Raw genomic sequence first — 144,179 nt, 5'->3', positions numbered from 1 at the left:
ATATCGTTATTGAAGATTATGGATCAAGTGCTTACAAAATAGCGGATGTAGATGGTACGCCTCTTAAAGAACCTATCAATGCTATGCACTTGCGTAGATATTATGCTTAATTCTTCATTCCTTATCTATCTTCTTTTCAGTTCTTCAACATTGGGTAATATGTTAGTATATCTTAATTAGAGCAAAATAGAGTTAAATGATATGGTGTTTAATCTATATTGCTTCGTTCTCGACAAGCGTGTTTCTTTACTTTATAGTTTGTCTTGAATTCATTTATGTAAATTGTAAAAGATTTACATTTCCATTATGCTAGCATATTATACAATGTCTTTATGTGTTAAGTAGAATCGTATCATGTTGTGTTTAAGTTCAAAATTAAATCACATTAGTTATATGATTCTTAGACTTAATGCATATTTCTTCCCTATCATCAATGTAGTACTTGATTAAATATTTTAATTAAGTCACACATGTATCAATTTAATCATGGAGCATTGAGAAATCAATCACATGGAAATTAAATCCTGAACATACATGTACACCTACCAAATGTATTAGATTTAATCAAAGCAAAATATACATTGTTTTAAGCATTAAAGATAACACATTTGAGACAAAGAGAAGCCTGTATATATATATATGTGGATCGTATACAAATATAGGTCATTATACATCCAAAATATGACCTATCCTACATCATAAAATCATCTCCTATCCCTAGGGCTGGTGGCTGGAGAGTGATGACTAGATGCTCCCTCCTGATCTGGCCGTGAAGGTGGAACCATAGGTGTGTAGCGCGATATAGACTGTGAGTGACTCCGAGAGGAACTCCTACGATCCCTATCCATAAGGATCGCGTGATAGGAAGTAGCCTTGGCCTGAGCTGCTGCTAGATCTCGCTATGCCCGCTGAAGGTTCTCTGATAGAACTCTCTCTCTCTCTCCCTTCATATGTCTACCTGTACTCGAAATGGGGAAAACAAGTCCTCATGCTGACCCGCGTTCCCCTGAGGCCTATAAGCAATCTGTGAGGAATGGGGGATCTGTGCCATCGTGGAAATGTCTGTCACTGCTTGCTAAATCAGGGAACGCCACTCCTGCACATTAGCTGTAACAGTAGAATAGATTTTTGTATTAGTACCATTCTATATCATCAAAACATTAATCAATCAATATAAACCTACTATACCTGGATCTCCCTCACGCCAGTAGGGATCATGATATGGCAGCATCTGTGACTGGGAACTACTAGGCTCCCCACGCTCAAATAATCTATGCACAATGGGTGTAGGCTGGCCCGTACTAGAAACAGGTCTCCGTATCGCCTCATGTTCCCCCTTTTGGGGAATAAGAGGAGGATCTAGGGCTATGGTATCATCTCCTGAATGGTGGGGACCTGCATCTAACCCCTCCTCATCATCTCTATCCTCATCCTCATCCTCGTCCTCGTCCACATCCTCGCCTGCATCCTCGTTCTCCTCATCTCTATCTGTGTCATCCTCCTCTCCCTCCTCCTCCTCCTCGGCACTAGGCTGATCTCTTGTGGGTGGATCAGGATCTCCTGCCTCCTCATGACCCTCTCCCTCCCCTGGCTCCTCCGACATGGATCCCTGATCCTCATCTCGGTCTCCATGTCTCCATGGGCCTGGATGGCCTGTCGGGTGATCTGGTGGAAAGATAGGCCCTGGGTATGATCTCATAAACCATGAGACATACCTGCGCTATGCTCCAGGCTCTGCAGAGTAATCAGTGACCACATCCTGATCGGATCCCTCTATATCTGTAGTCTTGATGTCATCTATCGTTGGTCTCGCTACTGCTCTAGGTCTGGGAAGGACTCATGAGTGTCGAGTATAGATGGGTACATCGGCTGGAACGCACTGCTCTAGCCCAAACTGCCTCCGTACTCGGTCAAAGTAGAATGGGACTATGATATGTGAATATCGTCCCTGCAGTAGGCGATTCCTCTGTAAGCATGCTAACTATCTCTCCATCCCATCCCATCTGTGCATCCGCAAATAGGGTCTCCATATTGTCACCTCGGCTGTCAATCTATCAAATATCACTCTCCAATATAACAGATCCCCAAATCTCCACTCGCTGGTAAGTGGATAGGCAAACACCTTAGGTCGCTCGCTAGTCGTACTCATCGAAAAGCCGACAGGCCTGGTGCATGTGAAGTGCTCAAACATCCACACCTGTAGAAGTGTGCATGTCATCAAGCTGCAACCCTGTCCAAACACATACTCCTCAAGGTCGTGATAGAGATGTGCAAGCATACTTCGACCCCAAGCATATACTCTCTTGTGTCTCTCCATAGCTCTGATGCACCATGTGAGACCCCCATGCATGTGCATACCTCACCCATTAGGGCAGACGGCTAGTGCTATGATGGCGATCATAAGACGTCTCACAAGGGGCACCTCTCCTGTAGGATGTAAGAGCCAGCTGACCATGATGCGACCTCTCGTCTCGCTCGGCATGACTCTCCCTATGCAATATACCTGCTCCCTTTGATGGTCCTCCACAGATCGATCGGTCGCGTATGTCACAGTAGCTCCTCTGATAGGAAGACGAAGTATGTGGTACACATCCTCAAGTGTAACTGTCAGCTCTCGTACTGGAAGATGGAATGTGCATGTGTCAGGATCCCATCGCTCCATCAGTGCCATCAACATCGTAGGATGGAACTGAATGGCTGGCATGAGGATCGCATACCATAAACCCACGATCGACAATGTGTCTCTCTCTGCCTGAGTCAACCGGGGAATCTGATCTCGCAAACTACAAAGAATCTGTCCCACCGTATGCTCTCTCATGTATGGGAGACCCTGCAACACAAAAACATAACTATAATCAGTACTCAATCATCAAAATCATTCATGCAAACTGTCGAACATCGTATGCTAACCCTGACATCTCTCACCAAGTCCTGATTGGGACCATGGTGCCCTGTCAGGGACCATGGCACCCTAGGTGGGACCCAGGGTCAGATTCCAGGGCTCGCAAATGATCACAAAAAGTCAAATGCAGAAAATCAAAAGTCAACGTTCAGTCAACTCACCTCGTCCAGTGGCTCATCATCGATCACGGCCTGTCGCAAGATCTCAATCCTCGTGGGACGCTCTGGTCATCATGAAGGCATGATGATGGCTATGTCGGCTCCGCTACAATGAATAATATTCTGAAATCAACAAAGTGACAAATGCAAATGTCACTTTCAAGGTATATACTTTCATTCCTTTAACTTTACTTTCAAAACCCTAATTTTCCTCTATCACTCATTTCATCATAACTTGAGTTTGGGAGATGCGATTTTCGAACCATTTGTTGCATAGGAATTGTATTTTCATTCCCCTACTCTCGAGATGTTCCAAAAAGTGCTCCGATGAAGCCTATTCAGTGAACATCCCTCATCAATACTCTCTTACATAATTTGTCGTAAGTAAACATGCTACCCTGTTTCACCTCCCTAATAAGCAAGTCGAAATAGGGGGGCATATAGCTACTCACAAATTTCATCACTTTCCTTAGTAAGCATTAGGTGATTTTGTGATCTAACGTGTGTTTTGTAGCGTGCGGTTCCTAACTGTGTACTGCAAATACCGCTGGGGGCTTCGTCCGACAACTTATGGATATATCCTTTTTCAAATAATGTTTACTTTTCTGTACTTTAGCTTGCATATGCATGTAGTACTCATATGACCGCTAAAGTGGGGGCTAAATGTAGCGTCGTAAATTGTACGCACTTGCTAGGGTGGTAAAATTTCACACCTAGTTTAGCACCCACCTTGGTGCATTTTACATTTTGCATTGCATTTCTCCTTTAGCACTTAGTTAATCAAATTAATTAGGTCTAAGGTCCTATTTCACCATTCTCCACATTCTAAAGTTGGGCCCTTTCGTTAAAGTGTGCCCTTTTCATTTTATTCCTCCAATACATCATTCAATCAAAAACCCTAATTAAGTCTTATTTTGAACTTGGGGGCTTGGTTTCGGGGGTCAAAACATCTCGAAATCACCTGTAACTTCGAGATTCTCTCTAAAATCATCATATCCGACGGCCCTGAAATTTTGGTGAAAAGTTATCGGGACCATGGCGCCCGGAGTGCACATGGTCCCGGACATTTTTCCCGAAATTTTAGGAGCACAATCCAATCATAAAATAAAGCTTAACCCCAAGAAATTGGTGGGAGATTCAATCTCTAGGTCAGCCAAAAGATGAAATTACGACCTAGGGTTTCATACATAAGAGCTCTCTTTCTTCATTTGAAGGGATCCGATTTTTGTTTTCAGGAACCTCATATGCAGCGAAAGACCAGATATTTGAAGACTTCAACAACATTCAACATCCCTCTATCAAGCATTTATCAATTTCATTCATCCATTTAAGGCTTGGAAGACATTGAAGAACAATAGGAGATTACCGACTGAAGATTGGCTTGTACCTCTCCCTTGGGGTTGGGTATGATTTCATGTTGTTTTCATGTCTTTGCATAAGCTTCAATACATCACTTATTCATGCTTTAGATCACTTTGCATCTTGATTTAGAGCATTTACATTGTCATTTACAAGCAATTAGGGTTTACTTTCTAGGTTGCTCTAGTTTGCTTACTTGCATTTTAGGATCTTGCACACACACAAGGTCTGCACACACAATACATTTTACAATACAACTTGGCTATTCGTGGAGGTGGAAATCACTGAAGTGGGGGTTTGACTAAGGAAAAACCCTATATAGCTGCCCATACCCTTTCTAGATATAAGTGCAGGTTTCGGGACTCGGACGACGCCGCAGGTTATAGATCCGGGAAAAGCAGGTTGAGACAGCACTCCACACCAAATTGCAGAGTAAAAGATCAGGACAGGGGTGTGGGGCGCCCTGGTCCTACCAGGATAGGGGTGCTGGGTGCCCTGGTCCCTGGGACAGAGGCGCTGGGCGCCCTGGTCCTCCTGATAGATAGCATTTCCCACAGTTTTCCAGAGTGCAAGACAGCAGTTTTAGGAGCAGTTTTCGGCACAGTATCAGGACAGTGGCGCCCGCGCCCCCGTCTCAAACATTTTCACTCAAATTTTGACTCCAGGTATGCATCTGCATTCTTATTTTGTCCTTGTGTTTACAGCTGTTCATTTTTTAATCTCAATTCTGCAATCTTGTTATTAGTTCATACATGCATTTTGGGATTAGGACTTGAACTTGTATCATTTTATCTTTCAATTACAACAAAGGAATAGAAATCCTAATAGGTAGCCCATGGCTCTCTCTTTCACAAAAAGAAGTAGCCAATTGTGTGATACCTCTAGGCTCTTTCGTATTTTGTAATGTGTGTCAAAAGGTAGGATTAGGGCATGTTAACCTAGTCTCGCTTTTTCCCCTACACACATTCACATTCACATTCACATTTAGGGTTTTACTCTCATGCGTAGGGTAGCTCTAGTTTCTTTCATTTTAGGATCTTGCATACACACAAGGTTCTAGCACACACATTTTCAGTATATTATCGACTATTTGTGGAGGTGGAAATCACCAACACAGTGTTTTGACTGAGGCAAAACCCTATATAGCCACCCAAACCTTCTCTTTTTAGTTGTAGGTGCAGGAACAGGTACCCAGAGATAGTTTCAAATCAAGAAAAGGCACTAGAACCACCCAAAAGTATCAAATTTGTGGAAAACTATCAAGGACAGGGGCGTGGCTTCCTGGTCCTCCTCAAAATCAGTCATTTTTAGTAGGTTTCAGCTTCGGGACCTCCAGATTCCATCTCTTCAGTTACAACTCTTTGTTAGATTCTTAGGGACAATGATGTAGCACCCTGGTCCTAGTCAGTTTGGCTTAGTTTGCAACATCAAGTACACATCTAAAATCTCCCCCTTTCATTCTTTCAGTATCTCAGTTTTAGATCTACAAGTTTGTGCAATTCTGAGTTCATTTATGCTTCATTCTTTATCTCCTAGCCTAGTTGATCATTCAAACCCTAGTTTTTCTCATCATTTGCAACAAGAGGAATAGAAACCCTAAGAGATAGTCCTTAGCTCTCTCTTCCTCACAAGAATTAGCCAAAGTGATCTATCTCCCTATGATCTTTCATATTCCCAATGTGTTGGCAAAAGTGGGATTAGGTCCTTGTCACTCGGTCTTGCTTTTCCCGCCTCCACATTTTGGTGAACCTGATGTAAATCATATCTTCTTTAATTCTGATTTATGTTCTTAGATATGAGTTTTTTTTCTATTTCAAATTTAAATTAACATTTACAAGTTCCAATTCCTTGCAAATTTCAAAATTTAGAGGTTAATTTTGTTAAAACCCTAATTTTTCAATTCAAAATTGAACTTGTGGATAGCTTAATTTGGATCATTATTTTCATATCTAATTTAAGAACACATTTCACTCATAAATTTTATTTTTCTAAATCAGCATTTAGAGTTATTGCATTGGTTATAATTGAACATTTCCTTCTATTTTGCATATGTTATCATTTGAAAGAGGAAAATTGTTGTCATGATGCATTCATTTCATAGATGTGATAATGGGTTAGCCTCCCTTGTTTCCATTTTTCCACCTCTTAGAGAACCTCCTCCTATTTGTGACAACATTTTAGTGCCTAAAAGAGTTTTTACCAATCCCTTCAAAACTCTCCCATGCTCTAAGGATGAACATTTGAAGAGTGATCTTGACGATTCTCCTAAAATGTGCCCTTCTCATCTAGCCATCTTAGAGGAAGAGGATGATATCATAAACACCTTTCTTAATGTTACCTTACCTTCCCTACATGATTCCTCTCTAAGTGAAAAGGTATTGGTGGACATTGATTTATCTTCTCCTAAGTTTGGTCTTACCAATGGGGGCATGTTAGTACAATAAGAGGTTATGAGCACTTCTTCCAAATATCTCCTTCCTAAGCATGAATCTTTGGAGAAATATGTTCATCTCCCTCCTAAATAATACTCCCCTCATGAGGTTCATTTTGTGCAAGAAGATGGTATTGTCCCTACTTTTCCTAGTGAGGGTATTTCCTCTTTTTATTCCAACAAAATTCCCACTAGAGATGATGCATTAATGATAAATGCTTTCCCTTCTCCTAAAGTTTGTCTTATCCCTAAATATACCTTGGAGAAAGAAGATGAAACCACAATAAATTCCCTTAATACTCTCTCCCCTACAGATCCTATGGAATATATTTTTAGGAAAGAGGATGATTTAAATAGATGTATTGATGTTCTCCCTCCTAAGGATGAAGAATTAATAAATAATGTTATCCCTTCTCTTGAAATTGGCAATAACAATAAGGACATCTTTGTGCAAGATGTTGCTTTCAATGATCTCACTATTTGGGATGAACCATTACAATAAAGTGTTGATTATTCTTTACGCCATGAGAGAACTCTCTTAAAAATATCTCACCTTCCATGAATCTCAATCATTCTCCCTCTAAAAATAAAGAATATCCCTCTCCTCAACTAGGTTCTACTCATAAGGATATCCTAGTTCAAGATAAGATGGTTAACATCTGTTTAAAAGATCTCCCTCTCAAAGGTGAGAATTTAGAAAGTAATGTTGATCCTCCTCCTACGGAGTCTATTCCCCATGTAGATCCTTTGGTGATAGAGGATTATATGACCTTTCCTACTAATAATTTTCCTCCTAAAACATAAATGCCTACTTCTAGTTTCCCTCCTAAAATTGGTCTTATCTATGATAATATTTTAGTGCAAGAAGAGACTATCAACAATTGTTCCAACAATCTTGTTCATTCTTCTTCTAAGGACACCTTTGATATTCCTAAACCATCTTCAATCGATTTGATACATGTGAATGAAACACCTAATAAACCCCTCTTCATAGTTCAAGGTGCGTGTCCTTCTCAAAGTTCTCAATGTAAGCCTATATTAGTGGTTAAAGGTGGTTATGCTAATGATTCTTTTTGCACTCCTAATAAACCTATTATTACTATACAAGGATCTTATCCTACTAAGAGCCCTTATGAGTATGCTAAGAAAATTACTAGAGAGAGTTATAATATGGTTTTTCATATTTACAACACAAGAAACAATAGGCAACCAAGTCCTCCTCTGGTTATCCCAACTTCACTTCCTCCCTCTCAGCCCATTCTTCCTCAAGCACCTCATATATCAACTCTTGGTAAGGAGTATGATCTCATTGAACAACTTAAAGCTACTCCTGCTAATATTTCTATTTGGGATTTTGTTCAAACTTCACCTGCTTATCATAAGATGTTACAAGATGCTTTGAAAAACTTAGATGTCCCACTGCAGTGACACCTAATAACATGATTGCTTTGATTGACCCTACAAATAAACCCAAAGCTCAAATTGTGTTCACACAAGATGAGTTACCTTCTCGTGAAATTCAACATCAATATGATCCTCTTATGATTGTGGTTATTATCCATGATAGTGTTATAAGATGAACCCTTGTGGACAATGGGTTTGGCCTTAATGTTTGTGGTGTGGAATTATTGGATAAGATTAAAGTGGATCGTTCTCTCATTGAACCTATTTCCCTATCTATTTGAGGCTTTGATAATGTTTCTAAACAATGTCTAGGTGTCATAACCTTGCTTGATAAGGTAGGTCTTGTTATTTTACCTACACCTATTCATGTCATGCATGGTAATTTGATATATAACCTTCTATTAGGGAGACCTTGGATTCATAGCATGCAAGATGTCCCCTCAACTTTGCATAGGCAAGTCAAGTTCATTAATAACAATATGACATACACATTATTAGTTGATACCAAACCTCAAGAACCATTAAAATCTGGATCTTCTTGTTCAACTACTTCCCAGTCTTCTCCTAATCCTTATACTTCTTCAAACACATCTACTTTCTTTGATGATTTTATTCCTTCTAGTACTCCTGATTCTTCTACTCAATCAGAATAGCCTCCCAAGGGTATCTTTTCTCCCAAAGGAGTTCTCTCAAATGATGATTGGTGATCTCTAGACTTTAACCCTACCTTTGTAGGAGAGTATAGAGTATCTTGGAAAGGATCTAAGACTGAGAAGGAGAAATCTAAGGAGGAACTTAAAGAGCAACCCATTTTGTCTAAACAACTAATTAACCACTTTGTGGTTGCTTCTAATTCAAATAATTCTTCAAATCCTTCCTCTAATTCATATAGCACTGAGAACTATGAGCAATCACCATCTCTTTCTAATTTGGCATCCCTTTATTGTCCTAGTTTTCACATTTTAGCTAAGAGTGGCTATGATGGCAATTGTTGTGGCGTAAATGAACAAGGAATTAAAGTTCCTTTAGAACATAACACACATGAAGTTTCATTTGGACTTGGATATAATTCTTCTAAGCCCACCAAAGCATCTAAAAAACCATCTCTCAGTGTGAATGCTATATTTAGTAGTGATGATAACCTTACCTCAATTAAATCATCTTTTACTTCTTTCAACACTCATCCACCTCACATGGAAATCTTGGTGATGAATAAATCTCTTTATGAATCTCCTCAAGAGATTTCTAATCCCACTTATGAGGCTTTATTTTCTACTCATTCTAAAATCATATTTTCTAGGAATAAAGCTCTAATTAATTACACTTGTCCCTCTCCTGAGATTTATTGTGTGCAAGAAAAGTATGACTTAGTGGCCTATTCTTCTCCTATAAACCTCTCTCTTTCTAAAGACTTTCTAACATTCATCATCTTATACATGTCTTTAATCTCACTTATAGTAGAGCATTTAGAATGTCATATTCAAATACCTCATTCAATCTATCATGTCTTTAAATAACATTAATGGCTATTATGTTGCTCATCATTATATGACATTGGTATCTCACTTACTGGGGGATCATTATCATTCATGATGGTAAAATTTCACATCCAATCATACTTTTGGAAGCAACATAATAGCCTATTCCTATCTCATCTCTTCTCCCTATATATAGGGGGCAAGAGTGATTTCAAACATATCTCCTTCTTAATATTAAAATTTCCCCTTTGTGAAGTATTGTCTTCTATAAGGATTTCTTATTGATTGTAGAAGTGTATTCATATTTGAATTCCTTCTCTCATATTGGAACAAGCATCCCTAATGGGGATCTTAAGTACATATCCTTACTTGGGACCTCCTCCTTGGTGATTGGGAGTATTTGATTATTCATCAATTTATTTTCTTCATTGAGTAGTATATTTTATAATAAACCCTTCTATTTTGTGCACGTGTATATCCCTGGTGCGGATATTTTGTCTTCTTTTAGAAGAGTATTGTTATAAATAATCTATCTTTGATGTCATCTCAATTCTCTACTCTTTTTCAAAACTCTTGAATTCATTCATTCTAGAAGATGTTATATTTGTCTAAGACAACTCCTCTTGAAGGTAGATGTCTTTTGAACAAATATCTCTTCTCCTCCAAGGATCTCCTTTACACTTATATATAACAAGATATCTCGTTTCAACTATCTTATCCTTGCTTGAAAGGTATTCCCTCTCTTGTTTGGATTTATAACATTGTTTCATGATGGATATCTTCTTGGTATCGAAGGTAGGTATCCTTGTTCTACTTTCCTTAAGGCATCTCTTGAACAGTGGTTCATTCTCAGAACTAGAGCACTAACTCTTAGAGCGAGGTGACGTTACTTATACAGGGTGATTATTCTCGGAACCAAAGCACAGACTCTTAGAGAAAGATGTCATGCCTTTCTTGACACTTGTACTATACATCCTATATAGATTGTAGCGTACTTAGGTATAGACTCCTATGAGGTGCTTCAAACCTCACTTGCACACACGTGCACAAGGTTAAGCGGAATTAATGGTGTTCTCACTCTCCTCCCTTACATGGATCAGCCAGACAGACTTTGGGGCTAGTTTTCCATGTCCTTCTTGTTGGCAATTATGTGTTGCATTGATGTTTTGTCATTGATGTCAACACTAGTTGCTTTGGTTGTTTACTGGTATCTGGTTGGTCCTGGTAGGGTGATTGGTTTCTGGTTGGTAAGATCATGTTGATCTAGTATACTCTGGTATGCTTTGGCTTATGGAATTAGCTTAGATCTACTATTCATTCTATTCAAATATATGTTCATTCAACTAGTATTGATTTGGTGATCAAACTCAATCCTATACACTGGTAAGCTTGGTTTATTGATCCGGTGAGGGTTTCGCCGACAGAGCTTTGTTGAAGATCTTTTGCTAAATCCGATAAGTGGTGTTGGTATGACTTCTAGAAGGTTATCCAGATGATGATGATTATCATATTCATGTTCCAATTGTTTATGGTGTTTCATTTGGCTTATGGCAACCTATTATAGGTCTGGTGGTTATTCTGTTAGGTTATGGACCGGTTTATGTAACGTGTGGGTTGATGTTCCCGATGCGTTACCGGTTGGATTCATTGATTGGATTATGTTGTTTCAGTCTTAGGCCAACTTGGTTGATCATGAGATTACTGGTTTAAGTTATGAATTTATTGTATTATCTTTTAGGTGACTGACCTAATTGTTTAGGTCTCAAGTTGGTATAAATGTGATGTAAGATCTCTTTGTAGATCATGGGATTATGTATGGTATGGGTTATGGGATTATCTATATGCGAACAATTTTGTAATCATATGCAGAGGTTTTGGTCGATCATAGGTGATTGAATTGAGTTTGTGGAGGAGGATTAAGGCCTCTGGTATTGAGCTTAACCAGAACTGTACTCAGGCATGGGAGATGCTATACTTGTAGTTCAATCTTCATTCCGGATTGTTGTCTGATGTTTTCTATAGTTAGTGAGACTCCTTTTGTGATGAGCAGTGTGCTCTAGGCTGTTGACCTTCCTTCATGTGTAGGCCCCTTATTGTAATATTTATTCATCTGATCAGTGGATAGATATTGTGGGTCTCCAATCCCACCGTGGTTTTTCCTCTTTGAGGTTTTCCACGTATAAATCAATGGTGTTATGGTGTTCATCTTTGTGGTTGTGTTGTTGCTTATTGTTATATGCTTTTATGTTTATCAGTTGCTGAGTTGTTATATTAATAAGGTTAAATTTATCCATTCCGGTAGAACATTGATTCACCCCCTCCCCCCTCTCAGTGTTCTTGGATCCCAACAATTGGTATCAGAGTTGGGTGCCTCGAAGTAATCTAATAACTTGAGGAATATCCTGTATTCGGAATCTATGGAGATAAGTTAAAGGAAGGAAATTCAAGTAGTACTTGAAGACTGTGATGTTGAAAGATTGAAGAACATGAAGTTGCAAGATGAGTTGAGATCTTCAAATGAATTCATTTTTACTCTACAGGATAGGTTGTCATCTGCCCAAGCTAAAAGGAAGGAACTTTTACAAAATCAGGATGATGAAGAGAAGGATACCCTTAAGGAACAATGTTAGAAGCTGAGTCAAGAGAATATTGTCATGAAGAATGAAATGCAAGCCCTAATTATGAGGATGTCCAAGGAGATTGAAGACCGGAAGAAGAATGAAGAAAATATTGCTATATCTCTGAAAGACAGATTTGAGGAATGAATTAGGTTGGTGCATGTGAATGATGTGTTGAGAACTGAATTGGTGCAATCACAAAACAATGAGCAAGAATTGGAAAGAATGGTAACAATCCTAAGAGTAGATCTGGATGCTGCAAATGAATACAAAGATAAGTTCAAGGTTAGTTTTGCTAAGCTTGATGAATTATTGAAGGATCAAAGGGACACTGGAGACACTAGAGGTCTTGGATTTGAGCACGAAGAAAGCTTTGGTACTGCAAATCAGGATAACACATCTGGTCAGAAGGTCAACCGGAATCAGAGGTCACCGGTAAGGCAACCCAAAGCACATAAATTTAATGGTAGATGCTTTGTTTGGAATAAATTTGGTCATATGGCAAGACATTGTAGAAATAGAGCAAATCAGAATAATAATGCAGTTCCTGGTCAATGTTCAAATTGTAAGAAGTATGGTCATAGGACAAAAGATTGTAGAATGAATGTGAAATGTCATGCATGTGGAAATTTTGGACATATGGGTAATCAATTCATGTCAAGGAATGATCAAGGTTACAGTAAGGCAATTTGGAAGAACAATGTCACTTGTTATGCATGCAACAAAGTAGGACATATTGCTAAATTTTGCAGAAGCAAGAACCTACTGACAGGAAGTGATAAATCTAATGAGAAGGGAAAGCAAAAGGTTGATGACATTTATAAGGAGCATGAGAAGAATTTGGTTATGAAGTCCGAGGCTCAACCAACAGAATCAATTGTCCCAAATGTTCATTTGGTTGAAGGATACACCCCGATTACTCAACCGGCAAAGCAGAATGTTCCTACATTGATAGGAAACTCATCTAGTAACTAAGGCATTCGCCTAGGGGGGAGGCAAACTGATGAAAAATATTGCATTGCCCCTGGTAGTGGTCTGAAAGCCTATTTAAAATCTTTGGAAGTCAGTTTGAAGGTTAACTGACAAATATTTGTTGGATCTTGGATCTAGTTTAGTTTACCAGTAAGTCACTTTATGAGTTATGGTTTGGCAATACATCTATAGTTAAGTATTTCAGAATCTTTGGTAGTAAATGTTATATCAAGAGAGATGATTTCATTGGAAAATTTTATCCTAGATGTGATGAAGGAATATTTATTGGTTATTCTAATGAAAACAAAGCATATAGATGTTATAACAAGAGATTGTAGAGAATTGTGGAGATCAATAATGTCAAGGTGGATGAGCAAAATAGAAGTCAAATTAGAACTTATGAGCAAAAATCGGCAGTGGAAATGATCATAATTGAACCGGTAACACCTTTACCGGAACAGAATGTTGAACCAGTTACTCCGACAATATCAAAAAATTCAACAATAACTAAAGATCAGGGAAGAGGAATAGAAAGTCAGAAGACTCCTAGGTATGTAAGGTTGAATCATTCAGAAGATCAGATAATTGGACAAGAAGAAGGTTGGTAGCTGATGAGGTATGCTTAATTTCTTTAATTGTACCGACATCAGTTATTGAAACTTGTAAGGATGAATGTTGGATGAAAGCTATGGAAGAGGAATTGGATCAATTAGAAAAGGACAACACATGAACTTGGATGTTGTTGGAACTAGGCTTGATTGGTTTGCAATAGATATTCTCAGAAGGAAGGAATCGATTATGTTGCATCCTTGCTCCGGTAGCTAAGATTTTCAGATATTTTCAAGGATTTTCTTGTATGGTTTTTATTTTATGATGACTTTACACTTTGAGCATGTTCAGATGCGGATTGGGCTAGAGACATCAGTAATCGAATAGGCTCATTTGGTGAAGCTTTCTTTCTTGGAAAGAAACTTGTTTCATGGATCAGAACAAGTCATGTACTTCTTCATCTACTGTTGAAGCTGAGTATGTTGTTGTTGCTACATTATGTACACAGGTTCTATGGATGAAGCAAATGTTGAAGGATATTGTAATGTGGGAAAAAGGTCAATGATGGAGATCAAGAGGAAAACTACCCTTTCCCTCCAAGGAAAGATGGGAGTTTCACTACGGATTTCCCTTCAAACACTTTTTACCTAGTTACATTCAGAAGAGGAGAGGAGAATTCATTAGATTCAACCTTCAAAGATGAAGATTGAATTCTGAATGAAAAGGGAATAATAAGTTTATCCCCTCTTTCTTATTTGAAATGAAAAGGAATTGATTGAAATATGTAGTGCAAAAGTGACAAAGAACTGATTATAACTTAAGATCGGGATATGGGATGAAGCTGTGCACCTGGATATGGTAGTAATATGTTGACATAAAGTCACCCTGTGAATTTGAGGAAAATTTGCCTAGACCGTGGCGGGAATGTACACGGTCCTCTAAAAAATCTGTGAAATGAAAAGGGTTTTTTCGCCTCTGCAAATGGAACCCGAATCCAAAAGTACAACTGTGCACCTGCAACCTACACATGAAAAAGAGAGGAGAGTGGGTTGGGATTGGGGGTTTACCTTTAGGTCAAACCCCAGTCTTGGAACTAACCAAGTAATGCAAGAAAGTACTTGCAAGTAGATGTAAATGAAAGATTGAATTGTAAATCACCTCAAGGGAGTTTGTGGTAGCAATATTGATAGAAATGCTTGTGTGAAATTGAATGTTGTAATCAATCTCCTCTTTAATAGTTGAATCCTTGACTTGAATGCAACACCTAGCCTTGAAGGGAAACTTGAGAATGCTCAATGCTAGAAAAGAATGCTTGAATGCTCTTGAATGCTTGATCGCTCATGCAACTTGACAAACTCCAATCTTATCCAACTTCACCTTATACAACTTCAACCTTTTTTTTTGTAAATGAGAGGACAAAAAACCCTTAAATACATGTTAGTGGATTTTATTTTTATCATGGGCCGACATCGGGGGAGTTTCCCGCTCACAGCACAACCCACAATGCATGCTTTAGGAAGGTCCTGCCCTAAAATAGGGCAGGGACAGGGGTGCCATGCCCCTGTCTTGGGAGGACAGGGGTGCCACACCCCTTTCTTAGGGGGGATAGGGGCGCCACGCCCTTGTCCTACCCCTTTCTCTAGGGCAAAGTGCAGACATGGTGGTGCAGAGGCCAAGGAAGAAGCCAATTCCGAGGGTTGAGCAATCTTTGGTCTCCGATCAAGATAGAGGATTCGATCTCATGTGTGTGAGGACCCTAATGCAGTCAAAAATTGCTAGGGGCATAATTTTACGACACTACAGATATAATGTTGGATTGTAATGTACCAATAGTTATTCATTGTAATGACTCTGCTACTATTGACACATCAAAGAATCTGATATTTCTATCAAGTATAATTTTCTAAAGGAGTAGGTGGAAGCAAATGAAGTTAGATTGGTTTGAGGAATCATTTGAGCATTTGAGAGACAAATTGGGAGTTTTTGCCCCTCCTGTAGAGACTTGAGTGATGTTGATTGGCATCAGTCTAGTATGCATTATCAGAGCTATCATTCATTCTAGATTGATGTGCTACTACTCAGAGGGAGTAGTCAGCTGTATGGTTCAAAGGATTTATGATTTTTCTTTGATGTTTATGTCAGATTTATGGCATTGATGTCAAAGGGGGAGAGATATTCATGTGAAAAACTTAAGGATTTATATACATTAGGGGGAGAGATATTTATGTGATAAACAAAGCTTAATAGAGATATCAGTCTAAGGGGGAGATTATTGGCACAAGAAGGAGGAACTGAATTGTAGATTGGTTGTATCCCATTGGGAGAGTTTGGTTTAGGTCTATGGATGGTTAATTGGTTCAGAGATATTTGGTTTAGAACCTCATTGTCATATCATTTTGTGGGAGATTGTTGGAGGTCTTCCATTGGGGGAGACTTGTTTGGCATTTCTTGGCACTTGGATGTTTTTCACATCTAGTGTCAACTGCCATCAATGCCAAAGGGGGAGATTGTTGACAATCTGGAGGAATTGATTATGTGTTGCATTGATGTTTTCTCATTGATGTCAACACTAGTTGCTTTGGTTGTTTACCAGTATCTAGTTGGTCCCGGTAGGATGATTGGTTTCTGGTTGGTAAGATCATGTTGATCTGGTATACTCCGGTATGCTTTGGCTTATGGAATTAGCTTAGATCTACTATTCATTCTATTCAGATATATGTTCAAGTAGTTGGTATTGATTTGGTGATCAGATGCTATCTTATATGCTGGTAAGCCTAGTTTACCAATCTGGTGAGGGCTTCGCCGATAAAACTTTTTTGAAGATCTTTTGCTGAATCTGAAAGTGGTGTTGGCGCGGATTTTAGAAGGTTATCCAGATGATGATGATTATCATATTTGTGTTCCATTTGTTCATGGTGTTTCATTTGGCTTATGGCGACCTATTATAGGTCTGGTGGTTATTCTGCTAGGTTATGGACAAGTTTATGTAACGTGCGGGTTGATTCTCTCGATGCATTACCAATTGGATTATGTTGTTTCGGTCTTAGGACGACTTGGTTGATCATTAGATTGTGGGTCTAAGTTATGAATTTATTGTATTATCTTTTAGGTGGCTGACCTAATTGTTTAGGTCTCGGGTTGGTATAAATGTGATGTAAGATCTCTTTGTAGATCATGGGATTATGTATGGTATGGGTTATGGGATTATCTATATGCGAACAATATTGTAATCATATGTAGAGGTTTTGGTCGATCATAGGTGATAAAATTGAGTTTGTGGAAGAGGTTTAAGGCCTCCAGTATTGAGCTTAATCAGAACTGTACTTAGGCATGGGGGATGTTATACTTGCAGTTCAATCTTCATTCCGGATTGTTGTCTGATGTTTTCTGTAGTCAGTGAGACTCCTTTTGTCATGAGTAGTGTGCTCTAGGATGTTGGCCTTCCTTCATGTGTAGGCCCCTTATTGTAATATTTATTCATCTGATCAGTGGATAGATATTTTAGGTCTCCAATCCCACCGTGGTTTTTCCTCTTTGAGATTTTCCACATATAAATTTATGGTAATATTATGTTCATCTTTGTGGTTGCATTGTTATATGCTTTTATGTTTACCGGTTGCTGAGTATTAATAAGGTTAAATTTCTCCATTCTGGTAGAACACTGATTCAACCCCCCCCCCCCGCCCCCATCTCAGTATTTTTGGATCCCAACACTTCTCTCCATGGATCACCTAGTTTTAGGGGTGAGATGTCCATGGTTCCTTTTCTCTTCTCATGGATAACCAAAGTGTGTATTCATGCTTTCTATGTCATCTTCCTTCTCTTTGCATTTGTTTCCATTTAAATGTTTCATCTTGTGTTAGAGAGCTCTCAAATCCTCACACTCTTTGTTGTGTTGGAATTGAGGCTTAGTTCTCTTTCTTACCAAATTATTCTCCATTAGTTTTTGATCTTGTATCAAATATTCTTGTGAGCATTTGTCATCAATCTTCTTTCACAATTTGATGTGGTAAATATGATACCCTATTTCAACTCACTAAAGTTAGCAAGCCGAAACGCGGGGGGCATATAGTTACCCTCGAAATTTCATCACCTTCCTTAGTAAGCATTTAGGTGATTTTGTGATTTTATCTATCATGTGTTTTTGTAGGGTGCGGTTCCTAACTGTGTACTGCAGATGCCACTGGGGGCTTTGTCTGACAACTTGTGGATATATCCTTTTTCATGAATGTTTACTTTTCTTTACTTTAGCTTGCATATGCATGTAGTGTCATATGACTGCTAAAGTGGGGGCTAAATGTAGTGTCATAAATTGTACACGTTGTATAGGCTGGTACAATTTCACACTTAGTTTAGCACCCGCCTTAGTGTGTTTGCATCTTGCATTATTATTTCCCTTTAAGCATTTAATTAATTAATTAAATTTAATCTAAAGTCATATTTCATCACTCCCCACATTATAAAGTTGGGCCCCTTTACCCTAAGTGTGCCCCTTTTTTATTTTATTCCTCCAGTAAATCATTTAATCATAAACCCTAATTATATCTTATTTTGACCTTTAAGGCCCGATTTCGCATATCAAAACACCTTGAAATCAGATGTAACTTTAGAATTTTCTCTAATATCATTATATCTAATGACCTTCAAAATTTGGTGAAAATTTGGTCGGACTATGGCAGGAGTGCACATGGTCCTCGGCTTTTTTCCCAAAGTTTTGGGAGCACAATTCTATGATATTATAATGCTTAACCCCAAAAGATTGGCGGGGAATTCAATTCCTAGGTTGGCCTAAAGATGAAATTAAGATCTAGGGTTTCATACATAAGAGCTCTCTTTCTTCATTTGAAGGAACAAAGGATAGAAGATCTATCTAATCTAAGGGAGTTTTCAACAAAGCAAGCATAAGGAGCCTTCTATGTAGTGAAAGAGAAGCCTATGTAGAGTCTTCAACAACATTCAACAATATTCAACAATATTCAATAATATTCAACAACATTTCATCAAGCATTCATCATCAATTAGGAGCCTTGAAGACATTGAAGAGTAATAAGAGATCTACTGGCAATATCTCTCCCTTGGGGATTGGTATGATTTCATGTTATTTTCATGTCTTTGTATGAGCTTATTTACATCAATCTGCACATTTACATTCATGTTTTAGATTATTTAGAATATTGGGTTTGAAGCTAATGCTTTGCAAAATGGAAGGATTAGTTATGATAACCAAACACAAACAACAAGAAACCAATTTGTTAGTGTTAGAAATCACATGGAAAATACTATCCTAAGCAAGCATATCAAGAAAGACACTACAAAACAAATAAAAAGCTTAATGAATCTACAAAATGTAACTAAACATCTCCATATGCTCTCTACCATACTAGTACTTTCTCCTTCATTGTTCCTCTCCTCTCCAAGTTCCAAATAAGTGTAGCTCTTAGCAGCTTTTTGCACTATGGATGCCTTATGGAGGTTCAAGATGACAATGATTTACTTATGCAATGCAAGTGTAAACAAGAAGCTAATATTAGATGATATGGAATGAAAATAATTTATTTTAATCCAAAATAACAATATATTTATGATTTATGCTAAATGCTCTCTCTAAAAATGACTATAATGTAAATGCATACAAGTTTTCAGGATCTGGAGTATGAAGAAATGAGCTCTATTTATAGGAAAAATGGAGTAATGGATGGTTGAGATTGAGTAATCTCAACAAGGGTCAGGATTGAATGGTTTAAAATTCATGTGAGGACTTTCAATCCAATCCCAGGATGACAAATGTCAACATGAGATGGGTTGAGAGGAGAGGGAAGAAACATTAAATGCTTGACATGACCTGAGAGTTAACTTGGGAGGTAAGGTTAATGTTGAGTTGAGTGAATAAATTCATTATCCAAAGAATAATGCTTTTATCCAATGGATAAACTCTTGTGCAAGAGTTAGTGAGGATAGCCAAGGTCAAAGCAATAAATGCTTGAGAAGACACATGGGTCACATGAGGGTTGAGTTAGGGGTCAAAGTCCCTAACCATGGGTGCAAGTGGATTTAACCATAAATGGTCATATAAGAGCCATCAGTGGTTTAGCAGACTTTAGAGGTTAGCTTGTTGAACACATCAAGCCTTAAATGCTTTTCAAAGACTTTGAAGTCTTTGAGAAGTGACTCCAAGTTGCTTCGGAATGTGACAATAATTAGGGGATAGATTAGGCCAATTAGGAACAGGTTAGAAGAATCTAGAAGGGGATTAGGATTGCAAGTGGGTTTGGTGGGTGAGGGAAAATAGGATTTTTATTAAAATAAAATTCATTTATTACAACAAATAGGTGCAAGTTGTATTTTTAGGAGAATGCAATTGGGGGGGATTTAATAATTTAAATAAATGTTTTATTTAATTTATTTAAAAGAAGAAAGGGGATTAAATGAAATAAATAGGTTTTATTCATTTAATTGAATGTTAATTTAGTTTAATGAATTAATTAAAATTAATTAAATAAATTTATTTAATTAATAGGAGAATGCTTGAAGATGAATTAATTAAATGTTAATTTAATTAACTGATGGCTAGTGGGCTTTTTAATCAAATAAATAGCAAATATTCATTTAATTAAACTGGACAGATTTATGTGACTACAGAAGCATTGTTATTTACATTCACATTTACATTTAGGGTTTTACTCTCATGCATAGGGTAGCTCTAGTTTCTTTCATTTTAGGATCTTGCATACACACAAGGTTCTAGCACACACATTTTCAGTACATAATTGACTATTCATGGAGGTAGAAGTCACCAACACAGGGGTTTGAATAAGGAAAAACCCTATATAGCCACCCAAGCCTTCCCTTTTTAGTTGCAGGTGCAGGAACAGGTACCCAGAGACAATTTCAGATCAAGAAAAGGCACTAGAACCACCCAAAAGTCTCAAATTTGTAGAAAAATGTCAAGGACAGGGGCGTGATTCCCTTGTCCTACTCACGATAGGGGTGTGGCACCCTGGTCCTCCTCAAAATCAGTAATTTTTAGCAGGTTTTAGCTTTGGGACCTCCAGATTCCATCTCTCTAGTTACAGCTCTCTATCAGATTATTACGGATATTGGCGTGACACCCTAGTCTTGGTCAATTTGGCTCAATTTGCAACATTAGGTACACATCCAAAATCCCCCCCTTTCATGCTTTCAGTATCTCAGTTTCAGATCTACAAGTTTGTGCAATTCTGAGTTCATTTATGCTTCATTTTTATCTCCTAGCCTAGTTGATCATTCAAACCCTAGTTTTTTCTCATCATTTGCAACAAGAGGAATAGAAACCCTAAGAGATAGTCCTTTGATCTCTCTTCCTCACAAGAATTATCCAAATTGATCTATCTCCCTAGGCTCTTTCATATTCCCAGTGTGTTGGCAAAAGTGGGATTAGGTCCTAGTCACCCGGTCTCGCTTTTCTCGCCTCCAAACCCCCACTAGATCAAATTTTGAAGGTATTATTATTCCTCATGAATCTATTCACTCGATCAAGTTAGCAGGCATGGAGAAGATGTCGGTCAAACTTCTTATCAATAAAGCATCTGATGAGGTGAACTGAAGCTTTCTTCTTCAAATTCTTGAAAAGTTTGGCTTTTGTGTGGAATGTCACAATAGATCCGGTCTCTTTATTACCTTGTACTAATGGGGTAACAAGGGTCATCCAAAGAGAAACTAACATAACAAAAAACACATAACAGGGGAAACAATTACAAACAAGCAAACACACAAGAGAGGATCTACGACACAAATGAAGCTAATCAAGGAAATCGTCTGCCCCCCAATGTTGTTGAACATCATTTAGGGAAGGTGGAAAAGATGCAAGAGGAGAAAATTTGAGCATGGAAGATGGAGCTACTACAAGTTCCAAACAAGGACCTTCCTCTAATGACGAGTCACTTTGTTTGTCACTAGGAGCTAGGGTTAATTCTTTTGAAAAATTTGAAGATAAGTCATGATTAACATCAATAAGCTCATACATATCATCAAATTCATTAGAATCAACATTGTTAGTGTAAAGCAGAAAATCGCGATCGAACCCTAAGTGTTCCCCCCCACCACTTCGAGGAGAGGGGAAGGATGGTCACTAGGGTTGATGGTTTTCACTTAGGGGAGACTTTACATTCAAAAGAGGGGTTGAAACCCACAAGATCCAATCCCACACAATGCAAGATTGGATTCTAAATGAGTTTCAAGGGTTAAGACAGCAAGGCTACCCTCTTTTGTAAAGAATGTAGATAGAAGGATTAAGCTAGGAATGCATGAAAAGTGAGAAAGATTCACTTATAAACAGAGATAGGAATATAGGATGAAGCTGCGGACCTGGAATTAGCAGTAAAATGTCGAGACGACGCTGTCCTGCAAATTTGAGCGAAAGTTGACGGGACGATGGTGCCCGGCGTGCACACGGTCCTCCGAAAAATCCGCGAAACGAAGGGGGATCTGTTCGTCTCTGCACAAGGATTCCAGATCTTTCAATTACAGCCGCGTACCTGCAACCTACACACAGAAAAGCGAGGACGATTGGGGGGTTAGGGATTAGGGGTTTTCCCTTAGGTCAAACCCCAGTTTTGGAATTAACCAAGAAATGAGAATGCTGTAAATGATTGTAATGTAAACAAGTACTTGATACCTTGTTGTAAGAATGTTTGTATTCTTACATGCGAAGGTGTAAATGTTGTTGTATGTTGTATGTTGTATGTGATCTCCTCTTCAATGGTTGAATCCTTGTCTTGAATGCAACACTTAGCCTTGAATGGAGACTTAGAATGATCAATTGCTTGAAGGAATTCTTGAATGCTTGAATGTTTGAATGCTTGAATATCGTTTCCGCCTTTTTTTTTCATCTTTTCTAAAATGGGAGAGGAAATGTAGTTTATATACTTGCCAATTAGGGTTGATAGACTGATTTTTCTGACCTTAGGCCGACCTGGGAAGATTATTTTCCAATTTGCAAACATAAAGACCCGAGACCCAAAAGAGATCGGGCCCAAAAATAGGGCCAGGGACTAGGGCGCTGGGCGCCATGGTCCCACCTCCAGGGACAGCAGGGTACAAGGAGGATCAGGCCAGGGTGCTGAAAAATGCAGTTTTTGATGTCATGAACAAGTTTTGGGGTCTCCATTCAGGTTCGGTGTTGCGTCGCCATCGTGAAGACCCAAATGCGGTCGAAATTGCAAGTGTCGCAATTTTAGGACGCTACAGTTAGCATGAACAACATCATAATTCATATCATCATCTAGATTAATAAAAATAGGATCTCTAACATGAAAAGAGCATTCACCATCATTTTTCTTAAGCATCTTTAATCTTAGCGATTTAGGTTGAACTTCCTCCCTAGGGTTAGGTGAAGGCTAGACAAATGGGATCAAGTCAACATTTGGTGTCTTTGGGGAGGAAATGGTTTGAGAAGCAACTTCACGAGCTTTGGCATGATGTCTTCATCGGCATTGACTCACACAACAATTCCTTTTAGTTTTAGTTGAAACATGTGAAGGTTGAGGATCAATGGACATGGGCTTATCGTATTCCTTTAAAGGAGGGATGGGAGAAGCCCTGCTAGGTTGATACATAGGAGATGCCAAGCACTTTCATTTATAAGTTGTAGGAGGTGGGACCGAGGCATATATGGGAGGAATACAAATAGGAAGAAAATTGAGTCCATTATGCGGAGGAAGAATATCCATAGGTATAGGATCTCTAGGCTTACTCAAAGATAAGATCATCTCATTTTTTCTTTTATGATAAGATAGGAAAAGGATATCACTTCAAGGTTTAAGAGGTTTAAGTTGTTCAGGCCAAAAGTAATCAAGGGTGAAATTACCACACTTCATTTTGGGTTGGTAAAGGCTATGATCAATTGTTATGATAGTACCATTATGAGGGAATTTCAAATATTTATGGACTATAGAAGGAATAGATTTCATGGAAGAGATCCAAGGTCGATGTCCCAAGTTTACACAAAACTGATCCGATGTAGGAATGATAACAAAAGTTGCATCTAAGCACTTAGTACCAACCTTAATAGGGAGAATAATAGAACGAATAGTAGGGCAAGAGAAACCATCATACACCTTAACCATAACATAAAATTTATCATATGTAACTTGATGCAATTGTATTGTAAAGTATAAAGACATTCCTCAGCAATTAGATTCACCATACACATTGGATCAATAAGCACTCCTCATGAGAGTTTGTCTTTTATCTTTTCAGTGATATATAATGGGCCATCAGGTGCAATAATAGTCTCACTAGGATCAAAAGTAATGCATAGATATTTAGGAGCTATACGTTTATCCATAATATTCACAACATTATTAGACTCCATACCAAGGTCATTGGGAGAAAATGCAAGAGACACGGCCTCAACAACATTAGTAGAGTGAGAAGACAAATTATTTTTAAATATTTGGAGATTTTGATTAGGAGGAGCTACGGACTTGTTTCCCTTTTCATTCACACCAGCTACAAATATGGTACTGTTATCAATACATTATTAAATCTCACTCCTTAATGTATAATATTTCTCAATATCATGACTAGGTTGATGGTGATATTGACAAAAGGCTTTAGGGTCATGGTAAGATGGAAAAGATTTAGAATTATTAATCAACTTGATGGGATGAAGTTTCAACACATTAGCATTTATCAACCTCAACATTATACTATGCAAAGACTTAGAAAGAGGAATAAAGTAAATTCTTTTCTAAAGTATTTGGATAAAGGGGGCACCCTTGATGTTGTGGTTGCCACTTGAGTGTTGATGTCGTTATTTATTTTGATGTAATCCTTGTTCGGTTTTAAAATTCACAAAAGATTGTTCCACATTGTCATTCTTATCAACCAGAGCCATTGAAGGAGATGATTCAAATTGACTCACTTGAAAATGATAATTATGAAGCACTGCACACAATTGCGTAAAGGAAGTAAACTCAGAAAATAGAATTTTATCTCTAATGTCTTTTTGTAAATTATAAATAAAAATTCTTTAAACATCATAATCAGCTACTTGATAAGCAATTTGAGAATGCAAATGTTTATATCTACCAATGAAATCAGACACTTTTTCTTTAACTCCATGGTTACAATGAATCAAATCAATCAAAGTAATTTTAGGACCAATATTATTTTGAAATTGTTCAATGAAAGCATTATACAATTGTTGTAAATCTTTATTCATAAAACTTCAAGTAAACAATTTAGCCATAAGACTTTGGTCATAAGAAAAATCACTACACAAAGTTTAAAATGTCCTTTCATGAGTCAAGGGGTCACATTTTTCCATTGTACAACTCCAATAGAGGGACTTCCATATGTTTAGGGGGAACCACACATACAAAATCATCAGATAAGGGGCTTACTACATAATATGTGGGCACATTAAACTTGGATTGAGTAATGAAAGCCATTTGTTCTTGCAGAGATGTAACAATTTAGGCTAGATTATTGATGGTTGCTTCAGTGCATGTTGGATTGGGATGGAGGAGTAGCATTGTTATATGTAGGTGGAGGTTGAGAATAAAGAGGTGGAACACTATGGTATGTTGCTAATGGGGTGATTGGGGTACAAAAGGAAGACTCGTGGAAGGAGGTATGTAAGAATATTGATTAATGAGATTTCACCCACGATTAACATGTGTAGGATTAATATTTTGTGTGGAAGTAGCCATGGTAGAAGATGTAAATGTAGGAACACTAGGCAATGATGTAGGCATAGGAATGGAATGATTAGATTGACTAGTAGGTTGAGAGTAATCAAGGAATTTGGTACAACTTTTGATTGGCATGATATTAGTGTCAACAATGTGAGCAAGGCCATAAAACAAATCAACACCAATTTTATCATATTGCACCATTCTCTTTAATCCTTCAATCAAAGGGATTGCCTCACTTTCCAAGTATAGTTGACTCATCCATTGTTGAAATTTTTAAATTCATTGTCAATCTTCTCCAGTTGGTCAATAGTAACCCTAGTTAGTGATTCATCCACATCATGAGAGTTATGAGGGGAATGAGGATGTATGATACTATTAGTTGGTTTGGAGGAGGAACCAACATTCTCATGGAATAAGCGATCTAATTGAGGCTCCATACCCTTAGTGATTAAACCTTGGGCAGCCTTGATTCTACAACTTCTTCTCATGAGATTATTTTATGTAGGACTAATGGTAATAAAACTCATGCACAAAGGATGGAAATTTGAATGCACAAATTGAAAATTATGATTAAGAAATTTTGTTATATCATGTCACAATAATCATATTTAAAAATACACATGAAAAATTATGCAACCCACAAGTTAATTTTAGAATGATAAATTAGGGTTTTTGTGAATTTGACCTCTAAATTTATGAAACTCAATGTAAAATAACAATTATGAGTGCAAATTTGAATTTTAAAATGTATACAAAATCATATCTGAGACAATAAAATAGAATTAGGCATGCAAGATGTCAGATTCATAAAAATGTAGTGTGGTGAAAATTTAGAATTAGGGTTTAAGATAATAAAACCACAAAATAGCCCTATTAACACACATACATTGAAAGAGGGTTGAACCCAATAGATCTAGGCTCAATCCTTGTGGAAAAGAGACTGAGATTTTGACTCGATTCAACTGGGTTTGATTATGATTAGCCTCATTCTTAGGTTGAATTGGATTGATTATGAAATTAGGGCAAAATGATGAAATATTGAAGCAATCTAACATAAACAGTAAGCTACAGATATCCCAATGAGCCACAAACTTGGATTTGGCCAAAAGACGATGTGTCGAACATGTTCCCACAAGTTTGGTCTAATTTTTTAGGACCAGGTAGCACAAATCTACCCTGGTCCTCCAAATTTTTCATCATCAAAAGCCCACCTGTTCGTCACTGTTGACTTTGCTAGATTTCCCGAGTACAACTCCGCACCTATTTCTTCCACACAAAAAGAATGGGAAATATGTTGGGAATAGAGGTTTTCCTTGAGTCAAACCCCATTTTTGGAATTAACCATGAAATTGAATTGATAAAATGAAAGATTGAAATACAATACTTAATTTCCTTTTGAGGGAAAGACTAAATCTGATTTATGTAATGCTGAAAAACCACAATGTTTATCTTGATGAAGTTTTGTTTGTCTTCATATAAATCAATTAGGGTTTTATGTAAGACATCTTCATAAAACATTGATCATGAATAGCATCTTGAATGCTTGAACTTGACTTGACTTGACTTTTGCTCCAATGCTTGATGAATGACTTATTGCTTGCTCACTTGAATTTGCTAAAGTGTAGATCTTGTTCTTTAAATTTAAATGGGAGGGGTAGACCTCCTTTTATAATTGACTATCGAAAATCAAATTGAATTTCCACAATAGGCTGACACGAGATCCAAATTCATGCTCATCAATGATGACCATTAGGGGGGTGCAATTTGGGGCCCAATTAAGAGGTCTAGGGCGTGCCTGATTTGGGAACAAGGTGTGGTACACCCTGGTCTTGATTTGGGACTAGGGTGTGGTATGTCCTGGTACTAGAAATTAAGACTCCAAATTGGGGGTTGAACTGGGAAATTGATGGAAATGTGGAATAAGTGGTGCGAGCAAAACCAACATTACAATCAAGCCTTGGAAGATGGAACGCCAAAATGAGGCCTAGGTGAGGACAAAATTGTAGGCGAGTATAATTTAGGATGCGACAATCAGTATTAAGTAGAGTGGGATGTTTTGTAGTGTGAATTGTTTATCTTGTAAAAGCAGAACAACAAATGATGTTAGCTATATCAAATCATTATTCTTATTGTTAAAGACAAAACCATAGGTAAAGCTATCGCAAAAAGTTAACAAACTAATGAAAATTAATTTTCAAGCCTAATACAAAATACATATGTCAAACATTCATTGACAATAGTGCACATTCAGATGCTTTGATAATTTAATAACCCACTAAAGTGAAAATATGTGAGTGTTTCTCCATGTGGGTTGTGGATTTTAGTAAATTATTTTGGTAATTTTTATACAAACTTGTGATGGGAAATTTTTTCTTCATCTCTAATGACCATCACAATTGGGATGGTTGTTAATAGAGTGTCAAGATTGTTGAGACTAATGAGAAATTAATTTGTTCTAAATTAGATTAGTGGCCTCCTGAAAAGTGTCGATATGACTCATCTAATTGGATTTGTTTATCATTCTCAATCTGGTTAATATCGAACCCCCCTTTTTTTTTATCATATTGTGAGTTTAATTGACGCTCTAATTGTTAGAAGCATGAGCTTGTATGGTTGCCATTGATGTCAGACCTGGTTATTTGAATGGATATTGGTCTAGATATTCTTTGTCAGACCTTGGTTATCTGGATAGAGTTTGGTCTGGATACTCTTTTGGTGTTGGTTGTGACATCCTATATTTAGGGTGGTTCAGAAGACATTTGGTGTCCTTCAGATATGTTGCTAATTGTATTGGAATTTAGTGGATCATGTTCTTTTGGTTTGGATATGTGCCGAAAGATGTGTTGAAATGATTATTTGGGTCTCACTTTGGCTTGTGGAGCTTCACATGGAGTATTTTGCATCTAAAGTGGTTGTGTGGCCAATTGGTTGATTATATATACACATTATGCTTTGTAATGTATTTTGGGATATATGTTAGCATGTGCGGTTTTTCAGATTATTCATGGGACGATGTATTATGATACGTTTTGGTTCCCTCTTTCTCTTGGAGTGGACCGATCTAAGTATTTTTGGTTTGGGTGGCTTATTTTATCTTAGCCGACCCTTGTTTAAGATTTTAATGTTGTATCTCAATATATTTGATGTGCAGGAGGATGAATTGAGTATGGATGATAAGTGAATTGTGTGAGAAGTGTATGCAAATGATTTGCAAGAAAATTTGAGTTTATGGTGATGCAAAAGATAGTTTGAGAAGAGCTTTGAAGCTAATATATTCTGCTAGACAAAGTGTTATGATAGTGGAGATTGTCAGATATGTTTGCCATGTTGTTGGTTGCTTGATTATTGTTCAAGTACAATTCATGAGTGGGAGAATCCTTCTCAATTTCAGTTTAGCTATTTCATTTGTTGTTGATTGACAATGAGTCCTTCGACACTAGTTTGTATCTTGTCCCGAAGAAGTGTTCTTCATTTGTGCAAGTCCTTTGTATCTTGCCTAAGGTTGTGTGCCTTAGCTTTGAAAGTCCTTCAGGTGTTGGTGCTACTTGGCTATAAGCCTAAAAAGTTATAAAAATTGTTATTACATTGTGAGTTAGATTCTCACCGTAGTTTTTCCTTGTTTGGGTTTTCCACATATATTTGGTGTTCATGTGTTTTTGTTTGATGTGTTTATGTGTTGATGATTTAAGTGTTGATATTGAATAAGTTTATTAATAATTGCTTTTAAAAGTCTCTGACTGATTCAACCCCCCCTCTCAGTCCTGTTGGGTGTTCAACATTAACACCAAAAACATGCATGCTTCTTATTACTTGAGAGAAAATTCAAAATCAAAACTCCAATAGAAACAAGTATGTTTGGGCATGTTGTGTATCTATGAATAGTCTTATCCATCAATGGAATTGGCAATTTTATTAAAAAAAATTACCAAAATTTATTCTTGGTAAACAAATTGTTGTCAAACGAGATTGAATATAATGGATTCGTAAAACCATGTAGATGACATAAGTTGTTGTGCACTTATAGTTTTTGAGAGTAGAGTTGAGTATTATAATGCTATCTAATCTTAAGAATCATTTGATTTTACTTTGGATCCCAGTAATAAACTGGTCACCTTTACACATTAGCATAACTCAAATTTGTTTTCTTTATTTTAATTATTAAAACTTCTATTATACTTTTGAGCATCAAGCTACTAATGGTGAAAGTAAAATATATGTCATGAACACAACTAGTTGAACTAAGAAACATAACCACATACTAAATCAATGCCACACACTCATTAAACTTTTAAGTGCAAAATTGGACGATACCAATTCTACTTAATCTTGGAGAGATATGAAGCGTATTATTGAGTTAGATTGACTATCTTTGGTCACTTGTGAACATTAATATAATTTTATTCAATTAAAATACTTTTTAATAGTTATGCTTTGAGTCTTAGTGACCACCTTAGGTCACTTGTGAACATTAATATAACTTCATTTAAGCTAAGTGAATTTTTTAATCTTTATGCTTTGAGATTTGAGAAATTTAGATAGTGGATAAAAAGATGTAATGAATACAACTATTGAACTAAGCATCATTATTGTATATAATTTATTGTCACTCACTTGAGTAAAGAGGTAATTAGCCTTGGTGATTAAAACAAAAATAATATGATAACATGAAGGAATAAAATGGAGGTGTCATGTTAATCCTAGGGATTAAATGGAGGTATCCAAATAAAAAGTATCCTAATCATAATATAATGAAATTTTTGATAAAATAATGTATCAAATGATTTAAGATTGGTGTAACTTCAACAAGTTATGGAGTTATAGTGATGTAAATACAAATTTATAGTGAGAACCTACTCATTAGCACTTACAAGTTTGGAGAATGACAACTAGTGAAATTATTGGTTGGGAATTTTTGTTTGTGTAACTCAAGCAATTGGAAATTGGAACTTTATGATAAATGATTTGTAAATACAAGAAAGCTATGTGGTGTTATAATAGTTTGTGTTGCACTAATTTGATTTAGGGTGTGTTTAGATCTAGTTTGATTTAGGATATGTTTTGGTCATCCTTGCACTTATTTGGTCTTATAAATATATGAATTTTTTTTTATGAATACACGTGATAGTATCCATTGATTAATAAATATATTACATATCCACACAAAAATATTAGGGTACAAGAGGTCACCCCTCAAAGTCACATGGCCAGAAAGTAGAATTAGAGTCACACGGGCAGAACCTAGAAAGTAGTATAACAACTAAAAAATAACAATCATAAGGGTCAAGCCCCGAAATAAAATAACCATAAAAAACAAGTCACTTAGACAACAAGAGAAATCCAAGAGGACGATAGAGGGGGATCTTGGTCATTTGATTTACCTCATACATTAGTGAGGTTCAGGTAATGTTAGGAAGGGACCACCCCCCATCATAATTCATCTCTCCCTCTTCTTTATCTTTAGCCCTCTTTGGCAAAATGCCTAGATCTAATTGAGGGAGCCACTTAGAGGAGTTTGGCCAACCACCATCACCAATTGAAGGCCATGCACTACTACCACTAGTAGATGACCTTGTATCTCCTGTAGGTCACCTACAAGTAGATCCTCCTCACGAGGGATAATAGAGTATTTTTGAGAACCACCCCTCCCACAAAAGTGGCAATGAGGGGCCTGGGATCTTGGTGATTGTATATGCCAAACCAAGAAACTCCAATTACATCTGTGACCCTGAGGGGAACAACCACATGAAGTATAATTGTCCAAAGGAACCATGTACATAGTACATGGGGCATTACTTCAATGAGAAATCAACTCCTGAAGGTGATAACCCTCAAGGGATACCTTGTTTGCATGCACTTTAATTTGAAGCATCGCATTGTTATAAATAGTAGCTTTAGTAAAAAGCAAAACAAAAATACCAAGAGTTGTGAGTAAAGATAACGTTTCTATCTTTCCATAAAGAAAAGAGTATCTCCACCCTAAAAACATGCCAAATCTAGGTATACTTGAAGGGAATGTGAGGCTAATGCCCTAAAAGAACCATATGCCAAGAAAAAGGCTTTGGTCAAAAGGGGCAAAAAAAGTCATGAATCCAACTCCACAAGTGTTGAGCACAACGACTAAACTAGAAAAGGTGTTTGAAAGTCTCTAGTTGACTACAAAATAGACAATGTAGATTTGTGAATCTCATATGTATGAGATGAGAGCCCACAAGCAAGTCTTGGAAAAGAATACACCAAGCAAAATGGGTAAGCTTGAGCTCCATGATGATAGACTAGACGTTGTCAAAATGTTATTACCACACAAACAGAGGTGACTGAAAATGCCAAAGTAAATTGAGAGCAAGGGCCATAAGAAGGTGGGGAGAGAGCCAGTAGTAGCCTAGTTGTGGCTTGTAATTACAAAAAATAGTTTAGGGGTGCTAATTCTAATCCTTTCAACAAGGCTTGTAAAAGTGAATGCCCAATTTATATAGCATATTTAGAGGCAGAGTTGACACGACTATGTCAAATCTATGTCGATTTGGTCATATGAGATGGTACTAAACTCTTAAATCTTCCTAAGTGCGAAGATCCATAATGGCTCTAGATAACAAATCTTGGGGAGTGTGAGTGTCTTTCTTATGAAACCTCAAGGCATGAACCCATGCTAGATGAGCCAAAGGGAGGCCTTAATCATGAATGAGAGGATACCACCAAAGTTTATATGGTGATCAAAAGATTACCCATCTTAAAAGGCAGAATCAACCCACTAGAGCCAAGGATTGATGACTTCCTAGGCATGCCGAATAATTTTGGCAACAAAAGTGCCTTCAATCTGAATAGCCTAGGCATAACAAGAAGGGTTTAAAAACCAGTCCCCTTGTAGGTCAACCTATGAGCCAAATAACCAGAAGAAACTATTTGAGAAGAATCTTCTAGGCCTTGTTACCAAAGATAGCATGAGCAATCCATTTGGCACAAATGGCTAATCCTTGTCACTAAGTGGAAAGGAGGCCAAGCCCACTAGAATCCTATGGGAAATAATAAAACTCCCAATTAACCCTATGAAAACCTTTGTGACCTTCAAAAGAGGTCCACAAGAAATCACGAAGGAGCTTCTCTAGCCTCAAGTAAGAGGCATTGCAAGGGACCAACATGAAGAAAAATACACATGGGTGGCCACAAGGATTTTAGAAGAAACTTGGAATTTACTAGCCAAGGAAAGATGCTTAGTAATATATGAATTCTTTGATTTCTTCTATAATTCGATAATTATTTTAGTTGCATGTTAAATAATACATTCTCATATATGAAAAGATACATTACTTATTAATATGGTGTTGGCTATATTGTAGGATATGAAATTAAGTGACATGAAAAACCCTAATTTATACTATATCAAATATTGAGGTAAGTAAAAATTTCTATGGAACTTGTAAGGTTTAGATTGAAATCTTGGATATTATCATTTTACTAAGTTTCACACTTTGAAGCTCATTTCTCAAATACCAGTTGATAAGGAGGTAATGGGTTGGTGTGGTACCTAATTTGGTTGAAAAGGTCCTTGCTTGGTTAATGGATACTTTGTCCAATTTTCTTTTATGATGAGATCACAAGTGCTGAATAAGAGACAATGAAGTGGATCATGAGATATCAAACCAAATTTGTCTAAAACTCAATTACAACCACATTTCATGCTCTATCAAAGACGAATGAAATGATCAGTGAACAGATGACCTATAAATACAAGGCTTTATTCAAGTTTCAAGGAAACCTAGGGTTTATTAGAGTTTCAAATCAAGATAAAGTTGTTTATTGTTCGTAAGATTAAACGATTTATTTTTTAGGTCGAGTGCTCAATATGGATAGTGAATGGTGGAAAATCACATAGATGGCTTCATTTTTTAGAAGCATAGTCACATTTTTGTGCTCCAGAAGTTTGTGCCAAAAACACATTGGCTCAACCACAAATCCCAAGACTTGTGGAGAAGGATACATAGTGAAGCATGGCTTGGATTTTGTCCATCATCTATAGAAAGGAACTCCAAAAGAAACAAGTTTGGTCTACCTCTAGACCTTTTTCCCATTGTATTGAATCCAAAACACCCTAGAGTCATGTGTAATTGTATACAAACTTCCTTATACAATCTAAGCAATGGTCCATAATCTTGGAAGCATTGCCTGGATTTTCTCCATAGAAAGATACTCCAAAAGAAGCAAGATTGGTATAGCTCTAGGCCCTTTCCCATTCCATTGAAAATCAAAAAACCCTAAAGACATGTACGATTATTTACAAGCTTCCTAAAACAATCTAAAATGTTCGTAATCTCTATGCTAACTATAGTAGTAAACTATATTTGTAGATTCATCCCAAATTAAAATGGTTTATATCTAATAAGTAATTTGATTTAAAAAATAACTTATATCTAAAAATCAATTTGAAATTAACCTTAATTTGACACTTACGAATATAAACTCTAACAATTACAGTCAATAAATATGAATTAAATAGAAAACCATTGAGCCACCTAAGTCCCAAGAAAACAAGATTGTGAAGATTCTATAACAAATTTATTGCATCTAAATAGAGAAAAATAACATACCATGTAAACCCCAATTCTCTAATAAAAAACAAAAAAAATCAAAAAAATAGAGAAATACCCTAAATAGGCAAACGCCTGTGGTAGAAAACTCCAAGCATCGTATTTACGAAAGCATAAGTAATATCAAAGCTAGATCATAAACATGTTTTGTAATATCTTCATAACTAGATATTCATGTGGAAGCCATTTATTCAACTTCAATATACCTCTTGAACTATTACTTAATAAAAATATGTGATTGGAAAATTGTTCACAACTAAACTAGCTCTTGCATCAAAAGGAGGTGCAATGATTATGCCAATAGTATATTGGATGATACAAAATCAAAGAATGTAAAAACTACATATATTGGGGATAATTATTTATAATGTAAACGAAGTGAGTTTAAAAAATGGAAATCTAAATATGAATGAATGCAAATTAATTTAAAACTAGACTGCTTGAAATACCTTATACAAAAAAATATTAAATTCGCAACAATGCTACAAAGTGAGTTGCTTTTCTATTTCTTTTTATTTATATATCCCTCAAATTTTATTTGATTGAACCACTTATCTTGGAGTACATAACAATAGGTCTATTTCCTCTATCTTGGAGTACATAACAATTAGTCTTCCTCAATAAATTTACTTTTATTTTTTTGATCAATAACGGGTCGAAGCAATAACCTACATCCACAAGGCTCGACCAAGAGGGATTTGAACCTAAATCACAACATTACCGTTGCTTACAACTAACATTTGCACTACAGGATCAACCCCTATATTTATTTTAAATTTTATTCTTATTAATTTATTTATAAAATCCTTAAATTGTTATATAATTAAAAGAAAGAAATATGTCAACCCTTCAAACTAACCACTTTCATATATAAAAATAATGAAGAATTAGAATGGTCTCATTTCCCTCTACATAACCCTCTACATAAATTCTCAAAACGAGGGATAATCCCCTTTTTAAAACCTACAAGAGTGTATAAGTCATCAACCATCTTCATCAAAAATCAAAGAATTATGATAAGTTTCATATTCATCCTCAACAATAGTTCAAGGCCTTTTAGAAAAATGTTGTTTGGCATCTTTTTGAAATATATTAAGGGTATCCTTATTAGTCTCCATCAAGAAAAGAAATGGAGAAATCTTTCTCTTAAACTAATCTATAAAAATGTTTGATATATAAACTATCTTTTGAATTTCTATTAGATTTTTTGAGTTTTATCAATTTATTTAAATTATACATCTTCCAAAATTTACACTTATTGAACCTAATCCTAATTAAGTATATAATTAAAATGAACTTATTTAATAATGTTTGGATTTTTTTAGGTTAGATCATTCAACCTTAAAATAATATATGTACTTGTATGTGCATACTTCTATCTTATTTGAATATTAAAAGATGCTTCTCTACTGGCCATCTTGCTTCGGGTTGCTCTTCTCCACAACACAAAGGGGTTTCTACCTGGTGGAAGAATGCCATTGCTGACCACTTAACAATACATGCTACAGATTATGCGTCTTCTGGCTCCTCCCATGGGGATGATGTCGTGCCCCTCACGACTCCTGTTGCTCCTATTGATGTTTTTGTGGCCTCATCTTTGGAGGCCCCCACTTCTGCTTCCCTTGTCCTGCAACCCTCCCCTGCTGTTCAGCAGCCCCCTACGGCCCTCTTCCAGCCTTCTGATGCCTCCAGTGTTGTTGACCCTGTGGGGGCCCTTCCGACGGATCTTAGCATTTCCTGGTCTGTGGTTGCTCGTAAGCGCAAGGGGAAATCTTCTCCCCTGCCCCATACCCACCCTCGTGGGGGTTTGGGTGGCCCGTCCCCCCTTTGAGTGGGGTTTGTTTGCTGGTTGGTTAGGTTCCTGTGTTTGTTCCTTTCCGCCTTTGGGCTATGTTTCTCTTCCAACATCATCTCTCTAGATGTTGTTTTTTGTTAAGGGTTAGCGCCCTAGTTAACCCTGATTTTTTAATCAAAAACAATGTTAGTCCTTCACTCCTAGGCAATACACATCTCAAGAAGGATGTTTCCCATAATCTCAAGATTTTAGGAAAGTCTAAATTGATTTGTTCTTGAACAATTTGCCATATATTGTTCTTACTATTGAGACTCTAAAATAGGGCACCAACAAAATATGACATATAATTAATCTTAGAGAGGACAACTAACCTGTAGAAATTATGTTTGAACTGGAACAAGTATATAACTTTCATGTGTTACTGATATTCATGTTTAATATTTACCACTGTTAAGTGAAAAGTATGTTGGGGTTTACATTTCTTGTCAATTAGACTTAACAAATATAGGTCTTTTTGGTGGACAATACAATTAGACTTAACAAATATAGGTCTTTTTGGTGGACAATACTATTGCATCAAAATTTTGTTTTAACATTGTAGAGAGATTCAATGGAATTCATAAGGAGGTGTCTTCTTTATATACTTCTAACTCTTGATTTATAAAAGATTCTTCTAATAAGATTTGACCTTATAGTCATTACTATATAAGATGCTAACGTGTTGTCACATGATAGTGCATGAGTTGATATGAACATACCAGAGTCTTTTAGTCTAACAAATCAGCTAAAAATTAATAATAAAAATTATTAAATACTACAAAATTGTTAAGAAACCTTTGAGATTCTTCTAATAAGATTTGATCCTATAGTCATTGTAATATAAGAGGATGATAGTGCATGAGTTGATGTGTTTACTTTAAACCCACGAACAATGCCTTAATATGTCTAATGCCTTAATATGTCTATTTTACTTCCTTAGACTAAGTATTCAAAGCTCAAAGCTCAGAGGTAAGGGGAGAGGTTGAAATAGCTCTAAAAGAAACTCCAAAAGCAAAGGAACTTGAAAGATGCAACTTTGGAGATGGAGCAAGTCAAACAATTGGTACAATAAAACTAATGTTTAATGTTATCATTAAACTTAAATATGGCCAATTTGTATTATGATCTTTAAATTAAAAAAATTCTATGAACTTGCACCAAAAAAGTTCGCAGAAGCAAAAGATAGTTTTGAAGGCTCCTAATTTCAACGCTGAGGGCTAGGCCAAAATTATTAAACAAACTTTGGACTTTGGATGTGGATTTATGCAAAGACTCAGAAGTCAATGAGGAATGCTGGAATAATAAAATGTTATTGGTCCAGCTATATTTATTCTTTGCGATGTACAACTATATTTTCTAATACAGAGTTGATCTTTAGACAGTTGAAAATATCTTTTTTCAAAATGCCTCGCTATATTTCTCAAGTGCAGGTTTTGTTAATAACCAAAGAGTAAATTCCCAATTTTATCTACTCATACCATAAAATCCTTCGAAGCACTCATTTCAACCTTAATCAAGATTACGTCAACATTCACTCAAAAAACAATGCTAAAATAGGGCATTTTTTTCAAATTTCCCCTACAGTTAAAATCTACATGTTATATTCTCAAAAAAAGGTTTTGTCTATAGCCAAACAATAACTTTCGCATTTGGCCAAATCATATAATGAATTCAACTATCTTCAGAACATTCATCTCAACCAGTCAAGTAATAACCTTCCTTGCAGCAGGTCAACATTCACTAAAAAACAGGGCTAAAATGGGGCATTTTTCAAACTGCCATATTTGATTGGATGACGTCTTTTTATCTTTGGAGATTGATAATGTGTTGAAGAATGCAATGCTTCAGAAAAAGGGGTTGAGACTGAATGTTTATGTGCTGTCAACCTTGTGTGTGGTGTTGTGATATGGTTTCAAATGCCATGCTCTACAGGGTGCTGCCGAACAAGCAGTGTTGAAACAATGATCTGTGAACTTAAAGTTTGTAGAGTTAAAAAAGCCATGACAGAATGGAGAGAGATTGACGCCATTTACTATTTCTGAATTCATAAAATGATGCTTCTTGCTTACATTGAGTTTCTGAAACTCCTTGGTGGGACGTTGTTCTAATAATTAACGGTAATTATTCCCCTGTTTCGTTACAAAAATGCTTTGTCATCTTTGCAGTGCTTCACGAACTAGATATTCTGTCTTCTGCACTGTCAGATTACAGCCCTGGTTGCTGCTCATTTGACTGTTATATGCAGCCCCGGTTACTACTCAGTTTTTATTTATTGTCATCTGCTTTGCTCTGATCTTATACTGTTAATATAGCAACCTGGTTGCAATGTTTATTATTCATTATAATATGCTTTATATTCCATACAAACGAGATGTTTTGTTTCTATTTACGCGGAGAGGCGTAACCTACAATGGCATCATATAGGGGTCATCAAATTTATCGGTGTAAGAAAAAAGAAATGATCCATATTCCTGTCAGTTACAAACACATCACAATTATAAAGGGTTACAGAAATGCAACCAACTAGAAAATTAACGCATTGAAGTTCAAGAATCATTGATGTTTACATAACATTACCGTTTAAAACTCTTCACCGTTTATTCTACCCTCACCGTTTCCGCACAAACTCTTCAACTTCTCGTGTGATACAATGTTTTCCATGAAGACATATGCATTTTTTTAATTAGAAAAACAGAGTGAAGTGACCGTTAGATTTATTTCCTTATATTGCTCTTACTTTCCATAAAGTTTCCCTTAAATTTCATAGGTACTTATATGGAGGGCCTAAATTAAAATAAGGAACTTAATGCATGATAAATTTAAACGTTTAAGGAAATTTCCATATCTCCACGTATTCCACTTGAAGACTTAAATATAATTCATTTGCCTTATAACAGTTTTTAAAAGCATAACGTTTGATATAAATTTCTTTTAATTATATTTTGAGTTTTAAAGATAATTCCAACAGTGATATAAATTTCTTTTAATTATATTTTGAGTTTTAAAGATAATTCCAACAGTGATATAAATTTCTTTTAATTATATTTTGAGTTTTAAAGATAATTCCAACAGTTTTAAATGCATGACAATTAAAGCATCCAAGAGGAGAGGCATTTTTCTTTATAAGCGATTCCTCTTACATTTTTTTTGGTTCGTGAAGAGATCCTGAGCTGGTGAAAAGAATTGGTGCTGCCACAGCTTTGGAAGTTCTTGTTTTGCAGCAGCAAACCCCTGAAAACCACCGAAAGGGATTTCCCTTTGTAGCAGGACAGTAAGATTCTATCACATTTGATCGGTTTCATAGGTAAGCCCTGTAACGTTTAGTATTTATCTTTTGATCACTTTGTTGCAGTCAAAACAATTTTTGACTAGAATTTTTTTCTATTTTAGTGGTAATAACAATTTGTGACTGAAATTTGGTTGAATTTTTATTTTTTTTCAAAATTTTGTTAAAGATTTTTTTTAGATTTCAAAGTATTTTTAGTGTGATTCTCTATGCTGTAGCAGATTCAATATTTATTTAGAGATTTATTTTTATATGTATACACATGTTTCCTGCTCTAAAACCACCACCATATGATTCCTTCTAATTTTTACTGCTTGGACTTTGGATTCAGTAGTAAGTTCAAATATACATCTGTGAAATTCTAAATGTTGATAAAGAAGCATTGTGGGTTTTTTAAAAGTAGTATCAAGTGGGGATTCAACTTCGGGAGTGCTGCAAACTCTTATGCATTCAGATGCCACTACATCTGATGATGCAATTGACAATTGCTCTTCATTTATGTTAAACTCTGATTGTAGATGTTGATCTTCTGTATTTATACTAAGCTCAGACTCTGAATATTTATTTTTACTGTGATTCTCTATGCGTTAATTTTTTAAATGATGTAGCATAGCATTCTGCAAAATCTCAATAGCATATCTATGTCTACCATAAATGGCATAGGTCTTGGCATAGAGATAATAGCCGTTGTAGATTATCTCAATTACTTTTGCTCTCTTGGTCATATATAAAGCAGGATTTTCTCCATCTCGTACACAAGGAAAAATGATCCACATGTATTGGTTTTCGATAAGAAAATCAGACCAATGCACAAATAGAAAAAACATAACTTGGGTAGAAAATGATTCGTATAGATTTCTGAGAGCACAATGATTAAATTAGACATCTGAGAAGATAAAACCTATTGAGGCTAAAGAAATGGTGTTTGTAGTCATATGTAAATGTAATATGCTAATAATGTTTTTAATCATTTTTCTTTAATCAATTTATGAATAGAAAATATTTAAAGCTACAATACATTGAAATAGATATTAGCAATTATAATGAATTCAAGTTTATTTTAATCTACAATTAAAAATGCAACTTTCTATATTCTATGAGTTATTTCCTTCTAAAAACATAAACATGCATTTGAAGAACTGTTTTCATCTTGGAATGGTGTCTTACAAGAAAGTTTCTATGTTTATTGCGCCTTTTAATAATGGATATGGATAACAATTCTATATTATTTTAAGAATAGTATAGCTGAATTGATTGACACCATTGCTTTGATAAAATAAATAAATAAAGAATCTTAATTTTCAATTTAGAAAAATTAAAAAAAAATTCTATGTTTGATTTTATTTTAAACATATAATATAATGTTTCTAAATTCAAAAAAATCAAAGTTATATGCATACATGTAGATATATAATGTTTCTAAATTCAAAAAATCAAAATTACATGCATGCACAAATATTTTTAAAATAATATATATTTTTTTATTTCCAATTTAGTCAAATACAAAATTATTTATATATTTCTATTATAAATAAAATATAATGTTTCTAAATTTTAAAAAATCAAAATTTCATACACAAATATTTCAAAATAATTTAGTATTTTATATCACATTTTCTCTCTTTATAGATTATATAATTTTTCAGATCAATGTCATTTTTCTATTGATATTTTATTTATCTCTTAGTTAATTTTATACTATTTTATTATATTTTAATAAAGTTTGAAATTTATTTGTATTTGAACTCCAAAAACTAAAAAATTTTATCCTTTTTAACTTACATTTTATAATGACATTTTTTTATTCCACAAGACATTTAGCATATGGTTGTGTTAACATAGTGTTTATACAATATATATGTTCTATACATTATTAAATGAAATGGTACCCTCAAGCTAAACCAAAATGAACTTTAAAATGAACTATAAATTACAAAAATTTGAAATAGTAAACCTAATTGAATATGAATCCAAGTCAAACTAGCATACTAATGCTAAATCATAAGAAAGCCTAAAACAATTCATTACCATTTATAATCTAAAGGTCATCACTTTCATTAATTAAGCTAGAACCATGGTTTCTTTTGTAGGGTTAAATTAAAACCTCAATGATGTGCCACAAATCAAATTCCAAAAGAAATACTTTTATATTAGTAAAGTAAAAGCTAAATAGGGTTAGAGTTAATGATATGTTAAATATAATCTTGGATCAAAATAATAAGACCAAATCATTTAAACCCTAAGGCTTATTACTGGATCCAAATAAATTTAAAGCTAATTTATGATATGTTAAAAACTATAATTTTAATCTTATCATTGGACCAAAATAATAAGACCAAATCATGTAAATCATAATGATAATCCTACCCCTAACACTAAACCCTAACCCTAACAAAAAACCTAACCCTAGCCATAATATTAAATCCTAACCTTAACCATTTTCCTAACCATAAATCTAAACCCTAACCATTATCGTAACCCTACCTTTAATCCTACCCATGATGTAAACCCTCAACCTCCCAATAATACTCACTAAAATCCTTATGCTAACCCTAATCATAATCCACCCCTAATCCTAACCTTGATATAAACCCTAACCATAATTCTAACCCTAACCCTAATCCTAACCCTCACCATAATATTACACCATAGCCCTATCCATACCCCTATCCCCAACCCTAACTCGTACCATGATATAAATGCTAATCCTGCCAATAATTCTAACCATAACCCTAAACCATAAACATAATTGTTATAGTAACCCTAACCTCAATCTTGAACAAAACGTCATAATTTTTATTCTATCTCTAATTTCAATATTATCAATAACCCTAACCTTAAGCCTAAACTAATAATAACCTTAAATCTAACTACATCTAGATAACCAAAAACCTAATCTGGAACTCCATTAGCAAACCAAATAATATACATATATTGGTTTGCAATGTAATCCTAATTGAATTTTACTCCAAAGCCATAACCTGATTGAACTCTAATCATAATTTAACCCTAAACCTAATTTAATTGAATAATAACCCTAATTCTAACCTAAATTGAAATATAATACTAATCCTAACTACAATTAAACCCATATCATAATCAATACTTGACCTTGAGAATATCTAGGCAATCTATACCTAATTGAACCCTACCAATAACCTAATCTTACCATTATTGAAACCTAACTCTAAGCTTAATTATAAACATATAGTTAAGAATTCTACAACTTGAACCCTAATCTAACCATAATTAAACACTAGCGCTAATCCTAATTTAAACCCGACCTTAATGTAATTGAATCCTAGCCCAAATTGACCTCTATTCCTAACCCTAAATATAATAAAACCCTTTCCACAATCAAACCCTGAGTCTAATTAACTATAACCTTAACCCTTAACCCTAATCCTTCTAATTGAATGTTAACCTAAACTCAACTCTATTTGTAGATTTGAACCTTAATATGAGTGTAATTGAAGCCTATTCTAACCCTAACCCTATTATAAACCTAACACTAATCCTAACCCAAACCCGAACCCTAACTCTTATAGCTATCATCACTTACTATCTTTAATTGTAATCTTATCCCTAACTCTAACCCTATTGCTAATTATAATTCTAACCCTAACTCTAACCCTATTTTTTTATTATAATCATTGATTATAATCTTTAACCATAACCTTAATTGTAATCACTAAGAATAACCCCAATACTAACCCTAACCCTAACCCTAGAGCTAATCCTAATTATCATCTTAACCATAACCCTAACCCTAATTATAATTATAACCCTAACCCTAACCCTAATTTTAAACCTATCTCTTATTCTAACCCTAACCCTAACCCTAACCCTAATTCTAACTCTAACCCTAACCCTAATTATAATCCTAACCCTAACCCTAATTATAATTGTAATCCTAACCCTAACCCTAATTTTAATTATAATCACTAATTACAATCTTTAATACTAACCCTAATTATAATCACTAAGACTAGACCCAACCCTAATCCAAACCCTAATTATAATGATAACCATAACCCTAACCCTAATTATAATTATAATCCTAACCCTAACCCTAATTTTTATTACAACCTTTAACCCTAACCCCCATCCTAACCCTAACCTAACCATAACCCTAAACCCTAACCCTAACAAAAATACTTAGCCCTAACCCTAAAACCTAATTCGAACCCTAACCCTAAGCCTAAACCTATCCCTAATCCTAAGAGTAAATCCTATTCATAATCCTAATCCTAACTCTAAACCCTAACCCAAACCATAACCCTAACCGTATCCTTAATCTCAAACCCTAACCATAATCCCTACCCTAACCCTAAGCCTAAACCTATCTCTAACCATGATGTCAATAATTACCCTAACCCAAATCTAAACCCTAACCTTTACCCTCATCCTAGCTTGATGTAAACCCTAACCCTAGCCATAATCCTTACTATGACTCTAACCCTAAGCCTAACCATAATCTTAAACCTAACCTTAACACAACTATGATGTAAATGATAAACTTAAGAATAACCTTTATCATAATCCTAACCCTAACCCTTATCCTAACTCTAACCTAACTATAATCGTAAACCTTAACCCCTAACAATAATCTTTCCCTAAACTTAACCCTAACCCAAATTGAACTTTTATTCTAATCTATTTCTAACCTTAATCCATCCCAAACCTTAATCCTAATTGAACTTTAATACTAATTTAACCCTAACCTTAATGTAATTGAACCATAACCGTAATTATAACCCTCTTTGATGTAAACCCTAAACATATTAATTGTAATCCTGGCACTAAACCCTAACCATAAACTTAAGTTCCTTAACACTAAACCTTAACCCTAACCATAATCCTAATTGTAATCATAAACCCTAACCATTATCGTAATCGTAATCCTAAACCCTAACCCTAATTATAACCCTAACCATGTTATAAACCTTAACCCTGAACATAATACTAACCCTAACCCTGATCCAAAACATAACTATAAACCAAATCCTAATCCTAATGATACCCCAAGTTCTAATTCTAACCCTAACCCTAACTTTGATGTAAGCCCTAAACATAATTATAATCTTGACACTAAGCCATAAACCTGACCATAAATTTAACCCTAATATTAAACTACATAACCCTAACCCTAACCCTAACCGTAATCCTAAACCCTAACATTAACCATAATCCTAAACCAAAATAAAACCCTAACGTTGATGTTAACCCTAACCATGATATAAAACCTAACCATTATCATAACCCTCACGATAAACCCTAACCCAAACCATGCTGTAAACCTTAACCCTAATGCTAAACATAACCATAATACTCGCAATTAAATAAAGTTTTATATTAACATTAAATGAAGTTTACTATATCTTAGATTTTAGTATTTCATGTCTCTACGTAATAATATAATAATATTATAATATAATTTATTTTAATAAAAAGACTATATAAATATATATTTATTTATTTTATGTTTTCCATGTCGGGTTGTGAGACTGCCACTAGCATATATACCTTAAATTTTAATTTAATCTATATAAAATAAGCCCAAATATATCCTTCTCGAGACACCTATTTCAATTTAGGGTATAAATTGATTAAAAATAGGCACCTTGAGAAGGATAGTATTTTATATAGATTAAATTAAAATTTAAGGTATATATGCTAGTTCTATTATATTGCGGCTTTGGTTGCTGTTCATTATTTATTCATTGTAATCTGGTTTTTATCAATAAAACAAAAAGACATTTTGATTATTCTTATATACCTTCAATCCTGTAATTAACATTCTATTAACATTAGATGTTTTGATTATTCTCAAGTAAAATTATCCTGTAATATATAATAAAAATAATCTTCAAATCTGTTCATTATTTATTCATCATAATCAATGGTTTTTATCAATAAAACAAAAGACATTTTGAAACTTGTATAGATTCAATCCTATATTTAACATTCTAATAGGCATTAGATGTTTTGATTATTCTCTAGTAAAATTATACAATAAAAATAATCCTTCTGTACATCCAATACTAAAAAATGAAATCAATTGAATCAACTAAAAAATAGTATAAGTAAAATTATCCTGTAATATATAAAATAAAACAAAAGACATTTTGTTATTCTTTTATAGATTCAATCCTATATTTAACATTCTAATAGCATTAGATGTTTTAATTATTCTCTAGTAAAATTATATAATAAAAATTATCTTCAAATTAGTTTGCTGATCTCTTCTGTATACCCAATACTTAAAAAATGAAATCAATTGAATCAGCTGAAAAATAAGATCGCCTAAATTCCAATGGAATTAATTGTATTATTAAAAAAAGCTAAAGCATTACTTTTGAAGTAAATCTATGGTAGTCACATCATTACAGGCTGAATGAAAGCACCGCCACAATATATTTGACAATTAAGAACACAGACCCATGCAGGAAACTTCAAGGTCTTGGATAATGAATTTGACAAAAAGTTGCAGCATGCAGGTGACTTCTTCAAGTTCTATGATAATGGATCTGATAATAGATTTCACAAATGAGTTTCTAAATTTATAATAAAGCAGCATCGTTATCTAGGGTAATGAACTGTCGGAATACTATGCAAAATGAGTTGAATGAATAAGGCTAAATTATCACAATCGACCAGTTCAGAACAGAATCGGTATTACATTTACAGTATTCATGGTTTAGGATGCGTATCACTTCGCATACAATAATCGATCTTTGGGACAAGAACAGAATTACACTTAACCAATTCCATATCTGAAGTTTCTAACAGATCTTTATATGCTAAATCAAACCGAAAATCAAACATATAATCATAATATAATCTAAATATTATTTTATAGAATGACTTATATTGAAACATATTAGTTTAACCAGCCCTTTCGGCTTAGTTCAGCCCTACTTAATGTCTTAACACATTATACTACCAGATGAAGTTCATATTCATATCTTTGATCAATCATTTACCGCAAATGACAGGCAGCACACAGCACACAGCCTACAGCCCACCACGGAGACGAAGTACGAGGTGAAGAGTGGACTCCTTCTGAATGTTATAATCCGCCAGGGTGCGCCCATCTTCAAGTTGTTTGCCAGCGAAGATCAGCCTCTGCTGGTCCGGTGGAATACCCTCTTTGTCCTGGATCTTCGCCTTCACGTTGTCAATGGTGTCAGAGCTCTCGACTTCAAGGGTGATGGTCTTGCCCGTCAGAGTCTTCACAAAGATTTGCATACCTCCCCTAAGACGGAGCACGAGATGAAGAGTGGATTCCTTCTGTATATTGTAATCAGCCAGAGTCCGTCCATCCTCAAGCTGTTTTCCGGCAAAGATAAGCCTCTGCTGGTCTGGTGGGATACCCTCCTTATCTTGGATCTTGGCCTTGACATTGTCGATGGTGTCTGAACTCTCCACTTCCAGAGTAATCGTCTTTCCGGTGAGGGTTTTGACGAAAATCTGCATGCCTCCCCTCAAACGGAGAACCAAGTGAAGAGTAGACTCCTTTTGAATATTGTAGTCCGCCAATGTGCGTCCGTCCTCCAGCTGTTTCCCGGCAAAGATCAGCCTCTGCTGGTCTGGGGGAATACCCTCTTTGTCCTGGATCTTGGCTTTAACGTTGTCAATGGTGTCGGAGCTCTCCACTTCAAGAGTGATGGTTTTTCCAGTGAGGGTTTTGACGAAAATCTGCATGCCTCCCCTCAGACGGAGGACCAAGTGAAGGGTGGACTCCTTTTGAATGTTGTAATCTGCCAGTGTGCGGCCATCTTCAAGCTGTTTACCAGCGAAGATAAGCCTCTGCTGGTCAGGTGGGATGCCCTCCTTGTCCTGGATCTTGGCTTTAACGTTATCAATCGTGTCGGAGCTCTCCACTTCAAGTGTGATGGTCTTTCCAGTGAGGGTTTTGACAAAAATCTGCATTCCTCCCCTGAGACGGAGAACCAAGTGAAGGGTTGACTCCTTTTGAATGTTATAATCTGCCAGTGTGCGTCCATCCTCGAGTTGTTTGCCAGCGAAGATTAGCCTCTGCTGGTCAGGTGGAATGCCCTCCTTGTCCTGGATCTTGGCTTTAACATTGTCAATGGTGTCGGAGCTCTCCACTTCAAGAGTGATGGTTTTTCCAGTGAGGGTTTTGACGAAAATCTGCATGCCTCCCCTCAGACGGAGGACCAAGTGAAGGGTGGACTCCTTTTGAATGTTGTAATCTGCCAGTGTGCGTCCATCTTCAAGCTGTTTACCAGCGAAGATAAGCCTCTGCTGGTCAGGTGGGATGCCCTCCTTGTCCTGAATCTTGGCTTTAACGTTATCAATCGTGTCCGAGCTCTCCACTTCAAGTGTGATGGTCTTTCCAGTGAGCGTTTTAACAAAAATCTGCATGCCTCCCCTCAGACGGAGAACCAAGTGAAGGGTAGACTCCTTCTGAATGTTGTAGTCCGCCAGTGTACGTCCATCTTCAAGCTGTTTGCCAGCGAAGATCAGTCTCTGCTGGTCAGGAGGAATTCCTTCTTTGTCCTGGATCTTAGCCTTCACATTATCAATTGTATCGGAGCTTTCTACCTCAAGTGTGATGGTCTTTCCAGTAAGAGTCTTTACAAAGATCTGCATCTTAGGTTCTGAATGATACCGTCAATATAACCTGTAAATAATATAAAACAAGTTTGTCAGAATACTTTATTTATCTAAGGCGTTATTCATGAAAAGTCCTAAACAGGTATAGAACATCAGTACAAAGGGGCGAGACAAAAAGGTCAGATTTTCTATTGTAATACCAAGATCTAAAATTTTAAGACTCAAGGCTCTCATAAACACGATAGAAAATTCCACCAGATTTAAATTTTCAATAAAAGCAATAAAGATACCATCACCATCGTCGCAGGCCGATTCAGATCCACCAAGAGAAAAAAGGAAAACCATATTAAATAAACCATTCTTTAAATTTGCAGCACCCTAAACCGAAAGGAAAATCAAGCCCTAAAGATCCACGAGCATCTCATACAAAAGACATAATCTTGGAAAGCCATGAACTTGAACCAAAACCAGAAACCCTTAAGAAACCTTAAAAACTCATTAGCGAAAACACAAACCCTTAAAAGGCATTTAAAAAACAACGCCCTTTACAACTTCGATCTGTGTAACCACGGTAAAACAAATCAGCAAACAAAGATCTGAATTGGATAAACGCCCTTTACAACTTCGATCTGTGTATCCACGGTAAAACAAATCAGCAAACAAAGATCTGAATTAGATAACGCACCTGTTAGCTGAGCCTGGCAAGCAAACGTTCGAAGTTGCAGAGAAAAGAGCTTCGTCAAAGAAAATATGAGAGAATTGTAGAACAAAAAGTTCTATTTATAGAGAGAGAGAGACATGCGACCCTTCGCCCGGTCCAACACGGATGACAAAAGCCACGAGGGCGCTTACGCAACAAGAAAGTCCCAACAACCTTTGCCATCGCCACACGTTTTAAACAACCACTACCTAAGTAGAGACCAAATTTGATTGTCCACTCTGCACGCCAAGCAATTTTTTTCATAATCTCTTTTTATAGTGATCTTTTTTTTCAAATAATAAAAAAGTTCATAATGGTCATTAGAAGTTGTTCGTTAGGCTCTGGTCTTATGGGAGGAATGAAGCTGCTATACAATTCTTAGGATGCACCAAAGTATCAATATCTTTGTATATTATAAATACATTGTAGTGGATGTCGTGCATGAGGGTTTCATAAAATGGAAAAAAAGATGATAGAGGGTTAATAGAACTTTTCCATAATAATAGTTATCCCTACTTTTTTGGTTTCATGAAATGGGAAAAAGAAAAAAAAAGATTAAGGTTTCATGAATATGGAGGCTTTAAATTTTAAGCTCCAAAATTTACAAGATTTAAGGATATTGGTGGAATCTTAAATAGCAAAAATTTAAATTTTAGATGATAGACAAGTGCCAAAAAAAAAATTAAGTTGTGGGGACAATTTCCAGCCCAACTCCAATTTCACCTACTTAAAGTTGAAGGCCTAAAAAGTAGGAGTTGTTATTATTTAGGAAAATATTCCAATTAATCCATAGCATTTTTTTTTGCTTTATGAGACCCCTTGCTCTTTGAAAATTGATCCCAAAGTTGTCTCGTGGGACCCCAACTTAAGAGGCTACAATTGGGGTGGGGCTAGAAATTGTTCCAATAATTTAAGTTTTTTTCTCCCACTTATAAATCATATGGAGTTTTTAAATTCTCATCAATTAATATTTTTTTACTATATTTTTATTTATTTATATACTATATTGAATTGAATATGCAAAATAATAAAATTCATGAAACCACAAATATTTAGGAGCTTAGACTTTTATGCTTAAATTACATTATAAAGTTTATGGGAGCACCCACTTTAAAATAATCCTAAAACATCTCCATAACACCCATTAATTTTTTTTAGGAAGCCCCCATCAATGGGACCTCACCCTTAGTTGGATAGATTGGAAGAATTGAACCAAGAATTACTCTTCCTCCAATCATCTTAATCTAAAATAAATAAAAATTGTAACTCTCCTCGAAAAGAAGCTACCCCTTATAGTAGCATAAAAAAATGAACAATAATAGCATACCTATATTTTAAAAAAATCTATGTATAATACCCCGAGAGATATCGAATTTGAAAGTATATATTCATAAATAATAATAAAGATTTTTATTATAATGAATTTGAAGCAAAAAATTTAACAATCAAAATGAGATAATATCCTAATCTAAGAATATAGAAATTTTGTTTGTCAAACAATATACAAATAATAATCAAATTTGAAAACAATTCTTCTCATCTCTTGCAGGCATACCGCAACATTAAAGGCATCATCTTATAACTATGTCATTTGAATTTTCTACAACCCCAAAATTTGATGAAGAATTTCGCCATTAGAGTTTTATTTTGGCGAAAGCAAAGTTGGTAATGGGCTTTGAATTGTTCACCAGACAAAATCCTACAAGGCTCTTTTGCCTCCACCTAAGTGTTATTATTGATATTTTTAACCATCCCCATTAATTTATTTACGTGGTCTTACAACATTTACTGAACTTTAATTTAGGGATAAACAAGCATAAACATAAGGAAATTGTATCTTGAATAAAAAACAACCAAATCACTCTAAGAATTAAGATTAAATAAAATGTGAAAAATGGGACATATAGGATGGCGAGCTCTGTGTTGGGAGTCTAGGCTAGGGCACCTGTGCCCTAGTCGTGGGTCCATTTGCAGCATGTGTACAAAACAGTCCATTCATCAGATCGGTCAAGGTAGTTACAAAACACCTCATTCATCTTACTCATGAAAATTGAAGGTGCATTAGTTAATCCGAATGTGATAACTATGAACTCATAATGTCCATATCAAGTGTGAAATGCAGTCTGATGAATGTAAAACCCATGAATGCAAAGCTAATGGTACCTTGACTTAAGATCAATCTTCAAGAACACCTTGACTCCTTTCATCTGATCAAATAGGTCATCAATCCTTGACAATGGATATCGCTTCTTCACAGTCACCTTATTCAACTATCGGTAATCAATACACAAACAAAGGGATTTGTCCTTCTTAACAAAAAATAGCGGGTGATCCAAATGGGGAAACACTAGGACGAATAAAACCCTCAGCCAAAAACTCTTCCAACTGCAAATGGAGCTCACTCAACTCCTAAGTCGTCATGTAATAGGGTGCTCTAGAAATGAGTTTTGCTTCAGGAATGAGGTAAATGCATAAATCAATGTCATGCTTAGGCGACCCGCTTGGAATCTTACTTGAAAACACATCTGTAAACCCCTAAAGGATAGGGTGATGGACCCCTACTAACTCCACTCTCCCACCGAAGACATCCACACACTGCACTATCTTATGTCGGCAATCAATGCAAGTCTGGTGCGTATCCAACCAATCCATACCCAACACCACTCTATTAGACCCTAAGGGAAGAATACAAAGGTCAACAAAGGTGGTGAAGGTACCTAGATCCAACACACAACCCTGAACAAGAGAATCTATAACCACCTTAGAACCAATGGCCAACTCAACTTGCCACTTATCATCTTGCCTTGTTGCCACAAGCCCACATCGCTCCACAAGACAAGGGGATATGAAAGAATCAAAAGCAGAAGAATCGAACAAGATAGAAATAGGAATTCCATATAATGCACTTAATGTCTCAACCATGGTGCCCTAATGCTCGATCTGACGGTTATCAATTGTTGCAATCACCCTGTGACATCTGCTTGCATGACCAATTGTAGGCTTAGAAGTAGCCTTCCTTTGACTAGGTATAGGTGTTGCTCTATGGGGACACTAAACTGCTACATGACCATGTTTTCCTCAGGTGTAACAACCTCTTTTCCATATTCTCTACGTGTGGAGGGCACACTAGACTGAAGGAAGCTACCTATACTAGAGTTGCACCTGTTACTATGCCAATTGTGGCCCCTAATTGTCTGGGAACCACCACCATGACCATTCTAAAATCCCTTAGAATTATTCTACCTCTTTTGTTACTATCCACCTCTAGGAGGTGTAAGGTGATTCCTAGAAGATCTTGTAGGCTGAGATTGATTACCCCTAGCCACTGATCCTGATGGAGGGGCACTACCTATCTGAACACATGTTTATCTTCCAAAATCCTTTGCCAGATTCTCCTCTACCAACTGTGCTATCTATCGTAACCTCCTCGGCATTGGGTTTGAAAACTCAAACTTGACCATTAATGTGAGAATTGAGGCCCTAAATTAAGTGTTGTATCAACATAGCCTCATCATCATAAATATTGGCATACTGCTTGGGCTCAAATAAATGATGCTCATATTGCTCCACTATCTTGCCCATCTAGCTCAAATCATAAAACTCATCTGCATTGATGATGTAACAAGAAGCGAGCTCAAAATTCGCTCTTCCATGCACCACCATGTAGAAGCAAATACTCTAAGGTGCATGATGGCACATCTAACCCTAGTGTTACTACCATAAGGGTACATAACAAAACATCTATCTAAATCGATCAACTAGGTTTTGGCTTCTCTACCACTACTAGCACCATCAAAAGTGGGTGGTCTTGACTTGAAAAGGTCTCTCATGTGTCCATCTAGAATAACTTCTTCATCCACTATTATTGTGTCTTTCCTTTGAGCAGACGCATGGTCTCTCCCCTAATCAATCCTGGAGCTACTTGGGCTTCAAGTTCTCTCTCTCTTGATGCTATGAATGACAAGACTCCTCATGCCGAGATCTCTCTTGCTTAGGCCATAATCAAACAATAATATCTTGCAAGAGATGAAGCACCTAAGGACCCCCAAACTCACCATTCTGATTCTCACTACTATCCTCTTCTATATGATCATTCTCTTGATCATCTTGCTACTCCTTCTGACGAATCTCTTGATAATCCTCTTGATATGAATTTTGATGGGTGTCTTGATGATTTCCTCACTTTTGGATACTACCCCTAGGATATGTCTCCCCTAACACAAACATGTCACAACATAAGGCATGGATATAAAGACCAAGCTAAGGCAAGCAAACATAGAGAGATAGGCATCAATGGTTATGATCCAAAGACGCGCATCATTAATGACAACATAATGAGCACATATACACTAGAGTTCCTAGTGTATTGACATGGGATTTGATACAATATGTAACACCCCGCTAAGGAACCCTAGAGGACTAACAACTAACACACATCAATAACATAGCAATATTTTTTTATAAAAAACAAAACAAAATCTAATAGAACGTAATATAACAAACACTATACACAAGCGGAAGATAAAACATACATCATTAAACACTTGCCTCTATTGGTTCCCTAACGTCACTACTATGCAACGCATCTAAACATGACCTAGGATACATAAATTAATAATGAATCCTTTATAACAAATTATATTCATTTATCATCTACATCTAGGTTCATTTTATGCAAAAACCAAATATGCATATGATAACCTTTTAACATGGAAAAGAAAAGACATACAATCCCATATTGGTAGTCAATTCCAACATTGATCCACCTAAAACTATTTTATCATTACATTAGATTATAATTACATCAATCCCCATGAGTTTTCATGAATCAATATCAAATTTAATTTACAATGTTTCTCAAAAGATACAACATAATTGCATATGCTTGATTAAGGCACTTGGTTCGCGTGGGGTCGATGTCTATTGGCCCATCTATACCATGAACTACATGATGTTGTGTACATAGGTGGATGCAATTTGTCAGCAGGGGTTACCCTTCTGCATGTATGGGCTTATGAGCATATTGCAATCTTGCGACTAAAATGCATTAGGTTTTATGGAGTAGGACAACCTTATTTTTTTTTAATGTATAGCATGATCACTTCTCAGCCACAACTAGGGAAGATGGAGTACTAGCAAAGAGTGATAGATGTATTATCACCATTTTCAACTATGACACAAACATGGGATAACCCCTACAAATTTTGTCCAAATTTGTAGTCCATGTGCTCTAAGCATGAAAATTGAGGTAAATTTTCACTTCTCTTGTCCACATTTTAGTCCTTGTGAAAACATCTCGATTTGAGTCTAAGTCGTCAATTCAAAAATTGACAAAGTTCTCTTTAAAAGAGTTAGTTTTTATTTTTCAAGTGCGTTTTCGGATTTTAACTTCGATTTTGCACATGTTTATATGTCTAAGATGAATTTCAGGGTTATAAAACCGAAATACACATCTTAGTGTAAATTGGGTTTATAACCCCAAAATGCACATTTATGTGTCACGGTTGCATTAATTGTTAAGTGTTTGTATTTCAATCAAAGTCCTTTTTCTCTATTTTTCTCTTTTTGTTTTTGTTTTTTCTTCTCTCTTCTTCATTAGTGCCTCCTTGCCAAATAATAAGTTGGCCCCTATGATCTGGAGGAAGATCGAATCATTCTTTCAAACCAATCTTCAACTTGTTATTTCGAGTAAGATATTTTTCCTTATTTTCATTTTTTTTTGTTTTCATTTTTTGTGCCCTAGTTTTTACTACCTAGGTTTTCTGATTTTGTATTGAGCATGTATTATTTTAAATTTTTTGTTTGCACGATCTTCCCATAATGATGTCATTCAGGCTCATAAGTCTTAACAACATTGTTGTATTTATGTTTCATTTTCAAATGGTATCATTCAAACTTATATTCATGAACACTGTGAACTTCATACCTTTGCATATATTTCCTTTGAACCACCAAAGTGATGTCATTCAGAGTCGCAACTTTGAATGACACCATTAAAAACAAATGTTGTAGTAAGGTGTCATTTGGAGTTATGACTCCGAATGACACCACCACATTGCAAAATATTGCCAACATCATGGTGCAGTTCAAAGTCATAACTCCAAACCACACCAAAACGTTGATAAAATTTTAAGTGGTGTAGTTCAGATTTATAACTCTGAACAACACCGAGTTTTAAATCACCAAGTTTTACACATCATGTAGTTTGGGGTTATAACCTCGAACCACACTATGAAATGCATCACAACATGTAGTTCGGGTTTATAACCTCGAACTACACCATGCCCTTCCACTTATAAGGTCTAATTCAAGTTTATAACCCCAAACTACACCATGATTTGATTTTTATAGTCCTAAGTGTAAATCATGTTTATAAACCCAAATTAAACCTTTATATTTTGTAATTCCAAAAAGAACTAAGTGGAGATTGAGGTTGTAAACCCGATTTACACCACTATTTTTCTAGAGAGAAATTGGGGTTTTTGAACCCAATTTTTTCATAAATGATCTTCTTCAAGCCAACTATTTCAAGTCAAGAATGTTTCTCATGGTGCTTCTTTTCCAGATGTGATGGTGATTTTCTTTCAACTTTGGAAGGCTTGTTCTACCCAATGTTGCAGTTTCAACTTTTTAACAAATGACAGATTCATCTCCTAGTAAGACAAGTATGGAATTCAAGAAGCAAGATCCTCATCGTATTTTTCTAACTTCTTTAGTGTCATCTAACATTAACAATATCAGAGACACTGAAATAGGTCATGTAGACTTGGAGGAATTTCTTAATAAGGTCAAAGAACCACCTTAGTACTATAAAATAGAGTCAACCATTAGCAACAGTATCTACTTGGCTTTGGCCTTTCCTATGTTCGCACAAAATACAGTTTGTGCTCATACTGGCCAACCATTTTGATCCTAAGAGCATAAGTCTCAAAGGTGTAGATGGTAAAAAGATCATTAGGTTGGATAAAGATTTCTTTGACAATATCTTCAAATATCCGAACATTGATAGATATGCTAACATAGACATACAGACAACTCAAGCTTATTATGAGAAACACTCAAAGAAGTGTTGAAGAAATATGAATGATAATTGGTTGAAGACTATAAGACCCACCATTGCTAGATGGCCTAAGACCTTTCATCGCAGTGATTTTATTAAGGAGGTACATATTTGGTTACTCTCCTTAGTAGAGTAAAACATCTTCTTGTCTCCGACACACCATGAGTGGATGTATCAATAATTCCTTGTAATCAATATATGACTTCCTACTTGGTGTATGATGTAGCATAAATGAGACATTTTCTAGGTTTGTCCACAAAAGGAGACAAGAGATAGGTTCCAGTCACTATTCTTAGCTAGTTCTACAGAATTGCTTGCATCATTTAAGGAGAGTCAATGGTGCTTTTTTCTATCACTACATGTGTATGCTTGACAAAGACCTTAAAAAAAATAGAGTATCAAATGCGGCCTGGGATGTGGTCAATCAGTATGGATGAATGTTCTTACAGTTTCCTACTTTCACCTACCTCGGAGTAGGGTGTTTTGATGATCAATGTGTGATCAACCCTTCATGCTTCCAAGATATCCTTCTGATAAGATTGTTCTTATGGAGTTATCTCGACAAATGGTTGTTGTTCATGAACGACAATCGGGTTCCCACAAACTTGGCTTCTAATTCACTTTGACTATTAGAAGGTACTCTATCAATTCCATCTATAAGGCTAAGGAAATGGATAAGGAAATGAGAAGAGTTACCATGAGATTCTTCAAATCCAAAAAAGATTTTGATTATAGGGGAGTGAAGAATAAGGTGAAAAAGAGATACACTCACGTGCATCGCTTAGAGGATATATGTATATATTGCAGGACAGAAGAAAATAGATCAAGAGATTGGACTTTTGTTGTCTTACTATAGAGAAGGTTGAGAATCTTAATCTTGCAAATATTCCTGGAGGGTTGAAGGATGATGGAAATATCTTGAATGTTGTGTATGTAAATAAAAAGATTGCAGAGACACCATTTCCACTTATTCAATGGTCTCAGAAGGAAGTGACTTCCATAAGAGCCAAATTACAAAACATCCTCGCAAACACCAATGTTTGGTTGTCACAAAAAGGAATTCAATTGAAACCATTCAACACTGGGTCAAAGGATGATACTATTGGACCTATTGGTAAGAGATAAGAGCTTAGAACTAAAATAGACAAGACCCTACGGCTCCACAAAGGACTCCAAAATACAAATTTATTGTGGGAAAGAGTAAAGGCAAGGATCAAGGTGAGTCTTCTGCTCAAATTGTTCAGGAGGAGAAAGAATTAAAAGAAGGAGAATTAGAAGGTGAACATGTTGATGAAGAACAATATGAGGAAGAAGAATTACTAGATGAGGAACAAAAATAATGTGATGAGGAAGGATTGCTAGGAACTTCTGAAGCTCATCAACATGAAAATACACAAGGGTCTACTCCTCAGGTAACAAATCTCATTCCAGTTGTTGTACACCACAAGTTTCTACTTTTAAGTCTGGACCTTTTGGTTCCACCATTTCATATACTCTGGTAGCTACTAGTGTGGTTGTCCATACTATTATTTCTTCTACTACTAGTGAGTTAGCCTTAGATACTCCACAGGACAACATTGAAAATGTATTTTCCTTCCCAAACTTATCTGAAGTATTTACTACCATGCTTGATGACTTTGACAAGTTCACGTCAAAGACGACACATAATCCAAATGCTTCCACTATAGAAATTTCACCTATTGTTGTGACTTTCACTCCACGTATTGTAACCACTACCATACAGGGACAGGAAACTCCATCTCAGACAATGGTTGCAAGGACTAAAGACAATTCATTCTTCCTTAACACCTTGGTTTCTCTTAAACACTCCTAAGAGGAAGAAACAAGCCATCTCTCTAGATGACTTCAAATTCAACCAGATGATTGTAGTAAAGCCTAAGAATACAAAGAAGGCCCAAACTCTTTCTCAAGTCAAGGTGGACAAGTCCAAGAACAATTATGTTGAGATTATTGTGCCTCCTCCAGACACAAAAAATTGATAAATTTCAACCTACAAAAAATGTCATCAACAAAATTAAATTGGAAAAATTAAACTTGTGACAAGATATAATGAAGAAAAGATCAAGAAAGATAAGCTTAAGGTGCAAGTGGAACAACTCACTATGGTGTTGATTAAGATAACAAAGTCTTCAGAAATAATTGAGCCAATAACTTCATCAATTGATGAACAAGTGATAAAACAAGATGAACAAGTCACCTCATGGAGCAGGGCAGTTGGCGAATGGATGGATAGAATGCTAAGTTAGGGAACACATCTCTCGCACTCTACAATCATGTTGATTAATAATTTGGAAAGTGTAAAGTCTGAAGTGGACAAAACACTAGATCTTAGATCTTACATGACTTGGAAACAAAGGAAAAGAACTTTGATGCCTAGTAAAAGCTAGAAGACTTTGATTTATAAATCATGATTGACAATGGAGTGCTTCCCACCTGAAACATGTACATTAAGCAACGGGAGGAGCTAGAACATCAAATGAATGCCCTGCAGCTACTCATCAAAGATATGCGGAAAGCACGGAAGGACTGTGTAAATTAGAAGAAGGAAATTGTAGAAAAAATATCAGAGTTTCCATGCACATTGCTAGATGAAAACCAAAGGATTATTCATGAGGATGCAACCATCAAGCAATTTAGTTTACTAGTCAATGCAAAAGTTGATAAGGAGGATTTTTCCATATATCCTCAATTGACAAACTAGTAGATTTACAAGTCATTCTTGATAACTTAGGATCTCACTTAGAGAAACACAAGAAATGTTATATTGGTTTGGGAGATTCTATTACTCGGGTCAAGGTCATCATCAATCATACTCAAGGTCCTGATGATTCCTAGATGAAGATTGTTCTACAAAAAGTTGAAGAGTTCTAAAAACAAGATCAGAATGAACAAGAAGTGTCATAGGACACTTAGTCAATTTTTATGATTTATAGTTAGTTGTACTTTTTCCTAGTTTTTCTCAAAGACCCTCACCTATATAATTGAGGGTTCTCATTATAAATAATCATCTTTTAGCATTGCAACAAAACTCTATTGAATTGTGTAGCATCTTGAGGCTTTGTGCTTATTTTTTGAAACATTTTTCAAGTGAATAAAGGAGCAGTTGTGCCTTCAAACTTTGTGTTGAAGCATTATTTCATATGAGTGTAGTGTTCTTATGTCAATGAATTTATATGACCTTGAATTTATTTGAAGTGTAATTGCTGCGAGTTTTATAAGAAGTTTGAATTTGATATCTGCAAGTATTTGAGCTACAATATCAAGTTTGAAAATTACAAATCAGAGTCAAGGGATAGAAAATTATGATGTCTTTGAGCTACAAATTTTCTCTCATGTGTTTTAGGTGATATTATATATAAAAGTAATTGTGCTTCAATATAGTAACATTATCTTTGTTATTAGAATTTGATAAGAAGTTGTGGAAATCTTTGTGTTGCACAAGTTTCTAAATTGTATAAATTGCACTGGTACATTGTTGGGTTGTTCTTTCACTTAGCTTAAGACTTTATTATTTATTATTGATCTTACTAGCATCTTGAAAGTTCCAAGTATTCAAAGAAGTAGAATCCCTTATTCTGAAAAAAAAATTAAAAAAAAAGAAAAAAAGAGAGAATAAAGAAACATTCATTCTAAAAACGAGAATCTAATTATTGTAACACCCTTGTATAGAATAAATGGTTTATTTTAGAATAGATACTAGTTCCCTAAGTGGAAAGGCAATAAGAAGGCAACCTTCCCTTTGTGAGGAGGGATTAAATCTCACATACTATGGCTAAAACTCACATTTTTTAAACCTTTCCAATTTACAAAATTTTCAACGTACAAGATGACATTGGCAGTGTCATCTGGAGACCTTATTTAGATTGTGAGGATTGGGAGGAGGATGACACAGAGTTTCCATATTGTTTCTAGATGTGGTGTTTGATAGGTCAAACACCCTATATGAATGAGAATCACTTGATGGATAGAGTACTGAGGCAATTTGGTAGGATCCAGGGTCAGACATGAGGTTCATTTGAGTTCCCACGAACACAACGGGAGATGCCACACTAAGGACCGACATTGTCTTATGAGGTAGTCATAGCATAGTTCACATCATTGGTTCAATTAAAGTGGGATCTACACCAAGATAATGTAGATGCAGGGATGAAACTTGATTTTGAGGCATGGGTTACATTACATCCATTCCCACATTTGACCAAGCTATAAGAGGTACCACCGAGACTAGAGGATGACAAAAAGGGCGAGCTAGCTAAGGAGATATGTGCATAGGAGAGGACAAGGGAATGGAGGGAAAGGAGATAGAGGGAGAGGAGACAAAGGATATGGGGATGATGAGGGTGGTGGGGATAGAGCATAGATACCGGCTAGAGAACTGAGGGGTCAAGAAGGGAAGGATAGGGAGACAAAGCCATAGGTACATGCATACGTGTAGCCATAGGGGGAGGAACAAGTACATCAACAAGGACAAGATGATCCCTAGGTGGCAGATGACAAGGATAAGCAGATAGTTGCCTTATAGGTGCAGGTACAAGCTAGAGATGCATAGGTTGTAGCTCTATAGGGAGAGGTGGCTACCCTCAGACAATAGGTACAAACTTTGACACGAGAGAGGGATACAACTATATAGAGATATAGTTAGGCTGAAGATACCATCCAACAAGCCATGAGGGCACTACAGAGGGATGTAGTTGGGAGTATGAATTTTTGCCTCCAAGTGGGGTTGGAGATCGCCGACTAGAGACAAATATATGAGTTTATATTGCCAAAGGGATAGAGGGCAAACATTTTTTAATAAACCACAACAGTTACCCATAAGACAACATTAGACACAATGTAGCACCAACCAAAATATTCAACACCATGTGAAGCACATAAGGACATTCCCAGAACATCCAACATCATTTTGAAATGTTTTTTTCTCACTGTCACATCTATACATGTTGGCACAACATTTAAAATAAACATGAAGTACTTTATTTCCAAAATACCAAGAACACAATCCTGAACAAAACATCCATAAAACTTCTTGTTGAACATTTCAACACCTAAAACTAGAACTGAGACAACACACAAGTATTACAAGCATGTCCTCCAAGTTGTAACACACAAAACATCAATGTGGAGATCCACATTTTGCGGACCAATCAAATCCACTTCTGATAGACAACCAAACTATCAACAAACAACAATCACTAGTCATGTCAACTGCAACAATGAGAACTTTAAAGGATAGAAGTGCAATGTTTACAGAGCATAGACATTACGTCCAAATCTGTAAGAACAAATTCTTAAATGTGGAGGAATGCAAAGCATTATTCTAACCAGACTTTAAATACTTTGATTGATAAATAAATATCCCATCATCTAGTTGAACAATTTGAAGTCCAAGAAAGAAGGACAACTCACCAATAATTGACATCTCAAATTCCTTCTGCATATCTTTTGCAAATATTTTGCATGCCTTATATTTTCCTCCAAAGATTCTATCATCAACATATACAACTACTATCAATAAGATCCCATCTTCAATAATGAAATAAATATTGCTATCAATCGTACCTTTCTTAAATCCCCATAGCAATAGATACTTGTCCATTCTAGCATACCAAGCCCTAGGGGTTTTGTTTGAGACCATACAGTGCCTTGTTTAATTTGCATTCAATGTCTAAATCTTTTACCAACTAAAATCCATCACATTGATCTATGTAGACTTCTTCTTCTAGTTCACCATTCAAAAAAGATGACATGACATCCATCTGATATACTTTGAAGTTTTTGTGAGCAACAAAACCTAAGAAAATTTTGATTTCCTCCATTCTAGCCACATGAATGAAGGCCTCCTCAAAATCAATGCCTTCAACTTGAGAGTATCCCTTACATACCAATTTGCTTGTCATTTTCTCTTCTTCATTCAATTTGTTCTGGAACACCTATTTGGTTCCAATAACATTTTTATCAGAAGGTTTGGGAACAAGTTCTCATGTTTGATTCTTCTCGATCTAATCAAGTTCTTCTTTCATAGCTTTCATCCATCCTCCCTCCTTGCATGCATCAGAAAAAAAAATTAGGCTCAACTTCTGATAGAAGACAAATATTTACCCGTTCACTTGTCTTGGCAAGTCTCCTTCAAGTTTGCACACCTTCACTATTCTCACCAATGGTCTGAACTTCAAAGTGATTATTTTGAACATATCTTGTCAGTGTCTTGGGGCTTTTTTTTAATTCCTTTTCCTCTGTTTTCTTTTCTTCTTCTTCTTCTTCCTTTTTAGTGCAACAAACAACATCAGTTCCATAATCCTTAGGTACAAATGTAATTTGATCCCAATCTTCATCTACTCTAGCATTTGCACTTTCAATTATCTTCCAAAGACTTTTATTGAAAAATTTGTAGCCTTGCTTCTTGTAGAGTAACCAAGAAAGATTCCATCATTAGCTCTTGAATCAAACTTTCCAAGATCATCTTCATCTCTTCTTATAGGACACTTGCTTCCAAAGATTCTAAAATACTTGATAGTAATGGATCTCCTATACCAAAGTGCATAAGGGGTCTTTGAATGATTAACTCTAAACTTAACTTTGTTAAGAATATATATTATAGTATGCACAACTTCCTTCCAATAAACATCCAATAGATTAGCATATTTCAAAATATATAATAAATGAGAATACATTAAAACATAATTTTAGTTCATGGAACAATGTTTAATTTTATCATGAATAAATAATTGAAGTTAACTGTATTAAATACCACAAAGTTGACATTGTCAAAGCTATCTATGAATTAAATTTTGAAAATGAGTGTTGACAAACAACCATTTCTCACCAAAAAATAAAATGAACGAGATAACATACAACTATATTTTGAAATTGCAAACCTTAATAATCGAAAGTTATAAACTCTAATGAATTTGAAATTGCTCAATACACATAAATTATGGAGAATAATGGGTACTTCAAATTAAGGAAAATAAAGAACAAAAAATAAAAAGCAATTGTAAAAGATATTGTATACAAAAATAATAATAATAATAAACAAATTCCATTATATTTGTTCTAAATAGACAAAGTCGAAAATGTGAAGACAATTAAAAAAAACGCTTCATGTCTAAAACAAGACAATGTAAAACAATAAATGTTGAAGCCATAACAATAACAATATATTTAGCTACCAATCCACTCAATGTATGTATTTTTTATGCAAAACTCAATGCTCTAATATTAAAAATTATGACCATTATATATAGACCATATTTGGTGTAATGTATGTATACACATATTTTATATTTGGTGTAATTTGTGTATACACATACAAATGGCTATGAGTGATTAAATAAATATTTTATATTTATTTAATGTTTATTCTTCTATTAAATATTTAATTTGAAAAGATTAATTTATTTAATTCATTTCATGTCTTTCTATTAATTAATTTAATTGAAATATTTTATTAATCAATGCATCTATCCTATTCCTTTAATTCATTAAATATCCAATATTTAATTATTCTTCTGATCAAATAATTGAATATCTAAATATTTAATTATTTCCTTCAATCATTTGAATATCTAATATCTAATGATTATTCTTCTATCCTATAGTCTCAAATATTAAATAATTCTAATTTTTTTAATCCCTTATCCAACTCATTCTTCCATCTCCACTTCATCTTCCCTTTGCCAACTCATTAATCATATGGCTAAAGATATTAATATTTCTTAAATATTAATTCATCATTTATCTCCAACCTCCAAATTTAATGAAATATTGTGTACGTACACATATTTCCTAACCTTCTCCTATATTCCCTCCAACATCCCTACATCTTAGGAAGGACTTGAGTCCACTGGTCCTCTCATGCCTAAATCTTCTCCAACCATCCCTAGATTCCCTCAGTCAGCAACCCAGTCAAGGTGAGATGAGTGACACTTGTCTTCTCCTTCCCCCTTTCTCTCAACCTTCACCTTTGCTCACAACCATCCAAATTTGCAGATCTGATCATGACCATTGATCCAGGCCACATCATCTTATCCTCTCAAAGTCTATAAAATCAGGAGTTTGAGTTGAGAAAGAGTTAGTCTTCAAGTGAGTTTTCAAGCTAATCATTTGTGAAAACTTATGCATCCGTGAGTTTTAATCTTGAAGCATTTAGCATAATCATTTAGTATAGTCATTTAGCATTGCATATCATAGTATCGGTTAACTATCAGTTATCAGTCCATTCTTCATATGCCATCTTGGAAGCTATCAGTGCTTGTCTGAGAGCACACCATCTGCAACCAAGAACAATGGAGTTAGGACACGATGAGACATAAATCATGAAGGTAATAATAGTGTTTTTATTTTATATGTATTTCATGTAGTTTCATTGGTTGAGTTTGGATTTCCTGTAGCATTTCTTTTGTATTTTGTGAAACTAACATGTTGCAGGTAGTATTTTGATGATGAGATTCAAGTTGACACATTTTGGCACCCACCGTGGGGCTCAGAGCCTCGCATATTCTTTGTAATATCCTATCTAATTCTCGCAAAAAATAAATTTAACCCATTTGTAATATAGATTCATGCATGTGTGAGTTCTGACATCGCCTTTATTTGATAGGTTAGTGCTTTTGTCCTTCAGGTTAGTGAATTTGTCATTTAGGTTAGCGCTTTTGTCTGTAAATCAATGCATTTAATCTTCTAGAACAACGCTTTTGTCTGTAAGGTTGTCACATTTGTTAGTTTGGTTAACATTTTTGTCAGAGAATTCTCGCTTCTTAGTCCGCAAAGCAGCATTTTTGTGTTTCAGGTTAGCGCTTTTGTCCTTTAAGACAACACATTTGTTAGGATAACATTTTTATTTGCAACTAACAAAATTTTCTTGCAGGTCTAAATGTCCAAGAACTTAAATTTTTCAAACTACTGACATTCATTTGCAGGATTATTTTTAAAGCAAATTTCATGCATTTCCTCACCTAGTTAATTAAGAGTTCTATTTTGAAAAGTAACACATCATGTCATGCTCATTTAGCTTAACTAAGGGGGGTAAATTAACAACATGCAACTTGCATTTTGAGTGACTTCTTTAAAAAAGTTGCACAGAGATTTTAGAAAAGCTAAAATGGACTTGTGTTTTCCGTGCTTGATGAAGTAGTAGGTAAGTATGCTCTCACCATCATACGGTGATCAGAAAACCAGACCTACTTTATTTTATGTATAACCTTTAGAGGGTCTGCCTTCCCGAGTTGCCTTGAGGGGGCCAATGAGAGGGGAACGACCCAAACTGGAAATGGGCTAATATCAAGTCCTTCCAATCCACTCTAAATAAATCATGTTTGAGATGAAAGTCACGAGCAACATGTGCTGATAAGTTCATACCAAGACTATGTTTCCCCATAAACCCTATGGAGCGTAACCTCTATAGGCTGGGAACCTTCTGTATTTACAGAGTTGAAAGTGCCGCATGTATGGCCACATGACCGGAAGCCTTTACTAAAAACCACTTGTACTAGTTGCCAAAATCCTTCTAGTTGTTGGCGCAGGAGGTCGGACCTCTGAAGCAGCTCACACACATATGGTTCTTAGTAGAGATATAAAGTTTTCCATGAGGAGTTTTCATGGAAACTGGTGCTTGATTGCCCTGGAGAAGTGAGTGCTGAGGGTGGAGCTAGTGGGGTCAAGCATCTAAATATCCGCTTTGAATAGCGTAGCCTCGGGGGAAACCCCATGTGAGATTCAACAATTATTGTCTCAACCTACCATAGGATTTTTACTTTCTTATGCATTTTGTTTTTCAAAAACATTGTGTCTTCTATGTCTATGGCATGTTCAAAATGGTCAAAAATTGAAGAAAATCATTATCTAAAAACGAGTGAAAATCCAACAACTTGCTGAAGGATTTGAGAAGAATCCTTGAAACATAATCAAAATAGCGATTTCAAGCAACAAAATAGTGCTTTTATCCCATAAGTTAACACTCTTTGCCACAAGAGCTAGCACAAAGGATTTTTCACATCTAAAAGGAAAACAAACCAAAATTTCAACATCAGTATCAAAACACTTCTTGAGTAGATATGTCTCTAAACTATCACACATTTTCAAACTAGTTCAATAACTGGGTCACTAATCCAACAGGCTATTAACGAAAGGTTTCCATAAGCATAAACATTCAACAAGCTATTGATTCAAATATTTTAAGTGCAAAAATCAACATCATTGTCAAGTCTCTCATCAGGATATATCAAATCCTCTATCATGAAGCTTGATTAATTTATCTTGTGTTCATTATCTTGGATATATCTTTCATATTTTGAACATAGGTCATATCAAAATCATAATTGCACCAACATCAGAATCAAACAAACTTGTAAACTGTCAGATGCTTATATGAATTTAAGTATCGCCTTAAGAAAAGAAAACCCAGTTATAAAGCTACTCAAAAAAGAATAAGATTCTTGTATATCAATCGCAAGATCTTATTAAAACATAGGACATTCCTACACCATTTTTGTCACTATTTGCGTGGCTACGGGATAGAATTTGACGGAGAAATTTTGCAAGGGCGTTCTTTTCAACAAAGAGAAGCTTTGTCACAACGAACAAACAATAGTGGTAAAATCAACAAAGCATATCTTCATAAATCAATAATCACCTATTGACTTGTCCTTTGGAAACTTTAAATTTTTTGAAACAATCACATGCTAGTTTGGACTAGAGCTCAATACGAACAACTTAGAAAACAACAAAAACAAATGGAGGAAGAAGATAATCCGATATTCCAAACTTTTGGGTATACCGTTGTTGACAAAGAAGCGGTCAATAACACCAATAGAGACCCTGAGAAAGATTTCAAATTTGATAGACTGATGGAAAAATTATTGGCGAAACAAAAAGAGAAATAGCTTTTGATGTTGGCAAAATCAAGAGCTAAATTGCCACAAGACTTTAACATAGAAAGCTTGAAACCAGATGTGGAGGCAAGTAACACCCAAAACACAGATGATCCAAACAATGAAGATGTAAACAAAGAAAGTCATGAAGAGACAAGAAAAGAACGAGATGACACAAGAAAAGAGCGTAGTGATAAAAGAACTTATGAATAAATAAGGAGAAACTACATGGATAATCTGTTGTTAAACCTTACTCAATAAATGCAAACTCTACAACAACAGATACAAGATATGCAAAATGGAACAAGCTCCAAGAAGTATTCATTAGAATATATCTGCCCATATCCTTTCGATAAAAATTCGAGCATGGTACCATTTCCACAACATTGCAAGATCCCTAAATATGACAAATATGATGGAAAATATGATCCTCGGGATCACATTAGGGAGTTTTGTACTATGAGTATGGAATTTGTGCACGACGAAACTTATCTGATGCATCTTTTCCTTAGGATTTTAAATTGACAATCAATGAAATGGTTTTCAAGATTACCATCCGAAATCAAATCTTTTGAAGAACTCATGAATAGATTTATTTCACAATACTCCTACAATGTAAGGAATGAGATAACAATGTTGGATTTATGCAATGTTAAACAAAAGAATGGTGAATCTTTTATGATCTTCTTGCAGTGATGGAAATGAATGTTTAATAGGTATCCAAGAGATGTACCTGATCAAGAAAAGATAGATATATTCATTGATAATCTTATCAGTGAAATGAGTTATCAACTAAAAATGCAATGTCCTCCCTCCTTCGCCAAGATGATTGGGAATGATATGAAAATAGAAGATGCGATGGTAAAGAAAGGAGAGCTAAAACTTTACAATAATTCTTACAACAACAACAACAACAACAACAACAACAACAACAACAACAGTAACAATGACAAACCCAAGTTCTGGTCAAAGAATAGGAATGTCATCAATGGAGGAAATGACGACAATAGTGCTACAAAACAAAAACCAATTTTTAATCTATCAAGTCAAATCCCAAACAATAACAATCAAGAAAATAATAAAACCAAGTCTTTCTTCTCCAATCCTCGCAGGAAATTCACAAACATTGGAGAACCATTGGAATCAGCTTTAAAAACTCTTCTTGCAAATGTAAATTGATTGTTTTACCAGAAGCAAGAAGTTATGAACCACAAGTCAAGCCTAATTGGTGGAATGACAATCATTTTTGTAATTACCATCGGACTAAATGACACCAAATAAATGACTGTCAGAAATTGAAACACCTTATCCAAGATCTAATCGATAATGGAGCTATCACAGTGGATAGCCATAAGACAAACGAATCACACCTAGCTTTCAAAACTCCACTTCTGAATTATGACAAAGGTGAACCATCCCAATTAAAAGATGACAAAGGAAAAGCCAAAGTGAACTACACTTATACATATGATGATGTGGAAATGTCATCATTGTTAAAGATTATCCACCTTCAGAGCCAATCAATGTCATTATGAGAAGCAAAGCAAAGGTCACCTTTCCGGGTATAATAAAAGACTCAACATCCACTTCATAACAATACAATTTAGTAGAGCGATTACAAAGAATACCCGCTCAAATATCAATTTTGGAACTTCTCAAAGTTTCACCTATGCATAAGGAAATTTTGGAAAAAGCTTTAGTGGAAACAACAATTCCAAAAGACTTGGATGTGGATCAGTTCCAAAACATGGTGGGACACCTTATAGCCCCTCATTGCTTATCATTTTCTAAAAATGATGATGTGTCCTTGCAACATCCTCACAATGATCCTTTACATGTTGAAGTCACCATTAATAAAACTCGTGTCAAACACGTACTCATAGATGGTGGAGCGGGCTTAAACATTTGTGCATTAAGTTTAATAAAAGCTTTGGGATATTCAGAAAATACAGTAGATCCAAAGAAGAAAATAACTATTAAGGCTTATGATGAAGTAGAGCATTCTTCTAAAGGAACCGTGGTGTTGCCGATCAAAATAGGACCTATGGAAAATAATATATTATGTCAGGTTTTAGATTTGAACCTCTCTTACAACATTCTTCTGGGAAGATCGTGGATTCACACCATGCAAGCAGTTCCTTCTACATATCATCAATGTGTAAAATTTCCTCATGAAGGACAAGATGTCACTATAATTGCAGACTCTATCCAATATTGTAATAATCTGAAGCCAACACAAGATACAAGAGTTCCACATAACAGAGAATCAGTATATCCTACCAAAGAAATTCAAGAAAAGTTATGGGAAACCTTTGAGAAAAAGCTCAAATTTAATGATGAAGGAATGGGAAAATATTCTTTGCATAATTTTCCACTTTCACCTAAGTCATATGGAAAGCCCACAAATATCCAATCAAAGACCTCAGAGAAATCAAAATATATGTTTAACAGAATATTTGTTAGAGCTAGAACACTTGAAGAAGAAACTGAAGACAAGGACATTCTTGGTTGGTTGTACAAAGATGAAAATGAAACTATAGCAACAACTACAGAAGTCAATATTCCCATAGAACAATATGGCAATGGTTATAAAATTATGCAAAAAATGGGATATGAAGGAAAAGGACCAATTGGTAAGCGACATCAACGTATTTCAAAACCTATTTGTCCCCACTCGCAATCTAAAGAAGATAAATCATGACTTGGATGTCTAAAATCAAATCAAAGGCAACATAATCAATAACAGCCAAAGTGGAGAAAGAAATCAGTCTCTAAAGAAGAACAATGGCAAGAAAAGATACATCAAGCAGCAGAAATAGTAGCCAATATGCGGAAACAAGAAGAGCATGAGAAACAAGAAAAAGAGATTGCAATCAAAAGAAAAGAAGAATCTTGTCAACAAGTTCAAGGAATATGAGCAAGTGCAAAATCTGAACAAGATATTCCAAAAGCAGTGAAAATCGAGATGGCAGAAATCAGAGAACTTTTTGCACCATACAACATTCTTGTGTGGTATAGTGGTATAGTCCTAGACAATGGTCCAAAGACAGATTCAAATGAATATGAATGGGGTCCAGATGTCTCATCTAGTATATCAAGTGAAGAAAGAAATTAAGAGCAAGCAGCTATCACAAAGGAAGACTTGTTTATTACAAAACAAATGATGGAGTTAGAAAGAAGACTTGAGAAGAACTCAGAATCCAAAGAAAAGAGGCATATACAACACAACAAAAGAAAGGGGATGATAGAGACAAAGAAATAACACCACAAGAACAAAAAACAGATATGGATCAAGCATCTGGAAATATCATATTTCTATCAAATAAAGAGCAAGATGTACCAAGGTATGGCAGAATCATAGAAGAACTAAGAGATAGTCAAGTAGGATTGACTATTAGTTCAGAAGAAGCTGAGTTTGAAAGAAGACAAAAGCTACCAAAAGAATTATCTATATCATGTACACAAGTGTGTCAACTTCAAAATGCAAATGAATTTATTGAAAATAATCAAGAAGGAACTTGTAGTACTAAAGACGTGTGTGTTGATATAATCCATTCGTTTAAGAGACAAACGTCAGATGAAGAACCATTTGAGTGTGAACTACAAAATGCTAATACTGATTTTGTTAGAACTAATTGGAGAATACTTGGGAGAGATAATCCTCAAGATCGTTCTATTTATGACATTACCTACTCTATGCCAAATTATAACCATCATGTCATGAACTTTGAAGCACCTAACGATGATAATGATTATGACTTACCCCTTCTTCATCCTAAACTAATTGATTGGGATAATCTAGAAAACCTTGAATTAGATGTCTTTTCCAATGATCATGACTTAGCTGTGTATCTTAATGTTGTCAAACCCATAACACCTAAGATATCTTCCATTGCAGAATCAAGTAACGTTTCTTGCAGTCAGGAGAAGGCCAAACTTTCCAGTCCCAAAATTGAAATAAAACAAGGAAAGAGACCTATTGTTGAAAACCATTTCATGGCAACACTAGATCAATCAAAAGGGAAAATAAAGGACGTATCTGACGGTGAAAACCTCTTGGAGGTGCCAAAAGATGGAAATTTTGACATCCTCCTTGCATATTTTCAGGAGAGATCTGCTATTCTAATAGAACTAATAGAAGAAATAAACATTGGAACATCAAAGGACCCCAAGATACTTCATTCTGCCGCCTCATTATCAGATAAAGAGAGGAAAAAATACATAGAATTCTTTAGACAAAGACAAATAAATTTAGCTTGGTCCTATGCTAACATGTCAGGACTTAATCCAGATCTTATAATGCATCATCTCAATGTGGATTTAAAAGAAAAACGAGTTAAGCAAAAGATAAGGAATATGCATCCACACATCGCTCTTCTTGTAAAAGCCGAGCTAAAGAAACTATTAGATGTGGGTTTCATAAGACCTATTGCCTATCCAGAATGGGTTTCAATAATTGTACCTATGTCAAAGCTAGATAAAAGCATAAGAATCCACACCGATTTCAGAGATTTGAACAAAGCATGTCCCAAAGATGATTTCCCACTACTCAACATTGATATAACTGTGGACTTATCAGCAGGGCATAAGATGTTTTCATTAATGGATGGCTTCTCAGGATACAATCAAATAAGAATTACCCCTGACGATCAAGAAAAAATAGCATTCACCTGTTCATGGGGTACTTATTGTTGGAATGTTATGTCATCTGGGCTTAAGAATGCAGGAGCGACTTATCAAAGGGCTATGACGACAATTTTCCATGATATGATGCATACATTTATGAAAGATTATGTAGATGATATACTTGCAAAATCTCATACAAGACAAGAACATTTGAACATCTTAAGCAAGATTTTTGATAAGCTGGAAAGATATCGGTTGAGATTAAATCCAAATAAATGTGTATTTGGAGTAACCTCTGGAAAACTTCTTGGGTATATTATATCAGCTCGTGGACTTGAAGTAGATCCTGAAAAGGTCAAATCCATCATGGAGATGGAGTCACCTAGGAACATAAGTCAATTGTGATCTTTACAAGGAAGATTGCAATCAATCAGAAGATTTGTCTCTCAATTAGCAGATAGATGTCATCCATACACTCATCTTCTACATAAGAATGTTCCATTCAAATGGGATTAGAAATGTGAAGAGGATTTTATGCAAATCAAAGAATGTCTCATGAATCCTCCAGTACTGGTATTGTTTATGGTGAAAGTGGATAATAACAATATTGAAAGACTAAATGAATTCAACCACAAAACCCTAGCCTACCAACAACAAAGATCCACCATAACATATGAAGATTACCTAAGACAATGCAAATCAAATGAAATCACAAAGATTATACCATCACATGTCCAATAGGTTTTGGATCTCCATTCTTCCTATTTCCATTGATCTTGCTTGATATATTTGCTCTCAGATTTTATATGTGCACAAGAGCTCAACAAAGAACGGAAATGTGGTTGCAAGTAGGCTTGATCACATATGCAAGTTCGAAAGCATTATATAGTCGAGAAGTCAACTGATCAGCCTTGATAATGAAGGAAGCATCTCCTTATATAGAAGACACTAAATGAAATGGAGGGATAAGATTGAGAGGTGTAAAAGGTAAATGGCCGGCTATGATTAGAGGGTAGGTAGAGAAAATAAGAAAATAATGAGAGGGTAGGTAGTGTAGGAATTAAGAGATGAATGACATGTGTCATAGGTAGAAAAGGTTAATGAATTAATTAAATAAATAAAGATTCATTTAATTAATAGAGGAAGTGGGATCAATTAAATAAATAAAAGTATTTATTTAATTTAGGAAAAGGGGAATTTAAATTGTAGACATCTAAAAATGGTCAACGCTTGCGGAGTCATACTTTAACATTTGCGCATTGCCTTATTTTAGGGTTTTTGTGTCGCATTAACATTTCTTCTATGTTGCGCACTTGGTCTTTATCATTTGCAAGCATCAAGTCTTTCTTCTGCATTCTTCATTTATCTCACTTTCGAATTTGGTCTTGTCGATAATAATCTTCAGTCATGATTTTGGTCGATCTTATCTTGTCGTATCAATGTGCGTGTTCATTTGTCATCATTTTGGACATCGTCAATCCTAATCGATCATATAATTAGGGTTTTGTCCTCTTTTCAATCCCGTCAATTTTGTGATTGATTTGTCATTGATCGTTGTCATTTTCAATCTTGTCATTTTGCGATCGATTCCTCATCGATCATTGTCATTTGTCAATCTTGTCGTTTTGCGATCGATTTGTCATCAATCGTTGTTATTTTCAATCTTGTCATTTTGCGATCGATTTGTCATCGATCCTCGTCCTTCTCAATCATGTCAATTTGGATCAATTAGTCATTGTTCCTCGTCAATTGGTGCATTTATCAATCAAATCATTTATCAGCATTGGTCCTTTGTTAGTCAGAATCATGATCGAATCGACATCAATTATCTTTTGTCAAGACCTAATTGTCGTTCTTGCATTTCTAATTCATCTTCTAAGGTTTTATGATTTATTCATTTAATCTTGTTTGTCATTTTCCCTCTAGGTTAAATAATTTATTTATTTATCCTAAGTCTTCTTGTCACAATTAAATATTTATTTAGTTGGCTAATTAATTCCTCCCTCTTTTTGTGAATTAATTAATGAATGAAAAATTATTAATTAATTTACCTAATTTTTTAATTTACTAATTTCTCCTAATTCCTAATTTTCTAATTTTCATCAATTTTCTCCCATATTTCCCCTAATTTCATGGGAATGACATAGCAATTTTGTCATAATTTGTCAATCAATCAATTTTGCATAGCAACCTTGTCAATTTTGTCATAATTTTTCAATCAATCAATCTTGCATAGAAAGTGTCAATTTGTCATAAATTGTCATATTTGTCATTCTTGATTTGAAATTTCCTTTCAAATCTCTTCATGCTAATCTTGTCTTTTCTCCAATTTATCTATAAATTCGATGAATTTCTTCAATCAAGGCCCCTAATCAATCAATCAATTACGCTTCTAGTATCCTTATGTTGTCTTGTCAATCTTGCTTTCATATTATGCTTATGCACTTGTAGGTGAGATCCACAAACAAAACAATTTGAAGGAGAAAGAAGGACAATGGAGAATTATGAAGGAGATATCTGCATTTGGTTTGCTTTAATTTCATTTTGAATATCTTGTCTTCATGTTTTCTATTGAATGTAATTAGGATTTGTCACTGCAATTTAGTTTTCGTGATTGAGCTAGTTTAATATTTCTATTTCTTTGATGTTAATCAAATTCCTATCTACATTAATTGGTGAACCCGACGTGAGCTAACCCCTTAACCATGTTTTGAGTGCTTTTGAGCTATTTGTAGGTGAAAAACTCAAGAAACAGGGCAACTCGGAGCTCTCTGGGCACTTCTGCGCCTGTGTTGAGGCATTCTGTGCTTGTGTAAAAAAAAATAATAAATAAATAAATATATATATATATATATATATTATTTTTATTGCATTCTGGTTTCTTTGGTACTGATTCTCTGTGCAGCATCTTGGCATTACGTGTGATGAAGACAAAAAAAGAATGAAACTACTAACAAATTTTATGCAAGTTCGCTAGTCAAAGACCAAACAAATCAAACTCCTAACTTAGTGATTTTGCAGGTTGCCTTATATTCCAACCAAACTTTGTGTTTGTGATTTTTAATTAGGCACCTAGTATGTTTGCTAACTAGGATGGAATGAACATGTGTTCACTTTGCTTGTCGAGTTTGACATTGGAGTAGGAGAGTATGCTCTCATCCTTCTTAGGGTGATCAAAAATCCAGACCTTCGATACCATTCTCATGTTTTGGATTGTTTGTTACCTTTAGAGGGCCTGCCTTCCCGACCATTTGCTTTCTTTTGCAAGCAAGTGACAATCGTGAGAGGGGAACGACCCAAAGTGAGCACAACTAGAGTACCTTGGCATTCTAACTCACTATAAATAAATACCTGATGGGCAAAAGCTTTGAAGGAAGGGTTACGTTGGAATTGCAGTTACTTGGGGGAAGTGATGACCCTTGGACTCTTTCTCATATCAGCATCTAAGTAGGGCCTCACGGTCTAAATCGTGCTTGCGCGACTACATTTGTTTGGTATCTTGGTGGGCCTGTGTCTCAATCACGCTTGCGTGACACCAAGGAGTACCGCTTAACAAAAATCCTTATTAAATACCTTGTATTTAGAGGCCAAAATCCTTCTAGTTGCTTGAGAAGGAGGAGTTCAGATACTTGGAAGAGATACTAAGTTCGCCATGGGGAGATTTCCACGGGGACTGATGCTTGGCTGCCCTGAGAAGTGAGTGCCGTGGAGGGGAGCCCGTGGGGTCAAGCATCTATGTATTCTCCTTGAATCTCATAACGAGTCTACCTCTCAAGTACCTACTGTCCTTACCTACCATAAGAAATGTGTGAATGAGCATGATTGTCTTGAGTCTAAGTTAAAATATCTTGTCTTCTTTGCTTGTCAAAAGTTGAGTTGTGTCTCATTTCGAAAACAAGACAAATTGATTCAAAACAAGGTTAAACACAAGAGTATTTCATCCAACAAAGTTCAAAACACCTTCAAACATGGTTGTCAAACATTTTTCAAAATCTTGTCTCAACATTCATGTCACTTAGATTTAGGTCCTCCATTGTCCATACTTAGGGCTTAGAGCATCATTTTTGCATTCCACTTGGTTCATTTCATTTAGGTGTCCATTTGCATGTCCTTATTAGGTTCTCATTTAGGTGTCCCCTTTGCATATCATTATTAGGTCCTCACTTAAGTGTCATATTGCATGTCCAACATTAGGTTCATCCTAGGTTTGCATTTTGCAAATTCATTGTCAACTACCAAGGTTAGGTTTCACCTAGGTCATACCCCTATGCATATCAATAAGGGTCATCCATTTGCATGTGTCCTCTTGCATTAGAGTAATACCATTTCATAATTCAACCTTAGGTTTTGTCTTAGGTTGACATTGTCATATATTTGCATTTGCATCCTTGTCCTCATAACATTAAGTTACATTTGCATACCCTAGGTCCCTTCATTAAGCTTAGGTCATTATCATATCATATTAGGGTCATTTGCATAGTAATTGTCCCTTTGCATATAGTGTCAAAACTAGGTTTTGTCATACTTGAGTAATGCAAATATTTGATAAAACCCTAAGTTATTGTTAGGAACTCTAGACCTTATCAAACCTTTGTCTTTTTGTCATCACTGTCATTTTGGTCAAACCTAGCTTAGTATCCAAGCATATAGGGGAGACATTGTCATTTTGTCCTTTTGTCACTTAGTCCTTTTGTCCTTTGAGGTCTAGACATCATTTCAATTTCCTAAGGGTCTCATTTTTAGAATTGCATTCATGAGTTTGTCAAAATCTTGAATAAAGAACAAAAACATAGGTTGCATTCTTGCCATAGATTGCATTTTCATTTATTTAGGTTGCATTTAGTTGCATATCATACATCATTCTTTTAAAATAAAAAATCCCAAAAACATTGCATAGTGACATGTCTATTGAAACAAGGTTCCAAGCACCAATGATGCAACAAAGTTTGACATATCAACCAACAATGCAATCGAATTTTAATCCAAGGCAATCACAATTATATCCAACCCAACAACAAGGCAATATCGGTCAAACTTTTTATGATGAAACAAGTCTCCAAATACAAAAACTAGAGGAAAAACTAGCTCAAGAAAAGGAGATTTTGGAACAAAAAGTGAAAAACATTGAGAAGAATAGATCACAAATGTCCAAAATGTTTCAAAAATTTCTAGGTCGAAATCCAAAGATTGAGCCAATTGATGTAAGATCTCTTCTTGAACGATCAAACATACCAGCTCTCCTCTCACAAATAGAGATGATGAAACAATTTCAAGAAAAGAGACAACATCAATTTCAACATTATGTGCCTCCACAACAAGAACAAGAAGGTGTTTACTATCAATCAGATTTTCAACCATCACAACCAATTGTTCAACAGTTCAAACATTTCCAACAGACACAACCAATGGTCCAACATATACAACCAACACAACCAATGGTCCAATTTCAACAATATGTCCAACCAACTATACAATGTCAACAAATAGTTCAACCAATGGTGGAATATCAACAATTTCAATCAACATATCAATGTCAACAAACACAACCAAACATTCAAAAACAAAGGTTGCAGCCCACACCAAGCCAAGTTTCAAACATGTCAGAACAATTGAACCAAGTCCAATATCAAAACATGAAATCAAACCAAATTCTTGCCAAACAAGTTTAAATTCCAGATACAACCATGTCAAAACCTCGAAAGAAAGGTGGCTTTATTGCAATGCTCTTAAGGAAACTACCAAGTGAGTTCTTTGAGGAAGATCAAGATAATACAATTATGTCTAGCAATGCCTCATCTCCCCACAAACAAATTGACTCTCCAGTGGCATCTATCCCTACACCTTTAGAAGTTTCACAAGAACCTTCTATATTGTCCTCATCAAACAATACACCCAAGGATGAAATTATCCAAGGGCTATCCATAATTGATTGCCAAGATAATCCAATTGATGATGCACGTCCTTGTTATGTTTCAGAAATACAAGACCCAATGCCACCATGCACTTTATTGCCATTACTTGTTTTAGAGGGCCCCATTCGAAGTCCCTCTTCCTCATGTTCAAGCATTGATTCCTTGCCAGAATCCATCACAAATGTTCCAAGTGCATTTCCTTCATGCCAAAGCATTAATCCCTTGCCAGAATCCCCCATGCATATCCAAAGTCCAACCTCATGTCAAGAGGATAATTTAGAGCATGAAGAAACGTGTCTTGAAATAGATGAAGATCAAGATCCTGAAACCTTATCATCCCATCCAATTGTTGACCAGGACCCCATGTTCCCAAACACTCATGATGATTCACTTATTCCTGTCAATTCTATCCAAGAACACAATGTCCTTTCAAATCCCATTGACATTCCACTTCCTAAGAAAGATCAAGATATCCCTTCCATCCTTTCCGATGATCCCATTAAAATTCAAGAGCAAAGCACCTTTAAAGAGGATTCCAATGATCTTCCTCCTTGTCAAGATCAAATTATTCCTTTAAATCCTCCACAAGATCCTTTTGTTCCTCCATCTCCTTGTCTTAATGCTCCACATACACTCCAAGATCGCATTTCTTTTGATGATCCCATTATTTATCCCATTCCATCTCTTGAAGAGCCTGTCATTGAACCATGTCCACTACACAATCCTAGTCCCCTCATGATCCTAATCCCCCTCATGATTCTAACATGTCAGTGCAAGATGTTCATGAACCCTCGACATGCATAATGGGTTCTTCCACTTTGGTACAATCTGATCCACTTCAAGATCTCACTATTTCTCTCATATCATATCCACCTCATAATGGACTCGCGTCTTCTTCCCAAAGAAAAGAGTATCCTACAAGTCAAGATATTCATAAAGGCAAAGGGGTAGACATCCATAAGGAAGAATCCCTTCATGTTAAAGAAAATATTAAGGGTCATGGCCTAAGTGAAATTCCTCAAGATGTTGGTACCCCTACTAAATCCAACATCCCTTCAAAATCCAAACATACATCTTCCCCATCATACTTTCCATCCATCCTAGGTCCTTATATTCCTTCATCCTCTATGCAAGGTCAGAAAAGGCACACATCCTTGAGTAAATTTCATCAATCCAAAAGAAGTCCATTTCATTCATATTCATCCATGCATTCCTTTCCTCCTCCAAGCAATTTGGATGCCAAGCATAAAAGTCATAAGTCTAGAAATCCACATGTATTCAAGGATCAACATGTCCAATCTAATCAACATGTCAAAGCAAAGAAAAATATGATCCAAAAAGAAAAGGAAAAATCCAAAAGGACACAAAGGCCCATTTCTCAAAAACAAAAGTCAAAATATATATGGGTTCCTAAATCCCTTGTGCAAGCAATGCACTCCAAGGAACCACAAAAGCATGAAAAATCAAAAACCATTTGGATCCCTAAGCGGCTCCTTGAAGTACAAAAGCCTAAAGAAACAATCAAATTGGCATCCAAAGTTGCTATTCCTCCATCCAACCCTCTCAAATTTGTTCCTCCATCACCTTCTTCATCCATTTTGGGCTGTTATGTCCCAAAATCCCAAGCCTTTCCTCCGTCAAAATCTCAATATCCAAAATACATCTTTCCTCCATCAATCCATCACCTCTCAAGGTGTGTGCCAATGTCAATCTTGCCAACATTTCTATCCACTCAAGCACAGTTCTTCCAATACCCTATCCATTATCCAATGCATATTTTCCATCCTTCGATCCCATCCTTTGCATAAATCCTTGCCTTAGTTTCATCTCATTTTCCATGTCCTCATCCTACCAACGTCTTTGAGCATACCTTTAAAGGTCATGGTCCATTTTTTTTTCAAGGCTACTATCCAAACAAAAAGATGTTTGAGTCCTTCTTCCATCCCCTATCACGTGTCCATCTTCTATTGAAAAAATCCAAAAAAAAAAAAAAGAAGTGAAAGCAAAAAAAAAACAAAAAGACAAAAAAAAAAAGTAAAGCAAAAAATAATTCGCCCACTGGTGAAAACCTGGCAAATAGGTGCCTTGGGCAAGTACCGTGATGAAAACCTGGCAAACAGGCATCATGCGTAATTTATGAACTTCTTGCACACCACACTTGGGGACAAGCTTTATCCTATCATATCCGTTTGTCCTTCATTGTTCCATTATCCTATCGAACCCTTGTCATTACCCTCCATTATCCTATTGTCCCTCCTGTCCATTTCCTCTTTCCACCTTTGATCTTGACAAGGCTGAGGATCTTCATGAGCATCATGCATCTTGTTTGCAGATTTTAGTCTATCATAGCTTTTGGTCTTTATCCATTTGCTTATTACAACCTTTCATCCGTATTCCCTAGCTTATTGCAACTTTCTACCACTATCCCATATCCTATTTCGACCTTCAGTCCATGTCCCTTATCCATTCTTGGCCTTGCTTATCCTATCCATATCTTATCACTATCCATACACTCTTTTTCATTCCTTGATTTTGATCTGACATAAGGACGCAAAATTTAAACATGGTTTCCAAAACCTCTTGACATGTCCCTCATGCCATGTCACTGCTTTACATTGTCATATCCAGTCTCTTGTCCCATCATGCCATAGCCCTTGAAAATTGCATCCGTATTGTCTCCATAATAAAAGGCCTTTGTCTTCCCTCTATCCACCATTATTTCAGCAAGCCTATTTATTCACCTGTCATATTCCTTACCTTGCTTGACATTGGGGGCAAAATCATAAAAATCGCAAAGTGTCCTGAAAAAATCCAAAAAAATCGCAAAAATGTCCTGAAAAAAAATTCCAAAAAATCAAATAATGTCTTGAAAATATCCCTAAAAAGTCAAATAAAGTCCTTAAAAAAAAACGAACAAAAAAATTTCAAAACCTTAAACAAGCATTTTGCATTTTGTCAAAAAAATGATCCCTTTGTGCATAGACAGATCACTGAGCATACATCCAACGGCAATCGATCAAACATTTGTGTAGACAACAAACAGATAACATGTTACAACATTGCGCTTTAATGAAATCATGCATTACTAGATGAACTTTTCAATCAAACCAGACATTCAAACTATTAAAATTGTCATATCAATCAATCAACATCAATATCATTTGTCCTTGTCACTATTATCATGGGTCTTATACAGGGTGTGGTATACTCGAAACCAGACTGTGTCCTGTCTTAGATGAGGTTTTGCATTCCCTGAAACTAGACAGCATGATCGTCCTATCAACGCTTTCAACTTTTGACAATGAAGATCAAGATGTTTGTTTGACTTGTTGGAATTAGCGAGTCTTATCATTTATTGATTTATCTTCGATCATGTTCCTATGTTACTCAAGGATGTCACTGAGTGATTTAGAGTGACCGGGATGGTTCATGGTCCCTTTCCTTTTTTTTGTTGTGTTTGTTGTTTGTGGAATGTTTGTCACAAACTGGGGCAACTATATCATTGGGTGTCTATGATAAGTACGTTCGCTCTGTGAACGCCGCACATACCTCGACCCTTGATGTATGCACCCTAGGATGCTTCACTCATTCCTTGTGTGCGATGTGTCTATCTTTTACAACAGGGGTTGCATTTCAGCTCTGGCCTTCCATGCCATGATGCTCTGCATCCGCTTTGCTACAATAAATAAAGGTTCTCACCTGCTTATGTGCATTTGTGAAAGCAAGTTTTCATTCATCTCTAAATATCCTCTGTCTAATTTCTTCTTATTAACATTTCTTCCGTCAGTCTTGGCAGTTCGTTCGAATCTATCGTCTTCTGTCATTCTTATCGATCACTTGGCCTCTTTTCTGGATGTTTCCGGCCAATTCCTCGAGGGTGCATGCATATGCCATTGTTATTGTCTGGGGCATTTTCATTATTGTTCTTTGAAACAACACTTAGAGTCGCATTGTCTCAAAGAGGGGCAAAATGTAGACATCTAAAAATGGTCAACGCTTGCGGAGTCATACTTTAACATTTGCGCATTGCCTTATTTTAGGGTTTTTGCATCGCATTAACATTTCTTCTATGTTGCGCACTTGGTCTATCATTTGCAAGCATCAAGTCTTTCTTCTGCATTCTTCATTTATCTCGCTTTCGAATTTGGTCTTGTCGATAATAATCTTCAGTCATGATTTTGGTCGATCTTATCCTGTCGTATCAATCTGCGTGTTCATTTGTCATCATTTTGGACATCGTCAATCCTAATCGATGATAGAATTAGGGTTTTGTCCTCTTTTCAATCTTGTCAATTTTGCGATTGATTTGTCATCGATCGTTGTCATTTTCAATCTTGTCATTTTGTGATCGATTTCTCATCGATCGTTATCATTTGTCAATCTTGTCGTTTTGCGATCGATTTGTCATCGATCGTTGTTATTTTCAATCTTGTCATTTTGTGATCGATTTGTCATCGATCGCCGTCCTTCTCAATCATGTCAATTTGGATCAATTAGTCATTGTTCCTCGTCAATTGACGCATTTATCAATCAAATCATTTATCAGCATTGGTCCTTTGTCAGTCAGAATCATGATCGAATCGACATCAATTATCTTTTGTCAAGACCTAATTGTCGTTCTTGCATTTCTAATTCATCTTCTAAGGTTTTATGATTTATTCATTTAATCTTGTTTGTCATTTTCCCTCTAGGTTAAATAATTTATTTATTTATCCTAAGTCTTCTTGTCACAATTAAATATTTATTTAGTTGGCTAATTAATTCCTCCCTCTTTTTGTGAATTAATTAATGAATGAAAAATTATTAATTAATTTACCTAATTTTTCAATTTACTAATTTCTCCTAATTCCTAATTTTCTAATTTTCATCAATTTTCTCCTATATTTCCCCTAATTTCATGGGAATGACATAGCAATCTTGTCATAATTTGTCAATTTTGTCATAATTTGTCAATCAATCAATTTTGCATAGCAACCTTGTCAATTTTGTCATAATTTGTCAATCAATCAATCTTGCATAGAAAGTGTCAATTTGTCATAAATTGTCATATTTGTCATTCTTGATTTGAAATTTCCTTTCAAATCTCTTCATGCTAATCTTGTCTTTTCTCCAATTTATCTATAAATTGGATGAATTTCTTCAATCATGGCCCCCGATCGATCAATCAATTACGCTTCTAGTATCCTTATGATGTCTTGTCAATCTTGCTTTCATATTATGCTTATGCACTTGTAGGTGAGATCCACAAACAAAGCAATTTGAAGGAGAAAGAAGGACAATGGAGAATTATGAAGGAGATATCTGCATTTGGTTTGCTTTAATTTCATTTTGAATATCTTGTCTTCATGTTTTCTATTGAATGTAATTAGGATTTGTCACTGCAATTTAGTTTTCATGATTGAGCTAGTTTAATTTCGATTTGCTTTGATGATTTCCAAATTCCTATCTACATAAATAAATAAAAGTATTTATTTAAATGAGAAATAAGGTTAGAAGAGGATAAATGAATTAATTAAATAAATAAATATTTATTAATTAATAGAAGAATTAGGCTTAAATAATTAAATAAATAAAGATATTTATTTAATTAGACAGGACAATTTTATGTGTCTACATTTTGCCCCTCTTTGAGACAATGCAGCTTGTCGCGTTGTTTCAAATAAGATAATATGAACTAATACAAAGCTGCCCCAAGATGGGAATGATATGCCCCCTCGAGAGATTGGATGAAAAATGTCTGAAAAGATCACAGACAATCTCTCGATAAGAAAGAAAGGCTAGAATGGACTGACAAGATGAAGTGACAGAGTCACGGGATAAAGAAGAATGACTCGGGAAACGAGGGCTAGGGCTAGGGCTAGGGTAGTCTATAAAATAGACCATGAGGGGAATACATCCTCATTGTCATCCACACATCCAAGAGATCAAAGTGCAGAGATAGGATAGAGCAGTCAGCAGCGATGGCATTGGTGCACAGGTTCGATCGTGTTCGCCGATTTCAGAGGCCAGCAGATGCAGGAGAGCCGGTGAGTACCGCCAAACCTCTTTGTACTTTTCCACATTAATTGTTGTCCTAAATGCATTCTAGGTAGAGCAATAAATGCACTTTAGATATGTCTAGAAAAAATGTCAAGCGGGGTAAAAACGTCAAGGCGCGTCTGTGTTGGTGTTGGGCGCATCTGTGTTGGCTAGGTGCATTTATGGTTTCAAGGCCAAATCAATAGTTTCATGATAAACATACGCTGTCGATTGGATAAGCTGTTGAGAGGATACACTCAAGTAGGTCCTCTAGGGAAGACCAGAATAACAGATAGGGCTAGGATTGACAATCCACAAACAACAAAGAAAATAGGTGACAATAGCCCATCCTCGCCTTTCTAGTCAAAGACATCCTGGAGATAAAATCTCTAGTCAGAGACATCCTGGAAAAGCTAAAAGACATGTCACCAAAAGATAAAATCAAAAGAAAACCAAGACTCGACACCAAAATCCACTGTAGTCCTCAAGTTTAGTGTCTCTTGTCACTTGTATAAGTCTTATTTGATTGTGGTCACAATGTTTACTTTCACAAAAAGGATAGATAGCACTGAACAATAATGTTGTCTGAGTCTTTTGAAAGATTTGATTTGTTGAAGCCCATTGTTGCCATTGTGTCTCATCTGAAATTGACTGAATCCATGAAAATGATACTTTAGTGTGGAGAAGACGAAACTTTATTGCGGATCGGCGATGCAAATGTTGCTTTATTGTGGATCGTGCTTGGATAGACTGAAAAAATCTGGAAGAAACTGTACTCCTCGGAACGTGTGATGCTCTCAGTTCCACACCCATCACTAGACATAGGATTTTCCTTAGCCACAGATAGGAGCTGATTTATTATGGACGGAAATGGGTGAAAAAGAAGGATTATTAGAAATGGCTAACCAATCTTAGGTAGATCAATAACAAGCCATGATGGGATTGGGTAACTTTATTATGGATGGATAGGTTGTGAGTGTGTGCAAAGTGAAAGGATGCAAGTGAATCTAGGAGGGAGGAGCAATGTCTCTACACATGGTGTCAGTGACCCGGTTTTCACCATGGTACTGCCCAGGGCGGCACCGAAGTGGTTTTCACCGTTGGACGAAATGTTTTTTCCTTTACTTTTTTTATTTTTTGATTTTTTTTTGTGTCACAAGGTGCCTGTTTGTCAGGTTTTCACCAAGTAACGGTTTTTTATGTTTATGATTTTTTTGTCTTTTTGAATTTTTTTATTTTTTTTGTATTTTTGAATTAGGATACTCTAAAGAGCTATGTGTAAAACCTGCGAAGGTGAATGTTTTTGATAGGATCCTCCAAAGGTTCGCCCTCTGTGGTTGAGAGCTGATATGTAACGAATCCATAAGATGTTGTAACGATGTAAGGACTAGGCCAATTTGGTTCGAATTTGCCCTTCTTCTCTCTTTCTTGCTGATTTTTAGGATTTTCTCTGAGAACTAAGTCACCCACCTCAAGTGTATGAGGCTTAACCTTATGATTGTAGTTGCATCATTCCTGGACTGAATGATGTGTAGCTCGAGTGACTGTCTTCCTTGATAAAGGAACTGAGATAGAATTACCAGCGTGTAGACTACACAGGCCCATATGCATGTCACCTAAAGAAGTTTGGGCATCCCTGATAACAAAGTCCCTCAAGGAAGCTCCATTAAAGGTCCATGATGTATCACCAAAAGGGAAAGGATGTGCGGAACAAGTGGATGAGGAATGAAGGCTTATGATTGCGAAAAGAAGTGAAAGTATCATGACATGTTAGAGACTTAGGATCAACAAGTATTCTTTTTGACTTGAAATTTTAGAACTTTTGCCCCCAGTTATTTTGATATTAAGGGAGATCAACTCTTGTTCTTTTTCGTTCATAGGATTTTTATGCTTGACTTTGATTTTTGCAGAGTCCAATAGCTTTTGATTTTGATTTGGACTGAAGGATTTTTCTTTATTTTTGACTTTTAAATTTTTTTGTTCATAGCTTGATTTTTCATCCCCAATTAGTAAGGGCTTTTGTAATTCTTGTTGATCCAAGTCTGGGAGCGGAGTGGAAATGGAATGAGTGGATGATATGGTAAAGCTATGTGAGTTCTCAAGAGGGCTGGTGATACACTCAATAGATTCTTCATTGAAACCACTCTTAAGACTATTGATATCAAGAGATGCTTGCACCACTAGAGGAGATTTGCATTCGGACTTAGTAGCCACAACACTAGGTGGTTCATACCCAATTCCTTGCAAATTATTTGTAGGTTGTTCCTGTCGACTGAATACCTTAGGAGATAGTGGGAGTTGATCAACATGAAAGATATACTCACCACATCCCATGTCTTTAAACTTGAATTTTTCTTTCAGCTCTGATTGTTTGGATGTAGAAGCTTTCAATGATTCTGGATCCACATATGCTGATGATGGAATTGCTTCTCTATTGACTGGGATTGTTATTTCTGATCTAGGTCACATATTGTTGCAATATATGAATGGATTTGGGTCAGCTTTGACAGTCACTTCAACTCCATTGTGTGGAAACTTGATACAACGATGATATGTAGATGGGATAGCTCTCATTTCATGAATCCATGGGTGTCCCAAGAGTATGTTGTATGTGAGATCTAGATCAAGGACCTGACAAACCACATCCTTTGTAATTGGCCCCAACTTTGAGAGGCAAGGTGACTGTGCCTTTGGATGAACGCTCTTCATCATCATATGCCTTGATGGTAATTTTGTCTATAGCATTCACAGCCTTTTCAGAATATCCTAATTGTATTATTGTGTTCAAAGTACATATGTTAAGACCAGCTCCTCCATCTATCAGGACTCATTTTATTCGATGTTTGTGTAGGAAGACTTCAATGTGTAAAGGTGCATTATGTCGTTGGCTTATAGATGCATCGTCAACTTCAGTGAATGTAAGAGAATGTGGAATGGAAAGGTATCCCACCATGGCTTGAAACTGGTCAACGTTTAGATCAGTGGGGATAGTAGTTTCTCTCAAAGTTTTATAAAGAATGGCTTTATGTGTGGGGGATATGCGTAAAAGTTCAAGGATGGAGATAAGTGTGGGTGTTTTCCCTAACTATTCTACAAGTTCATACTCATGTTTGGTTGCTGAGGAAGCGATGTTTTTAGCTAGAGCACCTTGCAAGGTGAATTTACCTTAATGAGTTGTAACATTACATTCAAAAGTGGGTTTAGAAGAAGGTCCAATGCCTTTTAGGACAACCTTGGGTCTTTGGGTAGAATTTTCAGGTGTTTTGTCCTTTATGATAATGGTAGAGACATAATTGTCCATTAAAATGTGATTGACGGTTGAATCATAGCTATAGGATTCTCTAGTATAGTTGGTTTGTTCATCTGTGGCTTTAGCTTTTCCCTTGTCATGCTTTGAGAATGGTTCTTTAAACATTTCATGTTCTTGATTGGATGAGTGTCCTTCAATCTCAATGTCACCTCTATAAATGAGATCTTGTATGATGTTCTTCAGTCAATGATAGTTTCATGTTTTATGGCCCTTGCTCTTATGAAATTCACAATACTCATCATCATTCCACTAATTTGGTTTAACCTTTGGCTCATATGGAGGCAGATATGGAATTTTTATTATTTTGTTTGCCACTAGCTTCTTGAAAGTTGACTCAAGTGGTTCTCCCAATGGGGTGTACTTCCTTTGTGATTTGGAAGTTGTTTGAGTATTCACTTGATTGTTTGTAGAGCTTGATCCCGAAAAAATGATTTTGGGTCATACTGTATTGGCATCAACAACACCATCATTGACTGTGTTCTTGTTTTTATTCCAAAATCTTGGCTTGTCTTTTCCTTTGAAGTCCTCTTTGTTTTCTTTGAATATTTTGATGATGCCTTGCTCAATTAGGACCTTTTCTGTCGCTAAGCCTTTTTTAATGACGTCCTTGAAAGTGGACAAGCAAGCTTTTCTCAGGTCATAACCAATTTCTCTATGGATATTCTAGGTGAACATATCTACCATTTATTTTTGTGGAATTTCACAAGAGCATCTGCTGGCTAGATTTCTCCATCTTTGTAAAAATGATGAAAAAGATTCTCCATCCTTTTGCTTAGTGTTGCACAAAGTGGTGACTGATATGTCTATCTCTGTGTTGTATGAGAAATGTTGGATAAATGCCTCTGCTAAATCACCCCATTATTTTATTCCAGGTGGGAGTTGGGAGAACCATTCCATAGCTTGATCACCTAAGCTTTGTGGGAATAATCTCATCAAATATGTCTCTTCTGCTGCTACCTCAATGCAGGTTGTGAAAAAATATCTTATATGTGCCTTAGGATCTCCTTTGCTTTTGTACTTATCAAACTTAGGTGTCACAAAATGTGTAGGAAATGGAGGCATTGGAATGCTCTTGTCAAATGGATAGGGACATATGTCTCTCATTGTGTAAGTTGGCTTTGGTGTATTTATGTCCTCCATTTTCTTTTGTAAATCCTTAATTTGTTGTTCCAAATTATTCTTAGGTGGAGACCAACTTCTTGGACCATACCCATGCCTGAGGCACCAGGTGGAGGAGGAGCGTATTGCATATATGGATGGTATTGATCATACACATGTTCATATGGAGGAGGTCTATAGTGATGTTGCGTATAAGGACCACTTGGTATAGAGTCATGATGAGGAATGAAATATTTGCTTTGTCCATGTATACCATGCTCTACAGGAATGTCATTAGTTTGTTCTAGTGTGTTGCCCCCAAATTTGACACGGGGTTTCCTTGTGTCCAAATTTTGAGCATGCCTTTGAATATCCAATTGCTTTGGTGGTTGATCCTTAGCATTGGTATGTGATTGAGTATATTTTTCTGCATAAGACTTCCATAATGGTCTGTGAAGGTGAGTATCATGTGCTTGACCATGTGTGTATGGGACCTCTGGTTTTTGAAATAAAGATGATGGTGATTCAGGCACCATATGTGGTCCTCTATTGCCTCCACTATTAGGCCTCCTTTGATCCATGTTGGGGTGAGGTTGTTGCAAAGGTTGATTTTCCATTATTTGAGACATGTCAAAATCATGAGGGATCTTGGCTCCACTTTGTGCCATCACTTTTAAGAAATATTGTCTATCTCTCCTCATTATTTCCTCAGCCAATCTATAGAAACATGGATCCATAATGGAGTCTTCCACTTGTGTTGAATGTACGGAAAAAGTTATCCATATTGTCATTGTGTGTATCATTGTTGTTTGTAGTGTCCATGTCCTCAACTTTTGGAATGTTTCTATAGGCATCCATGTCAGGTAATGTGTTGTGATCAGAATTGAAAAAGACATCATTGTCATATTCATAGGCACTCATGTTTGCAGACTCTTGAGCCTCTTTAGTTTATCTCCTAGATTTTTGGGAATGGGTTTCAACCATGAACTAGGTATTGACCAAGATGTGTGAGACTAGATGAAAATGGAAAGAGTATGGAAGACCAAGAGTTGGATGGAATGTAAATGAATCTGAGGTGTACTTGCAATGTCCAAAGTGTAAGACCAAGTATGTATGTAGTAGAGTAGGTGTGACTTCCAAATAGATGATAGTTTCTCTTGATGAGGTAAGTTGACCTTGACTCTAAGTAAGACCAAATGAGACCCAAAGGTGATAGACCTTGATGAGGGACCACTTAGCAAAATGTTGTTGTATGTAATGTGTTGACAAAGTATGATGAGGATAAGCAAGTGACATTTTGACTCAAGTTTAGACAAATGTGAATGAAATGTAAGGTGTAAAGCAATGATGGACTTTGTGAGACCCAAAGACAGGTTGAATTCTAGATGAAAATCTAAAGAAATAACTTAGGAAGCTCAAGAATTATGAAACTGATTGCTCTTGTTCACTGGACTGTAAATTTTTCCAATTTGTGAAGTTGTTTGTTGTGACCAAATCTGAATTTTTGGTTGTTTTTCATGACAAGAGGACACAATGTTGATGAGGACTCAATGTTCACAAGTGTTTAGACTCAAAATGACTCAAAGAAAAGTGTATTGTTTGATGTAAAATTGTTTTTCATACACTTGAAGACACAAAAGACACAATGTTTTGATGTTTGGTCTTGAATGTTTGATTGTTCAAAATAAGAAAAGCACAATTCTTATGGTTGGCCAAGACAATAGTTGTTGATCCCACATGAGGCTACGCTATTCAGAGCGGATACTTAGATGCTTGACCCCACTAGCTCCACCCTCGGCACTCACTTCTCGGGGTAGCCAAGCATCAGTCCCCATGAAAACTCTTCGTGGCAAGCTTTGTATCTCTACTAAGAACCGTATGTGTGTGGGTCGCTCCAGAGATCCGACCTCCTGCCCCAACAACTAGAAGGATTTTGGCTTCTAAAACAAAAAGGTGCTAGTAAGGGCATCGAATTGTGTGGCCATACATGCGGCACTTTCAGCTCTGTAAATATAGAAGGCTCCCAGTCGGTAGGAGTTACGCCCTACAAATGATCAAATAAATTTGATCAAACGGGTTTATGGGGAGACATAGTGTCGGTATGAACTAATCAGCACACGTTACCCATGGTTTTCACCATGGATATAGTTGTTTATAGTGGTTCAGAAGAGGTGGGTTTTTCTCACTACCACTTGGGTCGTTCTCTCTTCACTAGTAGTCCTAATGACCACACGAGGAGACAGACCCTCTAGAGATTAAACAAAAAGAGTCTATTGCTCAAGACACAAAAGACACTGGTTCAATTTTAGTGCACCAATTAAAGTGTTTGATAATCTATGCAAACAAGGCACACAATAAAGATCAAAAACCCTTGCCAAAATTCTGCAACAAAGATTTGTTAGTAGTTTTGCAATAATACCCCTCCTACAAGCACACAAGTTAGGTAAATTTTAGATCCAAAAGACTTTATGAAATAGGGGCCTTCAACAATGCATTTTTTTGACCAATTCAAAGATCTGATTTATCATTAAAAAAAGACCACCTTTAAAATTTCAAGAAATTTCTAGAAATGTAAGAAAATCCAAAAAATTTGCTAATTTGCTCCAAAAATTAATTTTTTTTGAAAAAGCATAAAAAATTCATATAAAATGCAAAATTGATCCAAAAAATTTGAAATTTTTATTGGAAACTCCTGATGGAATTCCAAACTTGTAAAAAACAATTCCCAAAAAATTTCCAAGCAGTTTGTGAGATATGAGCAAAATAATGCAAAACCCTAATTTTCAAAGATCTGATTTTTTAGGAATTATTGTGCATCAAAATTAAAATCACAAAGAATAGATCATGTGTATAATTATGAGAGATTTCCAAAAATGTAAGAAAATATGAAAAATGTGCTCATTTTCTCTCAAAATTATTTTTTTATGAAAAATCATAACAAATTCATAGAAAATAAAAATGTGCTCTAAAAATTCTGAATTTTTGATTGAGATCTCTTGATAATATCTTCAACCTTCCAACAAAATTTGATGCAAAAATTCCAAGTTGTTTGTGAGATCTGATCAAATCTCTCCAAGATCTTGATCTTGTGTCCAAAACCCTAGCTGCACAAGGTTAATTTCCAAATTGTTTTACAAAATAGCAATATAAGGTTAAAAAAAATCTTGAATAAACATAGATCTAACAAAAATCCATGTCCCACTGGGCGTGCCAAAATGTTTATGGTGAAAGTGGATAATAACAATATTGAAAGACTAAATGAATTCAACCACAAAACCCTAGCCTAACAACAACAAAGATCCACCATAACATATGAAGATTACCTAAGACAATGCAAATAAAATGAAATCACAAAGATTATACCATCACATGTCCAATAGGGTTTGGATCTCCATTCTTCCTATTTCCATTGATCTTGCTTGATATATTTGCTCTCAGATTTAATATGTGCACAAGAGCTCAACAAAGAATGAAAATGTGGTTGCAAGTAGGCTTGATCGCATATGTAAGTTCGAAAGCATAATGTAGTCGAGAAGTCAACTGATCAGCCTTGATAATGAAGGAAACATCTCCTTATATAGAAGACACTATATGAAATGGAGGGATAAGATTGAGAGGTGTAAAAGATAAATGGTTGGCTATGATTAGAGGGTAGGTAGAGAAAATAAGAAAATAATGAGAGGGTAGGTAGTGTAGGAATTAAGAGATGAATGACATGTGTCATAGGTAGAAAAGGTTAATGAATTAATTAAATAAATAAAGATTCATTTAATTAATAGAGGAAGTGGGATCAATTAAATAAATAAAAATATTTATTTAATTTAGGAAAAGGGGAATTTAAATAAATAAAAGTATTTATTTAAATGAAAAATAAGGTTAGAAGAGGATACATGAATTAATTAAATAAATAAATATTTATTAATTAACAGAAGAATTAGGCTTAAATAATTAAATAAATAAAGATATTTATTTAATTAGACGGGACAATTTTAGGTGTCTACAAGTATCACCAATCAAAGAGAAACCATTGTTGCTCTATATCTTGGCGACAAACGTATCATTAGGCGCTCTCTTAGCTCAACATGATGAAGAAGGAAAAGAAAGAGCAGTGTATTACACCAGTAGAATACTTATCAGCTATGAACTGAAGTATACATCAATAGAGAAGACATGTCTAACAGTTGTATTTGCAACTCAGAAGCTGCGATATTATATGCTAACTCATTTTGTGAAGCTAATAGCAAAGATAGATCCACTAAAATATTTGTTGAACAAGTCAACTTTGACAGGCAGATTAGCCAAATGGGTTATGATACTGAGTGAATTTGATATAGAGTATGTTGATCGAAAAGCTATCAAAGGATAGGTCATTGTCGATCAATTAGCTGAAGCACCTTTACAAATGACATACCATTGCACATTGAATTTCCTGATGTAGACATTCTGACAGTAAGTATAAAATTTTGGGAATTGTACTTTGATGGTTCTTATACATAATATGGATAAGGTGTAGGAATTTTATTCATCACACCTCAGGGACACACAATTCCAAAATCATATAGACTGCGGTTTCCATGCACAAACAATACTGCAGAATATGAAGCATTGACTATTGGGCTCAAAATGGTTATTGAATGGAATATCAAGGAATTACATGTTTATGGCGATTCGCAGCTTATCATCAACCAAATAAATGATGATTATCAAACTAAGGATGACAAGCTCATGCCCTACAAATAGTTGGTAGAAGAGTTTAAAGTTTACTTTGCAGAAATATCATTTACTCAAATCCCAAGAAATGAGAATAAAGCAGCAGATGCAATGGCTACAATATCATCTCTCTTGCAGAATCAGGAGAATCAATAACGTTACTAATTCCTCGTGGAAGATATCTTAACCCCTACCATTCAATCCTAGCATACCTACATGATTTGTCATATATCAGGGATCAATCAATCCTTATACGGCCAAACCTATCAGTACTTAAAAGAGAATATCCTTCCTCCTGACCTATCCCGCAATCAAAGAAGAAATTTTATCCGTCAGTCATCCTGCTATACTATTAATGATGATACCTTATATAGGCGAGGTCTAGATAGTACTTTATTGAGATGTCTTGAACAAGAAGAATCTAAAAAAGTTCTTAACGAAGTTCACGCAGGTATTTGTGGCACACGCTCAAGTGGATTAACACTGGCTAAGAAACTTCTTTGTATGGGTTACTATTGGCCTACTATGGAGATAGATTCATTCACATATGCCAAAAAATACAAACAATGTCAGATCCATGTGAATCTCATTCACGCACCAGCACAAGAATTGTATCCTATGGTCGGATCATGACCATTTTCTCAATGGGGCCTTGATTTGGTAGGAAAGATAAATCCTTCATCTTCTAATGGACATATGTTCATTCTGACTACTACTGAATATTTCACTACTAAACGGATTGAAGCAACACCTCTGACAAAAGTGACAGGAAAACAAATATCATCATTCATCTTGAATTATATAATCTGTCACTGTGGAGTTCCTATGACCATTATCATTGACAATGGATGACCATTTAAGAATCAAGATGTGAAGGAACTATGTGAGCAGTTTCATATCCAACATAGGTTTTCTACTCCGTATTATCCACAAGGAAATGGTCAAGCTGAGGCATCAAACAAGACTAACTTGAAAATCTTGAAGAAAACAGTCAATGAAGCTAGAAAAGACTGGCACATTCAGCTGAATCCTACTCTTTGGGCATACCGAACCAACATCCACACACCAACGAGGGCAACTCCATATTGTTTAGTATATGGATTAGAAGCCATCTTACCCATATAAGTAGAGATACCTTCTCTACGGGTTTCCTTGAAGGTCTTGTACCAGAGGAAGAACAACAAGTCTCTAGACTCCAAGAACTTGAATTGATCCAAGAACGTCGCCAAAATGCAACAGATCATTTGAAATTATATCAACAAAGAATGGCAAGAATTTATAATCATAGAGTCAAGCCATGCATTTTTCAGATTGGAGATATAGTTCTAAGGGAGAATCCAAGAAATTAGCAAGACCGAGAAAAGAAGGGTAAATTTGAACCAATTTGGCTAGGACCTTTTGTCATAGTAGTAGCATATGGCTCAGAAGCATACAAGTTATCTACCCCTAAAGGTGATTGGTTTGATGAACTTATCAATTCTATTCATCTCAAGAATTTTTATGCTTGAGATATAAAGTCCTGAAAAAAATCAATACAAAAGCATATAAAGTCCTGAAGAAATCAGTAAAAATAAAAAAAATAGAAAATTCCTAAAAAGCATAAAACGGTGAAAAAAAAATGCAATAATTTTAGATGGTGAAAACCTGGTAAACAGGCGCTATCTAAAAAGTGAGTTCCTTCATCTATGAGATCGCTTTGCACACCTATCCACTCCATCATATCTAATCTATCGCTTCCTAGCTTATCCATTCCATCTTTCACATCTATTGCTTTGAACCATTAGTAGACAATATACAGCTTACCAACAATTATCAATCTTTGACATACTTGTCGTAGTCACTGTCTTAGATTTTATCAGAGTCAATCAATTTGCATTTGTATCCCGCCATGGTTTGGATCTTGATCAATTCATACATTCATAATAAATTTTTGTTTTTGCTAGGGGCAAAATCCTAATTCCTTTTGCTAAGGTGATCTTTTGAATCTTTGAAAATCCAAAAACATTCAGAAAACATAGAAAAACCAAAAACACCTAGGGTTTTGAAATAGATAACAAAGCAACGAAGATCAAGATATTTCATGACAATTGAATCATGACACTCAGAAAATGAAGAATCAACCAGCATGTAATAAAGGATTATCCAAGATCATTAATCAAGATAATTATATCAGTTAATGACCATTAGAACATGTGAATGACATGCGTGATTCAATATTTATATCTTGATTTTATTGCTAATCATGTACTCTGTGCGACTCAAGGATGTCCAAGACTAGAGAAGCTATGATGGGGCATGATTATTTTCTTTGATTGCTATTTGTGGTTTATCTTTTACTAAAGTATGTACTTGTCTAAGGATATGATTGGCAAAAGATCAAGGAGGACGTTCCAAGTCATGCATGAAAGGAGATAATCCTTGTTTGTTCTGCAAGCAATACTCAGGTCAACTTGATTCATTATATCAAGTTGCTTGTATTAACTTGCTATATCAAAATCCATGTAAGAAATACTCAGGTCATCTTGGATCATTATGTCAAGTTGCTTGTATTTTATTACAACATTTTAAAGCTCAATGATGAAATCAAGCACTGTTACAAGACAAGCATATGAAGAATGGCAGTATCATTTTTAGTTAGATCATTTTTAGATTAGCTCATTATTCATTTGCATTATAAGCATTTCATTTCATTCACAGATCAACTGTCATGAATAAAGATTGAGTATACTTGGACAAACAAAAACAATTTGCATTTGATCATTTTAGGTGCATTCATTTTTAGAATCATTTTAATCATCATCCATTTCATATAGTTGCATTTTAATCATCATCCATTTCATATAGTTGCATTTTAATCATTGCATTAGTTTGCATTCAATTTAGTACATTTCATTAATCATGTAGTGTATCATCATTATTATTTGCATTCAATTTAGTACATTTCATTAATCATGTAGTGTATCATCATTATTATTTGCATTATCATTTCATTAACGATCATTTAGTTACATCTTTGCACTTAGATTCATAATCATTATAAGCATTAAATATAAAAAATAAAAAACATTTGAATAACATATTACATAATTATTCATTTGCATTCCCATATAGATCATTTCATTCATATCATTTAAGTTAGTAATAATTTTGCATCGAAGGTCATCAAATATAAAAAAATAAAAAAACATTTATCATTGCATCATCATATAAAGCATCATCATAATGAAGAGAAAAGATCATAGCATCATCCATCTAATCACTACATCTATGTAATCAATGTATATAGATCATTATCATAAAATAGAGTAACATGCATAATAAAGATCATCATATCGAGTCCGATGTTGCATCATGCTCTGAAGAATCTCACCCCAACCAATAGCAAAACCTCACGATCTCCTATCTGGACAAATGAATGCCCCAAACAAACCTGCAAGAATCATAGGGAGGTTCTCATAATACATAATCATATCCTCCCATTGGATCTCTCCTCTTGAAATGCTCTCATCACCAAATATGGCTTTGCATGCCTCTGTCCCTCCACGATCCTAAAAATCATACTGAACTAACTCACCGGTCACTGGAATGTGTAGAATCCTGTAGACATCCTCAAGCGCCACATTAATCTCACCTGTGGGCAAGCGGAAATTGTTATGCTCGCTATGCCATCTCTCGGCTAACGTTGTCAACAATCCACTATTATGGGTAATATCAGGCATGTATAACAAGTGGCATAATCCGCAAGCATCTATATGTCTCACATCTTCTTGTGTAAGCTCTGGCACTACTGCATCGCCGGGAATTTCTCCCAACACTGGAGAACATCAAGTTTCTCTTGTTTACCAAGAGAATTCAATCATCAATCATCTATCTATCAAATCAAAGAGATCGCTAATCTCTCACATCAACAATTGGTATATCTTTTCACATGAAGAAAATCTAGCTATCAAGTCAATTTAAACCTATCAATCATGGTTTTCTATCAATCATTGAGTTCAATCAAACTCTGCTATGCTCTTCATCAGAAACTAAATTGGTTTCTTAGAGCTAATCTATCCAATCAAATCAAATCGATCAATCATTTATCCTATCAATCAACATTATCAAATCAATCAATCAAGTACCAATTCATCACAATTGCGCATCAAAATGCCTAAATCTAATCATCAAAGTGAATTTTTTTACTATGAAATCCATCAAACACATTCATTTGCAGCAAAAGCGCTATTCTTTTTAACAAAAGCGCTATTATATTGAACGCAGGCGCTAAACCACACATATGCATGAACTTTTTTCACAAAAGCGCTAAACCTTCGAGCATATGCGTGAAACAATCAAAAGTGTTGTTTTAAGCATCAAACACGCAAACACTAAGAGCAAAAGCGTTGACCAAGCAAAAGCACTAACATACATCACACATGCGCTAACACAACGAGCACATGCGCTAAACTTATCAAATGAGCTAACTTTACATGCAAAAGCGCTAAAAAAGAAAACAAAAACGCTAAACATAATTGTTGAAAATCAAAAAAATTCAAAATAACCAAAAACGTGCTAAACAAATATGAAAAATTGTACGACAAGGTGCGAAAAGTTCGGGATAAGATACGTACTAGATACCCATACTCAGGAGATCGCTAATATCGTCGAACGCGCTCAACTCGATGGTTCTCCAATGAGATCACCATTTTGCCACCTCACCAAGACAATTTATTCACAAAGCTAACAAGGATGCAAATGATTGGAAGGGTGATTAATGTTTTTGAATGGGGCAATTATATTTATTTTTCATAAATAAATTTAATTGGTAGACCTTTTCAATTATCATGAGATCAATCATTTATCCAAAATTTTCAACAAATTCATGATCAATCTCCTGAGGGGGCACACAATTAGGATTTTTATCTCTATCAAGCACACTATCGAGACTTGATTTAATCTTTGAAACAATATTGTCTTGACATCATTTCAAAGAGGGGCAAAATGTATACACATAAAAATGGCTATGAGTGATTAAATAAATATTTTATATTTATTTAATGTTTATTCTTCTATTAAATAGTTAATTTGAAAAGATTAATTTATTTAATTCATTTCATGTCTTTCTATTAATTAATTTAATTGAAATATTTTATTAATCAATGCATCTATCCTATTCCTTTAATTCATTAAATATCCAATATTTAATTATTCTTCTGATCAAATAATTGAATATCTAAATATTTAATTATTTCCTTCAATCATTTGAATATCTAATATCTAATGATTATTCTTCTATCCTATAGTCTCAAATATTAAATAATTCTAAATTATTTAATCCCTTATCCAACTCATTCTTCCATCTCCACTTCATCTTCCCTTTGCCAACTCATTAATCATATGGCTAAAAAAAATATTTCTTAAATATTAATTCATCATTTATCTCCAACCTCCAAATTTAATGAAATATTGTGTACGTACACATATTTTCTAACCTTCTCCTATATTCCCTCCAACAGCCCTACATCTTAGGAAGGACTTGAGTTCACTTGTCCTCTCATGCCTAAATCTTCTCCAACCATCCCTAGATTCCCTCAGTTAGCAACCCAGTCAAGGTGAGATGAGTGACATTTGTCTTCTCCTTCCCCCTTTCTCTCAACCTTCACCTTTGCTCACAACCATTCAAATCTCCAGATCTGATCATGACTGTTGATCCAGGCCACATCATCTTATCCTCTCAAAGTCTATAAAATCAGGAGTTTGAGTTGAGAAAGAGTTAGTCTTCAAGTGAGTTTTCAAGCTAATCATTTTTGAAAACTTATGCATACGTGAGTTTTAATCTTGAAGCATTTAGCATAGTCATTTAGTATAGTCATTCAACATTGCATATCATAATATCAGTTAACTATCAGTTATCAGTCCATTCTTCATATACCATCTATTAGTTAAGATGAGAGGGGGGGTGAATCATAAAAACTTACAATGAATGTATTCAACAGATTTCAATCTCGGTAGCCTTTATCTGATACGCAACTATGACTGTAAATCATTCAAAGTCATAAATAGAAATGCTTAAGACATCATAACACATTCAACACCAGATTTAACGTGGAAACCCAAATAGGGAAAAACCACTATGGGATTTTGGACCCACTAAGAAATATACCCTTCTAGAGTATGCTCGGTTAAAAGCTAATCCAATTACAGATTACAAACACATTGCTAGATATGACCCAGTTAAGGGATTTCCCTCAGAATTGTTAGAGTCTTGCACTTTGTTAGAAGTGACCTTGTCAAAGGATTTCAAACACTCATTTAGAATGTTACCTTGCTAGAGGGTTTACAAATAAGACTATTAAGTCCACTCGGTTAAGAGATTTTCTGTCACTTACAAAATAAACAACAGTAGTAAAATATATCTACAAGTTCACATCTGAAATGCTAAAGCAGATTCTATTTGCTCATAACAATCTTGTCATACGACTTATCTTGTCCCTTGTTGGGCTTGCTGGGCTTCTCAATCTGTTCTTCAATCATATCTTCAAGCTTCTGTGCTCGGTAAACATTACTGTAGCATCATTGTGCATACATTTGCCCGCATACATTGTTCATCAACAATTCCTTATTTATAAACAATCTCTAACTGCTAAATCTCCTTGATCACATTTCCCATGATCAATCTTAGCCATCAGATCCTCAAACTTGACCGGGTTCAATGTATCCTTCGATCTGAAAAATGTTTTACCTTGCCTTGGAACTTGTACTAGGTTATTGCGGTTCAATCTGTGTTGTAGATCTTCCTCTTTGATTTTCCATGTCGTCGATCCTTAGCAAACTTCTTGCACGACATACCAATCATTTATACATTTCCAGCTCATCAGCATCCTTCATTAAATAATGATTTTATCCATCCAATGCGATCTATTATAACTTGGTTGCTACTCGGTAAATACTGAACTTCACTCGGTAGACATTCTGCCTTCTTTAACCGATATCAATAACCTTAGGGTTTACCGACTAGGTTCTTTGCTTGGTGACATAGTACAGTATTAAACTTATAATCAACAACATATGTAGGATATCAAAACAATCAAAACAACATGTTCTCATCATCGTCTAACTTGGTAATAGTTGCCCATTTGAATAACTTATTATTCCCCTTCATTATCACATTCTTTCTGTGTCACTTACCGACCTCTTAATAATTATCAAAATGTACTTCTCAAGATATGGCAACATCATACTGAGTCAGAAAATCAATTGCTTGACATCAATGACAAAATAATATTATTAAGATAGAAATCATCCTTTCACAGTTATATCAATGATCTCCAACAACCTTCTCAATATCCTTATAGAAATGCCAACAATCTCCCTTTGTGAAAAATGTTAACACCATTTTGGAAGCTATCGGTGCTTGTCTGAGAGCACACCATCTACAACCAGGAATAGTGGAGTTAGGACACAAAGAGACATAAATCATGAAGGTAATAATAGTGTTTTTATTTTATATGTATTTCATGTAGTTTCATTGGTTGAGTTTGGATTTCCTGTAGCATTTCTTTTGTATTTTGTGAAACTAACATGTTGCGGGTAGTATTTTGATGATGAAATTCAAGTCGACACAATGTATATAAATAATTATTTTTATTTACAAATTAGAAGCATATTAGAGTGACCGTGTTACAACTTTTATAAAGTTTCCACTCAATAAACAAAGTAATTCCACTTAAATATGTCAATAAACATATCTATAATTTAATAATCACATTTTACACAATCCTTAGATTAGACAAAAATTGAAATGCGGTGAAGATAAATCAGCAATTATTTTAATGTTATGCGACTTCTCTACAAAATGGCACTTGCATTGAACCAAAACAATGTTATCATTAATGCCAATTGTGATGAGCAATTATCGACATATTTTATAAAAAGGTATAACACAATACTTTCCACTCATTTTTACTATTTACACATTGCTACTTATTGCACATGCTTACATTATACAACAATAATTTTATGGCAATCATCCTAATACAAACTTGCAATGAGCATGTCCACTAAACACAAATAACAATATTTTTTGGTTATTTGGATTGTTGTTAGATTTTATGTCATCATTTGATACAAATTCAATATTGGTACTCTATATGTGTTATGGGACCAACTATAAACCTCGGTTGTATATTTACTTAACATACTCTATTTGTTTGTATAATTACTTAAAATACTCTATTTGGTTTTTATTAATATAAGCAAGCTTTTAAAGCACCCTAAACCTTGTATAGAGCAAAAGATAAAGATTTAAGCACAACCAAACACCAATGAGGATCCAAAGAACTTTACTTAATCTCAAAATGAGGATCCTTCTCCTCGAATCTTTTTTTTTTTGAAAGGAGGGGTCATTGAATCACTAACGAAACCACCTGCTAGGTGCAAATAATTAACTGAGGAGTCCATCGCCAAACAATTCATTTGAGATTTACCTTTAATTTCTACTTTTTTAACCTCTTGAAGGGGAATAAAAGAATCCGTCTTAGGATCTAGCAAATCCTCCTTCTTCCAAAAAAGTGTTGTTTTTAATTCTTCAATCAGGTAGTGGAGACATGACCGACTTTACCACAAGAATGATAGATCACCGGGAGTCTTCATAGTCTATTTGCTACACCCAAATTCCAAATGATGAAGAAAAGGTAGTCTAGTTGGGAAGCTTTTGGTTTTTCACCACACACAAACACATAATCTAGCATATAATAGTCTCCTCATAAATTAAGTGATCTTATCAGTAGAACAACATTGTCCAAAAGAGTTTGCAATAATCATGAAAACCTTTCCATTCTAAAATTGTTAGGGTAACCCTGACAAACAAACCCAAATAGGACACTTGAAAACTTTTGTCATTCGATTGAAACTAGGAGACCAAATTCAAAGACTAAGCCCATTTAAACCCAAAAACTAGAGGCCTTCATGAAGAATGCTAGAGTTATCCTCTTGGCAAGAAAAAGGAAAAAACTAGAGCTAATAGCTCAACAGTGCAAATGATTCAACAAGAATATAGTCAGCAACATCAATGTAAATTTGTGCAATCCTTCACATCCACATGAAAAATGCCCATAACAAGATCCTAACATAATAGACTTTCTCCACACCCATAGGATTAAGATTAGGAACAACTACCAACAAACAACAACAATCTAAGAAGCAACACTAGCCATAAGGAGTATAACTTGCAGTGGGGGTTAGCATATATAGAAATAACAAAACTTATATTCATCTTTAAATGGTCTAGAGGAGAGAAACATCCTTAGTAGCCTCCCCAACACAATCTTCCAACTTATCAAAAAGTGAAACAACATCCTCAACAACCTCATATTAAAATCCCCTTTTTTCTAACCAAGATAAAAAGGTTTTGGTAGATTTGAAACTTTATATTCTATCAAGGAAGACAAAGGGCTTGAAAAAGGGGATATAAACTTGTTTTCATACCCAAAAATTGATCAGTATGTATGGCCTCAATAATATTCACCTCAACCATCTTACTCACCTTCAAAATGGGTATGAAAGAGGATATTCAAGAGGAGTTAATCCTCTTCATATGGGTCATCCCCAACAAAAAATGAAAAATTAAATGTAAATAATGAACAAGGAAGATCTTCTTTCTCTTCCCAAAGATAAACCTCTTCCAACATAAACAAAGCCATCAAAGCTTGTCCTTGTGAGGAAAACAAAAGAAAAAAACCTACCACAACCATCAATATCAATAGAGAATCCGTCAATCTTCGGACATGTAGTGTCGTGGATAAAACACTTCGTCGATGAAGCGGCCACCAAGGTTCAAACCCTTAATGGGCCATTGTGCTCGTAGGCCTTATGTCTTTGCTGGGTCGTTGTGCTCGTGGGTTCGAACAAGTGAAGTGTGGGGATGAGGTCCCCTGATTGTGGCCTCACCGGTTCATAGCTCCGGTTCAAAAGTGTTTCACGTGGAGCTAGAGGGTGTGTCATGCCAACGTCGTCAGTCACGTTAAAATTTTTACAAGGCATTATTTGAAAAAATAAATAAATAGAGAATCCATCGATCCTATCCCCTTCCCTGTCATTTCACTCTTCTTTCACGTGCTCACTATCATAGTACCTATTCCCACTCTAAACCATCTCATTCAACTCTTCTTTGTTGATATTATTAGCCGATAGGCTATATTGTTTGGGATTTTCACCCAAACCTGTCTCACACTGCCAAACCAGTGTCCCAAATACAAGCTTGGTAAACTTTTAGGCAGTTCAAACATTCCTTCGATCAAGATTGATAACTTACAACTACTCACGTCTAATCGATTTTAATATATTTATGTCTACAAATTTTATTTGATCTTCAAATCATATCAAATTTCAATAGCCTTAAAATCTGATTTATTGTTAAAAGATTTAAGGATTGGTTTTTGTTTGTCACATTTTAAAAATATCTGCTCTGGTATGTTTTCATATTTTTTTCTTGTAGGATCTCGAGGTAAGTCTCTTACCATGGTTTGAGTGAGTTGTATTGTTTGGAATTTGAATGCAACTAGCTGGGTTTTTTTGTTGTGTTTTATTTGATTCTAAAACACAATCCTGTTGTTATTTGTTCACATTAGGAAAATGACTTTCCAGTGACTGAAACATTCCTTTCCCCATGCCAGATTAAAATTATTAAAATTATAGAGGACTTCAAGTTTAGGGTTTGAATGTTTAACTTTTTAGTATTATTATTTTGCACTGACTTCCAAATTTCTTTGGCTTCGTAAATCCAGTGCTTGGAGTATTCTGCTAAAGGTCTTTCCTGTTGATGATGTTTTTATATTTATCATGAAACAGCCAATTTATTTTTCTTGGTAAATCCTGGCATTGAAGAGATGCAACTTTGTCACATGAGGTTGGTTTTCCCTATGCTGAAAATGTGACCGGTAATTTAGTTCATAACTCTATTGACATTAAAATAGGTATTGCAAGCAATAATGACAAGATTTTGCATGCTCAAATTGTCAAGGAAATCTTGCTAAGTTTATATTGTTATTCCTCTAGCTTCCAATTGATCTTCACTAGTTTCTAATGTTAATGGAAACATTATTGTAGACACATAAATTTGTCTATTAATAAAAAATATTTAATATTTATTTTAATGTACTAATATTCCTCTATTAATTAAATTCACATTTAATTCATTCATTCAACCCCCATTCTGCTATTTTAATTAAATATATTACATAAATTTATTTAAATTAAAAATCCCTATCTATAACCCAATTGTTAAATAAATATAATTTATTTAATTTCCCCCATTCCTCTCATTTAAATAAATTTAACATTTATTTAAAAACGCAAATCAAATTCCCGTTTTTAAATAAATCAATATTTATTTAAAATCCCACCCCACTTGCATTTTCCTACAAAGGCAAGTTGCACAAATAAATAGATTTATTTCTAAATAAATCCTATTTTCTCTCACATACCAAATCCACTTGCATATCTAACCCTTCTTCTAGACTCTTCTAACCCCTTCTAATTAGCCCAATCCCCCTCTCTAATCATTTGCACATCCCTTAAGAAATGTCACTTCTCAAAACAACTCAAAAGTCTTCAATAACCATTAAAGGCTTTGTGTCTCCAACAAGCTAACATCTAAAGTCTTCTAAAACCATTAAAGGCTCTTACATGACCACAAATAGTTAACTCAAACTCAACCTTTGGTTAGAGACTTCCTCTCTAACTTAACCATCCTTTAACTCATGGGTCTCTTCAAACATTAATTTCTTTGACCACGGTTATCCCTTTTACTCTTGCACAAGAGTTTATCCCTTGGATAATAAATTTATCCAATAACACAACCCACATGAGGTTACCCTCATGTCTCCTTAGGCATTAAATGTTCCTTCCCTCTCCTCTTAAGCCATCTCAAAGCATGGGATTGGGTTAAAAGCCATCACATGGATCTCAAACCCATCAATCTTGACCCTTCACAAGCTCACTCAATCTTAGCCATTCAATCAACATTTTTTCCTATTAAAGGACCTCATTCCCCAAGAAAACAAAAGGGCATTAGAGAGCATTAAAGCATTGTTATTATAGTGGAATTTACATAGACATTGGGAGTTTTCTCATAGCAACCCCTTTTACACTTGCATAGCATTTGTTTATCATCTACAACCATCTTGAATCTCCATATGGCATACATGGATAGTGCTAAAAGCTGAGAGCTACACTCATTTGGGACTTGGAGAGGGGAGAAACTAGGAAGAAGCATCAAAAGGAATCATGGAAGCATCTTAGGGAGATTTATCTTCCTTCTCCTCTTTTATCTTGCTTTACTTATATGCTTTTTAATCTTTCTTGATATGTTTGGAATGGTTTTAGTTCTTTGTCTTACTTTTATGGTTGGAAACTAACATTTGAACTTTGTTTTTGCCTTGTCCCCATTTCCTCAACATCATTTGGTGAACCCAACGTGAATCGAACACGCAACCTTCTTGTCTAACTTTTTGGAAAATCTTAGGTTTCCACGTACAGGCAGAGTTTTAGGGCTTTCGTCGCTCAAAATAATGCTTTTGATGCGTTTTAGTGCTTTTGCAGTGCGGTTTAGCGCCCTGTTACTGATCTAAAAATTTAGAAATAGTGCTTTTGGCATATTGTAGCATTTTCTAGCGTTGTTAACTTATTTTAGCGCTTTCAAAACCTGCACCAGTTTAGCACTTTTGTCTTGGACAGAGAACTAAAATTGTAACCTCGAAAACAAAATTTTAGGTTTGTGAGCCCACCATATGTACTAACTTTTTGCATGCTTTCATGGCAGGTTTTCTAACTCTTTGTGCAAGTTTTTAGGAGTTAGTTAGAAACATTTTTTTGGTCTTTGGGTTTTAAAATTAATCTTTCTTGTTTTCAACAAAAGGATTAAAATGAACTTCACATTTTCTATTTGGTGCACCTAAAACACAACTCAAACCTTCACTTGGGTGCATAAAAAGAACTTAATCTTTCTTGTTTTCAACAAAAGGATTAAAATGAACTTCACATTTTCTATTTGGTGCACCTAAAACACAACTCAAATTTTCACTTTGCTGCATAAAAAAAGAACTTAATCTTTCTCATTTTTAACAAAGGTATTAAAAAGAACTTCACATTTTCTATTTGGTGCACCTAAAACCAACTCCACTTTTTATTTTGTTGCATAAAGGAAAGAACCTCACATTTACCTTTTGGTTGCTAAGGCTACACAATTTCAGTTTTTGACCAAAGCATTATTTTCAAAGTTTTCCTTTCCAAAGGCATAATCATTGCTATCTTGGCTAAAAATAATATTGTGGTTGTTGGAGTAACATCTCCAAGTAGCAAATAGATCATATTGCAATGAAGGGGTAAAATGAACAAGTGTCTTTTGTGATTGGCACGCTTGTGCAAATTTGTAGAGTGGTCCCAATTCTAACACACGCTATCCTCTCCCTTGGCTCTCGTGGTTCTATGTGCAAGAGAAAAGTGTTAATACATTCTATTTTTTTTATTATTAAGAGAGGCCTGCCAAGAGACACATCACTCTTGGGACGACCTTGAGTGGTAAATCCTTTGAGCCGCTATAGAAATCAGGTGTTAGCAAAAGATGTAGCCTTGGGTGTAGTTGTTCCTATAGTGTAACTTGTCGAAAGGACATATGGGCCCCATTGTGAGTTACAAGCCTCTTAAGTGAGTCACTGCAGAATGAACTTACATCTAAAGACATCGAACATTACACCTCTTATTTTAGAAGCTCACATGTTCTATTGATTGAGGATATTTGTGAAAAGTTTAGTGCAAGAGCATAGATGGTTTTTCTCCAAGATACTCACCATACATATTTCCTTGAGTAGAAACAGGGATTTTTGAAAGGCTACTTGTAGCTTGATGAAAGTGGTGACTCCCCCATCATAGAGGCACTTATGGAAACAAAAAGAGTAAAAGCAAAGGACGTATCCAATGGTGAAAACCTCTCCAAGGCGCCTGAGGATGGAAGGTTTGACATTCTCCCCTTTAGCACTAATCATGAGAGATCGTCTATTCTCATAGAAGAAACAAAGGAAGTCAATCTGGGGACACCTGAAAATTCACACATACTACATCTAGCAGAATCACTGACTCCAACAGAAGATCTGGATTTTACAGAGTTCTTTCACAAGAAACAAATCAATTTCATGTGGTCCTATGCAGACATGCTAGGACTTGATCTAGAACTAGTAATGCATCACTTAACAGTAGCAGGAGCCAAACCAGTAAAACAAAAGCTTAGAAAGATGCATCCTCAGATCACACTATTAGTAAAAGATGAACTCAAAAATCTATTAGATGTGGGTTTCATAAGACCCATTGACTATGCAGAATGGATCTCCAACCTGGTACCAGTGGAAAAACCAACTGGGGGCATCTGTATCTGTACAAATTTCATACATCTAAAAAAAGCATGTCCTAAGGATGACTTCCCTCTTCCAAACATTGATATGATCGTGGACCTCACAATAGGACATGCAATGCTATCACTCATGGATGGCTTTTCAGGATACAACCAGATAAAGATTGCTCCAGAGGATCAACACAAAATAACTTTTACATGCCCATGGGGTACATACTGTTGGAATGTAATGCCATTCGGTCTCAAGAATGTTGGCGCCACATTAGAGTGTTTTTTAGTGGTGAATCTTTGCCAATTAGCGAATTCCGCAATTTTTTTTCAGGAAATGGTGAATAGTCTGGGGCAACACAGTGGTCAAATCGCCAAGAATTTCTGGGTTAACGATCCACTATATTTTGGCTTTGTCATTAACCGCACACCATTCAATGTGGATGCCCATAATATTCGCCTAGAATCACTCAGACGTGGGTATTAGATCACCTCCGTTATTCACTAGAAATAGTAAAACGACCCTATACCCATGACCTATTTTTCCAACGGTAAATTAAATCTTCATTACACGCATCAGCCAATTTCGCCTATTGTTAAATTTTACGTTACGCATAATGAGGCCCAATTCGCCAATATCAATTAAAACATTATAAGCATTCGAGGACCCATTTCGCCCCACTTAAATCAAGATGCATTTTGAAACGCTTGCGGAATTCACCAAAAATGCAATCATGGATTGATATAAATACAATTAAAAATTTGAAATACTCTTTCTTACAATTTGTTTATGTCTGATTAGTAAATTTGGGTGCTCTTGATTCACATTCCACAATTTAAGTTGGAACGTTGAAGTTGATTGTAGGGTGGAGGGCCAAAGTTACAATCCTGCAACACAGGCCCATGCATTCCTGATTCCTAATTTAGAGAATTGAGAAGGCATAAAGGTAAGTAATCATTTTTTCATACTTGATAGTATTAGTTTTAATTTGTAGTGAGAGGTCAAGACTCAAGATGTCAAACATGGGTGAGACTTCTCAGGGTGGTGAAGGGACTGAGATGTCAGACAAGGGTGAGACTGAGACTCCTCAGGGTGGTGAAGGGATTGGGATGTCAGACAAGGGTAAGACTCCTCAGGGCGGTGAAACTGAAGGGATTGGGAGGTCATCAAAACGCCCAAAAATTAAAGATACTACCATAAAGTCTTACTTTGGAATTGGCAAAGTTTTTGGTCCATCAATTTCTGCAGTTGCAGAAGCCATTCACAGTAGCTCACCACCACTACAAGGTGTTTTCAAAATGGTCAGCGCTCCCCTCGGGATTCGTGACAAGGGACTAACTGCCTCATGTGCGATCCATATCTCTATAATTTGTATTGGGCGTTGATAGATCGATCTTTTGATGCAATGACAAACTAGGCCAACAAATGGTATCAGAGCGTTGGGTCACGGGTTCGAATCCCCTCGGGTAATGCTGGGAGGGAGATTGTTGGCAAAATGGTTAGCGCTCCCCTCAGGATTCATGACAAGGGACTAACTGCCTCCCGTGTGATCCATGTCTCTACAATTTGTATCGAACGTTGATAGATCAGTCTTTTGACGCAATGACAAATTGGGCCAACACAAGGTGGGATTGTCATTGAGTTAAATGCATCAAATGAGGATGACAATACCAACATGGAAAAAGATGTTTTAAGGGATACACACAATGAGATAATTCACTCGGATGCAAATGCTAGTACTGAAGATGATGTTGGTAGGAAGAAAAGAAAAAGGAAAGTAAAACTGGGCGGGAGTGGGAAATGACAAGGAGTTTTAAGATTGATTGGGTAGCAAAGTACCCATTCATTGAACCAGTGCCAAACAATGATGAACAACCAACAGAATGCAGGTGTAAGATTTGTAGCTGGAAAACTAAAAGAGAGAAGAAGATGCAGCTAAAGCTTGACACCATAGAAAAGCATATTGGTAAGGTTTATGAAAAACATATCATAGACGGAAAGGAAACCCCAATAGTAAGATGGAAATCAAAGGAAGAATGTCTTCATGTTAAGTATGTTGCAGATTATGAAGAGCATAACCACAAAATGACACTAATTGGTCATAGTGGAAATGCAATCAAGGCTGGGCTTGAACATGCAGTGAAAGATGCAAACCTGGCAAAGACTGTTCAGATGAGTGTTATTTTTCATATTCTGTCGAGAGGGCGTCCTATGAAATATTTCCCAGAATATAGTAATTTATTATCTTTTTTGAATGTTCCTCACTATCCTATGTCACACTGGTCAATAAACGCTAGATTGGAAATGGAAAACTATCTCGCTAAGGTGGAAAAGCAAAATTTACAAGAGAGTGTACAAGAGTCAAAATTCATTTCATTATCCATAGATGAAGTTATTGTGGTAGATAACATTGCTTGGGTTTGTATGCATGTGTATATCGTAAAAGAACACGTCCGTCAAGCTCATCTACTCTTTGTTCATAAAATGAGGGGCAATTCAACAATAGAAAAGTTATATTTGGAAGTTAAGAAATCTTTGAATGAAATTGTTGGTATGGATGACTTGACAATTGCCAAGAAGTTGGTGTGTGTTGGAGCTGATGGAGCTGCAGTAATGCAAGGTCAAAGGACCGGTCTTTGCGCAAGATTACAAACTAGTATTGCACCATACATGGTTGGCATTCACTACATGGCCCATTGAATGAATTTAGCATATATAATTGTAAGCAATTTCCCTACAGTGTCAAAAGTTGAAGCTCTGGTCCACGAGATCCACTCATACTTCTGTCGGTCCTAAACGTTTTGTAGAATTTCAGATTTTTGTTGAGGGAGTAACAACAGGAAACAAGCTTCTCAAGGATGTTGAGACCAGTTGGATCTCCTTGCATGGACCAACGGAATGAGTTCTAACATAATATCAATCCTTGATCGGACTAATGTATGAGAAACGCCTCACAGTAGACAAAACTCCTGATCTCTTACATAAGCTAAGTGATATAGAGACTCTGTTAACTTTAGCTAGTCTTCTCCCCATGTTGGATTCAATGAACAAACTTGTTAAGAAAGCCCAAGACATAACTATGTATATCAATGAGTATAGCATTGTATGTAAAATGACATGATTGGGCCTGAATGGTCTATATTCAGATCTAACAGGGCGAAGCCCAATTTTTTTTAGGTGGCAGATAATTACATATTTGAATCATGCTGAATTTTTTTTACATTTCAATACAAAAAATGAGTTATGTGTCTTTGTAAAAGGATTTAAGATACCAATGCACCAATCTAAGACGGGCAAGCGAGGAATAGCACTACCAGTTAAAAAGGAAGATTTTGACAGGATTGTTAAATTTGTTAGTGATAATTTGAAGGCTATTGCATACGAACTTTCAACTAAGATTCATGAAAGATTCCCTTAAGAAGAAATACTTGACGTCATGGGTTGTGTGTATCCTCAATTTTGGCATTCAATTGGAGATAATCCAAATGATGCAAAGGTGTTTCATAAAAAACTAGAGGAATTGATATTGACATTTTCAAAAGATGCATATTGCAATGGACAGCCAATAGAAGGAATTTTAAATTCAGATCATCTTAAAAAACAATGTAAATGCTTTGCATTGTGTATGAAATAGCTGTTGCATAACTTGGAGAATCCATTTGAACCTGGATCAATCACAAGGCTTTGGAAAAGGATAGATCAGAGTGAAGTATTGCATATTGCAATACCAGAATATTTCAAACTTGCTGATTTATGTCAAACAATGATATTGGGGTCGGTGGAAGATGAGAGAGTTTTCAATGCATTAGGGCTTTTGAAATCAAAGATCAGAAACAAATTAGACAAAAAATTGGAAACTTGCTTGAGGTTGTTTGTAACTCAGTATAATGTTAGAGATTTTCCATATGATAGGGCACTGACAATCTGGAATTTCATGTGTGAAAGACGAGGGTTGTGCAACACTTTAAAAGTTGGTGGTGCTACTGCTAGTGCTGAGACAAATTATGGATCGCAGACTCAGAGTCTGCATGAAGACGAAGAAATTTTTTAATACCCGACTCAAAATGAAGATGAACCTGTTAGTACTAGTCAATTTCTGGATCTTGAGTCCATTTGGGATATAGAAGCCTCAGACTGAGTCACTGAAGTGAATTAGCAGTCAATTTAAAGGTATTTATACTACAGTTCTTGAGTCATATTACAATTAACAATACTGTAATTGTCATTGATGATTTTTGATATTGTATTCCTTGAATTTGTCAGTCAGAACATATACTTATTTCATATTTTTAATTGTGAGTTTGAATTATTAGTAAACAATTAGAATTTAGTTTCTGAATTATTAGTAAACAATTGAATTATTAGTAAATTGGTTCTGCATTATGTTGAGCAGGAAATGCAACAATTTGTGTCACAAGATCCATAAAATTATTCATATTGCATAACTGTTAGAACCTTTCTACTGTTCTACACTAAATGCTTAACATGATGTTCATGGCGATTAGGGTTTTTTTTTTTTTAATCTTAGTTGGCTAGTAAACCGAAGTTGTCATGAGTTGAAAATATGAGTTGTCCTCTCTTTATTTGTCCATGCCAACATCAAGTGTGGTCAAACGGTTGGTCTTGTGGTTAAGTAATTTTAATTTGCAATCATGCGATGTGGTTGGTATCGCAGCTTAGTTGGTTTTGTCACTTGCTCGCAAGTTTTAAAGTTCTTTAGCATTTTATGTTGTGATCTAGCAATAGGTAAGTTTTGGTCTGATTTTGTGGTCATCGCATGCTCGTGGGTTTGTAAGTCTTAAGTCAAAAAGTGTTGCGAGCATGCGATGGCAGTTAAGTGTTTTGTTGCCACAGGCTCACAAGGGTTTAATTCAAGTTAAGTTTTGAGTTGTGAGCTTGCGATGAAATAAGTTGTTTTGTTAGATTTGCAGTGGTCTCCAGCTCGCAGGTAAAGAAAGAATATTACAAATGCTATTGCGGGGTTGCGACTGAAGGGCTTGATGAAGATCAACAGTTGTCGCTAACTCGCAAGATTCTTTGAGGATTTGTAAAATGGGTTGCGAGCTTGCGATTAAGAGGATTTGGTAGCATTGTTGCTAACTCGTCGGTTAGGTGGTTACTTTCCAAATTGTTATAACCAGTTTCTAAGCAATCAGGGATTGACACGTGGACTTGTTTGTCAAGTTTTGTAAAAGTTTTGAATGGCAATTTAATAGAAGGGCGTGAATTCAAATTTCACTCCTATACTTCAACTTTGAATTAATGCCATAGGATCTAGTTCATGCAAGTGTGGCAATTAATGAGAGAAGTGACGGTGCCTGAATACCATAAATTGCATGATTGAGCCGAGATTTTGTACAATTGCATTCTATGATTCTATCTTCTAGGTAATCCAGTGAATTGAGCTCTGTGGCAACGTTGGATAATTCAGAGTGTTGGGTGTGGGAAAATTTCATAAAATTGGTTAGATTTTCTCCTGCAGCTAAAATGAGCAAGGCGACGAGTGGAACTGGAGGATCCAAGCCTAAGGCCACTGAGGAAAAGAAGGATAAGAAATACAAAGAAGAATTTGTAGATTTGTTGTTAGGGACTTCCATTCCTTTGAATACAAATGAAATGGCATGGAAAGATTTATGGAACCAATGTAGAAACCCGACCATGCTTTATATGATTGGTGCTACTTTGTTTCATTATTTCTAGAATAATAGGGTTAAGGGTGTCCCGATGTCAAACCCTTGGGATTTAAATATGGCAAAGTTAATTGTGCTAGATGTGTATGTTGATGTGGATTTGATCAAAGAGTTGGCCAAACACTATTGCCCAGTATGTAGGGTAATCAGAAGAAAGAACCAGTATGCCCTAGTTTCAATTAACAGAGCTAGCTTCATTGAAGCTTTCCAGATTACTAGTGCTGCATGTACAAATATAGATTTGGAGTGGATTGCAGAGGATTATGACAAATACAAAGGTGTTATCAAGAAGCATGCAATGCCCAAATACATGCCTAGGGTGGATAGGAAACCGGTTATAATTCTAGATAGTATCGAGCCACCATTTGACATCACACCTTTCCACCATTATATGCATTGTACAATCTATGGATTATGCAGAGTGTTGGGTTTTGATGGAGATTCAATAGTGTTAGCTAAATTACTGATGATGGCTATGGACATTCAACACCTAAATGTTAACAAAGATTATGATTATGTGGGCTATATGGTTGAACACATTCATAATGCTCTAGTTGAAATTCAGAGAGGTGCACCCAACCCTACATTTAAGCATTATTCATTGCTAATGCATTTAATCTTGTTCTATAATGTTGAGTTCATGGATAAAGAATTGGAGCTTTTCAAAGAAGAATTTGGTGTCTTAATGCCAATACAAAGATGGACCCAGCTTTGGGACAGTAGCTCTCCCCATTCTTCTTTCCTTTACTTTGAAAATTGGATTGTTTTGCCAATTATGGAAATGCTAGGAATAAATAGGGAAAGATTGTGAATTAATGTTAGGAGAGTTTTGAGACCTTACCAGTATGTTCCAAACTAGTCTATTTCACATAAATGGGGGGACTTTTTCTTTTTTGATAACTTTACTGTGATCAGAGTCAATGGGTATCCTCAGCCTCCCCATATTTTACCAAAATTTGTTCCAAATAGGATTACTTTTATGGAGTTTATTTGGCAATTGACCCTAGTTGAAAAAGAATACCATGAGAAACATAGGAAGGGTTCTTTTCTTCCTAGGCTTTGGGTTGTGTCTGATTTTACCATTGGTAGGAATTCCTTTGATGAAGTAAACAATTTCCTTAAACAGTATAGGTTGGTTAATGTTGTGTCTAGATTTTGTGATCCTGAACAATTTATTAAACGTGCATTGCCAAAAATGACACCTTGGGCCACAATAAAGGACCATGAACCATTGGATGATGAATATGTGGTTAGAAATTTGCTGAGAAAAGAGGAAGTATAAAAAATGAGAAGAAAATGGAAAAATTTGATGAGAGTTGAAGCAGAATTAAAGGTTATTGACCCTAGTTTCTCAGGTTTTTGTCCTGATAACCCGTACTTGGAGAGGATTAACAGAATGCCGATTTTATATGAAACTCTAATGGAACAAATGCCTCAAATTCCAAAAGTGGTTGCTCAACAGCAAGACCCCCAAGATGGACAATCTTCACATGGCAAGAGGCCACTTATTGTGTCTATTGATGATGTAGAGAGTGGGGATGAAGTTCAATCTACCTGAGTGCCACCTGCAAAGAAACAAAAAACCAAAGAAGTCGGTTCAATTGTGAGGAGAGACCCTGCTAGAGAAATTGTTACAGGAAACAAGGACACTACTTTCATCAAATAAGGACACATCTCAGAGAAGTAGGGCAGAATGAAGAACAGGGAGAAACAAACGAAGCCCTTGCTCAAGGCTTTGATGAGCGTGTGATGTTGTCAAATGAGTTCATGAAAGATGATGACTTTATTAAGTCAGATGAATTTAAATTTTTTTTGACAAGGTTGAAACAAAATCAATTAAGACAAAATCTGATCATAGGGGAAGGAAATGTAGAAAAGAATGAGGAGATTGTCAAGGCACTACAGGAATATGATCCTGACGGGGAGAAAATAATTGTGGAACAGGCAAGATAATTGATTACGAGTATTGGTATGATTGTGATGCTTGACTAGGATATCCAGTCTATTTTTATTATTGATCGAATAAGGAAGCAAGAGGACCCAATATTTAAAACTGAATTTGAAATTGGAGATGTAATAAGAGGATCAGGATTTAATCCTAAGTCAAAGACACTTGCTGCTTGGTCTTTGGCCCCTTCCACTCAAAAGCCCCACCTTCTAAATATCCAAGTAGAAAAGAAACCTGACAGAATGATCTGGAATTTGCAAAACACAAGTGACACAGAGAATGCCTCATTTTTTACTCAAGTTTCTTTCATGAATTTATCAAAAACAAAGGATTTGTCAAGAAGATACACAGAAACATATAATCAATTGATTGCATTAGCTAAAAAATATGAAGAGACACTAATGAAGAAGGGCACTATGGAGGAAGAGTTGGTGGAGTTGAAAGAAAAAATTGCAAATGAGCCCCCTCCAATACAGATTACAAAACAAGTACAAGAAATACCAGCTGATGTGACAACAAAAATGGAGGAACACACAGAGAAAATTGAAAAGCTTGAAAAGGAACAAAATGTCAAGGCTATCTCTGTTGTGTCAGGAATACTGAAACACGAGATTAATGTATTGAAAGTAAAATTGATGGTATTGCATGATTTGCACATTTGTTTGAAAGAGGCAAGTAAAGAATCCTCTGAGGTTGTCGCTTTTCTTGGACCTTTGTTCAATGTTTGGTCAGGAAGAAGTAGATTAATGGATAAGCTAAATACTGCAATGTTGTATAGTGACGAGTTCCCTCCCAAGATCAGTGACACTAAAGACATGGTGGAGGTAATGAATGCGACTTATGCATTTTTCACAGGGAAGGATGTGCTTATAAATGAAAAATTGCAGACATTTGGGGAAGGTTATAGTAAATTGGTGCCTTCAATTTATGGTAGTAATGGAGAATTGAAATCAGTTTCTAATTGGACCAGCGAATTTGATTTGATTCAGGAGGAAGAAGAAATAATCAAGCATATAAATGATCAAGTTGATGTTGATTTCCTTAACAGTATGCTTGATTCACTGTTCAAGGTTGAGGGTGACCATACAAAGTTTATTGTTGAGGCCAGGGGAGTTACAGATGCTAGATGGATGGATTCAGTTGCAAAGTTGGAAGAGGTAAAGGCATTCAATTGGCCAACAGACAAAGAGGTGGACAGGTGGCAAGCCATGCTAAAGCAAAAGAAGACATGTCAAGTTGCTACCCAAGATTCCTCACAGTAATTCTAAGCTTGTTGCATCCTCATCTTATAAAAGGATTCCAAGATTAATTTAAGAGGGATGGCCTGTTGGCCACTTTTGTTGATGTTGAAATCTCTAATACAGTTATAATAGTTCAATTGTTCAAGAATTTGATAAGTGCATAGTTGAATCGCATTTTGAATTTACTTTCAAATATCATTATGAATAGAATATCAATATCATTTGCAGTTTGAGATCTTCACATAATTGTCTTTGTGTTGAATTTATGTTTTCACTATGAATTGAATGGTCAAGGGTTTTTCAATTTACGTGTCTGCAAGGTAGATTATGGAATTGTTCTAGGGTTTGTTTTAAGGAAAGAATTAAAGTTCTTGGGGCAGTTTCAGTGAAATCATTTTTTTAAATACAAATCTGATGATTATATCATTTGTATGGATCTGGGTTATGTATGTAATGGCATATTCATTCCTATTTATCTACAAATCAATCTTATTGAATTTTATTATCAGGTTGTCTTTGAATTGTAAGTGACTGTGTGCCCTAGGATAAGGCACTGGTATGTTGCCTTGATGAAGTGACCTTCCAATTATAATAGTTGATTCATTGTGGGTGAATATGTTTTCTTGTTTGCCTTTGATTATGAAAGTGTGATTTTTTTGAGATATGATTTAATGATTGCATTCTTTTTATATTAGATTTGATTAGCTTTTGGATCTACCCTCATTTGTGTTTCATTATTACATCTTGTTTAGGGTTTGGGTTTTCATTGTGTTGTATATATTTGATCTCACCTACCCAACCTTCGACTATTTTCTTACTTCTTTGTCTATAACATCTATCATGGAATTGGATCCTCAAAAGATATTCCCTTTAATTGAGTTGCATGCATGTTTTACTAATTATGTTGTATTCCTATCTATTGTGGTGTTTGATCCTTTCATTCTTAATAGTCTTATGATTTTATATGCTATGGACGTTTATGTAATATATATGGAGGTGTTCTATCATGTACATGTTTTCCCTCCTCCATAAATTTGGCATTTCCTCATACCTATAATCAACATGTATCTTGACCTTTGTATCCTTGCCATTATATATATATATTCCTCTGTGAACATTCAATATTTCTCGTATCTTATCCATCGATATGTTCAACAAGTTTTCTGGGACCTCAAAACCCTATTCCCTTAAGTAATCCACCCACCAATTACAATGAGGTGAATCCTTAATATGATTCCAGACTAACACAAATTTGCATTCCTGGGCATAATAGGAAGCATTAAATGAAAAATTACATACACCATAACAATGCAACAAATGGAAAAACTCTTGATTCTGTTCATTTGAAAGAGAGAGAATTATACACCGGAGAAAAATAGATCAGAATTTAATTTCTATTGAATAAAATTACTACTTTTGTCACCAAATAAATTTACATATAACTCCTTCAAGAACCTGCACAAAGCTTGACACTAAATGCTTTTCATTTTCTCTGTAAATGACTATACAACTTGCTCCCTTCACCTAGAGTTTAGACTCACTACTGGAACCAGAAAAGGAACCCCAAAGGCACCAGAATTTTGGAACCCTTCTAATGGCCTTGATTTCCTTTTTTATAGAAGAAAAGGGAGCAACAAGCTTTAGGCCAAGAGACACATGTCAACGGAATATTTACTCTCAACAATTAGGCCTAAAAGGCCATATGCAATTTTGTTACAAAAATATTTTTTATCCATGCATTGGCTATGAATCAAAATTTTCAACTGAAATTGGTAGAAGCAAAACTGCTTGAGCCATGCCATTATCACCTTGATGCCTTCAGATGGAGTGTGAGATGTTACGTTCTGTCTAACAGATCATTTCCCTTCTCGGAAGGGATATTGGGACATGGCAAGAAGTAAAGTCACCCCTAAAATAAAGGAGGAGCTTTAGCCTTCATGCCCAGGAACAGAGAAAATGGAAAGAGGAGCTCGAGCCTTCATGCCTGGGATCAGAGAAAGTGGAAAGAGGAGCTTTAAGGTGAACATAATATGTTGGGGAGGGGTCACAACTTCCATGTCGTCACAAAGATGATTGGCTGCCACTCCCCACCCAAAAAAATCCTTCTTTCATTCCTTTGTGGGCTCCTTTTTCAAACCCCCTGCCATCCTGTGGCAGAGTAGAAGCAGACGATGTGCCATGCATGGCCTTTCTTGATAAGAAAAGGCTTTTGCACCCCCTCTAGCAATTCTTCTCACTTTCACAACCCCTTTGACAATCAACAAACTCACACAGGAGAAAAACAAAAACACCCATCCAGTATCACAAAGCACACAACTCCTCCATACACAATCCTACTCAAACATCATCTTCCTTTCTGAGGAAAAAACCACTCTCAGAAAATGAAAAAGGTTTCTTTTCTCTTCTACCAATTAAGTCACCACTCCATTGTATTTATAAATTTTTAACACTTGATCTAGTGATGCTCATTCATGTGAAAAATCATCATTTTGGTTCTTTTCAACGTGACTCTAGACTCTAGAAGTCACGCCTATCAAATCCACTGCATCCTGCTAAGGCTCATCTTATGCGAATGATTTTGTTCTGATTTTATTCCTCCTTGATTGTACAAATTCTGCTTCTGAATCCCTGACAACAAGCAACCTCTGATTTCTCAGAGAAATCCATGATCTCCCATCTCTAACTCAAAAGCTATCCAATCCTTTTATGCCTCTAAAACCGTCGTCCTCGCTTGTCTAATGAACCTCGACTTAGGAGAAACCTTCAAACTAGTCCCTCAAGAATGAGTCGGCATCCAAGCCTTAAAAATTCCTCGTACATATTAGCTTTTTACCACAGTTGTTGCTAGCTCTCATGTTTGTTTAATGTTAGCATTTTTAGGTCATGAGTTAGCGACTAGATAGTTTGTGGTTAAGTTTTATGGTTATCGCCAGCTCGCGAGGTTAAATGTCTGAAGACGTGATCAAGCCGTGAGCTGGTGACAAGTTGGTTTGGGTTTACATCGTGAGGTCTCTAGCTTTTTAGGTGTTAGAGTTTTATGTTAGCGAGATGGAGATTGTTAATGAAGTTGCTTTGGTCGCGAGGTCTCGAGTTGGTCTGATGTCATACATTATAGCCACGAGAGTTAGCGAGTAACTCATTTCATACAGTTGTTGCTAGTTCTCATGTTTGTTTAATGTTAGCATTTTTAGGTCACGAGCTAGCGACTAGACAGTTTGTGGTTAAGTTTTATGGTTATCGCCAGCTCGTGAAGTTAAATGTCTGAAGACCTGATCAAGCCGCGAGCTTGTGAGTGAAATGCTAGCGGTTAAGAGATAAATAGTTTTATGTTGGTGAGTACGCAACAAGGGTTAAAGTTACCACTATCTCCAAGTCGTTGCGGTGATGAGGACTTAACATTTTTTGGTCGAGAATCGACAAGTGGTGGTTCAGTTGCCCTCAGTCACTAGATCTCGAGGTTATGAAGGCTTAGCATTTTCAGCTTGCGAGCTAGAGATAGAGTCATAAGGGCTTGTCGCGAGATTTTCTAATGGGCATTCTTTCAGGCATAGGGTTGATGACTGTGTGCCACATGTTTTAATGACTTGATGGGGACTGCTGAGGTGCCAATATTTTTTTTTTTACGTTTTGGAAAAAGGTTCAATTTCGACCGTTGAAATCACCAATATATTTTTTTAATGGTTTGAAAATAGCTTGAAATCGCCAATATTTTTTTTATGGTTTGAAAATAGCTTGAAATCGCCAATTTTTTTTTTTAATAATTTGAAAATAGGTTGAAATCGCCAATGCAAATATTTTTTTTGGTTTTAAAAACATTACAATTCGCCCATGCAAATATTTTTTTGGTTTTAAAAACATTACAATTCACCAGAATTTTTCACAAACTTCGAGCGATCATGAATGATTCGCCAATGGAGATTATTATTTTTCTCCGTAAACCACAAAATTTCACCAGTAAAATTTAAATTTTCCTCGACAATTATACACCTTTCGCCAGGTTTTTACACCTTGTCCGAGGGGGGGGTTTCTTAAATTTTTCCCTGCGCCACATATCAAAGGGAAATGACTACTATCTTCCATGATATGATGCATACACTGATGTAAGACTATGTGGATGATTTACTAGCTAAATCATTAACTAGAGAGGGTCACCTTGTTGTACTGGACAAAATCTTCAACAAACTGGAGCAATATAATGTATGCCTAAATCCAAAGAAGTGTGTCTTTGTGGTAACCTCCAGAAAGCTCCTAGGATACATTGTCTCAAACAAAGGAATTAAGGTTGATCCCGCGAAGGTCAAAATAACTATGGAAATGCCACCTCCTAGGAACATCAGTCAATTAAGAACATTACAAGGAAGGCTACAATCAATTCGGCGGTTCATTGCACAATTGGCCAACAAATGTCATCCCTTCACACATTTGCTTCACAAGAATGTTCATTTCAAATGGGAAGAGAATTTCCAGCAACTCAAGGACTACCTAATGACACCACCATTACTAATGCCACCATCTCCAGACAGGCCCTTATTGTTATACATATCAGCTATAGCTACGGCCTAAGGAGTCTTACTCGCACAACATAATGCAGAAGGCAAAGAATGTGCAGTATACTACATTTCCAGAACACTGGTAGGGTATGAACTCAATTATACCCTATTGAACGAGCTTGTCTAGCAGCAATTTTTGGCAGCCATCAAATTGAGGCACTACATGTTGACAGACAAGATACAACTCATTGCCAAGATAGATCCACTCAAGTATCTACTCAGTAAAGCAGCACTAACCGACCGTTTGACAAAGTGGGTTATGCTCCTCAGTGAATTTGACATAGAATATGTGGAACACAAAGCCATCAAAGGACAAGTCATTGTAGATCAACTAGCTGAAGCACCGCTCACAGGCGACCATCCTCTCATTTCCAATTTTTTAGATGAGGATATTTTCACAGTTATGCCAACACCACCATGGAAGCTATATTTCGATGGGTCTTACACTAGACATGGTTCGGGAGCAGACATTCTTTTTATCACTCCTCAAGGTGATAGCATACCCAAATCATATAGGCTCACATTCCCATGCACGAACAACATAGCAGAGTATGAGGCTTTGATCACAGGACTCTACATGGCCATCCAATAGAATTTGAAAGAACTACAAGTTTATGGTGATTCCCAGTTAGTCATACGACAAGTCAATGATGACTTCCAGACTAAGGATGATAAGCTCGTGCCTTACAAGAAAATGGTTGATAAATTCAAGGAATTATTCACAAGTATCACTTTTGAGCAGATTCCTCAAGACCAGAACAGAGTTGCAGATGCAATGGCTACAATAGCCTCTCTCCCTGATCTTCCATAGAACTCCACATGCTACGAGTTCTTAGTTGAACAACTTTGGATCCCCGCTTATGATATCCCAGAATTTGGGATGGTCTGTCAACTCATCAGTCTCAATTCCCCATGGTATGGTGAATTTTATGCCTATTTACGTGATCAAATCCTTCCCCCTAACCAATCAAACAACCAACGGAAAACCTTCATACGCCAATCCTCTCAATACACCATCATTGTTGAAACCCTATATCGACGAGGTCTCGATGGTACTCTCATCCAATGTCTAGAGCAAGGTGAGGTGACCCCAGCTTTAGAAGTACATGAAGGTATCTGTGGAGCTCATTCAAGTGGCCCTTCATTGGCTAAAAAGATCATGCAGTCATGATACTATTGACCCTCTATGGAAAAAGACTCCAACTACTTTGTCAAAAAGTGCAAGAAGTGTCAAGTTCATGGAGATCCGATACATGCCCCAACGCAAGAATCAGTGATAACTTTAAGAAATCCCCCCTCAAAAAATTATATAAAATCTTGGCGAATATTTATTTTTTTCTAAAAATAATAATAATGTTTATTGGCGAATCTTTCCTTTTTATAAAAAAAAATTAATTTTATTGGCGAATTTGTTTATATCATTTTTTTTTTGTAGAAAATATTGGTGAATCTTAGAAAGTAATCATTGTATGTATTAATTACTATTGCATTTCCTTTCATTTAAAAATAATCTTTTATAAAAAAGTAAAGGCATGAAGATTGAAATAATTAATGATTTTAAGGGTTAGATTATACTTTATTTGGTTTCTACCATTAACTTAAAATAACCTACTAGTCATCTTTCTATTTTGTGAGATGAAATTTACAAACAATTTGTAATACTCATGGGGCCAAAATTTGCTTTTAGATCATTGGTTTTCATTGAAGTCAACAATTCAAAAGCAATTTCAGACCCCACGAGCATTACAACTTGTAGGTACATTTTACCTCATGGAATACAATGAAGGTCATTAGATTATATTTTAAATCAATGGTGGAAACAAAAGATTGTTGATATAACCCTAAAGTAACTTATAATTATGATATATTATTGGCGAATTAATTTGGATTTCTATAATAAATTATAAAATGTTGGCGAATCTTTAAGTTAAAAAAATTAATAAAATAAATTCTCTAACGATTTAAATAACATTAAAATAAAAATTTGTAAAAATGTGGCGATTTGGGTCACCTTAAAAGTTGAAATTATTAGCCAAATTTGATTCCCAAATTTTAAAAAAATAGCCAATTGGCGAATATTAGCCACTAAAGTTTTCACTGGCAAGAATTGCAACCTATCACAACACAATGGCCCTTTTTTCAGTGGGGACTTGACCTTGTGGGTAAAATCCATCCATCTTCATCCAACGACCATAAATTTATCATTACTGCCACGAAGTACTTCACCAAGTGGATTGAAGTTGTTCCACTCACCCAAGTCATCGGCAAGCAGATCGCCTCATTCATCCTCAATTACATCATTTGTCGGTATGGTGTACCCATGTCCATCATCATAGATAACGGACTCTCTTTCAAAAATCAAGATGTTCATGATCTTTGTGAGAAGTTTCATATCCAACACCATTTGTCTACCCCATATTACCCACAAGGCAATGGTCAAGCAGAAGCATCAAATAAGAATATATTGAGGATTCTCAAAAAGATAGTCAATAATGCTGGTCGTGATTGGCACATTCATTTAAATTCGGCACTATAGGCATATGGAACTAGCATTCAAACCCCTATAGGCACAACCCCCTACTCACTTGTTTATGGAGCAGAAGTCATATTGCTTATTGAGATTGAATTACCATCTCTACGGGTCTCCTTGCACAATCTAATAAATGATGAAGAATACCGAGTCTCACATCTTCAGGACTTGGAACTGCTTGATGAAAAGTGACAAGCTGCCTACAATCACCTAAAACCCTATCAGTAGTGCATGAGCAGAAGCTACAATCATAGGGTCAAACCTCACACTTTTGAGGTGGAAATCTTGTTCTCAGAGAGAATCCTCACGATCAACCAAATCAAGAACACCAAGACAAATTTGAATCCAATTGGTTGGGTCCATATGTCATCACTATAGTCTTCAAGTCTGGGGCATATCATTTAGCAACTTCAAAAGGAGAACCACTGGTAGATCCAATCAACAACATGCATCTCAAAAAGTTTCATACATAAGTTGTGTAGAGCATCAAGCTCATCAAATATCAGAAAATACCAAAAAATTTAGAAAAAGTCCTGAACAAAATATAAATATATATATATATATATCAAGAACATAGTAAAGAAAAAAAATCATTCATCCAAATGGTGAAAACCACTTCGGTGGTGCCTTGGGTAAATATGGTGGTGAAAACCTAGTAAACAAGCGCCATTTGTAAAGGCTATGACTCCATTGTCTTTCAGAATTGTTGCGATCACATCCATTGCATCCATTCATCCATCATTTATACCATGGCTTGTTATTGGTCTGCAATAAGAGTTATTACTTCATGTGTCCCACGTCACACTTTCATACCGACATCTAATTGGGGGCAATGTTCTTAACCTAATGATGGGAGTGGATTCTCCATGCTTGTGATTTGTTGAGTTACTTGTTCAAAACATCCTGAAATAATACCAAAAACATTTGTAAAATCTCATAAAATACCAAAAACAATTGCAAAATGTCCTAAAGAAAACACAAAAACATTCAAAAAATTCAAAAAACCAAAAACATGACAAAAACATCAAAATCAATCAAAAACATTGCAAAACAAATTGCTCCTTGTACATACACATCACAACATATGCAAAAAGAACATTTTGAAACTCCTTAAACAATGACCACCTATCAAATCAACCAACAAATCACACATTTGTGCACAACTGTCTTCACAAGGATGCATCCTTCCTTACAAACAAGACATGGTTCCATTTTTCTTTGACAAGAAAATTTTGTTTGGTTGATAAGCACTTGGTCAAATTTTTTGCCTTTATATCAGGTTCCTATGCTACTCCAGGATATCCATAAGTGATTAGAGTAGTCGGGATGGTTCCTGATATATTTTTCTTTGTTTGATGTCTACGTATCATTCCAATGAAGTTCTGGGGCATGTACTAATGGTGTCTACGTGAGAAGTTCACTATGCTACGAGATCCTATGCAAAAATACAGTCATGGATCACTATGGCTTACTGACTACAGCGTATACCTCGACCATTTGTATATGAACCAGAATGGAGGGGAACTTTTCTTGTCTGTGATGTTTGCTTATAGGTGAAACGCTCAACCTTGGTTTCTGATACCTCGGCCAAGATCGATACTACTATGTTCGATGAGGAAATAAAGCATTATGAATAAGCCATGGATCGCTATTTCATCTCATCTGTTTATATTGCATTATGTTGCATATCACCCATTCATTTGTTCATTTATCCATTGTACAAATTTGTTGTCAGCATGCAATTAATTTATGTTTCTATGAGAAAGCTTAGCATATAAGCTTTATCTTGGGTACAATCACAACGGAGTTTTCTGATACATCATCTCACATCTCCACTCCATATTTGCATTTTCCAACCAACTTGGCATTTATATATCATGTAGGAATGCCATTGTCATTTAGTTGCATTTCATTCATTAAGTGCATTCACTCCTTCATTTAGTTGCATTTCATTTATTAAGTGCATTCATTTATTCACTTAAGTGCATTCATTCCTTCATTTAGTTGCATTTCATTCATTAAGTGCATTCATTCCTTCATTTAGTTGCATTTGATTCATTAAGTGCATCCATTTATTCATTTAAGTGCATTCATGAATTCATTTAGTTTAAAATGCCTTCATTCGCATTCATTTAGGTAATACATTTATCTCATCCATTTAGTGCATTCATTTAATTCATACATGACATTTTAATATGATTTCATTCACTAAGTACATTTCAAGACACATAGTTTACTCATGTCGTCCATATCATTATCTCATCATTTCAACAAATAAAGTATTATCTATCAAATATCATTATGCATTATCTCATCTCATCATTTGGCACAAACCACCATCATTTCATCACATAAACATCATACATCTATTAACCTGCATCCACATATTAGCAAATCATTAACATCGTCACATCAACATCATACATCTATTAACCTGCATCCACATATTAGCAAATCATTAACATTATCACATAAACATCATACATCTATTAACCTGCATCCACATGTTAGCAAATCATCCATATCATACATATAGAAATCATATCATCAACATGTACATCTAGAAAGAAAACACATCAACACATACATCTAGACATAAATCATATCATCATCATGTATAAAGCAATCATGTCATCACATAAATGCATATCATATCATCGCCACAAAACTGACATCTCATCATATATCGCATCAATAATAAAGAACACATGTATCAGAATACAATGATGTCCAAAATATCAGCTACCAAGAACCATCCAAGTATTAGTATAATAACAGTGTAACAATGCAAAAAAAACACCTCAAATGGCACTCTAGCCAGATATCGTGGCTCCACCCCCAACCACCCTCACCATCTCGTCGAGGAGGACCCATCACACTACCACTACTCTGACCCCTCTGAGACCACTCTGATCTTGCCCACCACATCTGGGAATAGCTCATCGCTCACTAACTACTCAACACAACCTACTCATATAATCCCCGCCAATAGTCAATCTCTACCCTTGCTCGCCACATCTCCCTCATCATCTCCCCAGTCAAGCCCTATCCCTGTACTCCCTCCAAAACTCGAACTCTATCATGTAGCTCCCTCACTCTATCCACCACATCATCTCTCTCGCACAACTGTGGTCAACTCGGCCCCCGGTACAAAAAGTTGGACATCCCTGGCTGCAATCTCTGCATCTTTGTCCTCTAGTTGTGCCTCTAACTCTCAGATGCGTGTATCATCAGTCGTCAAGCGATTCTGCAACCGTACTATCACCACATCTCATAGGTCCCCCTCACCCCCACCTATGGCTCCCTATCCCATCTCCATAGCCACATCACCGCCCTCTCCCCCACCTATGGCTCCCTATCCCATCTCCATAGCCACATCACCACCCTCTCCACCACCGACATCTCTCCCTCCTGCTCTCATTGCTCCCTATATCAACATACCCTCTGTAATTTCCCTCCTCCACCTCCTCCTCCAAAACCTCCCCCTCCATCTCCTCCACCTCCTCTACCATCTCCGCCCCTCCTGACTAATCTCCTCCTCCTCCCCTGTCGCGGTGCTCTATCATCGTCAAATGGTGGCACTAGCTCTGTGGGATCTGAGATCCGTGGAATTGGATGGGTGGCTCGATACTATGTATACTCATCTGTCACCCTTGCATCTACAACCTCTGCTCAGTATGGCCATGGCCTCTCCTATAGTGTCTGGAACTCTGCTATAGCCTACTCATGGGATAATACTGGCCCCCACTGGAATCTCTCTCATACTACTTTGGCATACTCACCAAAACCCCGGGGCAAACCCTGTGTGCACCCAAACTGTCTCATCACCTGCCTTGGCAAATGTCTCTCTACCACGTACGTTGTCCATCCAATGAGGAACCGTCCCATGAACACATATGACATCGTGTCTACATCATCCTCCCACTGATCACAATCCTGATAGGGGCACCATATCACCATATCTAACTCATCCAATGCACGTCACCAGTACTCTAGCTTCCCCAGTTGGGGTTGTGTCATCATACCTCCATACATATATACATAGGGTTGGTCAATTGCCCTAAACCTCAGACACACTGGTCTCAATATTGGCAAGTTCTCTCATGACTAGATATGAAGCAAGGTAATCCCTACTCCCGGCGATGAAATCTCATGGTACACAATATCATGCAAATCCATGTATAAATGTACCAGCACACATGGTCCCCATGCATATCTGGTGCCCTCGCTGACCATATGCTCAATCACCTGCCCCCAACCCACTGCAAGCCCATGCGACCTCTGATCCGGGCATAATAGCCCTCCCACGATGCGTGATACCACTATTGGTAATGGCTCATATAAGTCTGCTATGTCCTCCCATGGAACTGATCCATCAAACACCTCCAAATCTGAATACGGGAATACTCGTCGTAGTGTCGCCTCGCCTAGCGCCCTGTCATAAGTAACAAGCTCGCCAATAATCAGGATATGTCGTATCCTCTAGACGTCCTCCAGTGTCACAGTCATCTCTCCCATCACTAAATGAAAATAGCATGTCTTGCTATGTCATTGCTCAGCTAGCATTGTCAGTAATCCGTGATTCGTCTGAATCACAGGTAGGTGCATCATATCATATAAACCTGTCGTGCATATACAGTCTATCTCCAGATCTGTCATCTGATCTTGCAGGCGTTGTGTGGTCGGATGTCTCTCATGCATCTGCAAGACCCCTAGGTGATCCTCCTACAAAACCACAAATCATAAAAACATTGTCAATAATCTTTACTATGCAACATTGACTCTTACCTAGACTATCAACAGGCATTTACATCACTTGCCTAGTCTCAATAGGTTCACTGAATCTCACATGTCACTATTACACATCAAACAACAAACGTTGACATCAACTATCAACTTGACATTCAACTTAGGGAAACCGACACATATCCTTCTACACATACAAACAAAAGTGCTACAACACTAACAAATGTGCCACAACACAACCAATAGCGCTAACTCTAACCTACAAAAGTGTTAAATCAATCAACATCACTATTTTAACCTACAAAAATGCTCAAAAAAATAAAAAGTGTTACATTGTGCGACACATTCTGTAGTACCCCTGCCCTAATCAATTTCTAATCTTGGTTTAATCTTGGTTAGTTTATCTTAATATAATGTTATAGTCAGATGTTTGATTTAACACATAGATGTTGATGTGGTTTTCACACTAGTTGTATGCAAGTTGTTTAGTGTTCCTATTTCGTGGTATTAATATCAGGCTAACGCTTTCATTAAGTTTATATATGTATGCATGTATGACTCTTGGTTACAGGAGATTTCAGGTACAACGCCGCATGAGTGCGAGGTTCGTCTTCACCTGGAATTGCAGGTTTGAGTGTACCTCTTTAATCCTTAGAGTTGGATTAGGTGGTCGTAAGACCCTAGTTGACCTTAGTCGTGCTCAAGTGAGCATTGTCAGTCGTCGTCGGTATTCCCTTTTTGTTTGGGTTTGCGAGTCGTCTGTCTGGTTGACTTTCTTGGTTTGCGTGCTTGGTGTGTATGATTAAATTGATTAATTAGTCCTTAGTATTTAATTTGATTAAATATGTGTTTGTGCATTAAAGATTAATGGACTAAATTAATCGAGATTTCGTTATGCGATTATCATTGATATTGGATTGCTCGTCTTAAATTGGGAGTAAGTTCAATTAAATGGTTGATTTTGAATATTAAATGCATTTTGTATATGTTGTTGAAAAAGAAAGATTTAAATTTAATTGCAATAGAATTAATTTAATCTTTTGGCATTTTTGAAATAGAAAGGTTAAATTTCAGTTGAGTGAGAAAATCAATTTTGAATTGAAAAGCAATTCAAATTATTGAGATAGTTGGAAAAGAATTATTTTTAAATAAAAATTTTAATTCCAAAAAATGAAATTTTGGTCAACTCTTCCTTATAACCTAGACTTTTAGAAAATTTTGGAGGATGGATTTTTTTGGAAAAATGTTTTGTTGGAAAAATATTTTTGGGATGAAATTTGGGGGTTTTGGAAGGAGAAGGATTTCTTGAGCTGCAGGTTGGGGCTCTTCATCAGATCCTTTCCAGGAATGCTTACTGAGGTAGGATTCTGGTTATCAGTTAGTTATTGTTTAAATTAAAAAAAGAAAAAAAAGGGCATTGGATGTTCTTCAAGCTATTTGGTTTTAATTTCTCCATTGATTGCCTCAAGGTTATGAATCATTCTGGAATTAGTTGGTATTGGTTTATTGTTTGCATCCTTGCATGGAAAATGAACTTTTTTATGCCCAAAAGAATTATCCTTTCAATTTTGAAAACCTCTCATATTCTGGAAATTTCTGTGTTGTTTTAAAAATAAAATAAAAATTAAGTTCCATATGAATACCTTCAACTTCATGCCTTAAATCAGAGATATCTGTTTGTGGTTGAATATATGGAAGTTAATAGATCTTATTTGGCAAATATGCTGTTGGTTTAAGAAAATCTGGGTTTTCTTTGAAATTGCAAATGGAGAATAAATAATAAAAAATTAATTATTTTAGTCTCTGCTGAGACTGGCTAGAACTGTTGTTTTTTTTTAGTAGTGACCTTTTAAAAAAAAAATTTTAAAAAAAAAATTATTATTAAAAAAAAAAATGTATATTATTATTTGAGGGAGCTGCGTATCCCATTGGGATAGCAGCGCACCCCAAGGGGTGTTGCATGCTTCCCTTTAGGAATAGCAGTGCTCCCTTTGGGGAGAGCTGCGTGCTCCCTTGGGAAGTAGCGCTTCCCCTTTGGGGGCTGCGTGAGCTTTCCCATGGGGACCACGTGGGGTCCACGTGGAAACCCCCTTTTTTTTAATTTGTATTTTTTTTATTATTTTTTTTTTTTAGTTAAAAACTAATAAATTAATAAATAAATTTATTAGTTTTAAAAGTTTTTTTTTAATAAAGTGTTTAATTAATTATTAATTAGTATTAATATATGTTTATCAATGGGAATAAATGTATATATGTTGATTAATACTTAATTGGATTACTGTGCAATATTAAATAATAATTGTGTATATTTGATTAACCGTAGGGTTATAAATATTTATGAATTAATATTTAATCTTTTTGGACCTATAATATTAGGGGAGCATCTTTTGAAAAAGATGAAATATTGTTTATATTGGAAAAAATTTCGAGATAAAACATACTTTATTCAAGAATATATACTGTTGAAGATTTTGATGATATAGGCCATCTGGAAATGTTAGAAATGAATATTTAACCCTTGGACATTATTTATTTAAACGATGTGCTTTTGGAAATTTAATTAAGTATCATTTGGGAAAATTGTTTAGTTACTGATATTCTCATTTAGTAAAATGAATGGTTAATTTATATTTTTCCTTTGTTTGAGAAATAGACAATGGTACTATTGCAAATTGTGATATTATATTCACCTTGCAATGATGATTTCCTACTAGTGTATTTTTGGAAACATAGATCATGTAGAAAACTTGATCGACTTTTAATGTTTAGATCAATTCGGAAAAGATTGTGTCTGCTGATTATTACCTATGCGAGTTTAATTTCTTTATTCGCTTTTGCTTATGTAATGGCAAGTCGTGCATTGTTTGATAGGACCCTATTGTATGGATTGATTGGGGCACCTGTTTCAGTCCTTGGTTCCGAGTTGACTGTTGTTTTGTGGTAGTGTCGTATTTGGTCATATCCTCTATGTGGGTGTCGAATGATGATTCGTGGTTGACCTTAGTCGGTCAGGTCTCTAGTTAGAGTATCGTCTGTCAGTGCACCTCGTATGAAGTCATGTTTGACCAAATGGTGGATTTCTCCATTTTGAACTCCGTTCGTCTGACCATGTGTATTCCTTGGTTTTTGAGTTCGTCCGAGTTTAGTCTAGTGTCGTATGGGAAAGTGGCTTTCGATTAGGGGCCGCGCCCAAAGTGGTTGTTGGGTAACCCATCGAAAGTGAGTCTAATAAGTGATAACCTAACAGTAGATTAGAATGTAATCTCTAAGTAAGATAAATGTGCCTCACACATGGGACGAGTGCTAACATAGACTCGACATGTTGTGAGAAGGCCTGAAATGGCAAACCATCATCCTTGTCTTCATGAGAGGATGTGTGGGTCCACATGAGGCTTGGATGGGCCAAAGGCTCGGATTAGGTTGCCAGGGTAACCCAGTGTATGGGGCCGAGACCTATGAAGACCTGCCATGGTAACCATACCAGGTTGTGTGATGACACTTGTCCCTACGTTCACTAGTATATTGTCGTTTTGTCCTCTTAGGAGCGCGTTTGTGGGTCGTCCTATTGTCTATGCCTTCGTGAGTACTGGGGTTCATGTTAGATCTTGGGTGGTGATGACTCAGTTTTGTGGATGCTCCAATGGACCTTTGTTTTAGCTTTGATTATGTTTAGCTGGATCCTTTCCTTTTCAAGGATCGTTTATGTATTAATTGACCGATGCAGTCGCATGTATATTGTTTATGTTTCGCCTTGATGACTGGATTGTAATGGTGTAACCTCTTGTATTCTTAACTTTATTAATTATCAAAGGGGTCTTGCAGTTTAGCAGACCCGAAGATGTAGCCCTTTAGGGGTGAACTCCGAGATCATTATGGTGTTATGTGATGTTATTCTCTTATGTTTCCCTTATTCAACTTTATCATGTATGAATGGCTTATGTTAGAATGTATAAGTGGATAAGATGGAATTAACTTTAAATGCTTGTATGCAGTTCTTTCTTGAATGCCATTTTGATCAAATGCATAAGTGGTTTAGATGAGATTTATCGTAGATGCATGTATGCAATCGTCTTTTAAATGCAATAAATTGGAATATGAAAGAATGTAACTTAGAGTAATGGTAGAATGTATAAGTGGATAAGATGGAATTAACTTTAAATGCTTGTATGCAGTTCTTTCTTGAATGCCATTTTGATCAAATGCATAAGTGGTTTAGATGAGATTTATCGTAGATGCATGTATGCAATCATCTTTTAAATGCAATAAATTGGAATATGAAAGAATGTAACTTAGAGTAATGGAATACATTTAGATGTTGTTAAGGAAATTAAGTATGCTTGAATAGATCTCATATGTTTATGATGAAATTCTAGTGTGTTAGAATATTAGATGTATGGCTTGTATTTTAATGAAAAGCTTGAATGAAGATTATGAATAGATCTTAATGGATGAATCTTTGCTTGTGATTTATATTTCCATATTCTGAAAGAAATTATCCTGATTAAGAATTATCTCGTTATTAAGATAATCAGCTTATTGGATTAATTGTGTGAGTTAAGTGAATTGTGAAATTTAAGTAATCTCGTTGGGAAACTCTTTAGGTGTTAGTTGATGTCTTCCGCTATGTAATTCTGAATCTTTGATATCTTGTTGTATCTTAATGTGGTGTAACTTTTTTTTAAAAAATTATTGCACTCTATTCTTGTGTTTTGGCTTATCCCTTCGGATTTTCCTGGCGGGGCATTACACATTCGCTATACTAAACTCATCCGCCCAAACCAACAAATGTGTTAAAACTACCAAAACAATAGCGCTAGAACCACTCTACAAAAGCGCTATATTGGCGATAGTGCTAAAACTACTGCACAAAAGTGCCATTGCGGAACAAATGCGCTAATTTCGACAACAAAAGTGCCTTTGTAGTCCAAATTTTTCCCCTAGCTATTAAATGCAATAAATGATGTCACAAGGCAAAAGTCAGAATTAGACTTACCGAGTGACCGTACTCAGCTGGCCGTTGGTACTTCCGCATGCACTCCAATCGATGATCAGCAATGGGAAACACCATTTTCGCTCTCTTAAATTGCTGCACAAGTCGTTGTCAAAGGCTATGGATTACTGTGGACATGTGTACAAATGAGGATTGTTTTACCTCTTCTTGCTTATATATAGCCTACTGCTGCATCACCTCGTGACCGCTGTAACCCCTAGGTACTTCCGTCGCTTGCCATTTCTCTGTTTTACCCCCGTTTTCCTCCATTCTTTTGCCATTTCCTCTAAATTCATCTACTCTACCATCCTCTAATTTCTTTCTATTTTTCGAGAGATCGCCCAATTTTCTAAAATTTTCGACCCATCTCTCAAGGGGGCATATCAACCCATAAAACTATCGTTCTTAAGGCATTTTTACAATGTCTATCTATTGTTCTTTGAAACAATGCGATAAACCACACCGTCTTAAAGAGGGGCAAATGTAGATGCATTAATTTGTCTATTAATTAAATAAATATTTAATATTTATTTTAATGTACTAATATTCCTCGATTAATTAAATTCACATTTAATTCATTCATTCAACCCCCATTCTACTATTTTAATTAAATAAATTGCATAAATTTATTTAAATTAAAAATCCCTATCTATAACCCAATTTTTAAATAAATCTAATTTATTTAATTTCCCCCATTCCTCTCATTTAAATAAATTTAACATTTATTTAAAAACACTAATCAAATTCCCGTTTTTAAATAAATCAATATTTATTTAAAATCTCACGGCACTTGCATTTTCCTACAAAGGCAAGTTGCACAAATAAATAGATTTTATTTCTAAATAAAATTCTATTTTCTTTCACCCACCAAATCCACTTGCATATCTAACCTTCTTCTAGACTCTTCTAACTCATTCTAATTAGCCCAATCCCCCTCTCTAATCATTTGCACGTCCCTTAAGAAATGTCACTTCTCAAAACAACTCAAAAGTCTTCAATAACCATTAAAGGTTTTGTGTCTCCAACAAGTTAACATCTAAAGTCTTCTAAAACCATTAAAGACTCTTATATGACCATAAATGATTAACTCAAACTCAAACTTTGGTTAGAGACTTTCTCTCTAACTCAACCATCCTTTAACTCATAGGTCTCTTCAAGCATTCATTTCTTTGACCATGGTTATCCATTTTACTCTTGCACAAGAGTTTATCCCTTGGAAAATAGATTTATCCAATAACCCAACCCACATGAGGTTACCCTCATGTCTCCTGAAGCATTAAATGCGTCTTGCTTCTCCTTTCAAGCCATCTCATGTTGATACTTGTCATCATGGGATTGGGTCGAAAGTCTTCACCTGGATCCCAAACCCATCAATCTTGACCCTTCACAAACTCACTCAATCTTAGCCATTCAATCAGCATTTTTTCCTATAAAAGGACCTCATTCCCCAAACAAAAAAAAAGGCATTAGTGAGCATTAGAGCATTGTTATTATAATGGAATTTACATAGACATTAGGAGCTTTCTCATAGCAACCCCGTTTACACTTGCATAGCATTTGTTTATCATCTACAATCATCTTGAATCTCCATATGGCATACATGGATAGTGCTAAAAACCGAGAGCTCCACTCATTTGGGACTTGGAGATGGGAGAAACAATGAAGAAGCGTCAAAAGGCATCATGGAAGCATCTTAGGGAGATTTATCTTCCCTCTCCTCTTTTATCTTACTTTACTTGTATGTTTTTTAATCTTTCTTGATATGTTTGGAATGGTTTTAGTCGTCTTACTTTTATGGTTGGAAACTAACATTTGAACTTTTTGTTTTTGCCTTGTCCCCATTTCCTCAACATTAATTGTTATAAAGAACTCCTTTAATTAAACCCTTGAATAATGGTGTATATATAAGGAAAATTTATAAACTTTGTTTCTCTTCAAAAAAAACCTGACGGTATCATTCATAGAAATTGTTTTATATCCCGCATTGGCCATGCTTTCCAAAAGGATATAGCCCTCAACCACAACAAGAGAAAATTCAAATTTACCAGTCAATCACGCCTTTTTGTAAACAGATACGAGTGCTATATCCCTGAGGTTTTTCTTTTGCAGCCTTAGACACCTGCTCGGATTGACTATCATTGAAAATAATCATGTAGATCTGTCACAAGCCATTTCCATCCCCAACACCTAGCTTATCATCCAAACTGTGTAGTTCATAAAAAACGATCTCACAAGCAACTAAGAAAAGCTTCAGCTAAAACATTCCTAGTGAATGTTGTTCAACTTAGGAATAAATTATAACATACATTGAGCATATCTTTGGAAAGGCATTATGCATCAATTTACTTTCATATTCATTTCTTCTGATCAGTGAGGGAGGTCTGTTTGTACAAATAAACAAAAACATCCAATTTGGAATTACGAACTAACCACTAAGCATAAGCCATGTTGATGAACAAGTCTTAGAGAGTTGGCTCCAGAGAAACATTTGGGTTGCACTATAGAAAAGGCCATGACATCATCTATACTCCATTGAAGCATGAAGGATTGATACAGTTACTGTGCACTACATATATTTTTGGGAAAAAATTTCCTATTTCCACCATAGAGAGCATCAAATTTTTAAACTTCAACCAGCTCAAAGAGACGTCACAACTAATTTATTGAAAGTTTATATAAACTTTTAGGCTTTAAATGAGTTAGGTATACACAGCCAAGATGCAGCAATATCCCTTGATCGATATGGTCCTTCATAAGCTATAAGCATGGCTTTATTTTCTATCTTTTTCTCTGACTGTTCTCTAAGAGAATCCAGCCAAGTATACTAAATGAATAAAATTGAACAAACAAAACAAATACACATCTACCATATAGCATCTCAATACGGACGGAAGTAAAATGCAATGAGCCAATGAGCATGAAATTTCACAAATGGAAATCAATATGTTGGTGTTGAGATCTAAATTAGGAGGATTCATGTGTGGACTACCATATAACAATAACAATATGGAACAATAATGTAATCCATTACCGCTCATTTAGTCAATTAATAATGTGAAACAATTTCATGCGGATATATATAGGTTGACTTGAATGTACATTGAGCATATTTTGAGGAGTTCACCTTATCTGTATGAGAATGCATTTTGTGTTAACATTTCTCAGAAACGATATATCCCATATATTCACAGATTTATCAGCACTTGCACTGGCCAAGAAATTTCTGCAGTATTGTTTATAATGTATACAAAAAAATTACTTCAACTCGTTAAAGATTCTTCTTCATTGTTTGCATGAGTAATAAGTGAACCCTACAAAGGTAGATATCAACACCCACATATGCTCCGAATTCCATGCCACACCAAGAATAACATCTGTATGACTTCCATCTTTATAAGGGACAGCATATAAAATAGGGTTTTAGTGTTTAAACACTTCAGAATTTTAAGTTTTAATTAACAAAAAAGTAAATAATGCCCCAATTTTTTTAATCTATTTAGAAAATGACATGAAGGCATTTTTGTTCTACATTTCTCATAGCTGTTTTGGGGTGCTGTAGCATGCAAGTGCAAATAAGTATTAATTAGCAGAGGCAAAACATATCTACAAGTATCAGTTAGCATGAGGAGGAACATTTAGAAAACCCTTATTTATGAAAATAAATGTTAGAAAAAAACTTAAATATAATGAAGCATTTGTTGCAGTCTCATCCATGCGTATTGCATTTTGTCTATTGCATTTGTTGCAATCTCGTCCATGCCCTATTCTATTTTCAGGTTTTCTCATCCATGCCCTATTCTATTTTCAGGTTTCACACCACCATTTTTAGGCCTGGACACTTCCTTACAAAAATTGTACGTCTAAGTTTCATGAAGTATGGATGTGGGAATTTGGTTGCAGATATGATGCTCATTTGGGGGTAACAATATTTTTTAAATAGAAATTTAGTGTGTTGAGATTAAACCTTTTTACAATAAATGGACAAAAAATAAGGATGTGTGATGATAGATGAACTCTAATCCAAGTATGTACTGGGCATTCCACCTTACTAAATGGCTCTGAACACATTTGTCATTATTACTTTTGACACTTCTTTTCTGGTTGTGGTAGGTATCGCGATAGCTTATGTCATGACTTCTAGGTGATTGTATATGTTTGAATTATTCTGTTAATAACTGTGAGACAAGAAGAGATGCATCTTTGAGGGCATAGGATGTGTCTTGAAAAAGTAGAGACATCTGCAATGTGGGCCATAAGTATAAAGATGTCTGATAATAGCCTAATACTAGGAGACATTGCCCACAATCTTCAGTGATGGTTCCTTTGTTTGACAAAACAAAGATCAGTTACGAAAAAGAGTGTAATGAACAAAACAGTAAATCTGTTAAGATTAGATGTCTTCAATTTGGATGCCCATCTCTTACCCAAAAAAATATACCAAATAGAATGCACCAGAGGTTGGCAGGTGCAAGTTTAATTTTGATGGGCAAGCGCAAACAAACCCAGGTATTCAGGAGAAGGATTTATCATTAGAAATGAGTAGAGATATGTTTTAGGCTTAGGAAGCAAATGCCTGAGTTGAGATATGTTTTAGGCTTAGGGAAGGTCTTGCCCTTGGATTAAGGATGATATTAAAGAGCAACTGTTTTACTCACGGTTTCAGGATTATAAAGCAACTGTTTCACTCACGGTTTGAAATTGCAAGAGACTTGGGTATTTAGAGTAATGGTCAGACAGAAAGATTCAAATAATAAAAAACAAAATAAAGGATTGAAATTAACCATCAAGGTTTATGATGAGAAATCGATCAGTTTAAAACATAAACTTAAAATTATCTATCTGCACAAATCTATGCACAAGCTGGATAATACTTTTAACAGTACTAACCCCCTGTCTCCATGCCGCTGCTTAAGTGCATTATCTACTTAGCAGCTGATGTGTCCCATGCAAATTTTTATTTAGGGGAATTGGATAAATTGGAATCTCTCCCTATTTTAGTGGAGCAGCTGCTGCTTAGAAATTAAAAATAAGCTTTGAAAAAAAGAGGGGGCTGAAAATAAGCAGCAACTGCTTATTGAGAAAAATGATATGTGGCTCCACAAATTTCTCTCCCTCCTTTTTATTTGCCTCCAATATTTTCACGTAAATTTACTCCAAAATTATTACATACATTTTTTCATGTAAAACTAAAATTTAAGGTAATTGTTTCAAAGATAAGCAGTAAAATTAAATATCCATGGGGCCACCAGCTATATAAATTGCTCCTAAAAATATTGAGCAGTGGCTGCTAGCAAAAATAAGCTTAGCAGCCGCATGGGGACCTGCCCTAAAACAGATCTATATGCACGGTACTTTAGGATCCAGGATCCATAATAATGGACATGAAGTTTCGGGATTATAGAGCAACTGTTTTAGCACAGTTTATAATTGCAAGAGACTCGGGTATCTAGGATAGGTGATGGACAGACAGAAAGATTCAAAGAATGAAAACGGAATAGAGCATTAAAATTAACCAACAAGAGTTACAAATGATCAGAAATTGTGCAGCCGAAAATATAAATCGTTAAAATCATCCATCTGCACAAATCTATGCACAAATGAAATAATCCTTTTAACAGTAAAAAAGTAGCAGATCTATATGCAGAGTACTTCAGGACCTACAATAACGTACGAACAAGAAGTTTCAGGACACTCGCGGTTTGTAATTGCAAGAGACTTGGATATAAAGCAACTGTTTTACTCACGGTTGGTAATTGCAAGATACTTAGGTATATATATGGTAATGCACAAACAGAGAGATTCAAAGAACCAAATAAAGCAATAACATTAATCATCATGGTTTATGATCAGAAATCAATCGATTGAAAACAAAGCCTTAAAATTAGCCATCTGCACAAACTGAATAATACTTTTTAACAGTAATGAAGTATCAGATCTATATGCAGAATACTTCAGGATCTACAATAATGGACAGACAAGAAGTTTCAGGATTACAAAGCAGCTGTTTTACTTACGGTTTGCAATTGCAAGAGACTTGGATGTTACCTAGTGTAATCAACAGAAAGAGATTCAAATAATAAAGCATTAAAACTAATCATCACGGTTTGCAATAAGAAAACAATCGGTTGAATTAAAATAAAGCCTTGAAATTGGCTATCTGCACAAACTTCTGAACAAACTGAATAACACTATTAACAGTACTAAAGTAGATCTATATGCACAGTACTTCAGGATCTACAATAACGGACAGACAAGAAGTTTCAGAATCATAAAGCAACTGTTTTAACACGGTTTATAATTGCAAGAGATTTAGATATCTAGGTTAATGAACAAAAAATTGAGAATAAAGAACGGAATTAAAAATTAGAATTGACCATCACGGTTTATAAATGATCAGAAAGTGAGCAATTGAAAATATAAAGCCTTAAAATTAACCATCTGCAAAAATTAAATAATATACTTTTCACAGTAATAAAGCGCAGATCTGTATGCAGAGTACTTCAGGATCTGAAATAATGAACTTAAAAATAATATACTTTTCACAGTTATAAAGCAGATCTGTATGCAGAGTACTTCAGGATCTGAAATAATGAACTCAAAAGGAGTTTCAAGATCTAAAATAATGTACTGACAAGAAGTTCCAGGATTATAAAGCAGCTGTTCTCCTCAGGGTTTATACTGCAAAAAACTTGGGGCATATACAGTAATGTACAGACAGATTTTCAAACAAAAAAACAGAAATAAAGCCTTAATATTAACCATCACAGTGACCAGTTGAAAACATAAAGACAAAAAATTAACCATTCCACATCATACACATCTGGATGCTAAATCAGAGCAAAACATAAATAACACGCGCTATTCCCATATCGGACTAAAAATCAAACATGAAATATGTAGTAGAAAGTATCACATTATATAACGGTTTTAAAACATAGTAGTTTAATCAGCCATTACGGCTCAAACATAAAAAGGCCTACGAACATCGAACATAGTAAACTACGAAATGAAGGTTCCCTATTTGCAAGTTTAATTAAACGTTTATCACAAAGGGCAGTCTGTACTGTCTACATCCCACCACGAAGGCGAAGCACGAGGTGAAGGGTGGACTCCTTCTGGATATTATAATCCGCCAAGGTACGCCCATCTTCCAGCTGTTTGCCAGCAAAGATCAGCCTCTGCTGGTCTGGCGGAATGCCCTCCTTATCCTGGATCTTGGCTTTAACATTGTCGATGGTGTCAGAGCTCTCGACTTCCAGGGTAATGGTCTTGCCCGTCAGTGTCTTCACAAAAATTTGCATACCTCCCCTGAGACGTAGAACAAGGTGGAGAGTGGATTCCTTCTGAATGTTGTAGTCGGCCAGTGTCCGTCCATCCTCGAGCTGCTTTCCTGCAAAGATAAGTCTTTGCTGGTCTGGGGGAATGCCCTCCTTGTCCTGGATCTTGGCCTTGACATTGTCAATTGTGTCCGAGCTCTCGACTTCCAGGGTAATAGTCTTGCCTGTCAGAGTCTTCACAAAAATTTGCATACCTCCCCTGAGACGGAGTACAAGATGGAGAGTGGATTCCTTCTGGATGTTGTAGTCGGCCAATGTCCGTCCATCCTCGAGCTGCTTTCCTGCAAAGATAAGCCTTTGCTGATCTGGGGGGATGCCCTCCTTGTCCTGGATCTTGGCCTTGACGTTGTCAATAGTGTCTGAACTCTCCACCTCAAGGGTAATCGTTTTTCCGGTGAGGGTTTTGACGAAGATCTGCATGCCTCCCCTTAGACGCAGAACCAGGTGAAGGGTGGACTCCTTCTGAATGTTGTAATCCGCCAATGTGCGTCCATCCTCGAGCTGTTTCCCGGCGAAGATCAACCTCTGCTGATCAGGGGGAATGCCTTCCTTGTCCTGGATCTTGGCTTTAACATTGTCAATGGTGTCGGAGCTCTCCACTTCGAGAGTGATGGTCTTTCCAGTGAGGGTTTTGACAAAGATCTGCATGCCTCCCCTCAAACGGAGAACCAAATGAAGGGTGGACTCTTTTTGAATGTTGTAGTCAGCCAGCGTGCGTCCATCCTCAAGCTGTTTCCCAGCGAAGATCAGCCTCTGCTGGTCAGGGGGAATGCCCTCCTTGTCCTGGATCTTGGCTTTAACGTTGTCGATGGTGTCGGAGCTCTCCACCTCAAGAGTGATGGTCTTTCCAGTGAGAGTTTTGACAAAAATTTGCATGCCTCCCCTCAGACGGAGAACCAAGTGAAGGGTGGACTCCTTTTGAATGTTGTAATCTGCCAGGGTGCGTCCATCCTCTAGCTGTTTGCCGGCGAAGATGAGCCTCTGCTGATCTGGAGGAATTCCTTCCTTGTCCTGGATTTTAGCCTTGACATTATCAATTGTATCAGAGCTTTCCACCTCAAGAGTGATGGTCTTTCCGGTAAGGGTCTTGACAAAAATCTGCATCTTGGGTACTTAAATCTACTTCCTTAATAATCTGTAAGATATAAACCATAACTGTCAGAATATTTTATTTCCCTCATGGAGTTATTCATCAAATAACCTTCCAATATATACGAAATATGTTTTTATAATGATAATTTGAGCCAACATATGTACAGATTTCCTATCATAAAAACAAAAATAAATCAAGATACCACTACTATCCACCTATTTTTCACTACAAATAAATCAAGATACCACTACCCTCCACTGTATCCTCAATTCTCGCTACAAATAAAAGAAGATACCATTCCCCTCCACTGTATTCTAAACTTTCATGAAAAATGAATCAAAATAGCAATACCCTCCGGCCAAGGTATATTCAGATCGACCAAACGAAAACAAGAAAAATAAATCTAAATGACCAAACAGAGTCCTACGCGCATACCATGGGCGAAACCAAGACAATTTAAGAAATACAAAGCCAGACCTACAGAAACACAGCCATACGCTACGAAAGATTGGAAATATTGATGGAAGACATCGAGAAATACAGCAAACCACCGTTCACAACAAAAAACTACCGAAACGATCAAAGTACCAAACACCGCAAAGCCACCAGTAAACCAGATCTTATTTGAAACCCTTGAAATTAACCCAAAAGCAGAAAACCCTAGAAGCCAAAAACCGCACTTGCGAGACAACAAACAAATGTAATACCCAAACCACCATTAAAATCACAGTAAAACAAAACGACTATTAACAAGCCTATAAATGATAACACACCTGTTTTGCAGAGCCTGACGATCGAGTGCTTCGAGCCACAGAATTGCATGAAAAGGAAGAGGGCGAAGAGCTTTATTTATAGCCAATAGATGAGATTCTTCTCGTCATAGGCCGGCCGACAGTCATCGGCCACGTCAGCCCTCGCGCAAGTTTGGGGAGGATAGGTAATCTAGCTTGAGAGGGCCCACAATGAGCCGAAACTGCCAATAGTTGCTTGGAGTAGGTGGTTTTGATAAAGCTTATACGGCATTCCACTACGGGCCCTCCATATGTGATAATATTTAGGATAGCTTGTGAAGGAAGGCATTCTCTTTTATGTTGAGAAAATTGATAACTTGAATAAGTTAAAATGTTTAAATTTTATTTTATTTAGAAGATTTTTATATTATCTATAAAGAAATTTAAGATTAGAGGGTATCATTGAGTCAAATTCATGCGGGGCACTAGCTAGAACAGCTAGACCTCATCTCTTATAATGTCAAGGTCTTGCACTTAACAAGACTTGATCTTTGGTGGGAGCAATAAGAACCATTCAACTTCACCACTAAATGAAGGATTCCTTGTTGATGTTTACAATTTTGAATTTGCAAAGGAATTAATTTTTTTGTTTATATATATATATATATATGATGTAGATAAATGACAAAAGAAAAAATAATGTTTTTTAATGTTGTTGGAGGGTTATTATATTTGTTAAGTTATTTGGTGTTGAGGTGTAGCACTAGCAAGATTTGATTTTCTAATGGGTTCGTGTAAAATCATTGAACTTCACCAATAGACCTAAAAGTTTTAAATAGTTATTAAGAAGATTTCATTGTTGTTTTGTGTTCTTTAATACATAATGCAAGATTGGGTGGATAAAATATGTTATTTTTTAACTTTGAGAATAATGAAAATTAAATGACATTTATATCACATAATGTTTGACTCACAAAAACAACAAAAAAATTATTAAAGATTTATAGTGAAAATTTTAAGATTGAAAAAAATAAAATAACTCAAGGATAATTTCAAAGCCTTTCAAGTTTAATAATTGGTGTAAACACCTAAAATTGACAAATCTATCAATTTCTTCTATAAGTTTAATAATTTCTTATTTATTTGATTAATTATTTAATTTTTATAATTATTTTTAATTAATAAAATCTTTACACATCCACTATTTATTCAATTTTATTCCTAACATTTAATCATTTAACATCCTCCCACTATAGTCCAATTTTAGATTAATAAATCCAAATATTATTTATTTAAATCCGCAATTCTCATCCCAAAATTAAATAAATCTACCCTATTTATTTAATTCTCTTTCTTATCCATTTTTCATTAAACTGGCTATAATCAATTAACTCACTAATCCTCCCACTTGTGCATTCCTAACTTCAATCAATTCATTCAAACCTTTGTACACAAGAGTGTACATATGAATGTGTCTTTGTACATAAGGCATGAGTCTCTATACATGTGATGAGAGTCTTGCTACACATCACATGGGTCAAAGTTTTGCTAATACCCCTAAGACACCTCAAGGTACCATTTTAATCATATCCATCCACTCCTTTAGAGGGAATCCTCGACCATTGATTTCCCTAAAATGTTGGACCTCTCCAAACTCACCAACCACATGGAGACACTTGTTCTCTCTTCATCTGAAGCCTCTAGAAATAGTGAGTCTTTGATCCTTCAAATCAATCCTAGTCATCCAATCTCTCAACAAAAAAATCTACAAAACAGTCTCAACCCAAGCCAAAGGAAAGGGAAGAGAAGTTTCACACATTGTAGGGGCACTCACATATCATCCATCATCTTGGAGCACAATCACCATGACTTAGTGCAACAAGGGTTAGTATTACAAAAAATATTGCATTTTCCTATAAAAATTTAATCAATTATTATGCTTAATCAAGTTTTGTATATAGATGTAAATAGATATATATTAACTTACTTTAGCTTGTTTATTAACCATCAACTTTTCTATTGTACTCAAGGAAAAGTAAGATGATAAATCAAGAAGTGTGTTGGAAAAATTGATAGTTAAAAATTGCTCACAATCAAATAATGAAACTAATATCTACTCAAATAACATTTATTTCCCTCTACCATTAAAGAGACCAGCTACAATGTATGTAGATTGCCACTTTGAAAAGATTTCAAAATAAATATATATATATTAATGATGACTATAAAATTAAGGGTCGTACAGACGTGTTTGCCTTAAATAAATTTGTAGGTGATTGATGTGAAATGATTAAAGTTATACATTTGAGGGACCACTTAAAATGATGAAATGACGCCTTCGCTCCCTTTCATCTAAGTGAAATTACGATGGAATTTGGAAAAAGTAACTCTTTTTTTTCCCTCTTTTATAAAGAAAAGGTTACAACCTTCAATTAGGCCTATTGTTGATTTTGTCTATTAAGCAAATTTAATAAATATATTTTTTTAAATATATAATATTAAAATAATTTTATATAAAATTTGATGGTTAATTTTTTAAAAAATTATATTTATTTGTTTATTTATATTTTATGTCAAAATAGTTAAATGTAATTATAGGGTCGTTAAATTAAAGTCTCATTTTTAATGACTTGTATTTTTATCTTTATGTTTTAATAAATAACTAATAATTGCATCAAAAGATGTAATTAGGGAAGGTTGATCTTAGTGTTGTTAGGGAGTCGATGGATGTTTGGACAAAACCAAAACAAGGGTGGATTAAAAATCAATTTTGATGGAGCTTTGAGGG

The 144,179-nt window shown here is 35.7% G+C and overlaps 1 protein-coding gene across 1 annotated transcript; it reads right to left on the bottom strand.

The window, feature by feature from the left end:
* Positions 1-46,080: 46,080 nt before the first annotated feature.
* LOC131055575 (uncharacterized) lies at positions 46,081-141,584 on the bottom strand. Its single transcript, XM_059213295.1, has 3 exons — positions 141,434-141,584; positions 139,484-140,702; positions 46,081-47,822 (listed from the first exon to the last, which is right to left on the bottom strand). The coding sequence occupies exons 2-3, from the start codon at positions 140,669-140,671 to the stop codon at positions 46,269-46,271; spliced, it is 2,742 nt and encodes a 913-aa protein (XP_059069278.1). The 5' UTR covers positions 140,672-140,702; positions 141,434-141,584; the 3' UTR covers positions 46,081-46,268.
* Positions 141,585-144,179: the final 2,595 nt, after the last annotated feature.

This window comes from Cryptomeria japonica, chromosome 10 (assembly GCF_030272615.1).
Source record: "Cryptomeria japonica chromosome 10, Sugi_1.0, whole genome shotgun sequence".
NCBI lineage: Eukaryota > Viridiplantae > Streptophyta > Pinopsida > Cupressales > Cupressaceae > Cryptomeria > Cryptomeria japonica.
This window is presented reverse-complemented; position numbering and strand designations above follow the sequence as displayed.

Excerpts from the sequence above, each read along its gene's own strand:
- LOC131055575 (XM_059213295.1), bottom strand. The coding sequence starts at position 140,671 with ATGCAGATTTTTGTCAAGACCCTTACCGGAAAGACCATCACTCTTGAG. Across the intron at positions 47,823-139,483 it reads GCAAGACCATTACCCTGGAA|GTAGAAAGCTCCGATACAAT; the intron begins GTCGAGAGCTCT and ends ATCACACTTGAG.